The sequence below is a fragment of the Passer montanus genome, unplaced genomic scaffold, assembly GCF_014805655.1.
Source record: "Passer montanus isolate IOZ18808 unplaced genomic scaffold, ASM1480565v1 scaffold2, whole genome shotgun sequence".
Classification (NCBI taxonomy): Eukaryota; Metazoa; Chordata; class Aves; order Passeriformes; family Passeridae; genus Passer; species Passer montanus.
The window spans coordinates 22,208,798-22,339,395 of record NW_024366591.1 but is presented as its reverse complement, the minus strand read 5'-3'; the positions used below and the strand labels follow the sequence as shown (position 1 = coordinate 22,339,395).

The window sequence follows — 130,598 nt, the reverse complement described above, 5'->3', positions numbered from 1 at the left end:
CAGTTCATTTTACCAGTTATCTGGTAAAAGCTAACTCAAAGTTGTTTACTGGCAAAAGAATAAAGAAGTTTAGAGTGGCATTCTTCACTCTTTGTACTGCTGTGAATGCTTAGGCCTCTGTATTTGCACAAGACTTCAGAGCAGTTTCTTTGCATACAGAGGAAAGTATGTGAACAGCTATCTAGCCAGAAGGAAAGAAATTGAAATACCTGGAAGAAAAATCAGTTAGAAACAAAAAGGAACAAACCAGAAATTCTTCTTTCATCTGCTGTGCTAATACATAAGCATAAACCTAACAATGAACCAGTGATGCAACACAGCAAAGGTGCTGCAGAAATACTGAAATACACAATGTAAGTGCAAATACCTTCAAAATAAAATGAAGTAAAAGTTTGCAAGTTCCAATCATGTGACTGTTTCCATTTTACTACATATTTTCTTAGCCTTTATTATCTGGTGGATGCAGCAGTTCTCTCAAGACTCATGGACTTTCTGCCATGCTTAAAGCTAGCTACATGCAATAGAAATTGTTAGGACCTATGTGTCAGTCATTTTTGTATCTAAACTATATCTTGCAAATAGCCCATAGGAATATGCCATTCTGAGTATAATTTATAAATAATAAAGTAAATATTTACTTCCAATGCTTAATCATACTGGCATCTCAGCTAACCATGTACCATGACAGAGTGTTAAAATATTCTGAAATTATGTAATTGTCTTAATCTTACCTTTTCCTTTCTCTCAGGAGAAGTTCAGCACGATGCCTGCTAGTTATGTGGAGTAAATACCAGTGCACCTGAAAGCCATGCTGCAGTTTCCATGTTGTGGATGGTTTTCAGTAGGCACAGTGTCATGAATAAGTGAGGGATACACATGTCCTCCAGGATTCTTCTTTTCATCTTGCCAGGTGTCAAATGTCCCATCATTTTTTGTTCTTCTGAATCACAGTCTTGCTTCATGTGGCCACCATCAGCTGTGCAGGTCAGGCTGGCTGAGAGGCAGCTCACTTTTACTGCTACTGTCTCAGTTCCCTTTAACACTCACATCTGATCTCTATTTTTTTCAGTAATGTGAAAAAAAAATCAGCATCCAGAGCTGTTTTTACATTTGATTGTGAGAAATTCCTTATCCTGTGAGGTCTGGACAGTTTCTTTCTATCTGTCTGTAAGCTACATTATGTTGAAGTAATTACTTTTATACTTCATGGAAGCTTCCTAAGGCTCTTCCATGGAGCTGCACAGTTTTTCAGAAAGTGCAGATGTGCCACTCACTGGCTAGTTACCTTTTCTTTCCTGCTCTCTTTCTTGCTATACTATACTTCACTATTCCTAATATTACTCCCATTGCCATTACTTCTAAATGCTCCTTATTCTTTTTGCTGCTTGTTTCTAATGCTCCCTCCTTCTTTCTGTTCTACATCTGCTCTCCTTAGCGTTTTTAAAGGCAAGCTCTCGATAAGAGCTACCTTCTGATTTGTTGTGATGAATTATCCTGCTTTATAACAAAAAAAATAGTCCCTGATGACCTTGTTTTGCAGACTTAGGTTTAGGCTTCCCAGTGCAGTTAGGGAGATAATTAATGACATTTCCTAATCTAGATGGTACCATTCCATGATACTGTAAAAGAACGTCAGCTTTGTCTGAACTCTTTGACTTCATGTGAAATCTTTGTCTTGTTGTTGGGAAAGTCCTTACGTGCTGTACTCGGTGTTTGCACCAAAAAGGGCACTGTTTTGTGCTGTGGCTTAGAAGGTTAGTGTTGATAACACAGAGATGTTTTGGTTACTGCTGAGCAGGACCCACACAGCATCAAGGTCTTTTCTGCCTCTCACCCCCCCACCACCACCGAGAGGGCTGGGGGTGCACAGGGTGTGGGGAGGGGACACAGCGGGACAGCCAGGCCCAAGTGACCCCAGGGATACCCCACACCACACAGCATCATGCTCCCAGGTGGAGCTGGGGGAGAAAGGAGGAAGGGGGGATGTTTGGGGTGACGGTGTTTGTCTTCCCCAAAGTCACTGTTGCACATGATGCAGCCCAGCTTTCCTGGGGATGGGTGAACACCCATGGGCAGCAGTGAATTAATGCCTTGTTCACTTTGCTTGTGACATGGCTTATGCTTTCCCCATTAAATTGTCTTTATCTCAGCCTACAAGTTTTCTCACTTTTGCCCTTCCAGTTCGATGCTTTCCCCATTAAATTTTCTTTATCTCAGCCTACAAGTTTTCTCACTTTTGCCCTTCCAGTCCTCTCCTGAAAGAGAGAGCAAGTGGCTCATGGGGCTTGGTTGCCAGTTGGGTCTAAACCACAGCAGTAACTTAAAGCTGGACACAGCTGAGGATCCTTGGCTGGAAGAAGTGCAAGCTGGTACAAGATACATAAAGACCACTTTTTTACAATGGCAGAAACCTGCAGGTACCTCGTGCGGAGCTGAAGTGAAAAAATGAATCATCTGGAAGTCTTACTGCTTCATCATGTTTTATTTTTATTGTAAGAAAATAGGCAGCATTTATTTTTCTAGTTCAGGAGTTACTTCACCTAATTCAGTAGTATTATGTAAGGAAATATGTTGTCATCTGTTCCTTCTTGATTGTTACAAGGTATCTGATAAATTTCTGCTTTGCTGTATTTTTCCTCGTTCTTTGTAATGGGAAATTACAAAGAAAAAGAAATTATTTCCCATGTAGCTGAAGGGCACTAAAATCAAAATGCTATTTTCAGCATCACACTTAAAATTAACAAACTTCATACACAGCAGAGAAATTACCAAATTGGTTTTGTTTAAAGCATGAAGGCTCCACCTACATTTTCTTTCTTCCTAGTCCTCTCAGGGGAAAAGAACTGAGCAAGAAATTTCTTGCATAATGTGATATTTGTAGAGGACTAAAATATGTGGTATACCTTATTCAGGTGATTCTTCTATCACCCTGCCTTGCTAGAATTTTTTAATATATTCTGATGATACATTTATATATTCTGTCCATGCATATATATTTGTGTTTATAGCCACATTCATAAATAGGTTTAGGCCAGTATTAAACTTCTTCTGGGCATGCGTTTTATTTCCATTATGTTTGTCTGTAAAACATTTTAAGATATTTGAAGTAGAAGAGATAAGTTTACATATTAACTTAGAAGAAAAGTAACAATCTGGGGTTTTTTTTAAAATAATAGATACCACATTGCCCTGGATGTTTTATATTCACAAGTTATTGAAGGAGATAAGGTAGAGAAAAATAAGTATAAGTGTATACATGAAGGCCCAGGTAAGCCATGACAATATTGAATAAATGGTTCAATTAGAGATTCACATTAGATCATAAAAACCAGTTGCACATGTGGATCACAAGACAAGAAGGAGATCTCCATACTGCACAGTTTTGAATCTGTAATGTCATCTGAATCCGTGCAGCAATCCAGATTTTTCTTGCCTTTTCTCAGTCAGAGCCAGAGTAAAATGAACAGAAAGTGTACAAATATGATAGAGAATGTGCTAAGAAATATGCATCAGATAGACATGGAATGACAACTGTTTTGAAGAGTTTTCTGGCATTTTTTCATGTACTGACATGACATTTAAAGATATGATAGATGTTACAGTGGGGAAGAAAATCTTTCAGTTCACCCTTATTGAAGTGAATAAACACCGTAGTGGAAAAATTGTGGTAATAAATACTGATATTATCAGATTTGTTATTGCCTCAGCAGCTGAAATAAAGTAATACTAGGAAATGCCATGTGTGTTCTCATCCAAAATAGGATAGGAAGTTTGTCCCACACAAGAGAGAAAATAGTTTTCTCTGTATATTATTTGTCTTAACTTTTACTTTCTCAATGTTCTAATGTGTGCTCGAGCCTCAGAGCCTGCTCTCTGAAACAGGTGTTGGAGCTTTCTCATGAGCTAGCAGTTTTTGTCTTTTCTGTAAAACATAAAAAATCCTGGAGGGATTTTCTGTGTCTTTTCTTTCTCGCCGCTCCACACAAAGCAATAATGAGGAGACTGACACACTGTTTGATGATAGGCAGTGATGCTGAAAGCTTGTTGAGTCCTTTGGGCAGTGTTTTGTATCCCAGTGCTACAGGAGGGACATGATGTCACAAGCCTGGCCAAGAGAAGAACGTGATAGCTGCAGTGACTCTGAGGAGACAGGGTAGGAGGCATCAAACCTCTGCAGAATTGTACAAGCCTTATGTGAATGATGAAGCTGGAGGGAAGTATGAGTGGAGTGCGCAGCAGGAAACTCAGGGTGAATAGAAAGCTGGGAGATGCATGGTGTGTATCTCACTGTGTCTGCCCAGGGAGTTAAAATAGCTGTGCTGTAGGCTGGAAGTCTCCTGCCACGGGGATTAAACAAGGGAGAGCCCACAGGATGGCACATGCAGCGGCTGAATGGTGCTTTGGCAGGTGACATAAATCCAGACACAGAAAAGTACAGAGAAAAGTTTCTCCACACTGAATGCTGCTAAGAAACAGAGGCCAGTGTTGTACTGAAATGCTATATATGCTAACAGATAAATGAACCAAAAAAGAGGTGATAATATGTAATATAGTTATTGAGCAGAGCTATATTTACAGAGGACCTCAGCCAGGCTGAGGTTAGCAATAGAGATGTTGTTTACTGTTCAGACACTGGTCTGACAGGCTCAGCCTGTCCCCTGGCTAAGGGCAGGTCCATTCCAGGCCAAGCCCAGGGAAAGAAAAAAATCAAAATTAGCCAGAACAAAAATTATTGGTTTTATATATTTATTTTCACAAAATAATTACATTTTGCTGTAGTATATAATTGAGTACAGTCATTGAGCTTAGCATATGTGGTCATCTGAAATACTTGACTTGTAACAAAGAGAACTTTTTTCCTATAAATAATATAAAAAAGTTATATCTGAAACACATATGTCACTCTTTGAGTTAAAATATAAATCCAGATAGACCAAAGACAACATGAAACATAAAGCACCCTCCTCTAATGCATTAAGCAAGTGGAGTTTTTTTTCCTAAGACAGAAGAGTGATACCAAGGTGTTCACTCCATCTCCTGCCCATAGCTGTTAAGTTTTACATCTCTTTGAAGACTATATCCAAAAATATTGATTCTATGAATATTTTAATTTATTCTTTACCTCAAAACGCTGTTAACTTTTATCATTACAATTGCTATCTATTTGCTATAATGCCCACTTTTCTAGAACCATATTTTTTACAAAGCAAATTCTTAACAGGAGAAATGAATAATTAAAAGTTACTCCAATTCCAGATATGTTTTGTGTCCAGAGAAAAAAAAATGTGCGGTCTAAGAGAAAAAAATTAATTGTTTTGTATTGCATCTTGCTTAGTGGTGTTAGAATTATGGAATCCAAGTAAGAATTTTGTTCTCCTATTCCTGAAGACACTCCTTCAGAATAACCATGAAATACTTCTGTGAAGGTGTTGAAGACACAGAAAACTCATACAGCTTCCATGGAGGTCAGATGTTTTTGTTGAAGAGAAATCCATTGAAAATTACCAAGTGTAAAGATTTCTAGACCGAAGTGTTTCTGAGCTGATAACTGTTGAAGGCTTGGAGAGGATGAGAAAGAAGCACTATACTTGTTTGCTCTGTTCCTTCTCCTCTGTAGGCAGCTGCTTGGGATGGATGGAGACAGGAGACAGGATTTGGGGCCAGATGGATACAGCCACAGCCACTCCCTCCCCTTTCCTACCCTTCATATTTCTGAAACAACTGAAGCAAGGACTCTAGAAATCCTTAACTAAACCAGCAGCAGGTCTAATCTTGTGTATTTAATGAGGCAAGAGTCCAGTTTGGAGAAAAAAATAGGTTGCAATCATATAATTAAAAATGGAATGTTATATGCAAGGAAGAAGTATTAGAATAATGCAGGAGATCTCAGTACCTCTAATTTGAATTCAAGGTTTTGCACCTGTAATACTTTGTTTGAATGTGGATCCTGATGATTCATCTTTTAGGCTTGTGTGAGTCAACTGGAAAAGAAAATAATTCCATGTGGACATCACACAAGTGCCTGGGCAACCAAATAGAAAGCAAACTGGCTTTTCAGTTGGATGGGTAGCTAGAAACCCTGTGTAGTGGATTTTAATGAATTATTTCTGCATGGAGTTGGGAAGAGAAGCAGCAGGCACACAAATGGCGGGCAGCATTGTGTGGTGTGAGCTGCACACAAGCTCACACTGACTTTCTGCTTTCCCTTGACCTGCTACCATCTGAGAGTACCTTCTGCTGGCCAGTACCATCACTGTGACATCTGCTCATAAAAAACAGCATGTGGGTCACGCTCTCCCTGAGACTTGGCACAGCAGGAGGACTTGAGAAGGAGTCTCTCTGAGGTGCATGGGGAGCCAGACAATCTCTCTAGGGTTTTTGGAGGACCCTGCAAAGGAGCTGTCCCTCTTGCCCTCACTCCACAGAGTGGTCTGAGGCATTTTACCAGGGAATGCCATGGACTTGTGGATTGTTCTCATGCTGGGAAAGGGAGATTTGTTGTTTGCAGCAACCAGTACAACTGGGAAGCATTTCAGCTTCCCTTAGAGGATTTCCCAGGGTATGCTCCAGGCAAGAAGTAAACTGGGCAGTATCATGTTCCTCACTTCTCTGCCCTTGTTGTCACAAGGACTGTTCACAAAGTCCATAACTCACAAAGTCTGTGAGTTATAGAGGAAAGCTGCTGCATAAACTCATCACATCATTTTGAGCCTGAAACAGCAGCCTGCCCCATATCATCCTCTCCACCCAGGGAGTAGCTACAAGAGCAAAAACTCTTCTGTGTGTAAGGAAGTGACCTCTCCTTGTATTTCTAGTCACACTTTTACATCCCACAACATTAATTAGTATCAAGTTGATCAGAAGGCTGGTAAAGAGCATTTTAACAAAGCAAGATGTATACTGGACATTATTTTCCTGAATAATTCCTTGTCTTGACAGCACAGCAAAATTACATCCTTATTGCCCCAGACATTACAAGAGATAACCAAGAGATAGTTGCTGTTCTGAAGTGCCTGTAGTGCAAATGTGAAAGCACAACACTGGAGGCAAAATAATACAACTCTCATTTTATAGGTAGGAAAGAAAAAGAATGGCACAGAAAAATTAGATGCCAATACTGCATTAAAATAGAACCCACATCTCAAAACTCCATGGCTAGTACTTGACCCGCAAGACAGCCTTTCCTGTTCTACAACACTAAAGAGTGCCTAAACCATCTGATCTGCACAGTGGTATTTCAATCTCTTCCACAGCTGCAAAAAAATTTTAAAGACGCAAGCTGGTGGAGAATTACATCCTTGTTGTGCAACGTTGTCACATTTTCCCTGTCTTGGGATTTTGTTTTTTTTTAATCACGGAATCATGTGTGTATTAGTTCCCCTTGTACTGCAGACTGTCTGCACAGAGAACAGTCACCAGGTGCCATGATAAAGAAGAAGGAACATCCCTAAGTTATTTTTATCTATCCACTGGGAAATATTAATATTTCAACTGTTGGATATTCATTCTTGTTTGTCCATCTGGATGTTCATCTCATACTGAGTGTTAATTTTTGTTGCTCTGTGAACTGATCTATGGATCATTGTCCAAAATCTGAAACATTTGGAAGCATGGCCAGGTCAAGAGGGGTAAGAAGCAAAAAGTCCTAGAGCACCTCTTCAGCTCACAAGCATCCCGATTGCCCTGCTGCATATTATTGCCTCTTCAGATCTACTGCCCTGGCTGCATGCATGGTGATCCTTAACCCAAGCCTGTTGTTAATAATCTGGATATGTTTAGGCACTGTAAATCATATGCCTTACCTCACCTGAATCACTCTGACAGAACAGGGTTACATGTGTGGTTACAGCAGAAGCATGTGTTGAAGATGCTTCCTGCGATGTTGCCCCTCTCTCTAGTTCTCTGTGTGATTATTGTAAAGGGTTTTGAGTTAGGGAACAGCTTTAAAGGAAAGTCTGGGCTGTTTTGCTGGGGACTGGATCTACCCTAGTATTTAAGTTTATAGCATTCATCAGGGTTGACAAACTTCCTGACAGTCCCCCAGCCCTCAGCAGCTGTGTGCACACACATGACACATGTATGTGCACATCATACTCACTTTTCCCCCTGGCCCTCCCTCACAAGGTGTCCCTCACAAGGTGTCCACAGACCTCCTTGCCCTCTCCTGCACTCCCCATCGATGATGGGGTGCAGCTCAGCTCATGTGTCATTGCAGCAGCACAGCAGATCTCTGTCCTAAGGGAGAAGCAGACTCCACTCATCTACTGCCCAAACCAGTAGAGGTGACAAGCCTGGGACTGGAGTTTCAAAGACAAAAACTGGGACAGGGGGAGGGGCTGTCATAGATAAAGGTTTTGATGGAGTGAGGGACTCAGGAAGATGTAGGAGTAACCTCTTCCTTCTCCCAAGTTCTACAATGACACATTGAAACGATTTAATATAAGGAGGAAGAGGCACTTGTAGAAAGAACATTTATCCTTCTGAGATCTCTTTTCTACATGAATTCCCATCCAATCCTCTGTCTAAACCTACAATCTTCCTTATTCCAGGACTGGCAATCTTTCAACAAAGGAGGGGTGGGTTGTATTTTTCTTTCCCCGGTTAGCTATTAAGTGTGCCAATGGAAACTTGGCGGGAAGCTGAAGATGCTGCTTTTGCTTGTGGAGGGAGGTCTCAGTTCCTGCTGAATTTGGAATTCCATTGGGGCCAGAAGCAAATATGTGTCTCTTTAAAAGTGCCACGGTGCTCTGAATGACAAAATCTGTCATGTTTTGTGTGATAAAGCTCATCTGGCCCCAACATCTTTCCTATTGCCCTTTGCACTTTGCAGCTTGGTTATAGTTGGGCAAGTGACCCTGGGAATTAAACTCCACAAAATACCAGCCCTAGTACCCTGGCATACAACAGAGGGAGGCAGGCAGCTGGAAAAGTGTGGCTGATGTGTAGCTCCAGTCATTCATTGTCTGGGGCACCTTTCTTTTTTCTGTTTTTCCAAAACTGGTTTTTATGAAACAGAGAGGCCACACAGGGGATACGTATTCTCCAAAGAAAAGATAAATACTATGTGGCTGGGACAGCAAATGTTGGGACTGACTTTCTCATAGACTCCTTGAATATCTAAAGTGTGTAGCTCCAGTTATTCATTGTGTGAGGCACCTTTCGTTTTTCTGTTTTTCCAAAACTGGTTTTCATGAAACAGAGAGGCCACACAGGGGATATGTATTCTCCAAAGAAAAGATAAATACTAAGTATGTGACTGGGACAGCAAATGTTGGGACTGACTTTCTCATAGACTCCTTGAATATCTAAACCTACAGGAATGCTGACATTTTTGGGGATAAGCCTACCCCACCCTTCGTAATTAGGGCAAAAGCCCTCTGTGAGTTGGCAACATCCCTGTGTTGCCAGATACTCCTATGTGTCAAGTACTGAATTATCCAAGGACCCAGAGACATCTCGGTGTCAGTGGAAATTATGCAACATATACTTTGAAAACAAATTCTGAAGTTTAACAACAGATTAATTAGGCCATTTAACACATACTTAAATGTCTTGCTAGATCAAAGTTACACCGTATGTGCTTGGCTATGTATGGGGACTTACTGTCATACGTGGATTTCTTCCTCTGTTTCCCCCAGGGAGAAGCTCTTTTGCGCACTTAAACAAGCTGGAAACAGTTGAAATTAAATCCCAGTATGTAACATGAATCCTGTGTTTTGTGGGTTTGACTTTTAAAAATGTGAACGCACACAGGCCCTGATGACTTCAATAGCATTTATGGGTGCTCGGTGCTTTTATGAATGTCACACTATTTATAACACATTTCTGTGTCCTTTTTTATATTCTCTGTTGGCCTATCTGTTTTTCACTGTGATATCTTTGATTGGTATAGTCACATCAAGTTATAGCGTGTTTTTGAATAATTAAGAAAATACAAACTAAAAAAAAAAAAAACCAAATAAAAGTTGTCTTTATTCTAGTCCATGTTTTTCCATTGCTCAACCATTAAAGATAACAATGCCATTTCACCTTTGCTTTTTACATCCTATGAAAAATACTTTTAGTTTTGCAGTGCTTTATTAAACGTTCCACATCCAATTATTTGTCCCTAGAGTTTCCCCCCTAAGCTTTAGAAAATTGTTTCGGCTATATCCAAACTCATGCCAACTTCCTGGCTTCTTGGCCGCAAGCCATCAGTGAGAGCTCTGCTAAGAACCACTTTGAGGCTCTCCTTGAACCTCTTCTTCTTGCTGCTTCCCACAAAGAAGTAAACCAGGGGATTGATGCTGCTGTTAACGGTGGAGAGAACAATGGTGACGTGGTTCTGCTGGCTGAGCAGAGATGACCAGTGGTGGTAATTCAGGAGATACAACAGCCTCATAGGCATGGCAAAGATGAGGAAGACAATGACTGTGACCACAATGATGATGTAGAGCTTTGATGAATGAGGTCGCAGGGAGTTACGGCGAATCCTGATAACCAAGATCAGGCTGGACAGAATCATTAGAGGAATGAAGATCATGAAAGTCAGGATCCACGTGAAGATGAGCAGTGCTTGACAATGGTTGCCGTCGTCGAATTGTTCCTTGGTTGAATCATCCTTGCACGTTAAATATTCGGCTACTGTCATGAAAAAAGACAGAGTCCACAGAATCGCACACACAACTGCCGATTGGTGCTGTGAGCGGTGGCAGCGGTACCAGATGGGGTAAACAATAGACAGACACCTCTCAATACTGATGGCTGTCAGGAGATAGAGACCAGTATTATAGCCAAGAAGGAAGACAATAGATAGTGTGGTGGTTACATAATAGTAAAAACCGTATGCGAATCCAAAACCAGCAATGTACTCGATTGACAGAATAAACGTACAAAGCAGTAGGGAGATATCAGCAATGGACAAGTGTGTGATGTACGCAGTGAATGGGTTTCTTTTGATCTGGAAGCAGAGGCACCAGAGGACAATTCCATTTTCACAAAAACCCAGGAAGGAGATGATCATAATTACCCAAAGTGGGGTCAATATCTCCCAGACCCTTTCCTGTGTAGAAATGTTTCTGTGCATTGAGATGTTCTCTGTGCCTTCGCTGGGATGAAACGTTATGTTTGACTCATCCATGGGGAAAGCTCAAGTTTGGATAGCACAGCTCTTCCTTCTGTAAATATGTATAAAAATATACTGTGAGCATTGTGTGCTCCTCCCCTCCCCCTTCTCCTTCTGTTGTGTGGACCCTCAACTTCTGGCCATACATGAAGGCCTTGAAAAAAGGTACACCAGCTTTGATATACTGATGCTAGCTAAAACCCAGTTGGAACTGCTCTTGGCAATTTTAAAGATTACTAAGCCCATCGCGCTAGCAGAAATCCTGAGCTGCCTTCTCCAAGGGGCTCAGCCTGTGAGTGCTAAACCACAGCTAAAGAGATTCTCTTAAAGAGCTCTTGGACAAGCAATGTCCCCATCACATTGCACAGTTTCACTGTATAGTCCTGACAAATGGCATTGGTAGCTCTTGTTAGAGCCCTAGATTGTTCCCAGAGAGGTTTCTTCACTTCCTATTGAAGTGAATGGCATTAATTTTAAGTTAAACTTATGCATTTCAAGTGAACTTGGCTCATAGGTCTTTTGGTTTAAAAAAAACCAAAAAACAAGAAAACAACAATGATAGCAACATCAGTTTTCCAGAGAGGGATTTAATTAAGTAAAAATAATTTGTAGTTATTCAGCACTGTATTTCCTCCAAGTACAGAGGTGGAGGGAAGGCAAAATGGCACTGTTTGGAGAGAGCAATTTCTTACCTGCTTTAAGTGCCATTTATCACAGCATAATATAATTTAAACATATTCACACACTCTGAACACTTAACATGACTTCAGGTATCTTGCAAACATTATAAATCTAACCCATCACAAGGAGAAGCTGTTTGTCACATCGTGTTCATCATCATCATCACCACAATCTGTTCAGGTTCCCTGCCATTGCTATAATGGTTTTAACTGTTGTTTTGCTGAGTTATGGGGTAACTTCTCCTTTTGTATGTCTCCTTTTATCTCATAACAAAGAGTTGGTAGCATTGTCTTCTGCTGATTTCCATACAAATATTTCATACCCCATGCTCTGTTATCTTCCCAGCTGCCCTGTGATGATACACAGTCACGTTCAGGACACTTTTGGATTTACTGATGTTAACAGGGACTAACTGTTGACAATAAGCTTACGTAGCTGACCTGGTTCATCCATATAAGTTACCTTGTTCATTAACATAACATAATGAGAAATTACCCAGACTGTCAAGTAGTTAAGAACATCAAATGCAAGGTCAAGAAGTTTTACTGGAGCAATGATTATTTAAAGAGAGCCATTCACCCCAGTCATAGTTTTTCTCTCATGAGCCTTGCATTTCCTGGTTTTAAAACAGTTCCTTAAGGCAAGGATATCACAGTCTAAGAATGAGCATTCTGTAAACAAACTGGGAAGCCTAAGGCCTTGTTGGCATTTAAACCTGTGCAAATACATTAATGATGATCCCATCTGTATGCTGACCATGCTACCACCTGAGACAGTTGAAGGCAACAACATAGCTGGAGAAGTGGTAGGGGAGAGTGAATTCAATGAGTAAATGCAGTGACCAGAAGGAGTGGCAAGCCTCCCAAAAGCAGTGCTCTGCAAAAACTGCAGAGGGAAGGTGCTCAAACAGTGTACTGCTGGAGATACAGTAAAGGTTCACAGAAAAAAAGGAGAGGAGAAACTATCTTCTTCAAGAGTTAAAACAAATAGGAAGAGAAAAACAGAATTAAAAGACTCAAGTATGAAAAAGTATGAAAATATTCAAGCAAGTTCTCGATTTCTATTACTGTAGGAGAGGAGTTTTCTCTCTGAAGAGTAAAACAAAGAGGAAAAATTTCTTGACTTACTAAGGTCATTCCCACATGACAGCATTCAGAGATGAGGATGGAAAGAATCCTCTTCTTCCAGATACATCCATGGTTTGTCCAGATTTCCCTGAGGCTGTTGAAGAACTTCCTTGAAGAAGCTGAAGTTCACCTTCTCCAACCATTTGCCTTTGGTAAGAGGGGGAGCAAATAGTGACTCTGACCATGACTCAAAAAGAAGTGTGCAGTCCTCCCATTGCTCCAAAAGTCTGAGGCATGCCAAATAAAGGGTCCCAGGCTCATCATCTGAGGCTGAGCTTCAAATGGCATCACTCAGTAGCTGGCAACTCATCTAGCTGAAAGCCTGGGATTTAACTCTTGTGGGAACTGAAGGGCAGTATATGGAAAGTTGTCCTGAGCTGCTACAATACCAAGAGACCTAGTTTAAACAAACAAACATGAAGGGAGTAGAAAATCTATTTGGGGATGTTAAGATCCAAAGAAAAAAAAATCTCAATTTAGAACTGTACCATCACATGCCATCTAAAAAAAAGTCAATTCGCAAATTTGTTTCATATTTTTTGATATGAGAAAACAAGAAAGTGAGAAGGACAAAGAGAGAGTGAAAAAGAGGAGAGGAGAGGAGAGGAGGAGAGATTACAGAGCAAAGAAAATAGCCCATCATTATGTTGGTCTCATACCTCTAGGTAAAATCTATATCTTGAGATTATTCTTAAAAAAAAAACAAAACAACAAAAAAACAACCAAACACAAAAATCTTTTCATGAGATTTAAACAGTCTCCCCTGAAAAGTTCAAACAAAACTAGGAGCTTGAAGTCTCCTGAGGATACCCCCTGCTTTTGCCCCAAGTATTAGGTTGTTTTTACATTCAGATATTAGCAGAACAAACATTCTTAGCCAAATAAGGAGAGAGTTTGCTTGGTCTTCTCCTTTAAATGTTTCACTAAAACTACCAAATCCCCAAACGGGAAGAGCAACTAACTAATGTGAGAAATAAATGACCCCAAAGGGAGGGTCAGAATAAAGTTAGGAAGGGAACAGAGTGAAATAAAACAACTTCTAACTGGTTTTGTTGGCTTAAGTTGTAACCTACCTTACATTCAACACCTATGGGACCAAAAATTTCAAGCTACCTCTGAAAAAGGAAAAAACCTGCTCTTTTGCCCAAAAAGGAAATATGCATACAAGTAATGAGAGAGTCATTGCAGGAATATGTTAACATGTCAAGATTGGCCAGGTACTTGTGTTTGCAGCCCACTGCAGACCAAAGTTGGAAATGCTTCCCAGTCTCCAAGAGGCATGTGGTTTGTGAGATCTCCCTCAGGCACACAGCACCTCCCTCATGACTGATCCCTGCAGCGCCATCAGTCACCGTCCACACAGCCAGGGCACCAGAGTGAAACCTGGTCTTGAGGGAATGGCTCACAAACACACCTTATCCTTGGTGATTTTGGGAGTAAGAGGAAGGTCAAATAGCAGAGTCTTTATATCAGATGCTGCCCAGAGTTGGAGCAGCTATTTCTGAATCAGTTTAAGTATTCAGATATGAACAAGGGGGCTACAATAGCACAAGGTGGAAGTTGAACTGATTTTGGGACTAGAAATTAGTACTGACAGTAAAGATATGATGAGCAGTATGGAAACTCTGGTAATTTTGATCTAAACTGAATATACAGCAAGATGTCATATGAATGATAATTTATCCTAAAATCTTTCTCTCTGACACTAACTTGGTGGGACAGAGCAGCTTTGCAGTGGATGCAAACTGAATCGACTAACATTTGAAAGTATACTGTATGTAGGAAGCTAGTAGTGTTACCTTTTATCATTTTCCTTAGTCTTTGAATAATTTCATGTTCTCCCATCTCCAATTCCTGGAAGCAGAAGGCGACCTGTAAAGAACTTCCAATTCATTCATGAAACACAACCCAACAACCTAGGATTTATAGACCAGATTAGAGGGGTTTATGTGGTTGGTATAGGTACCAGTGTATAAAAAAAGCCTCTGTATACCCAGTAGTCAGATCTCCCATTTTATACTTACATGAGCCATAACCAAAACCCCTCAGGGATGAGCTTTGGTAGCACTTTCAGGAAGTGCAGTTTTTCTCGATGGTCATTCAGTCATTACCACTTTCCAGCTGAAATTCATTCCTTAATTATTCAGCTCTAACAAAGGTTAGGAGTTAGGATTATATTTCAGAGTGTAGAATACTGAAGATCTGGGTGCAAACCACTAACAGAGAGCTGAAGGGCACACTGAGAAACAGGGGTTGTAAGAGGGCCAAAAACTAAACAGGAGGCTTTAGGGGGCAAACAGAGGACTATAGGACACACTGAGAACAAGCTGGAGAGGGACTTTCTACAAGGGCATGTAGTGATAGGGCAAAGGGAAATGGCTTTGAACTGAGTGTTTAGATCAGATATTAGGACAACATTCTTTACTGTGAGGGTGGTGAGGCACTGGAATGACTTTCCCACAGAAGCTGTGGATTCCCCATGCCTGGAAATGTTCCAGACTAGCTTGGCCAGGGCTCTGAGCAACCTGATCTACAGGAAGGTGTCCCTCCCCATGGCAGGGAGATGGGAACTGGATGATCTTTAAAGTCCCTTCCAACACAAACCATTCTGTGATCTACAAAATGCCTGGATCCTGAGAGTTTTAAGACCCCTTAAGTCTCACAGAGACTGGAAGAGCCATGATGACTTACGGATACTCCTCAGTAGGTGATGTGAGAGTGTCATTAAAGTAGGTGGATACTCCTCAGTAGTATCCATACTGAGTATCCATATCACAGTAGGTGATGTGAGAGTGTCATTAAAGTAGGAGTTAGGTGTGGGGCAAACTTAAGAATTAAGGTTACCCTAACCCAAAATTCACCACAGAACTTGCTGGACATCTTTTATCCTACTCATACCAGCCATGATGCTAGCATATACCAGTTCCCTATATGGTGGTAACTGATGGATTGTGTTTGATAGGCAAGGGGCATGAAAGCTGCCTTGAGTGCTGCTTTCTGCAAAACAAGGGGAAAATACATGTCACCAGCAAGCTTTGAAGCCAACACAGGTCATCTATTAATAGCTAAAAGTAAGGTTAAAGTTGTAGAAAACATAGGACAAAGATGACTGAGTCCAGAATTGGTGTAAGGCTGAAGACTCCTTGGTGGCTGCTCAGTTGCTGTAAGGCCAGTTGCAAAATCCTATTAGTGGAAATAACAGGATTGTGTTTTCATGAGAACAGTATGGAATAGCAGGCTCAAAATCAAGGATTCCTGCTTAATCCTGTAATCCTACTCAGAAATTTTGGCAGCTAAAGTTGGTAGAGGTGAATTAATCATATTATTTTGTGGGTGGTTAAGACCCACCACATTGTGTTTATGAAAGTGGATTTAGGGCCTGAAATCCAAGTGTACCGTGGGAAACAGGGAAGAACCTTACCTGAAGAAAGAATAAAGCATATAGTGAGAGACAGGATGTTTGTAGTTGGTGTTGGGACCATACAGGCTCCTAAAATAGTTTGGCAAGGCTGTTTTCAGATTACTTGTCTGTTCTTTGTCAGAGATATTTTTGAATGATTCGTGAATTTTAGGTTCTGCTCTGAAAATGCTGATGAGAAAAGGGTAATTAATAGCAGAAAAAATGTGGGGCCAGGTGAGCCCCAAGCTGGTGTGCAGATCTCTGGAAGCAAAGTGAGGTGTCTGGCCTATTACTCTGGTGGTGTTGCCCAGTTTGGTGGAAGTTTAGAGGACTTGTTTACGTGTTAACTTTATGGACTGACTATCTCATGAGCAAGGGAGGATTTGGAGATGTTTCTGCTCCTGACTTGAGCCACACCTTCTTTTTTCTGACCTGCACAGCTCTGGGTGGCAAGCCAGGGCTCAGCACTCGGGTGATGCCAGCAGCAGCCGGAGCAGAGCTCCAGCTCAGCAGCCGCGGGGCGGGGCGTGTGCTGCTCACCAACATGACTGCTGAATTTTGGGGGGACACAGCTGGCTCCACTCCCCACAACCAGAGGAAATCAGTCCATTTTCTATTTTCCCATTGGGGCAATCGGCCAATTTGGCTACAGAAGCTGTACAGACCTATTCACACAATAGCAGATGTCCGTGTTCACCCACCTGGGTGGCAGCACGCGTGGTGTTCTTGATCTGAGCTCATGCCTCTGTGTCACGTCACAGCTGGTGAGGAAGCAGCCAGAGTAAATTGCAGGGAGTTTCCCAAATCAGAGTGAATATCATCAGGAAGTGAGGAGCTCTTAGTGTTGCTGTGAGCTGGGGAAAATGAATACAAAATAATATGGTTATTATTTTTTATAAAGGTTTCCTAATGCCCATCTTTATCCCCTTTACTCTTGTGTTTCAGAGGCTCCTCTGCAGCTGTCTGCAGACCTCCCTTCAGCCATAACACGAATAGCAGGTGGTTGTTCTTACCTTGAAGACAGTGGAGTCGGCCCAGTGGAAATCTACCCTTGCTAAAATCATTCTCAGTCTTATTTTCTTGTTCTGATCACTGATGGCACAAATGCTTGCACCAAACCCAGGGTCATCACACATCAAAACAGAAGATACACCGCACCTGTCTGCTGGCAGCCCCAACAGCAACCAAGCGTGAGAGCCACCACTGCTATGCAGTGTAAGACAATACAGGAAACGCATTTTCTCTCTACATTTTCATTCTGCATATGTAAAACAATGCAGGAAACCACTGGGGAGACAATAGGGTAAGAATGGCAGTAATAACCTGGCACATATGATTAGTATAGGCGGTTTAAACCACTTTAGCTTTAGTTGTGCAAAGCAGAAGTTACACATTAGAAAATGTGACTGAGACATGATAGAGATGAGTCAGAGCTTCCCATGATAAAATGTTGGAAGGAAAGCTCTGAATGCCAATTAGCGAGTAGTGCATATAGAGTAAGATATTTTGTATTATTGATCAAGGTAATGAAAGAAGGGTCTGATACCATGGTGCTCTCTCTTTCAACCCATATTTTTTCTGCATGTTCCCAGCAACATATGTCCAAATTCTTCTTGAAACAGTGTTGCTTGTCAGACTAAGCTATGTCTGTCAAGTGCCTGCCCTCGTAAAAAAGATTGCCCTGAAATAATCTTTAATCTTGAATGTACTAATCTGTCTTTTGTATTTTACTTTTAATCTGTATCACGTATTTATCATTTGCATGCACGTCCAACCTATCACAGAAATTAGCCATTATTCTTTAGTTCCTCTCTGTACTGCAGGAATAGGTGGTTAAGTAAGATGATTGATGCATGGTAGTGTGAAACCTGTGTCTCTTGTGGTCAGTTCACTGAACACTCAGGATTTTTCACTGGAAGTCTGATGGCTCATCTGTCTCCCTGTCCTCTGCACAAGAGAAATAGATATACTGCTGAGGATTCCTTGTACTGGAAAATTGTTTAAAAGGATGATAACTGGTGTATGGGGACATCAGGAGTTTAAGAAAAATTATGTAGATGACACAGGAATTGTTAACAGCCCTTTCTGGACACTCTTTGGAATCAGCCAGGATAGGTCTGCGACTCCTTAGGGCCACATCTTTGCAAGTCATCTAATGAAATGCTGAAAATGGAACTACTGTGTATGACTGTAGTTAGATGATAAGCAGTAAACAACAAGAGCTTTATAATGACATGCCTGAATGAGGTGTGTATTACTATGTGTTGGTGGGGTTTAAAGAAGGAATTTCCATCAGAACTGTAAAAGTGGTCTAAAGGTTCATTAATTAATCCAGTATTTAAAAAATCAAAATCTCAGTGTTGTGATGGGTGTGTGTATATCACATTGTGGTTTTGCAGGGAAACTGTAGCCCAGTTTTCTCATGTCTCATTTCTCCTTTTTGAACAGAACCTCCCACGGTGCACCATGGAATATGACTTTGTATTACAATCCTCTTTTCTCTTGGTCTCCAGCTGGGAGCATGACTAATAGAGAAGAACCAGAGCACAGTGCATCAAAATATCATTGCAGAAGGGAAATATTTCCTCCTGCTTTAGGATTTTTCCCAAATGCTGAATTTTTAAATGAAGATGCTCAAGTAACTGTTTTCCTTTGAGAAAAGTTCTTCTGATATTTCTAAATTGCCTCTAATACTCATCTCTTTCCAAAGACAAAACATAAACTCAGAGATAATTTTTATTTTTCAAGGTGATGTATCGGAACACAAGTGCAAAACAAGCTCATGCAGTGGGTTTACTGCACAAAGTCAGAAGGTCACTGAATGAAAACACTGAACTGTGTCTTCTATTGAGTGTACATATATACATGGAGTGGATCTAGAGTCCTAAAATATAAAAAAGGTCATTACATTTTCTGAAAAATGAAATTGTTAAAGTTAGCAAGGGTACAGGACAATGACTGTGAGGGTAGAAATCATGAGGCCTGGGATTACTCTGTTTCATGCTGCCTCAACATCATCAAAATTCCTCCTCTGCAAAATGGGAGTAGCATAGGAGCACTGGGAGGCCAATTTCAAATCTGTGAGACACTTTTCTAATACAGTAATATAAATACTAAAAATACAAGGAATTTCCTGACTATTTCAACCTCACAAGAACAATAAGAAATTAGTTTGATTCTATTACAGGAAAAACAAGGGGTCTTGGCTTTTTATTTACATATTTCCACCTTTTTCAACTTTCACCTTTACACCTTCGACAGAAATGGGACTGGATGCTAAGCTGTGGGAGTCATCACATGGAAATCCATGTCATTAAACCAGGTCATCATTCAGGCCCTGCACATGAAAACAGGCTGCCCTTGAGGACTTCAAGTTGAGGATTTCAGTCTCCTACAGTGATATAGTGGTGATATACATCTTGCCAAAGCTCCAGCATAAACACCTATATTGGTCGTGCCATCAGTTTTCTTTCAGAAACAGCACTGACTTGTCCTCTTCTATTCATAGTTTGATTATTGGTAATAAAGTATTTGCCCTGTGTTGGCCTGGGGGCAGAGTTGAGATAACACTGCATAAGCTGTGTAGTGGACAACAATAAACCGAATTGCAGCTGGTGATAAAGAACCTGAAATTCTGTGGTCTTAGGCATTCCACTTCTTCTTACTGGATTAAAACATAAGTTTCCTTCTTCCTCGGAGCTGGAGGGGTTGAAGACACCACTGCTTTCTCCCTCTTCTTAACAGGGACTTGACCAACTAAAATGTGTTTAGAGTCAACTGAAGTTTCAGTCTTTATATAATAGAAAATATTTACCTTGAATTTAGGTGTTCCAGGGACTACCACTGCCTCTATTTCCCACTGAACACATTTCCCAGGACTACATTTTTTTATTCCTGGTCATAGTTTGCCTTTATCTTTTGACGACAAGGACCCATGATTTCCCTTACCCTATGAGCAGCACACCAGCATCTCTGTGTGGCTCTTGTCCATGCAATAAGTGGATGGAAGTGGAGGCAGATGCAAGTAGGGCTCCAGGGCATGTCCCAGGTGGGCAGTCGTGTCTGCTTGTGGACCCACAGTGGTATGGAGTGGCTCTGATACAGCTGTGTAGAGTAGAAATGTTCAGGTTACCACCAGCCCCCAGGCCAACACAGTCCCACGGGACGTAGCCCTGGCAACAAAGCACTTTCACTGCTCACAAGGCACCTACACGCAAAAGACTGAGGCTGGTGGCTCTGTATCATCTGTCCTGATTCTCTTTCTCAGTATTTTTTTTTCCTCTCTCTGATCCTGGCTTAATCTCTTAATGCCTTGTTGTGGTTTACGGGCACCCACATTCCCACTGATGAGTACACATTTTCAGGGAGGTGGACAAGCAGAGTTTATAAGCATGACTCAGGGCACACTTAAATACACTTAATAAGTTTTCTGCAACTACCTTGTTACGTGGATTATTCTGCTGTGGTACAAAGAGATCAGACTCTAATTTGAGACATACTGTCAGCAAAGTTATTTCCCAGTCCTCCTCCAACTATGGGTCAGTGGAAGGAGATAGAGAGGTGTCAGTCACAGAGCTACAGAGCTCCTCCTCATCAGCCCAAGTGTACCAATCACCCAGATGACTGTGTAGCATATTATATGCATAATATTTATACACATATCTTGCCAAATTAAAGTTAGTACTCTCCCAGCTGAAGAAAGGCTTGGTTTCTGGCACTGGGGACAGAGATGGGGGAAGGAAGAATCAGCAAGAGACAAGAATACAGTTGGTTGTGTATAAGCCATATGAGTCAGAGGAAAAAAGTAGATTAAGAGATTTATAAAATAACTTGATAATCTGTATCTGTTTTTCTCACTGGAAAGTTTTGGAGACATTGTGATGGCTGAAGACCAAAATCAGAGCTGTCTTTTGACACTGCACGGAGATGGAGTGCCAGCATTCAGAGCTGGAAGGTAGCTCCAGTGACAGAGTCCTGAAGCAGAGCCTCACGCAGCACCACATCAGGATGGCACAGCAGTGGGGCTCGCCCCTCACGTGGCAGATGAGTCACTGGAGTCTGTGTCTCCTGCACCATGGCTGTTGGTTTGAGGACTCTGCTGGGACAGAGGAGGCAATATTAATTGATGCTGGCCAGAATCTGGAAACATGGAGTGGTTTTTGCTGTTATCACCTGTGATAGTCTCAGTGAGCATCTACTAATTCTGTTTTGGCAGAGCTAAACTACACTACAGAATATGTGAGCCCAAAACCAGGGAATGAGCCCCAGGTGCTGCCTGATCCCAGCTAACTAGTATTACAAGGGTTTCTTGCATCCTCTCAGCTACTTAAGCAAGTGGCTATCTGCACCTCAGGATGGGATCAGGGTGCAGGCTCTGAGTACGAAGGCTTTGTATGGTGCATAAACCATAAACTCTTCTAAAAGGCAAGCCCAAGTCAGGATGGCATGAGAACATGTCTTAAATGCCACCTAAATTCTAGCTTGTGTTCAGGCACTTTATTCAAACAAGGCTTAAATTCTTCAGTCTTCACATTTTCATCAGCTGGGAAGAAACAGCTGAGGGGTGGTGCTGCCTGTTCCATAATTGCAAATGTAAATCTTTCTCAGGATGATCATTAAAGTGTAGGTGCCTGATTCCTGAAGGAACATTGTGCCAGGCAAAACAATGCCAGGCTTTTCAAACATTCATCTCCTTGTGCCAGTGGTGAAAGAGACTTCCCTGGCGGGAAACGTGTGATTAAAGCTAATTATCCCTTCTGGCTTCCAAGAACAGGCTTTATGTTAATGCAAGAGGAGATACAGTCTCTGCCCTAATTCACAGCCAAGAGCATCTCCCCACTGCAGTAACTGGCACCATCTTTGACTGGCTATACTCATATCCTCACTTGTCCCTCACGCATCTCAAATACACCACTATGTCACAGGCTGGTATCGCTCTTGGACATGACTATTGTAGCACCACGAGGCAAATTATGTGTTTTGCGCTTCAAAGTCTTTATTTCTGTAGAAAGTATTGCCTAAGAGTCAGAATTCTCTGGAATAGGCACAGGTGGCCCCTCTCTTCCAGGCTGATTTCTTTCTCATATACCAAAGCCAAGCTCAGATGAGGATTTGGAAACACTTCTGGGGAAAGGAGGGGAACCATTTCTTTTTTGCACATCTGCCCTGGTCTTTTCTCCTCTTGGATAGCTGCACAATCTGATGGCTGTAGAAGCCAGAGATGTCCTCCTGTGGCTAGGCAAAGGCCTGGGCTGCTGAATCGACTGTTTGACAGCTGATTTGAAAACAAACAGACCTTAAAATAGTATTTCTGCCATTGCATTGGCTGCAAACTTTCAGTCCTGTGTTGAACTGGACCAAGCAGAAGGAACAAAATAAACAGCACTGAAATTACTCTTCTGCCTCCTTTGTCTACCATATTACTGCAATGTCCACAGCTTTGGGTGTTTCTGTTTCCCTCTTCCGTCTTTATGACTTTTTTTTTCTGCTCTGTCCTTTATTCACTTCTGCAGCTCTCCCTTGAGGTGTTCACTTTCTTCTTTTGAAAGCCTGAAGTGCCAGACAAGACTTCAGAGATTGGGAAAATGGAAAGAAGAATGATGCAAAGGAAAAAAAAAACTCTAAGGCAAAGAGGCATGGGACTTTTTCCTTCCCTTCAGTGCAGACAGAGCCATCAAAGCATGAACAAAACCAATATGGAGAGTGTGGAGAGTGCAGGCATATTAAGTATTTCCCTGCCACATCCTCTCTGCATTTCTACTCAGCAATACACTAGTCTGATGACAACTTGCTTCAGACCCTTCTCCTATCACACCACCAGCAATTAAAGTTCTTCTCTGTATATATGCTCACTTCAAACTCACCCACTGGCTCCTGGGGGCTGCCTTCACCTCCTCTTACAATGTGCTCCTTCTACCTCAGGGAGAAAATTTATTTTTGTCCAATTGTTTATGTAAAGTCTTTATTTGGTAGAGGTCTTCCAGGACACAGACATACACACAAAACATGGAATCTCAGAAGTTTCTTCTCTTTCCTAATTTAGGCAGAAAAGAAAACCTTCTCTATCACCTTAACCCTTTAGATACACTGAGCTTCGAAGAAATGTTACCTTTTTGGAGGCAGTATGCTATGCCTGCAGTTAAAACATCAGCCCAGAGCCTGTCCAAGCGCATGTGGTGACTTGCCTCAGCGTTATCTTTCACTTTCCTCCCTCATGGCTCATCTAGACTTGGAACACCACTAACACACCTGGCAAAGAAGTCATGAGCTGGACTAGCTGGAGGCCCCCTCACCCTGAGCATGGTGGCTGCCACTGAATGTCTGCAATTCTTCACATGCACAAGTACCATTATCTGCAAAAAGTAGCATGCTGGTGTTTTTCAAGACAAAAATAATTATGTCTTACACATATCTTAAACATTTTAATTACCACAGCAGTTCCCACTGAAACCTCCAGCAAAGCTCATCCCTTGGCTTGACTGGGAGCAGAACCCAGCCTGACACTTGTTTGAATGCTGACTTATACTTTTTGTTCTGAAAAACTGAGGAAAACTGCCTGTGAAGCACACTCTTTTCCTCCAGTTAGGAAATCATATGATTACTTCTGTTGGACATTATCTAGAAGTGTCAGAGTGACTTGGCCTGGTTGACAAGATTGTATCACCTCTAGCATGACAGTGAAACTGGGCTGGAAACTGGTCTGGTGCCAGAGGACTATGGCTTCTGGGCAGCCTGGAACAAGAAGAAGCAGAAAATCCTGAATACTTTCAGGAAAGACTATGATCAGCTTAAAGACAGGATTTTTTTTAAATTGTAATAACAAGAAATCCAGCTTTGCAAAGAGCTCCCTTCTAGTCCTGCATTGCTTCTTGAGCACATTAGGGATCTTACTTCAGTGTAGTGCAAAAAAAAAAAAGTCAGCATATTCTCCTTTGCATCTCTTCTGCCCTCGGGAATTCTAGATTCAAGCACTTTTTGTGAGAGGTACTAATAAAGTCTGCTTATTTGGCTTTAATCTAGTTCATCAGTACGTTTGTGACTTTCCATTCCTGTACAACCAGTGGAGCTTTCAGCACCCCATTTGCTTCACTTTTCAGGTCTTGCAAGCAGGAGTTGTGTGAGAAGGAAGGTGGCTGTCTCCTGCGAGTCCCTGGAGACCAGAGCAGCCTCAAACAACTGTAATAGCAAGAATGCACCCTTGTGCCCACAGTTCCTCCTTCACAGGAAACAAAAACACATGAGGCTGCCACAAGGCTCACACTCAGCCCCAGCAAGGACATGGGGATGGGAAGTGTGGGCACCATAAGCATAAAGCAAGAGTCTTAGCAAATGCCTCTGAGCCGCCTTGCTTATGAGAGAAGAGAAATAATTTGAATTATAATACTGGTTGACTCATTGTTTTAAATCAATGCCACCTAGTAGTCTTTTTTTTTTTTCTGTGTCTTTTTTAATAAATAGAGTACACAGAGAAGTATTTTAACAGCCTAAAGGGTTTCTGCCATTTAATTTAAAACTCAGCAATCAAATGCACCAAAATCAAGATTTCATCCCAAACTTAATTTTTATAGTCTCATTTTAAAGAGCAATGGTAGAGTTTTATTCTTACTTAAATTCTCTAAAAATGCCCTTCCACATTCACTGCTAGGTCTCTAAAAGCAGACTGATAAGGTGCTTGCCTTGTTGACAGGAGATAATTGGGACACACTGGGGAAGGTCACAGTGACAAAGCTGAGTACTCAGCCTTTCCTCAAAACAGAGGCATTGAGGCCGAGTCTCTTTGCCTTGAAACACAGCCTCAGGGAGCACAAGACCAGGACACAACCAAGCTCTCCCCTTTTCTGATGGATATAGAAAACCGATTGAAGCCAGCCCACCAGAGCTGGAGAGATCAGTGCTGCACCCCCAGCTGGGTCCTTGGAGGCAAATTACAACAAAGTTCATGACTTGTGGGAAATGTATCACCTATCCCCCTCAAACTTTGAACATTATCAGCTGGTATTACCAAAAATGGGGTAAAAGATGCTTGATACTTTGTGCTTTTCCAAGTCTATGTATATATGAGCAAACTATGCTAGATAGCAAAAGGCAAAAGATTGAATGATACCATGAGTTATCTTCATGTTCTTTTACATATTTCTCTGTTAACACAGGGCATTAATGACCATTTTTACACAGAGATACACAGATCAGTGATCAATGACTTTGTGGTCTCTAAAAAATTGACAAAGTGTTCAGTTACATAAACAAGACCTTATCCAGATGTTGATTTTTTTTCTTTGATGGTAGTTATGATTGTATCTGATTTGTTTCCATGTTAAGTACCTAGTAGCTGATGAAGAACACTGTAATTCAGGTGATTTGCCAACATGGTTATATTTCCTGGGTCTTTATCAAAAGAGGAGAAGCATCTTTCATTACTTTGGTTTCAGTGGGATGGAGGATTTCAAGAAATAAAGGTCTCTCAAACCGTTTGCTAAGGGCTCTGGGAGCAACAATGCAATCATTATCTTCAGTCATTAATTACCTCATTTTTAACTCACTCATAGTTCTCTCCAGTTTGATCTCATTCATTACTGTTTAAAAGTGGCCTCCAAATGAGGCTTGACCTGGCCATTGTGGTCAGTGCCATGACACTCCTCACCTTTGCTGTGCTGTCAGACACAGCCACTGTGAAACCAAGGCTTCCTGCATTGCTGCCACTCAGGCTCGTGTACATTTCTGCTTCATTCAGCATCACCAGAAGTGCAAAACCCCCGGCCTCCTTCTGTGTCAGGGCATGAAAGAAGATGAGAACTGGAGAAACCATTCAGAGAGCCCTGCAGAAAGCCTTAATGGATGGGACACGGAAGCAAGGTGAGAGCAGAAACAGAACCAGGATGGGTTGGAAACCCAGAGGTTTAGTTACACCCTCTTGAAGGGATGCACTCTGCAGGTGGATGAGTTTTTCAGATTTTTGAAGACTACAAAGACAGCAAATTGCTACATGATACTACCCAAGAACAGTCACAGTCTTCAGCAGAAGTGGATTTGAGGGGGAGGCGATACCAGTGGCAGGTGGTGGTGTCAGATGTGCAGTGTGATGACACCAAGCATTCTGCCATTGGCAAGGGAAAGAAGTTTTTGAGGGGAAGATAGGTAGACTTCACTTTTTTTTGTTTTCAAAAATGGTCCCAGTTTTTGTGGTGAAAACTCCATTTGTCGATGAATTTGGGATTTCTTGGAAAAATGCCTAAACCCACTAAATCTTCTAAACTTAAAAAATATATAGCATTTCACATCCCCAAAAAAATGGAGCACAAGTGGAAGTCTTGTTTCTACAGGAACAGGAAGCTGATGCTTGGGTATTGCAGGAATAAAGAGCGATCACTGCCAGAGTGATTCAAGGGAAATTTCCTCCCAGTCTCTGCCCCAACTGAGCAAGCCAGCTGAGCAGACTAAAAGGGGCAGAGGAGCCAGCTCAGCACAGAGGGCACTGGCTCCAGTCCAGGCTGGCTCCTGCACCTGTGACAAGCTGGGTGCAGAGCAGGGCAGCCTTGGATATATTCAGCTTCCTGGGACACCTGCTTGACAATGAGGCCTGTGAACACAGAGCCAGCACCATGCCTACACTAGAAAATTGATGGTCTCAGGAGAAATCCATACTCAGAGAGGAAGCTGCATTCATTTCCAAACTTCAGAGTTGCAGGAGGAGAGTAGCAGGAAAGAAACACTGACCCTTCCTGTAGGTTGGCAGGTCCACAATCAGATGCTCCAGCCCCCTTGCCCATCTCTGGTGGGATTTGTAGTGAATGTGGCAGATGAGAGGGTGAATGTGCAAAACCCTGAAAGAAGTGGTAATCTCAGGAGAAACACATGTGCAGCTGAAGTACCAAAACCTTCTGTCTAAAGATTGTTTTCCCCCTGCAGATCATTGTGAGCAAACCCTTTCACATCACCTGCAGCTCCCAGTCATCTATTCCTCCCTGTTCTTTCCAAATCCAACTTTTTCTCCCAGTCCCTCTTCCTTTCTGAGGAGCAAAGCCCATCTCTCTCCTGTGCTTGCTGCTCTAGGGATGTGGTGGGGGCCAAAAACTGCAAGAAGTGGGGGACCAGGGTTCACAGATTCACAGAATATTCTGAGTTGGAGGAAACCCACAAGGACCATCGAGTTCCACTCTCAAGCAAATATCCTGTACAGGGACTGAAGCCACAGGCTCTGTGTTATCAGTACCATGCTCTGACCAGCTCAGCCAGTCTCAGGGTCAGGGTCCTCCTGCCCTAGCAGCAATGAGGCTGCTGATCCTGGCATGTGTGCCAGGAGCTCATGGCCACTGCTCTGGCACAAACACTCATAGAAATAGCTGACAGGCCAGCACATCTTCCTGGGGAACTGCCTGCAGCAAGGGGATGTGAAGCCACAGCCCTGCCTCCTGCTCGATTGGAGCCCACCATGAGCCAGCAGCCACTGACAGGCACTGTTTGTCCCTCCAGGTGCCTCCTTCAGCAGTGACACCACTGGAAGCATGCAAGTAAAGGAGGGAAAGTTCAGTAGGGAGCAGATGTAGATCAGAGGTGCCAGCCAGACTGTACAAGCACTTGGGAGTCTAAAGATGGAGACAGGTGCCTGTGGAATTGGGAAGAGCTCTGGTTGCAGTTCTGTTCCCCATCACCGTGCAGTACTCTCGTGTTATGATACATTTATTAATGCAAGCCATGGAGCAAGAGCATCCCTCCTCACAGGGGTGCCTCTGGCTGGAGAGAGCCCCCAGACACCCCTCACTGGGCAGCCAGACCCAGTCCATCCCCTGGAGACTGCCCAGCTTCTGGAGGCCGTGGGACCCCCAGGGAGGCCCAGGAGCACAGCATGTCTCCTGTGGCACTGCTTCCGCAGATGTAGAATCAGAGGTGCCAGCCAGACTGTACAAGCACTTGGGAGTCTAAAGATGGAGACAGGTGCCTGTGGAATTGGGAAGAGCTCTGGTTGCAGTTCTGTTCCCCATCACCGTGCAGTACTCTCGTGTTATGATACATTTATTAATGCAAGCCATGGAGCAAGAGCATCCCTCCTCACAGGGGTGCCTCTGGCTGGAGAGAGCCCCCAGACATGCAGTACTCTCGTGTTATGGTACATTTAGGACATTTATCAATGCAAGCCATGGAGCAAGAGCATCCCTCCTCACAGGGGTGCCTCTGGCTGGAGAGAGCCCCCAGACACCCCTCACTGGGCAGCCAGACCCAGTCCATCCCCTGGAGACTGCCCAGCTTCTGGAGGCTGTGGGACCCCCAGGGAGGCTCAGGAGCACAGCATGTCTCCTGTGGCACTGCTTCCCATGACCCAGTGGCCCTGTGGAACAATTACATCAAGCTGCTTCTGTCCTGCATCCCAGGGGAGGGGGCAAAGTTTGAGCACTGCAGGCAGCTGTGGGAGCCTGTGGGTTTGCAAATCCTCACACTTATGTAGGAATGGCAAAGTCAGTTGTGCATGTTTCATGCACGGGACAGATGAGTTCCAGAGTGAGGGAATGACAGCCTGTTTTGGTTAGGCTGGCTGCACTTGTAAGCAAGCGTCTTGTTAAATGTTGAGAATTAAGACAGCTCTATCTCTGTTAACCAAAAGCTGGAGGCAAAGCAGGAATTTCTAGCAGCACCTTTTTGTGCAAGGTCAGAACATGTTACAGATCTGTCCAAACACTAGTGCCAAGTTTTATGGAGCCAGTAAAATAGTTTGTATTACTTCAAAATTCACATGAGGATTGCAGATTACTCTTCCACTGCTTATAAACCCAGGTAAACTCCAGGAGTGTTCATGAGTGGACCAGGTCCAAACTTAGAGGTACTTTAAGATTTCCTTAATTTGTGTGCACCTGGGTGATGTTCAGTAAGCTGTCTTTAAGTTTTAAATAGCACTCTTTTTTATTTTCTTTTATAACTGGATGTACCCTACCAGGGCACCATGTGTCTCCCCTGCACAGTGGCTATTACCTTTCACAGATTTCCATCCCACAGGTATTTTAAAAGCCAGCCTAACTTACATTAATGACATGAGGCTCTTTGCCAACACACTTGCTGTTGCCATTTTCTTTTACAGCTTGACCACGGAAGGTCAATGGATTAACACAGCCATCTGCAGAAACAGGAGAATGAGTGCCAATCTCTCCTGTGTCTGGAGGGGGGTCTTCAGCTGTCCTGCATGGGAAGAAAGTGGTGCAGGACTCCCATCTCCACCTTACTTTTGGTGAAACATCTGTCTGTTTATGTAGTCATTTGGTTGGGGAGAAAGTCCAAGAGGATCCAACTATTCACCTGCTTGTTAGGATGCTGATGGGATTTGAATCTGCTTTCTCTGAGGATGAGTCTCATTCTTCTGCCCAAGGCGCAGGGCAGGGGTCTGAGTGTCAGGGGGGAGCATTTCTGCATACTGTGTCTGTGCTTAAAAGGGAGTAACCCCAGCCCAGCCACCCCTCAGAGATGGGACTGTGCCAAGATCCTTCCCAGAAGGGAAGCCCAAAGTTCTGACCCAGCTGTGGTGCTGCAACACAGCCAAAGCCATTCTGGCTTGTGGGGGAACCTGCCAGCAAGGGGCTGAGCAATGCTGGCACTTGGCACCAGGCTGCTGCACTTGTTCATCCAGCAAGACATCTGAAACCTCACCGTTCCAAGGTCTTCTGCTATGATGTCCTTTGAATTAAAACATACTGTGAAGAAGAACTCTTGGTTCACACCATTTGGAAACACAGAACTATAAAAATTTTTCTTCTATATGGAAGAAGTATCTTTTCAGAGAGGTAAATCCTGCTCTCCTATCATCTAGTGCCAGTGGGACTCTGCCCTATCACCACTGAAGCCATGATCTGCAGCAAGAACAAAGAAATAGTTCTGCCTTTTCCATGCCTTCTCATTGCAGTAGAGATGTTATATCAAAATCCACATATTTAATCTTGAACACATAAAAAAAAGTCAACATATTAAAAATCAAATTGTTCTTGTAAATAAATATATTCTGATCTGTAGTGTTTCATTTGTAGGGCTATATTTTTAGCATACACCTTCACAACTTGAATTTTAACATTTTTTGCATTGAGGGTTGGAATTATCCTTTCAAGCCTTGCAGCTGAAGTACAATTTTCTCACAGAGCTAAAAGGCAGGTGTGCTGCAACTGCTGCTAGTTACAGACTAACAGACTCTGCTGTGGTTTTACCACTGTCTGAGAGAGATAGGTTTGATTTTCTGAACTGCCAGCCCTCAGAACATCTCAGAAGCTCTGACATACATCTCTTCAGGACCAGAGTCACAAGTCAGGTTGCACCACCATGAATTGGCCTCACAAGAATCTAAATTATCTCCTACTCCTTGAAGGAGACTGGCAAGAACAGGCATAACCTGAAAAACTTTGGATACTTCCAAATTCAATTAGTAAGAATTCTCTAGTCTGAAGGAAAAGCAATGGCTGAGGTTGGAATGGCCAGATTGATTAATTCAGGAAGATTGTGTCTTGATCAACAGCAGCTCAGAAGAACTTGCAGCTCTGTTCCCAGGGCCAAATGTCTCTGCTCTGATTTGTTTGACTAGTCCCCAGTTAACACATTTCATTGGAAGTGACTGCCAGTACATCTCAATCAATCCTTCAAGAGGCTCTAAGCAGTGAGTGACCATTTACTATGAGGGAAGGCAACTTATTTCTGTAAAATCTTTTCTTGGAAGATCAAGGCATACTCAACTCACTCTGATCTCTTCATCTTTTTACTCTGCGTGCAAACTTAACCGACTTATACTAGGAATAGTATAGGAGTAGTATAGGAGTAGTTCTACAGCAATTGTCACTTCTCCCAGCTCTAAAGCAAGAAAATCAGGTCTCTTGATTCACTACACCACGTTGCTACATGAGCTGTGTCTGTCTCTTGGAAATGGAAAACACATGGTCAGACCCATAGGCTATTTCTCCAGAAAGGGTGAGAGGATCTCTACTTGTGTCCATGGGTAAGTGCGCTTCTCTAGAGAGCGAACCAAGAGAGAGAACAGCACTGCAGGGAACTGAGTCATTATGTGTCTGTATGCCACTCTGAGAAGAAAATGGGAGGAACAAAATTTAAAGACAGAAGAATTTCTTTGTTCCTTCAAAGTGCATGCTCTCTTAGGAACTCCTGGGCTTCTCACAGGTAACAGCACCTGTATCTTCAGATCCCCAGACGGTAAAGATTAGATGCAAGTGAGGCTTTGTCTCCCCACATTTAAATAGCTAGCTGAATCCAGACCTCAGAGAACAAGGGTATTATGTTTCCCAAGAAGAGTGGTTTTATGTGAAAACCCATGCTACTGTATATAACACCCAGTGAAAATCTTCCTAAACCTGTACAACACAAAGAGCCTGTGCTTTCATTGACATAAGGGGGGTGTCTAATCATGCTAGAAGATGAACTAATGCTACAGAGTAATCAGGGAGACACACAGGTACTTGAAGGAACATTTGTGACAGTGAACCCCATCACTAAAGGGTTATGGAAAAGGTCATCAAGAAGTCAGTTACTTGTCTTGTTTATGAAACAGGAGCTGTAAACCACAGCTGTGCAGAACCCAAGAACCACATCTGAAGATGTGCTGCCCTCCTCTCCTCAAGAGCAGCAGGCCCCCAGCAGCAGAGTGCACGTGATCCTCAGGCACACCACAGTGTGTGCTGCTGCCTCAAGGTCCCCTGCAGCAACTCCCACATTACAGTCAATTAAAGGCAGATGCTGCCTGTTAGGTGAGCATGGGCCCCATCCAATTAAGTCTGACTAATGACATCTAAGAACCATTATATGGAAACCCTGGATCAACAGGTTATTTTTAAGAAGAGGTGATTAATAAAAAAAAAATCTCTGAAGGCCAAATTCCCTGGACTGACAAATACTCCAGCTGTATCAAGAGAGACTGATCCACAAAGCATGTCTCATGCTACTCTGGACAAAGGATTGCTCACATGCTGAGCACTACAAGCAAGCAGAAATGTGTGCTGACTCACCTGACCACTGTATACTCCACAAACTGGAACCTGATAAATGCCACTCATCTGTGTCAAACCTCGGCTACACTGCCACTGAAAATACCAGTGCATGATACTGCACTGACAGCACTGGAAATTATCTACTATTCCCCAGAACCTGTCATGAGCCCCAAGAATGGTTTCTCCATCAACTCTGCCCATTTTCATTTGGTAAACAGTGACATTTCCCCTGCTTTACAACTGAAGCTAAAAATAGCATCTTTCATTTCATAACTTCCTGAACTTTATCAAAAATGTGTTTAATGTGTTTTATGCAGCGAGCACCAGCACTGGGAACAAACTGAGTGTATGAACAGCTGTGAAGAACCTACACAGGACCAAAGAAAATTAGGCGTTGAAACAATCATGTCCTTTCAGGAGGAGATGATGCTTCGAGCAGATTAAAAAATACCACAAATTGCAAAGCAACACACCAGCTTTAAAAACAGATTTCCAAGGAAACAATTCAAACAGTATTCAGTTTTGGGTTTTTTTCTGTTCTTTTTTTTTTTCCTCATTTTATTGAATGAAACAAAACAAAACAGACAAACACAAGAAATAAGATCAGTGTTCCTCACATCTCATCTCTACAGGAGTCCTTCAGAGTCAACAGCTGCGAGCTCCTCCAAGCACAAAGGCCAAGAGAGACCACAGTGCCACAATACCAGAGATTCTAAGAGATAAGAATAATAAAATGCTGTTAGGCTACTTATATGTACAGCTTAATTTTTTGTTTATTAAGTGCTTAGATTCTTTTTCAAACCATGTCAAGGCAGAAATTCACCCTTCATGAGCATCACTGTCACTACCTCACAAGAGGGGTGCACTTTGAATCTGTAATTCTGTCGCACTATCAAGCCTTCAACCCAGCTGTAGAAAAAAACCTACATCCATCCCACACCTGAAATTCTGCCTCCCTCTCACCAAGCTTATTAGAGCTGGTGCTACAGCTCATTAAGATTACCACCTCTCTGCTGTGACAGCACATTTGCAGTTTTGTGCTATCCTCGGGGTAGCATTTCTGGGTCAACCATGAGCGAGATTAAAGTCCAGCAGCTCACGAGCAGCCACCCAGCACCTGCTTCTGAGTCCACTGCAAAGACGAGGTAGGCTGCTGCTGTGCCAGGGCCCAGGACCCGAAAAGAATGCTTCCCCCCCACCATTCCCGTGCTCCTGAACTCACTGCAGCAGGCAGTTCACGCTCGGCGAGTGCCTCCAGTGGCGATAGACGGAGACCTGCAGGTGAGGGTGGCGCCTGTAATCCCGCAGGACGAGCCTGACGCTGCAATGAAAGCACGGCTTGAGCTCAGCCCGCAGGCTGCTTACAGCACCCCACAGCTCAGGGCACCAATTTCTATCCAAGAGCTGTCACAGCAGAGAGAGGGTGGGACAAAGGCCTGGATGAAAGGAAGAGAGGACTGAAAGTTAAGACTTTCTGATCACTTACTGCTTGTATTTGCTGGAGAGGAGAATGAACTGGTTCTTTGAAAGGCGTCTGACATCAAAGCGACCGCAAGCTGTAAACTCTTGGTAAATCTGTCCCTCGGTCAGCCCTGGCCAGCCTCGGACATGAACAACCAAGGCAGGGGGATGACGGCAAGGAGGATCTTCCCCAGAAAAATTCTGGAAAATATACAGTATTGAGACATATCTGAATTTGGAAATACTATAGAGCCACTATTAATATAATCAGAAAATATGGAGAACATGACAAACAAATGACAGGTTGTATAATACTGCTGTTGGTGTAAAATTAATTTTGTTTTGTCCCAAGATTCATCTAAATATTGTCATAAAAGCAAACTGTCATGACTACCATGGAGAAACTACCTGAGAAACAGCAATGTAAACTGGCTAATGCAAACTTACAGAATAACAGCATAAATACATTTTGCTGGGTGGGCCCCAGCACCAGTGGATTCCTGTCCTCTGAGGAAGCTATCAAGTAGGCTACTGCCCTATGCACCCCACAAACAGGTCACAGACCTGCAATTCATACGCACAATGCTTGAAACACCACCTCGGATGAAATTCACTTTGTTCACGTCCTCAGCCAACATGGTGAGATACTGTGAGAAAGAGGGCTCAGCCTCCACCACGTCACTAAATCAGAAAACAAAAGAGAACAAAGTTTTGTTTCTCTGGCACTGCACTGCTACAGTTCAAGCTCTTCAACTAGTAACAGAGTACATATTTTAGATCTTAGTATCTTCCTACAGAAGTCATCATAAAGCTGCAAGAAAAGGGAAGAGAACTTAGCTGAAGGCACTGATTCACAGACATTTCAAAAATGGAAACTAATGGAAAATTATTTGACCCTTACCCAAGTGAACTGAACTTGAGAGAGCTTGTTCAAGAATAAAGAAGTCACAATGTCATTTCCCAACCTCTGAGCCATCACATGTGCCCTGATTTCATTTTTAAAATGTCAGCTTTGACATAAAACTACTACTTTCAGATTTATAAAATAAAAATCTAATTAGAACATGACATTTCCAATAACACTTTCTTTTGTCCAAAAGGAAGACCAGTCTGCGAAACAAAAAGTCAGTCAGAGCAAAAGGAAGACTGTTTTCCATAGGAAAAACATCCCATGTAATACAATTTTCATTCAACATTTAAACATTACTCACTCTGTGGCTCTGCACAGTAGCAAATGAGCTGACATCAGAAGAACTAGAGAAAGGAATAATGAGGTGGCATGAGAAGAAAGCTAGAGAAACACTGCTAAATACATAGAAAGCAAAAATGCATTGAAGTGCAGCTAAGTTACTAAGAGCAACAGACTGTATATAAACAAATATTTCTTAGCATCAAATAGATCTAGAGAGAAAGGAAAAGATTGCCAAATCCCAACACAAACTCTGAAGGAGTTTTTAAGAAGCATTTTACCTGAACCACAGAGAAATGCATCATAGCCTGCCTCATGAGGAAATTTCTTCTCAGCTGTAAGTGTCCAACAAAATCAGGAAGAAGTAAACACATCTAGCATGCTGTGAAAACTACTACACTGCAAAATCCTAATTCATAAGATCCACTATTCTGAAGGTTCTTTTCCCCCTCCCCTCAACTGTTTCCTTCCTCACCCTGAAAACTTTACACCCAGTAAGAAGTCTGTGCTTCTAGCATGCATTTTAAAACAACACCAAAAAAGAAGCAGCAGTTACATGAATGCCTGAAAAGCTTAGCAAGAAGCACATTAAAAAAATTTAACTTTTATGAAAGTCTAAACCAAACCGTGTTGTCTATGTTATTGATGGTATGGGAACCATTTCAAACACAGGAGGCCCTGTGCTGCAGGACACAATGCTGCCAGGAGAAGCCAGAAAACACCTGCCGCACAGCCAGTATCACACCATGTCCTGGACACAACCTCCTGCACAGGCATCACTTAACCCTGCACACCAGCCACTGAGCTCCTGCTACTTTGCCATTAATTCCTTCTACCTTCCCTTCTAAGACAGCTGTTTCCCACCTCCCCTTACCCCTTCCAAGGGCTCCTGACTTCACAGACCAAGTCAGGTTCAGTTCAGCCCAACACAGTGTAAATGGTGTCTGTACCAGCAGCATGAGGCAAACCTGCCCTGCACTTCCCCCAGCAGCTACCAGGGATGTGCAGAACACACGTCATGGAAGCCAAGGGTCTGGACAAAAATGTGTCTCAGCAGCTCTGGGCAAATTCAGCAGACCCACTGGCATTCCCTCATGCTTTGTATGTGGTCACCCTCTTTTGATCATTCTGACTCTGAAGATTTGCTTAAGAACATACCGTATTTTGAGCAGCCACTTGCAAGAGCTATAACAGGGCACGGTGGACCTTTGGGATTCAGGTTGCTGCTGAAGACAAGTGCATGTGTGATATTTTTGTCTTTCCTCAGTATGTTAGAGAAAAGTTACTGTTCTCTAGTCACCTGTAGCTTCATTTCAGAAAAAGCTACTGGAGACTTTAAAATGAACTTTGGTGGGCCTCCAGGAAAAGGCAAAAATACTTACTTGAGTAATATCTACCATTTTTCTTTCTGAAAACTAACTCCTAAATATTTCCTTAGTCTCTTCCCTCACTCAAAACTTGTAAGCAGCAAATTTGTTCTAATTGCATGCAAAAAAAAAAAAAAGAGCAGGAACTAAAACTGCAGGAAAGAGGTTTACTGCATGGTTCTATTTGAATGGGGAACCCTGGAGGTTAAAGAGATACCCCTGGAATGACTGAAATAAAACAAAGAACAATCAAGCAGAATATGCAGTCTCAAACTGCCAATAAACAAACCTTCAGAATCCCAGTACTGTTTTTTAAAAAAATATTAATTTGGCATCTTTTTCTTGGGACTAGGGGGTAATGAGAAACAGACAAAATTTTCCTTTCCTTGGCAAAACTGGCATGCAAAAAAATTAATTCACAAAAGAAGTGTGAAGTAATTATCCTACCACATCATGACTATGCTCATGAGATACAACATCTACTCATGCTCCATTTGAACATTGTCTTTAGTGACTGCTTTGGGCTCAGTGCAGCCCTCTCTTAGGACAGGCATTTGAAATTGGGATGTATTTTCACCAAGAACTGCATCTTACTCATTTCAGAACATGGCATAAACATCATAATCCTCAAGCTGAGTGTACAGCTGTATGCAAACCAAATTTGCAACCAATGAAATAATGGTGATTCAATGCCATTGAGAAGCAACTCAGAACAAATCATTTACTACACAATTTCTTTATAAGAAAGATGTGCAAATCCTTTGCTCTTAAATTTAGAAAGACAAGGATCCAATTGAAAAGCATTTGAGAGGAGGGAAAGTATGAACATGGGAAATGGCTGACTGTGGAATATCTTTCCAAAGAAGACACAGGGATTGCTGAAAGCCCTGTTGGCTACCACTTACCTGGACAAAACTGTATATGCCTCCAAAAGACTAGATATTCGAGGAAACAGACATTTCTACAAAAGAAGAATGTATTAGAAAACCAACCACAACAGACCTTATGGCGAGTTCAATTACTTACATTGCCAACTTGTTAAATGAGATCTAAGATTAGAATTTCCCAAGGCAACACTGAGAACTGTTTGCAGTTCCATTATTATCACAGGGCACTGAGGAAAGATATCCTCTCTCTTGGGTGAAACACAGATTTAAATTTCAAACAAAAAAACCTGTGCATCTCACCTTCTGCATAGATTTTGTTACAGTCTTGGTGTCTATGATGACAGGAAACAGGTTGTGAATGTTCCTTTTAAACTCCTCATAGCTTTCTGAAAGCAAAGCACATGTGGAGAAAGGCCTCAGGAAACTGGGGAAAATCCAATGCAACCGCAAAGTAATAATAAAAAGAAGTGACAGCAGGCAATGATGCCCTCTCCAGCATTTAGAACTCAGAAGAGGTAATCAGCCCTGCTGCTGGCTAAGCCCTGCAGGTGTCTGTGGAGGCAAATTGCCACTGCACCTGCTGTTCCACCCCCAGTGCAAAGGCAGCAGCCCGGGACAGCAGCTACACACAGCAGTACCTGGGAGGGGCCTGTAGAACTTGTCGTGAAGATGCATAAGGTCCATAAGCATGTTGTGTCCCACCAGGGGCTACAGGAGGAACATAAACATAACAGCCCATAGGAGCACATTTCTGAAGAGAGCTCAGAGATTAACAACACAGGCACGCTCAACAGCTATAACACTTTCCTCCAGCAGACAGCATCCACACACACACAGGAGTCATTCAGGCTGGAAGGCTCACAGGAGGACTACTGCCTTCAGGAAATCAGACTTGTGGATTCCCTGAGAGGGTATTGTCTCAGCAGCGTTCTATTTTCAGTGGACCTAAGGAGCTAATTCAGGATTCAGGGTTCAGCTGAACAAGGTTCCAGCCATCAGATTTATATGCTCATTCGCAAGGATAAGGATGGTCTTTGCTGCACGTCACCCACAGTCCTCTAAAGCTGAAATCCATTTGACAAGCCTGCATACAGAATGTAATAATTTCCACACAAAGTCAAACCAATGGTCCACATGGTACAATAAACTGGTCTGACGCATGCTGAAAAGCACAGCTTACCCAAACGGCAAGAATCTGCTCAGCTTTCTTAGATGGTGACTCAAACTGTAACACCAGGATTTTTAATATCGCATTTAACACAGCAAAATTAAAAAGATATGAAAATGAGAGTAGAGTTAAGGCATTTTACCTTCTTGACTTTAACAAGTATTTGGAAGAGGTTGGTGAAGCCCCGGGCAGACAGGAGAATGAGCTTTTTCTGACAGTGGTCATAAGAAGAGTTCTCCAGAAACTGACGATGCTCTGGACTCACTTTTTTCACCATCACCTGAAAAGAACAGTCACTTAGTATATCAGCCTCCCAAGTTAGTTGTATGTACATTGCTTACTGGGGCTCAGTAATGCTGAGGTCAAGTTCAGCTTCAAGGCAATGAAGGACAGAAAAACTGCATCCCCTGGGACCTTGGGACTGTCTCACTTCCATATGGAGATCAGTGCTCAAGTAATTAAACAGGCCTGCTCGAAGTGTGTCTTAATTGTGCTTCTCTACTTAAGAGAATGATTCCTACCAAAGGGCTTTTCTGAGCACAAATTAACGTAATTCAATTTAACTTGATACCAATATGGTACGTTCATGGTACCAAAAACCCAGAAACAAACAGCAATCATACAAGCAGAGTCGCCAAAGGCAATGCTTCAGATGAGAAGGCTCGGTAAATCTGACATTCTGGGGGCACTGGTTATCAGACCAAAGTAGGACTAGTGCAAAAAAAAAAAGATTTCTGTAAGCTAATTCTAAGCAACTGACTGATATCATACCCATAACCCATAGTTTGAGAAGTCTACAACCATATTTTTACTACAGAAAATATTGTACTGAATGTAAAATACCAGCAGCGAATGGCAAAACAGCAAATCACAGAGTAAAAGTCTTCAAAGCAACTTCATGGCAGAAGTCAGCAAAGGAAAACCACAGAAAATGCTAAAGCTGTACATTCTTGTGGAGGTATTGAAGGAGGAACTTAATAAAGTCTGAAGACATGGAGAGGGTACCTCCAGAAGTGCTCCAAGGACAAGCACTTCCATTTAAAAGGATTTTGGGAATACTGGACAAACAGAAACCAGAGTTGCTCAGTTTTCTGTATCCCTTTTCTTAGGATCCCACAATCAACTTTTCATTTGTAATTGTCTTCTCCTCCTCCTGGACCCTATCATTGAAAGTACAAGCAACATTTCAGAGTCCCTGCAAGAATGCCAGTCCTATCTGCCCAGAGAGAAATCCTTTTTTCACAAGGCTGACAATTCCATCTCACCTTCTTGTCTCCAAGAGGCTCTGTCCAAACATTTTCAAGAGCCTGCCTCAGAACCAGCTGAACTTCAATTATATGATAGCCTATGACAGACAAAAAAAGAATGCAGTAGAAGCTTCAGAGGTGCAGACAAGTCCATTAAGGAAAACACACCATTCCTCTAGACAGATGGACTGACATGTAGAGACATACAGAAAATATTCCTCAATATATGATCCTGGTACATTACCACACACAATGACTGAAAGAAAACAAACACACACACACAAAACCCCAAGCAAAAAACAACAACCGCAAACCCACAGAAGTAAACGAAACACAAAAAACTCCAAAAATCACAGTGAAAATTTCAGGCAAATGAGCTTTTGTAAGGACATGGAGGAAAGGAAAAGACCAACTGAAGAGGGAGGAAGGCTGCTACTCTGAAAAAGACGCTCTCTTGTTTGGGACACTTTCAGAGCAACAGACCCAGAAGCCAAGTACACAAAGGGTACCAATGCCCTTTCCCCCACAGCTAACAAGGAACTAACCCAGTCCTCTTCTGAATAGCATTAAAAGAGACACCTGAATCAGTCTTCTTGCTTACTTAAATAAATGTCTTTCTTATTACAGGTGCTCACCAGGGCCAGACTCTATTAAAATATCAGTATCATATCTAGCTGACAAAGCAGATAAAAAGCACAGCACAGGCTCCACCCCTCCTATTGCATACTCTGCAAAAAAACTCAACATGCAAAGCCTTGAACACTCTGTTCTTCCTAACTTTTTCTATATTATACTCCCTGACCTACAAGATTAAGGTTTGGGTTCTGTGAGTAAACCTACAAATCATTCCCTGCAAAAATTCCCAGTTCTTCAAGACAGCACAGAAGCACCTCAGCTCTGCTTAGGAAGAAGCACTAGCACTCTGCTAGTGCTCCCAAAACCTAACACAGGGGTAAGTGACCTGTTTATTCCCACTGGCATATATGTGTCTCTACAGGGCTCTCTGTTGCTCCAACGAGAGGGACTCAACTCCAAAAGGAAGGGAAGAAAATAAACAAAAAACCAAATCACCCAGGATTTAAAACATGTAAAACGTTATCCTGACTCAGAGTAACTATAAGTTCTCCAGCTGCTGCTCAGAAAAAGCACAAAATGGAAGTCAATTACCACAAAGCATGCTCCAAGCATCCAGACATCCACTTCTGCTTCAGAAAGAGCCACCACCCCAACCAACAGAGCAGAGCAGAGCAGAAGAGCACAGAGATGAACTCCTGACAGGAGCTAAAGTATAAACTGGGGTGAAGAGTTGTAAAGGCAGGATGGGCACTGGTGCTTTCCCTTTCAATAGAGCAATTTAACAAAAGAAAGGACAGTTATAGCCCCAGAGATTCACAAGAAATTATGAAGCCACTCAGAACCCACAGGTGCCTAAGAGAGGCACGGCTTCATACCATTCAGATCCTGCAGAATCATAGTATCCTCTTCTTTAGCTGAAGTTATCCAAGAGGTCACTTCATCAATAGCTTTCTTCAGGACATCCCTGTCTGCATTACTAGTGCTGGATGAGGGGAAAGAGGCAGTGTGAGATATGTTCGTTACAGGCGAAGCCTTGTGCCTTGCTGTAGGAATGCAAAAGCTTCATTTCCCAACATGCACCCAATTCTCCACACAATATCCTGTGATCTCCATCTTCCTTCAGACACCACGGCATGCTGGAACAGCTGGCAGCAAGGTGTTCAGTCCAACAGGTTTCAGTACTTCTACCAAACGTGATCTGAGTGAAGCTGAGCCATGAGCACAAGTACTGAGCAGATACCTCTTTGAGAAGTGCTCACCTGCAGATCTTCCAGGTACCTGCTGAAAGCTGCTGCCTAAGGATCGTCTCCTGTACCTCATTCATGTATGGGATTCCATCCTTGAAGAACTGAGGGGAGGGAAAATGCCAGGTTGGTTACACTCCCCTGGATTTTCTCACAGCACATTAGAGAATCAGCAGATTAGTCAGGACAAACAAACTGTAGGCAATCCAACAAGTATGGAGGAAAGAAAAGGATATTTGTCAACGGTAATCAATTTTTTTGCTCTTCTTTTACTTTTCCTTTAATAAGATGCTTCCAAGAGTCAAGAAGTGAGATGCTTCCTGCCCAGAACTAAAAAACAGTACTCTTATGGGATGCCAGAGTCTGTATTTTATGGGAAATGTGACAATACATAAGATGCTGGTAAAGTGATACTTCTGAACCTTCATGGATAGTAAAGACACCCACCAGGGTTTGTTTAGCAAATCCTTAGCTCACCAAAGATAAGGTTTTGGGGTTTTTTTGAGGCAGGAGAATCTGAGGCTGCCAAGGATGTGGTTATTGCCTTTACATTAGTTCAGAAAAAAGAGCATTCACTACCCCTGTTGATAACAAACTGCATGATGCCTTCATACTTTAGGAAGATGCTATTTACCACATAAATCTAACATTTAGGGATACCAATCTGATTTCTTCTGCAGTTGCACAGATTTCCTCTGTTCTGCATTTCTGGCAGAGATTACATACCTTGTTGTAGTCAAAGCCATAATGAGACAGGAACTGAATACTAGATGCAGAAAGGGTGAATTCAACATCCCTTATTCCCAGAGTTGAGGGAAAGAGAAAAAAGTTGTATGAATGCACCACATACCTAAAATGAAAAGAAAAATATCTCTAGAAGATAATTACAAGAAATAACTCTGCCCAAAGGAAATTATGAATAAAATCTCTACTGCACTATCCTCATTGCAACAGAAAACTGCTTTTTTACTTACTTGTTTGAATTTTCTTTTGAGAATATTGCCAGCCCTGCAAGAAAGAAACCTCTGTTGAGATGGCAGCATTTAGCTGGCTATCTACTGATAGCATGCAAATTAGATGAGAGATGTGGGGAACCCCTCAAGAAATACATGCTTTCCATTCAGGAATGTCACTGTGCCAATCCTAGCAGCAACTGCCAGGCCACTCCCTGGATTCCTGATTCCTGAGAGCGGCACAGGACAGCTTTCACTGCTGTGTGGGAAAATGAGTAAAATCTGAATTAAACAACAAATAGACTGAGCAATAGGCAAGAGGTGAGATGGTGATGAGCCTCTGACTGTGCATACACAGATGAGTCTGTGGGTCCAACTACACTACATTAGTGTTTGGAACAAGCTGGGCACCACAGAGGACTGAAACACGGGTTTTACTTCTCAGTTTGTTTTTTTTTTTATTCTGTTAATCCCTAAAAGGCACATGATGATCTTACATACCCCAAGACTTTGAACAAGATTTCAAACTGTTTTCAAGCTGTCTTCTTGACTCATTACTGGTTCTTAACTGTCAATATCTCTCCTTCACAGACCCCTTCTCATGCTGGTTTGTTATTTTAGGAATAACAGAAATAGCAGCCTTCATTTTCCTCACAGTCCCCTTACTCATAATGCCCTATATCAAATGACACAGCTTTGAACAGGAGCTGGCGTCATACGCCTCTTGCTTGCATCCTCTGATTTAAAAGCCTTGTATTTTTAACTGTGACCTTTAAATATGGTCAACTTTAGACCCATAAAAACGATATAGCCCACCTGACTTTATTTATTAAAAAGCTGACAGTGTTAAACATCAAAGGGAGGGAAAAACCCAACAAGCAAATGTCTTTGGAATGATTGAATTAAGGCTGAGCCACCTGCAGGACGCACCTGTTAGCAAAAGGCCAGTTACCTGTACGACCTCGGGAGATCGCTTTCCGTGCCACAGCCGCACTTACCGAGCTGAACAAGAGTGAAGCGCTGAACACTCTGCCTGGCCTTCGCGTACCGCTCCGCAGGGGAGTCAAACAGGCTAGGAGCAAAACCAGAATTGGGGAGAGTGGACACAAGAAGGGTTACTATGCACAGGTTGTTCTCACATGGCTAGAGCAACAAGTCTCCCTCGCATTTCAATTCACAAAACCAGAATTGGGGAGAGCGGACACAAGAAGGGTTGCTATGCACAAGTTATCACACGGCTAGAGCAACAAGTCTCCCTCGCATTTCAATTCCAACAGCTTTACCTGGGCTCGTTGTTTTGTAGGGAAGTTGAATGCAAACCAGTAAACTCCATATCAAGGGCTGTTGAAGTGGAAAGAACACAAGAGAATCTGAATTTGAGGCATGCGCTTCACAACCACCAGGATGGAGATCTCTCACGCTTTTCTCTTCACCGTAAGCTTTGTCAAACTACAGGAAGCAGGCTCAAGAGGAAAAGCTGCGGGCTCACACCTGCAGCTGCCTCATTCCTGGGGCAGGATGAGGCAGGGACACGTCTCCCAGCCCCTCAGGAGGGGCCTGCCTCACCCTGTGCTGTGTTGGTGCCCCCACCCCGAACCCCTAACACCCCTGGTCCCCAGCCGGCCGGGCCGAGGCCAGCACCGCAGCCGGGGTTCCCTTTCCCCGTTTGAATCCCGCGCCCCAGTGCTCGCTGTTCTGGGCGCAGCAGCGCCATTTCGGCTGCAATTCCCTCGGTGTCCGGGTCCCCACGTCGGGCAGGGCCCGGCCGCCCCCTGCGCGGCCGGGCGGGGGCCGAGGGCAGCACTGGGGGCCAGACGAGACGGCCCCGACGCTCACCCACGAACGCGGCGCCGAGGATGCGGCGCCTGAGGCGCGGCAGGTGCTGGGCAAAGCTCTCGGCGCCCACCTCCATCGCCGCCCGCCCGGCCCGGCCCGGCCCGGAGCGCCTGCGTGCCCGGCGCTGCCCCGCGGGGCGCTCCGCACCAAGGGATGGGGAGGGCAGCACCTCGGGAGCTTCCAGCGTGACCCGAGCGGTGGGAACGAAGGACTGGGAGGTTTAGGCTGGGAATTGGAGAGGCTGCGAAGGCGGCCGGCACAGCCCCCGCTCAAAGGGAGCGCAGGGGCAGCTCCCACTGCGCGTCTGCTGGAAATACAGATCGCACAGAGGCCGTCACTATCTGAGAGTTGTTATTATTAAGAACCAACGACTAGTTAAAAATCCAGTGGTTTTTTTTCATTCTGTCTGAGGATTTAATAAAGATGCCAGAACCGGGCCAGGCTCTCCCCGCACGCTGCTGAAGCCCAGCACTGACCCTTGGCATTCCCTTCTGCCCCAGAGCACGCACACACGAGGCAGCAGGCACAGCACCCGGACACAGGCACAGGAGATGCACTGACCAGGCTGCCCTCCCTGAACTTGCCTGTCAGAAGGCTCCAACACACTGTCTGTGGGGATTTCACAGCCTGGCTGTAGCTGGGAGCTGTGCTGAGCCAGCAGCCAGAGACGCTGACAGCACCAGCCTGTGCCAAGCAGCAGACACACAAGGGGAGAGAGAATGGGGCTTCTTATTCCCTACAGCACAAGTTTCTGCAGCTTCCCTTCTAAACCTATCCATATGGTTAAGCAGTTAGAATCTCAGGATTGCAAGAGAGGTGCAAAAATGTGTTAGGAGTTTAATGTTTTCACTAAGACTTTGTGCATCTTTATCACAGTTCTAAACATTAATGTAATGCCTACACTTTGCTAGGTTAGACTGGCAGTGTACAGAGATCAAATATCAAAGCATTTCCAGAGTTCAGGCTGGAACAAACAAAATCAAATATTAAAAATAAAAAAAATATTTTTAATGTTGAATTATTAATAAATTCTGTCAAGCTGAACTATGGTAAGTTTATTCTAGCATTAAAGGTATTGATCATTTTAGAATAAAGAATATGACACACTCCTATCCATGTGAAAATATTTTATTATAAGATGACACATTCCAACTTTTTCCAGATCTGGACCTTCCCTTTGCCAGTACACAAACCTAAAGAAGCAATCCTTGCTCCTTGGAAAGTCTTCCCAACGATCTCCATTTTATCGGTAGATTCTCCGTGGCTCATGCAGAACAACACCACCTTCCTTCATAGCTTTCTCAAATTCCTGAATCTTGTTTAAAAGATAGACACAAATAAATACAAAAGAAAACCGGCAGGACTTAAATGTCAGTGGGAACATGTTATATGGAGGGGCAGAGGTTAACAGCCTCATAGAAGCATAGTATCAGGAACTGCAGCTTGTCAAAGCCCTTCTGAGTGTTCCAAGGAGGGACTGCCAAGCCACATAAGAAAATTAAAGGTGAAGAGAAGTAAAATTAAAGCCTAAAAAGGAAAGAAGGGCCAACGGAATAAGTAAGTGAGTACTTGCCGAGTCACAACGGTGTTCCCAGGGGATAATGGCTTTAAAGTTCACAAAGTTGATTCCAGCTTCCAAACAGCGCTGTGCCATTACACGGCCAAGGTTTCTGCATGCAGCTACTCCCTTGGGACTGTACAAGTGTCTCTTTATGGCCCACTCTCGGGTAGAGGCAGACAGCACAACATCCCCATTGGAGCGCTCGACAAAGGCTTCTACGTAATGCTGTGTCCGCTCAAGCCGTAATCTGAGTGCAGGAAAGAAGTAACAGAGGATTATAGTGTCTTTTCCAGAGGACAGAGTTAAATTATTAAATTACTCCCTGTAGGAAATAAAATTGAGTGTATTAATACATTACATTACATTACGAGTTTTGCTTAGTAAGACACAAAACAGGACTCATGTTGGGAGGAAAGGGTTAAAAGTGGAAGAATATCAAGGAAGATTCTCTCAAGTGACCTTGCAGCTGGGAATACCAAGTCCTGGAGAAGAACATTGTGGGAAACCCCACAGATTATGCCTACTGCTGTTTATCCTCTGACTGTTTTGAGAAGCAGAATCTCTGTGTAGAGATAAAACAGGTGTTCAAAGAGCCTTGGAGGCTTTCTCATGGACATGCCTGAGCTCCCTGTTTTGACAGACAGACCATCAAAGCTCAGAGATCATAAAAAACACAGGGGAGACCATAGCATGATGGTAAACCTAAATGCCCCTAATAAATGGGTGCCAACTGCAGGCTCACCAGCTGCACAGACTGGCCTAACAGTGCCTACATTCCTGCCTGGGTGTTGCTTTGGGATCCTTCAGATAGCAAGGCAAGGAACTAAGTGTACTCTTTGTATTTCAGCCATAGTTCTGTGGTCCTTCCAGCAGCCTGCCTGTGTTGACTCACACAACTCCTACTGCTAGCTCAGAAGAGTGAAATTCCAAGAGCAACTTCTCATCAGTTACTCAGGGCCACAGTCCTGTGTTGCCTCAGAGCAGCACCCACTCCCAACCAAGCACTGTGCACCTGCACAGCGTGGAACAGGTATACATGAGGGGAACTGCTTCAACAGAAATGGAACTTTGGGGTCACTATGCCGTCCCTTAAAAGCTTGAGCTGCACAGCAGGTGTTGAGATCTGACACAGCAACTTGTTGAGATCTGCAAGTGGTCAGAAAGTACCTCATCAGTCTCCACACATAACAGTAGAATATTTATTAGGAGCAACTATTTCTTATTGCACTGAGAGAGTATCAGCTTTCCTGGATGGGGTTCTCCCCACAAAAGCAAAATAAACACTTTGAAATGCCAGCTTAAAATGAACTTAATTTCCAGAGAACAAGTAAATTAAAACAAAACCCACAAACATAAAACAACCCCAAGCAGACTATTATGGTGCCTCAAATAAAACCATGAAGCATTATAAGCACAGGAATGAGAGAATCCCTTAGAGTAAAAAAGAGTAAAAAAGAGCAAAAAAAGAGTTAAGAAGAGTTAAAAAGAGTTAAAAAGCTGTTGCTTAAGCAACATTACTGTTGCCTTAACAGTAGATGGAAAAATCTTGACCGCACATGCTTTCATATGCTACTAGTCCGTAAGCACAGGAGTGAGAGAATCCCTTAGAGTTAAAAAGAGCAAAAAAGAGTAAAAAATAGTTAAAAAGAGTTAAGAAGAGTTAAAAAGAGTTAAAAAGCTGTTGCTTAAGCAACATTACTGCTGCCTTAACAGTAGATGGAAAAATCTTGACCGCACATGCTTTCATATGCTACTAGTCCACTCTTCCATGAACACAGAGGATGCCTGCTGATTAAGAAATACTAATGTCCTAACTGATTCAGCAACCCAAAATGCACATGTAGGTTTCTGGTGTTTGTTTTGTTGGTTTTGTTTTGTTTTTTCTTTTAGAGTCTTCATTTTTGGCAGTAACTTCCTGACTCACCTGTGCCAGAACTCACGCTTCGGCCACGTTGTCTTCCAGCCACGCTCCTTCCTAGCCAGGGCCATCTGCTCCAAGTTCCGAGGATTTCTATTAGTGAAGTTTGGGGCAACAACCTCATTTTCACTTGTATCCACTTCAGTCTCAGTTTTGACACTGGCTGTAGTTGATGCAAAACGAACACCTTGGGAGAGCAGATAAAAAGCCATGAAAGATTAAAAAAACAGTAGTGCAGACAGTAGAACGGATACAGCACAGAATGATACTTCTGTAAGAAGTCAGCAGGGCAAAATCACCTTGCTTTTATTTTTTAAGCACTTAACAGATGAATGACAAGACCTCAACCTGTTTCCCCAATCTATGAGGCAAACTGCAAGTATACTAACGCCGTTTCTAAACTCTTATATAAAAATATAAACTCACGCGTGACTAGGAGATCCCTAGGTCCAAAGCTTTACAAAACACTGAAGTACACAAGAAACCAGAGACAGCGCTACCAAACAACAAGGTATAACCCTTCATCCTTGGCACGGCAGAACCGCAGGAAAGCGGAGCGCGGGGCCGCCGCCCGGGCAGGGCGGCAGGGCGAGCCCTGGGCTTACCCGCTGCACGGAGCCCGCCGGCCGCCAGCAGCAGGCGGCTGCTCAGCGCCATGGGGAGCCGGACCTGCCGCAGCCCCGGGCGGCCCCGCTCAGGGACAGCCGGGCGCCGCCATGCGCGAGGGGCGGCGCTTCCCGCGGAAGCGGCCGCGGGAATTCCGCCCGCCGCCCGCGGGGTCAGGCGGAAGCGCCGGGCGCGGGGCCGCCCCAGCCAGCCGGGAAAGGGCCCCTGCCTGGTACTCGCGTCTCACAAAACAGAGCAAAAAACACTGCCCGACTCGGGGGGTCATCTTTTAACTCCTGCCCGTGGAAAAAGGGCTTTGGGGAATGCCGGCCTCCAGAGAGTGGGTCGGCTTTTCCTGGAACGGGTGTAAGGAAGAGGGACCAAGACGTGGAAAGGAAAGGGAGCAACAATAGGTGTTTCGGGAACTACCATCATCCTGTTTTAGGCTTCTTTCCTTGTGCTCCTGCGGCACACAGGTACAGCAGAGCTGCTCTGCCTCCTCAAAGCATCCTCCTGCAAGCATGACCGCGGGAGCCTTACTTTGGAGCTGTATTTAACTGCTGTAGTTCTGAAAATGCTTTTAATGACCCATCTAAGAGCACATTGTATTGAAAGGGGGGTGAAGGCGTGGTGAGACGCTGGCACCACCTGGCAGGGGAACTCTGGGCACTGCCACAGCAGCCAGGTACAGCTCTGGCGGGAGGCCGCTCCTGCCCACACGAGGTACCTGCTTGTCGAAATACAAGAAGCCTGCTCACACCATGCCCTGCAAATCATTACATGCTCATCCTGAGCCTTGCAGGTTTCCCATCTTCCCACCACTCCCTGAGGTTTTCCCTCGGACTGTAGCAAGTTTTTCCCCTGTACTACAAGCACCGCCACTTAACCTGGCCATGGAAAAGTGGCAGGAGAATGAGAATAGTTACAGCTCAGAGACCTTCAAACCATACAATGGTGCCATTACCAAGTGTAATCACAGTTATAACTTAGGGTAATTCTCATTAAAAGTGTTTTGCCTAAATTATCAGCTTGAATCTCAGTTTCTCCAGGAAGCAGGTTTTCAGCTGCTTCATCTTTTGCCATCTCAGCATCCTGTCATTTCTGACCAATCCTAGATTGGTCTAGGGTCTCCTTACAGCTTTACCCCAGCACTCGGGGTATAATCCCAGGCAACAGGCAATGTGTTTCATAAGCGCAGTTGCGGCCGGGCATGCCGTGGTCCCCACTTTGGGAAGCGGGGTGTTTCCCAGGGCAGGGCAGGGGCCGCCATTCCCCCACCACCGGCGGGACTCCACGCGCCTGCGCGCCCAGGCCCGCGACACTTTCTAGAAGCTCGTGGAAGCGCCCCGGGCCCCGCCCCTTCTCGCAGCGTCTTTGTTCAGCGGCGTCCGCCAATCGCGGCTCGAGGCTGGGCGGTGCCGCGCCCCAGGATTGGACAGGCCCGTGATGGGGCCCCGCCCCCCGCGGGGCGTGCCCCGCCCCCCGCCCCCGCGCGCAGCGGGGCGCGTTCCCAGCGTGCCTCGCGCCGCCCGGCCCTCCCGCCTCTCCGCGCCCTGCGTCCCTTCCCTGTGCGAGTGGCGCCGCGCCCGGGCGGCACGATGTCGGCGATGGAGGGGCCCCTGGCCGTGTTCGGCGAGCGGACCAGCGGTGACACGGTCCGCACGCAAAACGGTAACGGCGGCGCGCCCCGGCGAGGGCCGGGGGAGCGGGGGGGAAGGGAGGGGCGGCGGGGAGCGAACATGGCGCGGCCATGGCCACCTCGGCCATGTGCTCGCCCGCCCCGCTCTGCCCGGGAGCTGCCGCTCCTCCCCATGGATTGCTGCCGTCCCGGGCCGCTGCTGCTGCAGGCGGGGAGTAGAGGCAGGAGGGAGGGAGGGGGCAGGCGGAGGAGGAGCGCACGCCGTCCCGCGGCGCTTGCAGCAGCCTGAGGGGCGGCGCGGCCCCCGCTCCCCTCCCGCCGTGCCGTGGTAGCGGCACACACCGGGCGCGGCTGCGGCTGCTGCTGCTGCTCTGGGATCGCTCTGCCCCGTCCCCACCGCCTGGGCCTGAGCGAGGCTTGCAGGGAATTCTGCTGGGGAAGCTCCCCGCCCCCAGCACAGGGAATGAGCTGCTTCGGAAAATGGGGACCAGCCCCGAAATGCGTGTCTGTAACTGCTTCTCAAACACGTTCCCATTGCTCGGGATTGACCCCCAGGTCCTGGGGGAAGGCTGCAAATTTCGTGATCGAGCTCAGATTCTCAGTACACAAAAGACAAATGAAGAAGCCAAAACTTGCTGCCCGATCAAAGTGAGATTTTTTCGTGTGGCTCTGATGGTACTTTAGGCAGCTACTTAAAACTTAGGAGCCTTGTTTTAATTCATGAGTGAGATTCCACGTGATAATGGCACCTTTGGTACAGCGTTATTTCTTCCAGAAAGCTGACGTTAATCCGCCTGAGCAAAAGAAATTGTTGTGTTGTTTGAAGGTCTCAGAGTTATAACTGTTCCCATTTAACTACCACTTTTTCAATTTCTAGATTAAGTGGCTATGCTTGTGGGATAGAGAAAAACTTGCCATGGTCTGAAGGAAAAGGTTGATTGTATCTTTTTCCTATATGAAAATGGCAGAACAACCTTTAAATGAACCAGTGTTTTTGAGGCTTTGTGTTGTTTTTAGTAGTGACTCACAGGTCACTTTTCGGTGATTTAGTTGCAGAAGTAAATGTTTTGTGTCAGTCACAGGCCTGATGAGGACCAGAAGATGTTTTGCTAATTGATGTGTGGTGATGCCGTTGTTGTCTGTCTGCCCAGAACTGAGGACTAAATGCGAGGGAAGTCTTGTGGCACAGCTTGCTGCAGTCAGAAGCAGCAGTGCTACCAGCCCCTCCTGATCTAACACCAGTGCTCCTCTGACCTCAGTCCTGCCCTCCATCTTACCGAGACAGCAGAGAAAGCATTCTTTTTTGGGTCAGTCAGTTTTGCCAGATTAGCTAGCTGAACCATCTAGGAGGGAAGAGTGAGGTTTGGCGTTGTATTTTTTTAGTAGCAGCAACCCTAACAAAGTAAGGTAAAGCTTCACGTTAGATAGGCTGAAACGTAACACGAGATGAGATCACTTCTTGTCACTTGCCTGATCTGTTGGTTCTTGGCACTGTTCCTTACAAACCTGAGAATCATCCTAAAGCTGGGAAGATAAAACTTGTTTTTTCTTACTCTTTCCTGTATTCAGTTACTGCTGCATCTGCTATTGCCAATATTGTGAAGAGTTCTCTTGGGCCAGTTGGTCTGGATAAGATGTTGGTGGATGATATTGGGGTAAGTAATGTTACTTTAACAAGTGTCAGGAGGACTTGTATTCCTGTGTGACAGTGCTTCCACTTAGTGTGCTTCATAGCCTAATGTGCATGTGCCTGTTTTATCATGAGAGGGGTAGGGGAACTGTGGTAAAATTGAGTATTGTGTAATGCGTATTACATTGTTTTAGTTTAATGTGGTGGTAATGTATGTGTTACAGTTATTTAATTTCTGTAGGTAAGTCCTTGTAACCATTTAAAATACAGGTCAGATGGCAAGAAGTGAGTTTCACCACTTAAATCAGGTTTAACAGGTGCTGACTTGTATATCCTAGTCTCCACAGAAGGAGAAAAATAACAAAAGAATTTCAAGTAATTAATAACAAATTTTTAAGCAATATTTTGTATTTTAAAATATTGCAAGTAATTGAAGAAAGTTTGCATTTTCTAGGCTGATGTAATAAAATACTGTTTTGGAGGGAGGTCATTGCATGACTGCTTATCCAGTACTTGCAAAATGTTTGATGAGTTTCTGTACCATAAAGGGTTTTCTGATCAAAAAGAAAGTACAGGTTCTGCACTGGTAACATTTCTGTTGGTAGATTGGGACTCCACATTAAAAAGAAGAAGGAAGGTTTTGTTATAAATAGTTATTTTATGGGCAGTCACAAAGAATAATTAATTTCTTTCTGTATGAACATTATGAAATGCAACAGTGGAAGTGTAATAGATACCTTATATGCACATTTGATTTGTAAAAATTAGGACGTGACCATTACTAATGATGGTGCAACCATTCTGAAACTGCTGGAAGTGGAACATCCTGCTGCAAAAGTCCTTTGTGAGCTGGCAGACCTGCAGGACAAAGAAGTTGGTGATGGGACCACCTCAGTGGTATGTAGCAAGTTTTACAGGCAGATATATCAAAAGTCAGTGTTTAGATTTGCTGTTTTCCATAGATGCTGGTTTCCATATGCAAAGTGGTGCTCCAGAAGGGAATTTGCTCACTTCTGTTTCATTACTGATTTTTCCTGTCTTGAAGGTTGGTCATAGAGGCTGAATTTAGATTTTTAGTTTTTAACTGAAAAGAACTGAAGTACGAACAAGGATACTGAGTGTTGAAAACTTAACTGAGACTTTAGATACATTGGTGGGGGTTGGAATTAGGTAGCTCTCACCTCACATCAGAAATTGGTCTTGGTTCTGTGTTACACAAGGTAGTTACTTTGCTTATGTGGAATGCACATATTTAGTGTTTGTATTTCAAACAGGTAATTATTGCTGCAGAACTTCTCAAAAATGCAGATGAGCTGGTGAAACAGAAAATTCATCCTACCTCCATTATCGGTGGATATCGACTTGCCTGCAAGTAAGAAACTGATGCAGTTGAATTTCAGCATTTTGTGACTGCATTGATACAGGCTTTTTGGCTCCAAGTGGAATATGGTGGTTTGTTGCAGGGGTGCTGGGGTTTTGCTTGGTTTGGGTTGGATTTTCTTACGAGTTTTCTTTTTTTTATTTTTTAATTGTGTTTCTGTAATCATGTAAAGAAATTACAGTCACGTTACTGTCCTTGAAAACATGTAAGCTTTTGTCTTTTTGTGGGGGTGGTTCTTTACTAATATATTTGTCTTTATTTTACAGGGAAGCTGTTCGCTACATCAATGAAAATCTTGTCATTAACACAGATGAGTTGGGCAGGGAGTGCCTAATTAATGCTGCTAAAACATCAATGTCCTCGAAAATTATAGGAGTGTATCCTTTAAATTGATCAAGTGAGTGAGGTGGGAGTGGTTGATTAGAGAGTTTTGGTAGCTAGGCTAGAGTATCCTTGGCAGCAGTTTTTATGAACATGACACAATACTGAAGCTGTTGCATTTATAACAGGCACTTTACAGGTGTTGTGACCTGGCATAGGAAAGCATGTTCAAACTCTTCTCAATTTATTTAAATCTGGGTTTACACATCATGATAGCTTTTAAAGGATATTGTTTCCTAAGAATTGCTTTGCTTGTTAGGGAGACTAGGTAAAGAGTTGTGTGAATAGAAGAATGTGCTACAGAAGTACCTGGGAGTGAATCAGAGGAAAGAAAGTTGAATTTTACTCCATGGGCACAGAAAAACCTGCATTTTTAGCTTTTGTGCAGACTGACCATCGGATACGTATTTTTCTTTAGCAACAAAAGGTACGTAAAATGCAGGTTTCATACTAGTCTGTCATAATTTCCTACCAGTGTTTCAGCTTTTGGAATTACTCTTTTCTTTAAGACAGTAGTAAGGAGAGCTAGCACTTACATGCCTTTCTGAAGTTCTTTTTGGGAAACTTAGTTTGGGCACTGTCAGTTATTTCTGTTCCTGGTTTGTTTTTTATTTTTTCCTCTTAAACATATTACTAGTTTCCTTCTTCAGTTTTAACCTTAACAGGCGCTCAGTGATGGTGATTTCTTTGCTAACATGGTGGTGGATGCTGCCCTGGCAGTTAAGTACACAGACCAGAAGGGTCAGGCTCGGTACCCCATCAACTCGGTTAATGTTCTGAAGGCCCACGGCCGCAGCCAGAAGGAGAGCATTCTCGTCAACGGTTACGCTCTGAACTGCGTGGTGGGCTCTCAGGGTAAGGACAGGCTGTGTTGCAGAAATCTTCCCTGTCACCTCAGTCCTCTTTGTCTTTCTGCATCGCTCTCCTTACTGGCTGTGTTCGTTGCAAATCATGTGGGTTTTCAGTTCCAGAACAATTAAACAAGAACACAAAATACTGCACTTCACCCGTGTTTCTTAGACTAGAGCCTGCCAGCTAGCAGTGATCCACAAAGTGTTGGTGAGTTGCTGTAGTTTCCCTAGATCAGTGTCAGCAAGGTAGCATTGTGCTCTGGTGGAACTTAAACACTTCCATTGTGGGGAGCCACTGCCAGGTTTGTGGGGAATTGTTCTGTTTAGCAGAGCTGTGCTGTGCTTTAGAGGATGTGAGACCAATAGGTCAGATTGTCATGATCATTCACATTTTTGGGACAGGGTATGTAAAAAGGTAAATTGGCATTTTTCTGCAGTAGGGCAGAACTGGTGGTGGAAAAGCAAACAGTAATCTGAAATGTGAAAGTAATGTTAATTTTAATCTCTAATGCTGATTTGATGTTTTGTTAAATCGATTTGACAAAATCCTTCTTGCTTATTTTTCCTCATCAGGTATGACCAAGAGAATAGTTAATGCAAAGATTGCATGCCTTGACTTCAGCCTGCAGAAAGCAAAAATGAAGCTTGGTGTTCAGGTTGTTATCTCAGACCCTGAGAAGCTGGACCAGATAAGGCAGAGGTGTGTGGAAGCTTGAATAACTGAGGCAGTGGGGTTTCACAGGCTTGATTTGGTCTCTTCAGTTGAGGTGGCTCAATCTAATTTTGGCTGAGTGCAAGAGGTAAAAACTGTTTTGAATGTTAACATTTCCCACCAATACCAAATAGCAATGGAAGAAGCCTTCACTTCTGGAGGCAGAACTAGTGTTAAGTCAGTTTTCAAGAAATGCCAGTATGTTTGTGCAGTGGTCCATTCTTGCAGAGCTCTGCATTAAGGTTTCAGGAAGTTGGCTGACAAGATGTAATGGTATATTTTTATAACGTTGACATTTACCTTTGCAGAGAGTCAGATATTACCAAAGAAAGAATCCAGAAGATTCTGGCCACTGGTGCCAATGTGATTCTCACCACTGGAGGTATTGATGATATGTGTCTGAAATACTTTGTTGATGCTGGAGCTATGGCAGTACGAAGAGTCGTAAAAAAGGACCTTAAGCGGATTGCTAAGGCATCAGGAGGTATGTCTGTGTAAGAATAACTGGTTTATAAATTTATTCTTTAAGTAGAAGCTGTTGTTCAGGTATTTCTTAACTCATTTTTAAAACATAGCTTCTTAACATTCAAGGTCAAGATGAGTAAAGCTGAGCCATTTCCTAGCTTTACTGTTGCTTTTAAGTGACCTTTGTCAAAGTAGTAGTATTGTAAGACTTGATTGTTGAAGGGGGAGGAGTGGGAGGAGAAGAAGCCACCTTGCACTGTGAAGACTGGCCTTTTGTGGAAATAGGAGCCATAATCTGTGTTTATTCAGAAGTCTTTATTGTGCATGCATTCATAAGCCTCTGTTTAGACAGTTAAGTGCATTGTTTAGATAGTTCAAGACGAATAAAGAACTCCTAAATCACTGAATCATACTTGTAAAAAAATCTGGTGCTGTACATATTTTTATCTGTCAGTTCTTAAATTTGGAAGAAAATGTTTTCATTGTGGTAAAGCATGGGAACTTGTACTGGCTGTGAAAAAAGAAGTGCTGTAAAAGTTGAACAAAAGGAGCAGTTTATCAGTTAGAAATACTGAAATGCTGCCTGACAATTAGAAGTGTTGTTTAAGGAAAAATCTATTCAACACAGCTTTTATTTCTGCTTTTCTTTTTGTACACCTATTCTGAGAAGTGGGCAAAGGATGACGTGCAGGAATTGAAAGTTAACTTCACTTGTTTGTTTGTTTGTTTGTTTATTAAAGCAACCATATGTTCAACCCTTGCAAACCTTGAAGGTGAGGAGAGTTTTGAGGCATTAATGCTGGGACAGGCAGAGGAAGTGATTCAAGAGAGAATCTGTGATGATGAGCTGATTTTAATCAAGAAGTAAGGATCCTTTTAAAAATCTTCAATTTTGTATATGTTCTCCACTAAGTTTGACATAAAATTCCATTTATTTACTTCATCCTTTCTGACTTGTGAACTGCAGTATATGGACCAATTACATTGCTAGGCAGTTTTTACTTCAATTTTTGTTTATAAACAAATGTTTCTAAACTGGCTTCCCTTTAGACATGGTAAAGGGAAATAGGTACCATCTGAGTAATTTCACCTGAATAAAGAGGTGTGAGCTAAATCTTTCAATTTGTAGTGAAAGACTGTGTTCACTTGTGCTGCTGTCACTGCTGTCTGGTACCTGAAGACTTAAATATCAATTCATTTAACAGGAATGTACCTTGGGTAATAACTTTTCCACTGCTTCAGACACCCACATGCCTTCTGGGTGTTCATGTTCCTGTGGTGTCATTTGAGCATGAATGACACATTCTGCCCATGGCACTTGTGTGTCAGCTACATGTGACAGCCATTTCTGTAACATTAGCAGTCATTAACTTACTTGAGGGCTGTGCAAAAGGGGTCTTTCTTACTATCTAAGTACACTTTCCCCTCTTTGATGGGAAAACACTTTGTCATCTCACTTTGGCAGGTAGCTTTCTTTAAAAGATTAAAATTCAAACTAGATGCATGCACATTAGAAATTAAAATGGTGACTAAGTTACAATGTGTGTATGGAACAAAACAATGTTAAGATGTTAAGATCTTCTTTTAAATGTTAAAATAATGAGGCTCAACTGAACTCTGCTTTAAAATTCTTCTTGGTATGTTTTTTATTCTAGTCTAGATTCCATCCAGCACAGCTAACTTATTTTTTTTCCTTTTTTTCCCTTAGTACAAAGGCTCGTACTTCAGCATCAATTATCTTACGAGGAGCCAATGACTTCATGTGTGATGAAATGGAACGATCTATACATGATGCTCTCTGTGTTGTCAAAAGGGTTTTGGAATCCAAGTCTGTTGTCCCAGGTGGTGGTGCTGTAGAGGCAGCACTTTCAATATATCTTGAAAATTATGCAACTAGCATGGTAAGTCTTGCACAAAGAAGCAATGACCCAAACACAGGTTTTGCATGTGAAAACCCCTACCAATTAGTGCTGTTCTTTTTTGTGGCTGTATTTTTTCCTCTCTTGTTGTAGCTATTGGTTTAAAAACTTTTTTCCTCTTTCTAGGGGTCACGTGAACAACTTGCAATAGCAGAATTTGCGAGATCCCTCTTAGTAATTCCAAATACATTGGCAGTAAATGCTGCTCAGGATGCCACAGATCTTGTTGCAAAGTTGAGAGCATTCCACAATGAGGCTCAAGTTAACCCCGATCGCAAAAATCTGAAATGGCAAGTATCTGTCTGGTGGAAGGCTGGTAAAAGTGATGTGGGTTGGTGACCTAGATGGAAAATTGTTCTCCCAGTTTACTGAACCATGATTTGCATAGTAAAAAAAAAAAAGTATGTTATCAGTGAACTCCTTTGCCCCTGCCCTTCAGTTGTGTGTATGTATTGCTGTAATGAAGCAGTAGCTACCCAGCATACTCCCAGCTGTCTTTCTACTGTTTCTCCCTCTCCATCTGACAGCATTCCTTCTTTGCAGGATTGGTCTTGACTTGATCAATGGAAAACCTCGTGATAACAAGCAGGCTGGTGTCTTTGAACCAACTATGGTCAAAACTAAGAGCCTCAAGTTTGCAACAGAAGCTGCAATTACTATTCTTCGAATTGATGATCTTATTAAGCTGCACCCTGAAACTAAAGAAGAGAGAGGAGGGTGCTATGAGGATGCAGTTCAGTCTGGAGCACTTGAAGAATAACTTAGGCTTTATTTATGTTTGTTTCACTTACACTTCCCACTCTTATAACTAAAATGTTAATAAAACAAGTGGTTGAATGTTGCTGCTATTTTCTTGTGAACAAACTTAATTTTTGAAAGCAAGGTTGGTCCTTGCAGTGAGAACTTAGGCTTTAGAGTGTGTTAACAACTAGTGTGCCTGCAGTAACCACTGACCTTAGTCACTGACTCGAATGAGTGTCAAAAAGTAATGGTGTAAGCTTATTTACTTTTAGGCAAAACAAACAAAATGTGCTGTTAAAATGTTATTAGAAGTTTATTAGTAAAATGTTTCAAAGCTAGTTCACACTAGCTGTTCATTCATTCCCTCACATTTATCTCTCAACACACATGGCTATTCCCATTCCTCCTCCTATACAGAGAGCAGCAACACCACGTTTCCCACCAGTTCGTTCCAGTGCATACAGGAGAGTTACAAGGATGCGACAACCAGAGGCACCCAGCGGGTGGCCAAGAGCAATAGCTCCACCTTGTACATTGATCTAAAAAAAAAACCAAAACACCACATAGTCAACATTTAACTGGCTTAGCTGATTTTCAACATAAATGACTTCACTGGGCTCTAGCCCTTAAGTATTTGTGAGCTTGAAACCCCAAACCTCACTTCATACAACAAAGTGCGTATGAATGCAACAGCTGGTTATAATCAGTACTTCTGCAAGGGTGCTGTCTTCACTCTGAAGCTAAGAGGTGAATTTAGGGAGAATAATACCCATACTTTTTGCCATCTCTGAAAGAATACTGTGGCAAATAAAATGGCAGCAGCAATTTCAAGTTCTGAATTAAGTATGATTGAGCAGTTGCCTAGATTTGTATAAAAATCCACTGCAACAACACTGGAGCTTGTTCAGCTGAGAAACTGCTAGCAAAGCCAGTGGATAGATCAGTGTGAGGAAATGCCTGCTGGGGCTCCCACCCTATTTGCTTACACCAAAGGCATTGCAAGAGAGCTGTGTTCATCCTTACAATCCACATGCACAGTATGGGACAAGTTTGAATTACAGGAGGCAAACTAATGCCAGCCTACGAATCATTACCTTTTCTGGATTGACTTTCAGTTCCTTTGCTATTGCAAGAGATAGTGATGCAAAGGCTTCATTAATTTCAAACAGGTCAACTTGTTCCAGAGTCCAGCCAGCTTTGTCAATCTGAGAAAACAGTGCAAATAAGACCTTATTATTTTTTAGCTTTTCCTTAGCACCAAAGGAAGCTTTTCATAAGATGCAAATTAGTAGAAAGAAAACAATTTTTTATAGCCAGTGTTGATGACAGAATTCTTGAAGACTACAGGCTTCGGTGTCAGACAAGTCAGTACAATGAGCTGTAATAATGCTGGCTGCTCATAAAAATCCTGACTGATTTTACACGTTGTAGCAGTGTGGTGCAATTGTGAGAATCAAACTGTACTTGGTGTCCTTACTACAACAAGCACTGGATTCAGAAGCAGGCTTTAACAGATTAAAAGCAATTTTTTTAGTACATGGTCTGACTCCATTAGGGAGTCTCTGTTAACAGAGACTTCTACACAGGAAATAGTGAGGTGTCAACCATTAGTGATCAGTGCCACATCTGATTTGTCCAGTCTCTCTAGCCTTTACATTGAAAGGTGGCACTTTAAGCTTTTCACAGGTGACTATTCTGGAAGATGGTTTGGCTCATGTTTTCACTTGAGAAACTTGTGATGCAATTGCCTACTCTGGTACAGGCTCAGGCATGTTTCACATGTGTACATTTTTACTTCCAGTCACTTTGTTTCTAAGAGCAATACTTTATCAGCAGAATCATCAGCACTGATGTTTCACAACCTAGGCTGGCCAGACTGGCACACCTCTGAGGCTATAGTCAAGGAGGAGAGCCTTTTTCTATAGATAAAATAGACAGTGTGGAGTATCCCATTCTTCTGGGAAAAGATTGGGATACACAATGTTACTGTAACACTTAATGTATAACATAGTCTTTCTCTTACTATGAAGTGCTACTCTAAAATTCTGAAGTGATAATACATGGAGGGTCTGAACATTTGGTAACACACATTACAAAGCTTAATCACAGAATCACAGAATGTGCTGAGTTGGAAAGGACCCATGAGGATCATCGACTTCAACTCTTACATAAATGGCCCATAAAGGGATTGAAGCCACAACCTTGGTGTTATTAGGACCATGCTCTATGAAGCAGTGTGCTCTTTTTCATAGTATGTATACAGTTTTAAGTAAAGCTTGTCTGTCCCACAGTTTATACTAAAACTGTATTGTATATGCAGTTACTGCGCCCATCATTTAAAAGAACAGTTTGAGATCTGGTAAGAAAAAGCTTTAGCATTTTCTTACAGTTCTGATTTTCTTGTCAAAAGCCACAGAACTTGACTGAGTTCAGGTCAGACCTCCACATCACCAGGACATTTCAGAGGTGAACAAAGTAAGGCCTTTCCACAGTATTAAAAAAAAAGGAACATTAAAGCCAATCTGTTCTTAGCTCTTTTCATGCTCACTTTCACAGCTAAGCTTTAACAAATAATCAGCTGGGGCTGCTGTGGGTTATGGATGTGTTGGCAAGCAGTGTGGTACCAGCAGGGCTGCTCACTGGGGCAATGAGAACCTTGTCCTGTGGACTGAGCACTGAGTACATCAGTGGGTGCAGTAATGCTCTGAGCATGTTAGATGTGGTTTTGGAATGCACCTTCCTGTTTAGTTACACCTGAAAGGAATCTGTAAGCTCCAAGCTCTTTACAGTCCAAACTGAAACACAAAGGGCACTGTCGCGTTTTCTAATGCAGATGGCTCTCAGTGGCCCTTCCCTCAGTGTTCTACTATTGCAAATACATTCAGGCAATGATCTGAAAATTAAGTCTGGCCAGACACTGATCAGAACTGTATCACTGAATTAGGTTAGTTACAGACATGCCCGAAATTTGATCTTTAGCCTCCTAGATTATCTGTGGGTTATGGATGTGTTGGCAAGCAGTGTGGTACCAGCAGGGCTGCTCACTGGGGCAATGAGAACCTTGTCCTGTGGACTGAGCACTGAGTACATCAGTGGGTGCAGTAATGCTCTGAGCATGTTAGATGTGGTTTTGGAATGCACCTTCCTGTTTAGTTACACCTGAAAGCAATTTGTAAGCTCCAAGCTCTTTACAGTCCAAACTGAAACACAAAGGGCACTGTCGCGTTTTCTAATGCAGATGGCTCTCAGTGGCCCTTCCCTCAGTGTTCTACTATTGCAAATACATTCAGGCAATGATCTGAAAATTAACCTGGCCAGACACTGCATCAGAACTGTATTACTGAATTAGGTTAGTTACAGACATGCCTGAAATTTGATCTTTAGCCTCCTAGATTATCTAGGTACCTTTCCACAAACCTGACTAGTTTATGCTCTGAAGTCCATTTATACACACCTGCATTTGAGTTTTCTTTTCCCAACAAGTAGGTACTAGCCTAGTAGCACTAGGATTCCTAATCTTATATACTACACTATTTTGAGTCTGTTTTTCATTTATTTATACACACCTGCATTTGGGTTTTCTTTTCCCAACAAGGGGTACTAGCCTAGTAGCACTAGGATTCCTAATCTTATATACTACACTATTTTGAGTCTGTTTTTCACATAGTTTACATTTTTCCTACTAAGTTTTCTTTAGAACAGGGCAAAACCAAGACATGGCCAGAAAACAAAAAGCAATTAAAACCAAGAGTTTTAGTATCATGGATACATGGATGAGTACTTACAGCTTTCCTTATTGCTGAAATGGGTCCTACTCCCATAATAGATGGATCTATACCTGTCTGAGCCCAAGATACAATCCGAGCCAAAGGCATAAGACCTCTCCTAGCAGCTTCTGATTTCTTCATTAGAAGAACAGCTGCAGCTCCATCATTTAAACCTGTGGAATAACAAACAAATTGCATGTATTTGTTGGACTGTATGGCTTTTATTGTACCACTTTCTCCTGCTTGCATAAAATCACAATCTAGTCAAAACAAAAATCACAAATAATTTACTGCTTTAGGTTGGTACTGCTCATACCAGCCAAGTTTGTTCTCTGCCACAAACACTTGAAACTATATTGCTGTAAATGTGACACATTTGTGATTCTATTTGGAAAGCAGCAGGTGGAAGAATCAAAATAAAATCTGACAAAGAAGTACATCAGACTTGTTAGGCAGGCTTTGAAAGGGGCAGCATAAGGACACAGAAAGATGTTTCAAAGCTGCTTGTGGTAGTTCCACAGGATTCATTTTCAAACATGAATTGTTAAGTTTTCCACTGCCCAAACCTGCAGTGTCAGAAACCCTTAGACAGTTTTAAAAGAAAATATTCCTTCCAGCCTATCAAATATTGGAGTTATTGTCCAAACTCTTACATTGTTTCAGAGATAAAACAAGGAAACAAAAGATGACTGTAAAGAAATCCCCCACCACGTCTAAAATGGAGTTCTACCTGTGTAGTCAAACACACTGCCATTTCCTGCAAAGCAGTGAACACACAGCAGCCACACCCTTGCAGACACCCTGCCTTGAGCCACAAGCAGCTACTGTTCTTTTCCATGTCATTTAAGTAAGGTGGACCAACCTGAAGCATTAGCTGCTGTTACTGTCCCAGTTCCATCTGTCAGGAAACAGGGCTTTAACTTTGCCATTGTTTCCAGGTTGCTCCCATGTCGAGGGTGTTCATCTACTTTAACTTCTACAGGACCTGCAAAAGAGAGCATTATCCTCACCAGAGTGTCTAATCACACAAACACATCTCAAATGGAAAGACAGCAAAAACAACATGCTGAGTGGGAATACACCGTATTCCTTTCAACCAACAAGGCATTCTTATGCTGGAGACAGCTGCCAACTCAAGGCAGTTTAACAAACAGCTGTAACCCTCCAGGTCCTTCTAGCAGGGCAGACAGCTCAGGTCTTCTAAGACAAACACTAGCTGTCTAGTTGTGCAAAAATCAGTCTTGTTCTAGCTGTTCCTAACCCAATACCTTCTCTTTCAGCAGAAGGCTGTATTTCAATGATACTTCTAGTAATCTTGATACAAAGAATAGTCAAGTGTCACTGAATATTATCACCTTAACTGGTATCACGAAATAGTTTGTAGCCAGCCTGATGCCAGCACTTTTTCTGCAGGGCCTGTTCAATGGAATTGTTGAAGAACTGATTCTTGATTTCTTTTTGGAAAATTCAGTTTTTGCATGTACCTCACAAGGAGCTGGGGAATTCCCCTGCTCTAGAAACAGACCTTGGCTCAAGCATTGTAATAGGTGTGTTTATATCCCTCACAAATCTGGAGAGAAACATACCCATTGTATGTAACCTGACTACATATTAACTAATAACCCCAATTATTGTCACTCTGTATTTCACGAGATGGGCAAGGTTTGCCAGATCAATATGACTGTTTTAAGTTTGGTGCAGCAGGAGTCTTAAGAAAATGAAAAACACTGATTTTGGTACCATATCAAGCCTAAGTTAAGTCAGTGCTTTGTCTAGATTGTTATTCTATCTCCAGTGAAACACACTGGTACTGTTTGCAGAAAGCTACACTGAGATATTCCACATTTCCATTGCTTCTCTCTTATGTAAAACATAACCACTGAAAGCTGAAAAAGAGAGTAACAGGCCAGATGCTTACAAAAAGGCTGTGTAAGTGGGAAACCATCCACTGATTACAGGAGACATAGCAGAAAATAGATTTTTTTTCCTTAAAATCAGCTCTCATTATCCATTCATACCTACCTTTCTTTGAAGGTACAAGAACAGGAACAATTTCTTTTGTAAAATAGCCAGCTTTCTGTGCTGCCTCTGCCCTGTTTTGTGACTCTACAGCAAGTTGGTCTTGTTCCCCTCTGCTGACTTGCCACTTCTTGGCCACATTTTCAGCTGAAATGGGAACAAAATGCAAACTGTCATCAGGAAATACCAAAATTTTAAGTTGCAAAATAGTAAGCACAAATGTAGTCATTAATGTTTGCTGTAGCAAGCACATGAGTTCACTGAACTGTTTTCATTCAGATTTCCTCATTTTGTTTACTCATTATTTTCTAATGGATTTTCACTTGAGGGTGAAAATTTCTGTGTGGGATCTCCTCCCAGATGATATTATCAAATTAAATACAAATGCAAACAAGCTTTTGTAGTTTATTGCTTCTCTAAAGTTCTCATATCTCTTCAAGCAAGGAAACAGTTCTGAAGTCACTCTGTTTCATAAGCAGGGTCTGGAAAAGCAGTTGGCTGACCATGCCAACCAGGGTGCAATATCCTGAAGCTGCAGAACCACACATCTCCACAGGACACTTTATGTAACTCCCCCACCACCACTGTAAATCTGTGCTGCTGAATGCTCCAGTTACATACAGGGATTGTTTTATTCATATTTTTAATTTCTCAGATGTAGAAGAGGTGCAGAGAGATTAGCTCACACAGAAGAAAAACCCAAAGCAGCAGCTTTACAAACAAAACAGAAAATGCCTTCAATGCCTTTCAGTATTATGTATTTATTTTTTTCTTTTTCATGTTTACAACATAAGGACAGCTTGAAACACATTATTTGTAACTTCAGATTTCTGAAATTTCCCATCAGTGAATTCCTGCAGTTGACCATTTCATTTTATGGACTGTCATCACTTACCTGTTATGCCCATGTGATACTGATAAAAAGCATCTGTAAGGCCATCAAGGATTATGGTGTCCTGCAAGGAAGCCTCTCCCATTCTGACCCCAGCTCGCATGTGTATGACGTGAGGAGCCTGCAAAAGCGTATTTTGAAAGGAGTGAGATGTTTACATCTCCAGTACACAATTCAGACCACTGTAGAGACAGACCCCTGCCTGTTGGCTGGAGGTACCCATCCCAAACCCTGGCAGTCTCTCCAGCTGCCCGCTCTGCCTGTCCCTCCAGAGCCTGCCAGCTGGCATCCCATATGGCCTGTGCATTTCCCTGGAGACCATCACACTGCAAGTGTTGTTTCCTCTCCACAGACCAAATCTATCATTCCTGAGCAACATGGCTGTAGCTCTCCCATCCTACTAGCCTGTTCCAGGTAGTTCCCAATTGCACTCTGTTGTCAGGGAATGTTAACATCACTTTCAGCACAGGCAGCTGAGCCCTGGCAGAAGAGGCCATCCATTTCTTGGGAATCAGATCACCATCTCAGACCCATTCCTGAATACAGCCTTGGAGTGAACACCTCAAAATAAAACTGCTTTGCTTTCTTTCCAAGCTCTAATTTCTTGGCAAACAATAACATTTTCAGTTATTCCTTCTCTGGGCTTCTTGCAATACAAAAATCCTGTCTATTGTGATATGTCACAGGAAAATAATTTGCCACAACAGGGGTAGATGGAAATTAAAAGGGAATTTTAAATGCAGTGTTTGCAGGGCACGTTTTCAGTAGCTGCAGTATGAAGTCTGTTTTTAAGAGAAGTGTGCTACTGAAGTCAACTGTTGCATGTGTAAATTTGTTTGCAAGCACAGTGACCCTTTTGATCTGCCTCCAGGTAATCCAGGGTTTCAACATCGGGCTCTCTGCTCCCAGGACAGCAGCACAATGTGAGTCTAACCCTCTGCTTTACCTTGCTCATACTTTCCATGCCCCCTGCGACCACGACGCTGGACTCTCCCATCAGTATGGACTGAGCAGCCAGACACACAGCCTTCAAGCCCGACCCACAGATCATCTGGCAGCTCCAGGCGGGCACGGAGTACGGGATTCCCGCAGCCACACTGGCCTGCCGCACGGGGTTCTGCCCAGCACCTGTGGGAACAGGCAGCATTTTGCTTTTGGCTGTTCTTAAAAACACAAATGTCCGCCTTGTCATTGTTCACATCACCTTAATTCCACAAAAATTTAGAGCTCACTCCTACTTTTAGCTGGCGGATAGAGAAGTGCCCAGCAGTAGTCTCTAAACAGAAACCTCTCTCATTTATATTGATCAATAAATACCTGCTACTGATAGTTTTATATCTACAACTCTGCTTTTGATGCCAAGTCAGAGGAAACACTACTTCAGATCAGCCCTAGCCTGTTGCATGTGTAGGATGAGAAATCATTTAAATTGCTGCTTTCTGAAGAGTTTCTTTTTGACATCTTCTGTACATCACCAGCAGTTAACTTTCCCTGAAAGTTCATATGGAAACCAAAAGCACGACTGTGCACAGATGGACCTGAAAGCTTCCAGTCTTTGTTGTCATCTTGATGGAGATAATGGGAGCACTATATTCAAAGAAAACAGTCTTCATCTGCATCTCCCCAGGCCAAAGCTCTTTGTACACAAAGAAAAGGACAAGGAGAGCACATTATTCAGCAAGCTGAAAATACAGAGGAATCTGAATCATCTTTAAGACAAAAAGATATATTTCCTTCCTCCATGTTTAAAATACAAAGCTGCCTATGATTCTACTGATTAAACATTACCCTGGAAAAAGCAGGAGCAAGTTCAAAACAAACAATTCCCTGCCAGTTACATTTTCATTAAATCAAAATATTTGTCTCCAAACAAGTTGCATCACAAGATCTTGCAGGTCAGTCCTGCAGATAAGCACAAACGCAGGCCTAGGTCTTACAATCTCAGTTATCATTAGTTAGGATGTTAAATTCAGCAGCTGAGATGATCAAGGTGAGAAGGATGCTGTAACAAAGAAACTGACATTCACACATACGCTGTTGGCTATTTCAGGGATTTTTAAAAAAAACCGTACTATCCCCGACAACATCCTTTCCAAAAACCCATCCTTTCGGTCGCCTAGAGCGTATGGAGAAGCAGCCACGATGTCTCTCAAGTCCTTTGTTAAGGAACCGTGTTCCCACCGGCAAGGCAAAACGCCCTGGAAGGTGAAACCTGAGCGTTTCCACGGGACAGCCCCGAAGGGATGCTGCCCATGCGGGCGGGCCGTACCTGCGGTGAGGACCTGGCCCAGGATCACCTCCGACACCTCCTCGGGGGCCAGCCCGGCGCGGCGCAGCACCTCCCGGATGGCGGCGGCGCCCAGCTCGTGCGCGGGGAGCGACGACAGCCCGCCGTTGAAGGACCCTGGCAGAGGGGACACAGAGGGACAGCGCTCAGCACCGGGACACCCGCCCGGCCCCGGCGGCAGCACCCGCCTCCCGCCGCTGCCTCACCCACGGCGGTCCTGGCGGCGGACACGAAGACGACGGGATCCGCGCTCATGGCGGCGGGGGCGGCGGAGGGCGCGGAGCGGAGCGGAGAGAGCCCGAGCGGAGCGGCGGGGGCGGCCGGAGCGGGGATTCGCCGCCGGGCTCCTGGGGGCAGCGCGGGGGCCGGGCGGGCGGTGGCGTGGTGCGGCCGGCCCCTGAGGCGATCGATGGGGCGGTCTTGGCTGATTCCTTCCCGGCCCCTTGCCTTCCTTCCCCCTCCCCTCCCAGGAGAGGGGCGGCTCCGCCGGGGCTGCCGCGGTCGGGCACTTCCCCGTGCCCCCGCTCGCACAGCCGGTGCCTGCCAGCTCCGTCTGCATTATTTATTCACGAAACAAAGCGTGCGGGTCAAGTGCTCTCTTGTCATATCGTGGCTTTAAGGACAGTTTGTTTATTTCATGACGGCATTTCTTAGGATCTGCGTGAGCAGGGAGAAAGAATAGTGATTTGAATAAATTACGCAAAACTCCATATCGCTGGTTTGATCTGCTCAGCAACTGATGCGCAGAGACTACCAACACCCTTTTAATATTTTTAATATTTTAATGTTAAAATTTATAATTTAATATTTAAATATTAAAATATTATATATTTTAAGATTTTTATTCTTTTTCCTAATTTCAGGCGAAGCCTGACATCTATATTTTATACATACATATACATATACATATACATATACATATACATATACATATACATATACATACACACACACACACACACATATATATATATATATATATATTAGTACAGGCAGTGCTCCGCCGCTGGCCCAGAAGCAGGGGGCTGTTCCCAGGCTGTTCCGTGGAAAGCGATGCTGCAAGGGGAAAGGCGAGGTAGCCTGGAAGGACGCGGCGCTGGCCACAGGAGCTCCTGGCAGCCAGGGAGCTGCAAGGAGAGGAGGCGGCTGCAGCACTGGCCGCGGCCCACAGCCGGACGGACAGACAGGAATGTTTTTCTGCGGGGAATGTAGGTGGGAAGCCTAGAGATGCGAGGTGGGAAGCAATAATATTAAGGTATCTGGAGGAAGAAGGGACAGAATAAAGGGAGGAATCAAGAAAGTAAGTCAAAGCAACTAAAAACAGTTTTTAAAAAAATTACACGGGCTGAAATAACTGGTCTATTGCACAGCCTTGATAGCCTTGATCTTCAGTCCTTACTCTTTCCTTGCTTATTCACAGATACCTGGCCTAAGGGACACGCCAGTGAAAGAAGCAGCTGCATTGAATTTGCATCTGAAGGCCAAGAAGATGGTTAGAAAATGTGCTGTTGCTCCTACCTTAGCTACAAAGTCGGGAGACTGTTTTTTTTTCAATCCAGGTGGTAAAATTCTGTAGATTTTCACAGAGAGAACAGAAGTACAAATTAAGTCCTAAAAGCACACAGCATGTGATGACAAACATTGACAAACATAAATGTGGTTATATATGCAGTGAATGCACCAGTACAACTGTGGTCACATCCTGCACGTTGGCTAATCTGAACTTGGCAGTATTAAATCTGCATCCACAAAATGCATCTGAACCTTCTGTGAGGGCACAATGAGCAACAGGAGCACTACGATCCCTGAGTTGGATTCTTCTGACTCCTATCAGCCTCTACTCTTGCTTTAAAATGTAAAAAACTACAGCATTACTAGATAGGGATAAAAATCCTACCTCAGTTATGGAAAGCAAGATTCGCCTAGATTTCACCAATAACTCTGTTAAATCATGCTGTATGACTCCAACACTCAAAATGCATTCCACCTTTTAGGTATTTTGGTCTTTGTGAAGGATAAGGCCAATGCAGAAAACCATGTGTTCTTCAGTTACTTTGGGGTTTCCAGCTTTCAGTAAGAGATGAATCCTCTCAGATACCTTCAGGAAAGGAAATTGCTGGAAAATCCCACAGGAAGCTAAATGCTTAGGCAGACTGATATACCAGTCTCCTAAGATGATGCATTAAAGGATGCATTAATTGGCAACATTCATGCAGCACTGCTTTTCTTTAATGATGCTGTGCACTCGGAGCAGCTGATAAAACTGGAAAAAATGTAAGATTAAATCTGGAGGGGAAAAACATGTTTTGTATCTTTTCAAAAGGCTTTCTCTAAGCAAATAGTAGAACTAACATAAAAGCAAAACTCAGGAATGTAGGATTTTAAGCAATACAGTGATTGTTTTAGAAAAATATTGCACAGTTCCTGAGCAACCCTGCATGACTGAATGTAGTCCCTGCACATTTTCAAAATTCAGTAGAGAGTAACAACTAAGCAAATAGTAGAACTAACATAAAATAAAACATAAAACATAAAACAAAACTCAGGAATGTAGGATTTTAAGCAATACAGTGATTGTTTTAGAAAAATATTGCACAGTTCCTGAGCAACCCTGCATGACTGAATGTAGTCCCTGCACATTTTCAAAATTCAGTAGAGAGTAACACAGACATATGAGGGCAGCACCAAGTAACCTCATTTATCAACTGTACCATATACCAAAATGCCATTCTTAATGCAACATTTGACTGCCTACAATTTAGGACCATAGATAGAAATGCAAAGTCAATAAGGTGAGATGAGATCAGATTAAATGTCAGCAGGTGCTCAAAGTACACAACTGACACTACACCTAAAGTAACCCTTATGAACAGGATTCTCTTGAATTTAAAACTATACAAATATTGAATTGAAGATAAAGAGAGGCTTCAGCCCCTTCCCTCCCCACAGTTCACTAGCAGACAGAAAAAGTTCAGATCTGAATCAGCCTTAGGGCCTTCAGTAGTTAATGTAGTTAATGAGCAGCCTAATACTCAATAACAAACTACTGCCCTATGCTGGTACATTTTGCCATTTCTCAGAAATCTAAACTCTGGGAAATTAAGTAATCAATTCAGAACAGAACTCTTACCTGCTATCAGTTGCACAAAGTTTATTTACTACTTTGCTAAGAACACAATCAAATGGACAAGAGCCTTCGATGAAATACTCAAGGTGCAAAGATTTTTGCATTTTCATTTGCTAATGGTGGCTCAGTTTTATTAGAAATCGATGAAAAGTTAGAGAATTTCAGTGTTCACTGATTTACTCTCCTGCTAAAGAACTTTTTTCTAAAACTGACTTTTTAAAAGATCAGTATTGTTACCAAAATGCAAAGCCCTTGCTTTTTTTTCCTTAAATCTGACATTTGGTCAATGAATATTGGCAAAACCAGGTTTGTTGGGAATGTGATTTTAATAAAAAATAAGCTGCACCTCTTAAAGGGAAAAACAAAAAACAAACAAAATCCAATTACTTTAAATCAATAAATCTCAATATGAGATAATTCTATTTTTTAAAATTGATTTCACAACTTTCCTCTCTAGTCTATAAAGTCTTATACACAAATATTGCTTATACACTAATATCTGCTATGGGAACTCAGGCTTCCTGGACACCTTTAGTACTTTAAGACCTTTCTTCATGTGTAGAAAGACTATTAATTCTTTCTCCAGGTTTTCTTAGCAGTGGACTGACATTCAGTTGTCTATGAGTAGGTTCAGCACATAAGGCATGTTTTAAAAACAGACAGACACACTGTTTTCCCAGTGAGGTAAAGAGCTACATTTTCTAAAATTTCTCAATCTCCCACCTGACTGACAGGATCCTTGGAAATCAAGGCAATGAAACATCCTTGGCTGTGTTTTCCTTCAATCCATTTTTGTAAGGCAATGTTCGTAATCTAATTGGTGCTTAATTAAAAAATGTAGTCTTCCCCTCAGACAGGAAAACATTTGCACTACTAAAACTATCTTGGTCTTTCTAAGGTTAAAAAAAAAAGGTATAGTAAACAGCAGAGCTTATATCCTTAGCAACTGTATGCACACCTGTACTCCAAATGCAAGCTTGCAGTATTTATCAAGCATCTCCAAAAATGAATTTGAGTCTCTATTTGGTTGTAATTGTATCTAGATGGATTATCAGTCAGGGGGTGTCTTCAGGACAGGCTCTGGAGTTCACTCACTATATACATATACATATATTGCTGTTAAATTGAAAGTATTTATTGCAAGAGCTTTCTGAAGAAGTTTCTTTATCTTGCTATAAAGATGTAAGAAAAACAGGTGATAATTCCACTAGGACACATATAAGCATTTTAGCAGACAACGTTAGGCCTGCAGCCTTGCATTCAGGAAGCTTCTCTAAAAGAGAGTTCTCCGATGTCAAATTTGGGCTTTCCACAGCTAGATCTTTACCTAGTAGTTACCTGAAGGACTTCTCTGTAACACTTTCCTCTCAGTGCAATCCATAGATTTTATCTTTCTCCCATACCTGTGGGCTGCAGCAGCCTTTTCCAGTGCTCCTGAGAGCTCATTCTCTGCTGCAGATGTACCACAGGTTTGCCTTGCTCCATCTCCTGTCCTTGCAAGTCAAGGACAGCCTCTGCAAGAGCCGACTGGCCTTTCTTCAGTTCCTGGTATTTCAAGGTCCTTTAAAATACCAAGAGTATGTACAGTACTCCAAACTTTTTTTTTTTTATTTAACTTTTGAAAAAGTCTTTTTTTTAATGTAATTTCCCCCCCCCCAATTCCTCAGTTCCCTGACTTGCAGACTAATTTTTTTTACAAGTGTTTTAGACTAGGAAGCATTTTCCCTCAGAGCCTGCCAACCCCGGGGACAAGTAGCATCTCTCAGAGCTGGGAAACATTGTAGTATTTGTGTTGGTCCACATGGCTTCCATGTGAAACCAAGGGCTGGAATAGAAACCCAGAACTGAGCCAGTAAAACCAAAGAGGAGCCATCCAGTTAATGGACAATTAAGTTAATGAGTAACACACGATCATTTAAGGAGCTTAAAACTTGGTGAGCTGTGCTGCCCACTCATTCATAATCTGATTCATATTCCATTTTATCATTTTAGGTGAATCAATATATGTATTTGGCTTTTGTGGTGATGCTTGGACAGATCAGGACATGCCCTCTCATCCAAAAACAAATGCTGCTGCTGGGGGTTATGATACCACCTATTACCTGGAAAGCTCATTTACTCCAGTTACCACACTGTAAACACAACCCAAGGCGCGTGTCGACACGTCTGACCCAGCAGCACCAAACAGTCCCAGGTTAGTTCTCACATTAGTGTAATGTGAGGTGCAAACAGAACAAAAGAGTACTTCAGTTAAAGGTCCTCTTCCCAAAAGTATCAGAGGACTGGTTACCAAATTGTTGCCCTTATTTCCCAAAACAAAACTTTTAGGTGTAGCTTGATAATGCATTTACCAACTTGGAAGTAGAGAAGGAAAGCAGCCCAGAATAAGCTCTGCAGGCTGATTTCACTTATCTCTACATGTCCCTGGCTGCCTGCCTCTTGCTCAGCTAGCATATTTCCCACAAATGTAATCTACACTTGTAAAGATAAATTTAAAATAACTAGGTGCTGACAAGGGGTAAAAAATGCAGGAATATGTGCTGCATTTTTTTTCTATGTGCTCATGAACACAAACAATTGTGGAGGGTTTACCATCCCACACCTTAGAGGGTATCTGAGCTAGACCTTTATCTGTACTGCTGAGAAGACACAAAGGAGGTTTGGTTTGTGAACACAACAGAAAGTAGCCAAATCTAGACAAAGTACTGTGAGATCTTGAGTTTAAATCACCTCTGATACACAGAAAATGTTAGGTATGTTATACACAGAATAGAGGCCCTGCATCTATTTTATGTAGAAAAAGTTTTAATTTCTTCTCCTGCTTGGTTTATATGCATTTTTAGTATTGTAATGTTTACATTTGTACACAAGGAAATCAAGTAAATTTTCTACATTAATATTCTTATTAAGGCCTACTCTAATGTGTATCTCTCATGCTGCCATATCCTGGGTAGAAGAACATTCATCTGTTAATTTGTGTTATAGATGGTATCATGAATGCTTAAAACAAATATCTGCAAGAAAAGCAGGAACAGGTAATCGCACAATAATCACAGTATATCTTTTTTCACTTTTAAATGAGGTAAGATTTCAAAAGCATTTATTCAGGTCCTTTCTCCTTGTGGTCACCTTACCACCGTACCTCGGGCAGCTATGTCAAATCACTTCAGCGTGGTTTATAAACGTTTTAAGTTCTCACTGAAAAATCTGTGTATTCACATAGACACATGGATGTGGATGTGGGACCACGGGCACTGGGTTCTATTCTGTCGTGGTTACATTGTTTCTGCTCTCCTAAGAGTCAGGAGAGCTTTCTGGAGCACCTTCATTGGCACAGTGAGTGACAATCAATTTCATCTGTGCAACCCAGGTGACAGACTAACTTAGCCTGCAGCAGCTTTACAAGAGTCAGGAGAGATTTCTGGAGCACCTTCACTGACACAGTGAGTGACAATTTCATCTGTGCAACCCAGGTGACAGACTAACTTAGCCTGCAGCAGCTTTACGATATGCCGACAAAAGGCAAAAGTATTTACCCAACAGCACAGCTTGCAAAATCACGGATAGCAAGAAGATAAACTTTATTTTAAAGCACTAGCTCACTGCTAGACTGCAACGGAAAGCAAACTTTACTTTATCGGTTTTTATTCCCCAACGCGGAAACTGGTTCGTTGGAAACAGCTGGAATTTAACTCCTTATCTTTCATTAGTGGCTGAGGACACTGACTCGCAGCGACGCCGCCGAGCGGCGGGCGGGCAGGCAGCCCCGGCAGTCACGCCGAAAGCCCGGCACCCATCTTGCACTTCATTTACTGCTGCGCGGAGTTTTCCTTCCCAGAGATCCCATCTTCCCCGCCAGCCTTCCGGGAAGGCGCCAAGCGCCCTTCCCAGGAGGCGCCGGGTCCCGCTCCCCTCAGCGGCTTTGGCGGGACACGGGCGCCGCTCGCCCCATCCCGCCGCACCGCAGCGCCCCCCGCCGGCAGGAGGCCGCGCGGCACCCCGCGGACAGGAGCGCTGCGCCGCCCGTTCGGCCTACGGGCTTTAAATCGGCGCTGTAAAAACCCGCGGGAGCCGCCTCTTTCCGGCGGGGCGAGCGGCGATCCCCACAGCTGCCGCCCCGCAGGCGGGCCGAAGTACCCGGCACCGCTGCAGCGCCTCTCGCCGCCGCCCCCCCACGCCCGGTGCGCGCGCAGCCGCCGGCCGCGGGGCGGGGCGGGCGCTCATTTCCTCCCTGGGCGCCATTTTGTAGCGCAGAGAACCCGCAAATAAAGAGCGGGCGGGAGCGGCGTGCGGGGGAGCTCGGGCAGGGGGAGGCGCGGCCGTCCTGGCTGCGGAGCTGGTGGCGGCGGCGGCGCCCGCGGAGCTTGTGGAAGCAGGCGTGGAAGTGACGGCGTTTCGCCCCTGCTCGATGTGAGGCGGAGCGCGGCCCAGGCAAGCGGCGTGCGAGGGGCGCGGGGCCTCCGCGCCGCGGGCGGGAGGTGAGTGGCCGCGCGAGCGCTCCGCCTCAGCGGGACGGACGGACCGGGCAGCCCGGGGTGCCGAACCCCAGCGGCGCCTCCATCCCTCACCTCGGGCGCGGGGGGGAGGAGCGGAAGCACTTAGAGCCATTTTGTACGAGGCCCCGAAGCCCGGCCTGGCTGCGCGGCCGGGATCCTCCTCCCCCGGCCTTGGGCTGCCGCCGCGCCCCCGGCCGCGGGAGCCGCGTTTGTTGCTTCCCTTGTGGAAGAGGCGCGAGGGCGGCGGGGCGGGCGCTGCAGCAGCTGGGTCTGTCAAACACCTGCGGCCCGCGGGGCGGGGGGGGCGGCATCCCCGCGGCTGCTGAGGCGAGTGTGAGGGCTGAGCAGTTACGGGGCTGCTGTGAAGCTTTTCTTTTTAAACGTCAGAAGGTTCATTAGTATGAGGAAGGCAAGGAGCTACTGGAGGGGAGGGCCACAAATATGATTTGGGGTCTGGAATGCTTCTGTTGTGAGGAGAGACTGCGTGAGCTGGGTATGTGTACTCTAGGAAAGGGAAGACTGAGAGGGGCTCTCATCAATACATACAAATATCCTAAAGGCGGGTGCTATCTTAAAGTGAAGGGTGCCAGACTCTCTTCAGTGGTTCCCAGCGGCAGGACGAGGGTCAGTGGCCATAAACTAAAACACGAGAAGTTTCACCTCAACATGAGGAAGAACTTCTTTACGTTGGGAGCGGCAGAACACTGGAACAGGTTGCTGTGGTGGTGCCTTCCCCCTTAACTCCCTTCCAGGCTGCAGTGTGATCTGAAGAATTTTTGAGCGATCTCAAGCACACTCATTCGGGACAGCTGCCCAGGCAGGTCATGGAATCTCCCTCTCTGGAGACATCCAGAACCCACCTGGACACGTTCCTGTGTCACCTGCTCTAGGTGACCCTGCCTTGGTAGGGACAGGGACGGAGGGGGGATATGTTAGACTGTGTAATCTCCAGAGATGCCTTCCAGCCTTAACGATTCTGTGATTCTGTAAATTATATCTTTGTATATATATATGTACACACATATGTGCTTTGGGAGCTGGGAGCCCATGCTGGGGTTTTCCCCATGGAGCTGTTTCTTGGTATCATTAAAATAACTCTCAGTTTGCATATAACAGGTAAAGCCTCATAACTGATTGAATTGCTTTTGTTCATTGAGATTTTTTAAAAAGTTTTTAAGTCCTGTGTTTTATAAATGTTGTAGTGAAAGGTGTGGAGACTTCTATCAGAGTTACTAAAATTAAAATGTACTTTCCTTGTTTCATATTTATTTTAAGAGTTTTTTGAGAAAACTCTTTTAGTGCCTGTGGCAATGTTATTCTAAGTATGGAGTATGGTTTTACATTCCTTGTTGCCAGGAGCAGACGTGCAGGAGTGGTGTGTGGCAGCCACTGTTTCTGCAAAATCATGAAAGTGCTTAGTTAGGATAGTACAGTTAAGCTGTTCCTAATATAAATCATAGAATTCACTTGTGTTCATTCCAGTTAGTTATGCAGGAATGTTGTTTACATTAATTATTTTTATTGTAGAAAGTGACACTTCATCACGTTCTTGCAAGATATTTCTGGTATGGGTAGGAGAGAGATGATGTCTTTTAGAAGCGAGCCGAGTGATAAGAAGGGTCTCTTGGTGCACAGTGCTTGAGGAGCTACTGCATTCGATGCAGAGAAGGAACATTTCAGTTGCAGTTGTTGTCTGCAGCACACAGATTCACCTGGTCGTTAACAGAAAGCTAAGGCACATCTCCGTGGCAGTTGCTACAGCCAGCTTGGTGCTGCCTTTTCTGAGAAACACGGAGCACAAGGACAGCAGCATGCAGCAGTAATAAATGCTCAAGCTTCTGCTGAGTTACTCCAGGTTCCCAAAAAGCTCTTGCAGGGCAGTAGCAAGATAAATTCATATGTGTGGAAAGAGCACTAAGTGTTTATCTGTAGATATTACCAACCTAACTTTTCCTGAATAACCTATAGAATATTTTTAGCTAGTGTTTTTATTTTTTAGCATGTGGCTCTATCATATCAAGTAATAATAGGTGGCACTAAGGCAGTAACTTCTGTAGTGCAGTGGCCCATAACTTCAGTCGTTTGTGCTTGTGTCTGAAAAACAAGAGGTAGTTTTGTAAACAATGATGTGCTGGGTGTAGAAGTTAGAATAGCCTGATCTGGTGCTGGAATTCTGTGTGATTTGACTACCTTTGCACTGCAGCATCAACCTTTGATTTCTTGTAGCCATGACTGTGACAGCAATTGTATGTTTATAATTGCCATATGCTGCAGCAGGGGTTACAAGCCAGGTCTTTGGGGGAAATTCGTGTTTTCTGGTATTTGTGTGCGTCTCGTACTTTTTTGGGGAACACACATGTAATGACATGTGTGCACCATTTAATTGGTGTTAGCTGTAGTTGTGTGAGACATCTGAAAAGCATGTTCTCTCTGTCAGGAACTTAGCACTAGCTGAGGTCTTCAAGACTACTTCCAAGCTCCAAAAGAGTTAAAAGTTCGAAAAATCTTTGAAAAAATTACAGTGAAGGGGAAGGTAGGCAGTCTAAATACAGGGGTCACAAGCATTCCTTCTGTAATCTCAAGTTACTCTGAATGATTGAATTGGGCAGTGGCAGTTTGTATCAGCAGCCTCTTATGCTTGTATTTTATATTTGGGGTATGTTTTTGGTAAAAGAGTTTTATATAAGGAGAGGCATACAGAAGTTCAAGCAAATTGCTTGAGTAACTTCTTGTGAGCAGGAGGGAAGGGGTGGGAGTGAAGGGAACTTCTTACTTTAGGGAAGCACTTAGGTGCCTGTGTGTTACTAAGCCTAGCAACAGGAAGCTGCCATTCATTAGTGAGATGCTTGTACTGAATGTTTTCTTTCTGTGGGTTCTAATGTCAGTATTTATTATAGGAAGGGAGCGTGAGTGTTTGTTGTTAACCAGGACCTTGTTTGGTAGGGTGCTGTGTAGTGGTGTCAGTGCGGTTTGAAAACACTCTGCTTCATTGGAATGTATTTGCTTGTCTTACTGACCACCAGTTTTAGGATTTGGAAAAGTTAAATTGGTTCATTGAGTGTCATTGTGCAAATACTAAGGTAATCCATAAAAATCATTGAGAAAATACAAGATCTGCTCCTTAAGAGCATTGTTTCTTTAAAGCCAAGTGTTCACAACTAAGGAGTTGACACATTCTTTCCCTGCTTCATATGCAGTAATAGCACTACAAGCTTCTCAACTCTTACTATGATATGCAACTTTTCCACTGGAAAGCATATTGCAAAGATGCATGCCTCCAGCAAACCTTGCATTTATTGTTACTTGAATGCCTGTAAGATTAAAGAACTCAGTATTTCTTACATAATCATGGTTGTAGAAAATACCGTGTATTACTTTTTAAAGATAAGGAAGCATGTCCTGTAACTCAGGGCAGTGTGAATATTTAACCTAGCAAAATGCAGTCCTCTTGTGCTTTGTATGCACCAGAGGAATTCAGTTTGATGGCCTATCTAAGCCATTTATTTTGCATCCTACTTTTCCTGAGAATATTCACATGGGTTTTAAAATATCAGTACTTCCTGTTTATTTGAATCTTAAGAGAATAAGTACTTGCAGGAACATGTTGTAATGTTCACAAATTATTTTCTTTTATTCCAAAGAGGAGGAGCAGTAGTATAAATTGCTTTCCTCAGACCCTGATTATCCTTTACCTTGTAAAGTGCAATGTTATGTAGACATATACTAAATGTCAGTTTGATACAAAGTTGGGTGGTTTTGATTAGTTAAATAGGAAGGATTGATTACTGATTGGCTTTTTAGATGAAAGTTTGAGGTAACTTCTAGAAAAAATGCATCTGACTATATCTAGATTACAGGAGCAGACATGTAATTATTTTGTACTCTGGTGCTGCATTGTGTGAAACCAGTATTTCAGTGGTGTAATATTGCAAACCAAAACATTTAAGGCTATAAGTTTCTGACTTGTTCAGTGTTCTGTTTACACTAAATAAAACTCTCTTTTTTCCTCTCCCTTCAGAGTTCACAATGACGAATGAAGAACCTCTCCCAAAGAAGGTATGTGTAAAATTACCTGTGACTTCACCCTTCCAGATAATCAGGACAGCTTGATAAGTTATGCTTTTCTTTTTGCTTCATAGGTTCGCCTTAGTGAAGCAGATTTTAAGGTTTTACCTAGAGATGAGCTTATCCTAAGGTAACGTAAAAAGTCCTTTTTCCATCTCAACATTTTAGTGAACTTCTTGTGGAAGATGTGTGAATTTACTCTTTCATTGTCTTTTAGCATCCTTGTTCTGAAAAACAGTTTTTTTTCATAATGTATCTCTTCTGTAAAGTTCTCCTCTTGTCTCAAATATTTGTAACTCGGGAAGGAACACTTTTTCCCAAGAGGCAAAATCCTTAATAGTATTTTGTAGAACATGAGTACAAGTATTTTTTTATTCACTCATAAGTACTGAAGATATGATTGCTTACATTCCTTGATAGATAGCAAGCTATTTTAGACATCAGAAAAATGTCAACTCTTCACTTCTCTAGTACTTTTTTACACTTTCTCAGTTCATGCAGTTGTCTTCTCCATGTGTTCAGATTAACAGAAAAATGTTAAAACGAAGTTTTTGTTGCCTGGAACTTTGATAAGAAAGAGCCTGGCTGTCTTTTTAACTTTTTAGAAAGCTTAAGTGTCACCACAGGAGCAATTATAGGGAATTCTGTTGCACATACCACCTGCTTAAAAAAAAACACCCCGGGCCACTTATCTCTGTATGCCTGAATTTCCTGATTCGTAAGCCAGGAGCTGGCCAGACTAACCTTGTGTGGGGCATCTGTTTATCTGCTGCAATAGTCTTTGCATTTTGGTAAACATTAGTTCTTGACTTCTTGTACACTGAGTTATTAGTGTTATTAGGGTCTCAAGGTACATTTTGCTGTTTCATAAAACAAAGACTAAATTGTGTAGAAACGTTGGGTTGCATATGCAGCACTTAGTGTGCATGGTGATCAGCTACCCTCCCGTCTGGGTAAACTATCCTGCCAGTTACTTTTCGGGTGACAGTTTTTTTCCAGGGAGTAAACAGTCTGGCTCCATCCATTTAAAACTGGTTTCTGTCTGCCTCTGAGTATCCAGTCTTTTGGGTTGTAAAGAAAATTGTATTTAAACAGGGAGAGAAAGTGCTTCTTGTTTCATGTAAAACTAGTGACTATTGCACTAACTGCTGGCTCCACTCTTAGGCTGGGGTAAAATATTACCAGATATATTAATGCCATTTCTATTACTTTGAGATGTAGAAAAGCATGTGTTGACCTCTAGATTGTTTTAGGATTTGGAATGTGGTTTTTTGGTCCATGCTTTGCTGAGGCAAATGCTTTTTGAGACAGACATGTGTAATCACCTTGTAGTCTTCTAGGTAATAAGTACACTTGCAGTGATGAAATACATATGTAGAAAAAATGGGGGGGTTTGTCAGTTTCTGAACCATGAGTCCCAATTTTACTGTTCTTTTCCATGAAGTACATAATTTAGGTTTGTTCATAACTTTTTTTGACTAAACATGAGCAGGACCATAGAGCCTTCAGACTTGACCTTGAATTTTTGCTTGTCTCATGACTTGTTGCTCTGGGGTCATCTTAAACTTTCCCGTTTTAAATGCAGTAGTTAGCTTGACTGTAGGAGCTTCTGAGAGAAGGAAGAGCCAGGAACATGGTAAAGAAATATTCTGTGGATCATAGCTGAAAATCTGATCAGTATTGCCCTGATTGTTTAGCTGAGTGGTTACCTGGTAAAACACTGAACCACTCCGATATACACAAGTATTTCTGAGGAAATACAGTGCTTTTACTAAACTTCAGTCAACAGAGACTTAGAGCCCGTCATTTTTGGAATGGCCTGGGTTCAGTGTGTGTCTTAACCCCAACTGCTTATCATTTACTGTGAACCCCAAAGTTCAGCATAAAAAATAGGTGCTTCAAGAAAAAGTATTTCGGACTTCATAGCTTCAAATTACCTCTATGAAGACTGCTAAATATTTTTAGAGGATTAAGAGAATTAAGTAACTGACATAATGCTGCTTAGTTACCTTCCAATTCTTGTGAGACTGTAAGCAGTCTCTTGAACACAGAACAGATTCAGGAGTGTCCTCCCAGTTGTCCTGTGTCTGTTCTTGAATGCCTTTCCAAGTAGCACTTCAGTGAAGCTCTTCAGGTTATTAATTTTGAACCATCAGATTATGGACATAAACTACCATATCGAGTGGAAAGCAAACTGATGGGAGGAAAAAAATCTGCCTTTTAGCCTTTGTCATTCTTCCCCCACTCAGGTTTAGTGATGAGCTGCCTTAGTCTGCTGCAGATGTGCTGGAAGGTGTAATCTGGGGCAAGGCCAGGAGGTCAAGGGTCTGGCTGTGTTCCCTCCCAAGATCTTGCATATTCCTGGCATACTGGTGAGGGGGGGAGTGTTGGAAAAAATGCCTTGATGATGTGTGAGCACTTCTAGCAGTGGCTGAAACACTGGTATGTGGTTTACCAGCACCATTCTAGCTATGAGTGCAAAAGCACAGTGCTGTGAGGGCTGCTGTGGGGAAAATTACCTCATCACCACTCAAGTACCTCTGTCTCAGCCAGGCCCAATACAAGTTGCTTGAACTGCAAGAGTCTTGACCAGGTTTTTGACAAAATGCCACATCTGAATAGGTATGTTTTCTAGAAGTGTTGGTAGGCATATGACTTGAAATCCATGTCATGGTCTAGTGCCATCTAGGTTTTCCTTTCCAGGAACTTGTTCTTGCCTAAATACTAGCAGTTGTTGAGGGGTGACTTAGACCTATTATCTACAACATTCTTGGTGACCGTAGGCTACACGGTTTGTTTGTGGGTGGTTCTTTTGGGGATTCTTTTCCTTTTTTTTTTTCAGCTAGTGGTCTGGCACATCTACTTAACTGTTGAGGTGAACATGCCATGTGTGGAGACATGAGGCTTGACTCCATTTTCTCAGAAGGCTGATTTATTATCTTATGTATATATTATATTAAAATACTACATAAAAACTGTACTAAAAGACCAGAGAGAAAAGAATGATCAGAAGGCTACAAGGAAAAGGAATAGAATGCATAACAAGATTTTGTTATGCATTCTATTCCTTTTCTTTGTAGCCTTCTGCTCACAGCCTCGGTGCAGTTGGCTGTGATTGGTCATCAAGTGAAAACAATCCACATGGACCAATGGAAGATGCACCTGTTGCGTTCCACAGCAGCAGAGAGTTACTGTTTACATTTCTTTCCTGAGACTCTCATCTCCTCAGGAGGGGAAAAATCCCAGCAGAGGATTTTTCATAAAATATCATAGTGACACTTAACTTGTGTTATGTCCTCATTTCACTTGCTCTGTATATTGCTCCTGTCAGGGGAGTGTGTGGGTCTCACGAGTTGAGAAGTACTGGTTTTGGGCTGTGAGGTGTAACTTAAAAGTGAGCTAGTTCTGTATATTTGAAGACCAACTGTTTATTGCATGTCAGTTTTTTAATGTAAAATTAGGCTCTTTCTTTCTAGATTTGCTGTTTAGTAGGCCATTTCAGTTTTACTTTTGAGAGATTGAAATCTTCTGAACTAACATAGAATTTTGAATGGTCGAGTGGTGAAACTTCTTAGAGCAGAGAGGTTAGTTTAAGAGTTAAGTATGAATACTGCTGCTCTCTTTTACAGAGCTTTGAGAGTTTGTTCGTACTGTTGCCATGTTCAGCTGAAGAGATGTAAAATTTTGTTGTTGCTTGAAGGAAGAGATCTCATGATTTCATTTCCTTTTCCCAGTGATGTGGTCTTGCTTGCTGTTAGAGCTCTGATGCTTTTTAGACCCTTAAATGTACAGTTTGAATTTACTAAACGGTCCAAATTACCTAGAGGTAGATTTTATAGTTTCAATTAAAGTAGCGGTGTAGGTTAGAGAGTTAAAATGGGGCAGTTGTGATGGGTCTGGCATAAAGTATGCATCAGGGAGAGATGGTAATAGGGAGGAGGGAACAGACACCTTCTTCTGTAGTGGTAAGCTCTTAGATGAATTTTCTTTATAGTGTGCAGTTGTACCATCATGAGGAACACACATAGTACTACTGTGTAGTGCAGAGTGCTACTTAAAAATGCCAAAGCATCATGTTGTGAACTTTTTCATAAAGCATTTAATGCTCAGCTTTTCAGCAGACTTTATTTGCTACTGATTTGATGATTTGTATAAAATGCAGTGCTGGTTTTAGGTGGTGCTTTTTGACTGCAGATGAATTTTGTAAATAACATGTTTTTAAAGAGTTATTAAACTTTTGTCTTATGGATGATGAATGTAATCAGAGAATGGTCTTAACCTGAATGAGCTGATACAACTGCTTAACCTAGACTGCCATTTGTAGTGTTATGATACACTTCTGCTTGTCCTGTTCACTTGGTAACATACTTAATGTTGTACTTGTATGGCACTTTCTGTTACAGAATTTTGTTTGAATTGCTCTGCTATGAGAATAAGCTAACAAAATAAGTAGTGTTTGATCCTAATGTTTGTCTAAAATACTGATTTTTAAGATGTCAGTTTTAAGTGTTTTAATGCACAACTATAATTTTGTTCCTCTGAGATGCAAATTTAACTATCTCCACAATTAAAAGCTCCTTTTTAAAACTGGAATTGTTCTTTCGGGCAATTGTGTAATTCCTTCTTGATATTTTCTGATTATGGTATCAATGTGTGCTCTGAAAATTTAGGAATGAGATGCCTTGATTTAATTAACAGAGCTTCAGAAAATTATTATTTTTTTCTTTTTATATCTGTGACAGGTGGAAACAATATGAAGCATACGTACAAGCTCTGGAGGGCAAGTACACAGACCTTAATTGTAAGTTAGCTGTGTTTCAAAATGGTGCACATTATCAGAATGTATAAAGCAGAGTGATCAAGTAATATGTGTGCTTTCTAGAAGTGCTAGAAGTACAATAATCTGTTATGTCAGCTGCCTGTTAGGAAAAGAGCCCCTGTTTTTTGTACTGTAAGTTTTCAGCCTCTCCCAGCTTCCTTACCAACTTCTTTTCCAGATGCAAATTTCTCCCACCATCTAAAATGTTTTTATTTTTGCGTCTGTAGGACACAGATTGCTGGGTGGGGGAAAGCTTCAAAGCATAACCCCATGAATACATATACTTTCAGAACTTTACCATCAGAAAAGGAAACTGTCTACTGAAATATTCCAGCAATGTCTGTGGCTTTAGTAGTCTTAGAGGATTGTAAGGCTGGGAGGGGAAACAGTGTTTAGAGGTAAATGTCTGAAATGAATCCCCAAGGATTGTTTGATCTGATTAGGCAGATTTGATTGTCATTCTTACGTGGTCATTAAAACTTGGTCTTTTGGAAGATAATATGGGGAAAACATCCCACTCTGAAATGATAAAATACAAATACATTCTGGGAGTTACTGAACAGCCAATCCTAAGTCACTTTTAAAAATTACCTTGCCAGCTAGGGATGGTGTATTTCCAGTTTTCTATTCACCTTTTCAGTCTAAATACTTAAAGATGTAATACCACTGAGTTTGAAGGGTATTTTTCTGTCAGTCCAAATGGATGTCCTCTCTTTTGCTGTTGTTACCTCCTCCTTCTACTGCTGTCTCATAATATTTTGGATTTTGGAGAGAATAAAATACAGCAAATGGAAACAGGTGATTCCATTAACATCTCAAACTCTCTGAACATAGATAAATAAGTTGTTTCAACATTCATAGTTTCTTGACTTTGGAAACAGTACAGACCATAGTAATCAGTGTTAATGAATTATCTGCAAGGATTTATGTAGAAATCATTGTTCTGAAGCAGTTTTTGATGTTCAGGTTATATTTACAGCTGATTATTCTCTAGAAATTAGGATAAATGAAAAACTAAATTTTTCAAATTTTTAATTGTGTTATGTATGACAAGTAGCAGAGTCAATGTATGAAGTTGGTATTGAGTTGCTTGCATGTGTTTTTGTTTGAGCAATTTGGAAATGTACTGCCTTCTCTTGTATTTCATATATATAATATAATTTTCATATATATAATTTCATATATATAATTTTTCATAAATGTTTGTGGATCAGAATTCTAGTTGTGACAATGTTCTTGAATGTCTTATTGTTTTCTTATGGAGTGCTGAGGTCAGTTTGAGGATTGCCCATAAACAGCAGTGTTTCCTGTACAAACATGGAAACATCTTGAAATTTTTAGTAAGTCTTAAGGAAAGACCAGGAATATGGCTCTAAAGCCACCTGTTGTTAATCTTTTTCAGTACTTAATGAAATTTTGTGTTTTGTTTATGCTAGTTATCAACATGCCTGCAAAAAGTGTAACTGTTTGACTTCTGTTTATGAATGTGGTTTTTAGATTCTTTTAGCTATCTTTTTAAACTTCCTATGAGAGAGTTCTATAAAACATGCTTTCTCTGTGTTGTTGCTTGTGTTAGCTAATGATGTGACGGGGCTGAGAGAATCTGAAGAGAAGTTGAAACAGCAACAGCAAGAGTCTGCCCGAAGAGAAAATATTCTGGTGATGAGGCTGGCAACTAAGGAACAGGAGATGCAAGAGTGTACTGTAAGTATTTAGAAAGGATAAGTGTGTTGAAACTGTTGCAGCAACATGGGCTGTTGAGCCAGTACCTATGTACTGTGCAGTGTTTTTTGTGTACCTGCACCATCACACTTTCTACATTTAAAGACACAGCAGGGTAGTTTAATTGAATTAGTAAATATCACTTCTGAAAAGTTTGGGATTTTTTAATATTGTTATTGCTGTTGATTTTCAGCAGCAGTTGTGATTGAAGTTTGGTTTACTTCAAACCAAGCAAATTCTTGAATGGGCAATGCTTGCTTTCTTCTAACATTTATCTGCAGTGCATATCTACAAAATGTTACTTCTGAGTATCATTAGAGTCAGGAACAAATGAAAACATAAGGATATGATTGCATTTGTTTGGTTTCATTTGGGAGTTTTTAGGCTGACACATTGCCATTGGGTAACAATATAAGCCTATTTGAAAGCCTCTGTCTGTTTGGCTGGATAGGTGAAGTTGCTACTGGCTTGTTAAAAGTTCTTTTGAAATTTGGCAGAGCTGCTTAATTTCTACTGTTCTGAATATGTATTTTGTTGATCTTTGTTTCTTGCTCCTTCATTTCTGGCCATTTTCTGTGACTTTTACATCTGTGTTTAGTTTGGGTTTCTTGGAAACTATCTCATGTTGGGTTACCTTCTTAACATAATTTTAATTCTGCTTTAATCTAGCAGCTTCTGAGAGGATTGTAAAAAGCTTATTGCTAGTTTTGGTAATATACGCTTCAGAGCTTCTCTTATGGAAAATACAAGCTGTGTGCCAAACTGATAACTACTGTTGTAGCTTTCCTTTGCTTTTTAAGTCTTCCTTTCTTTTTTACCTGAAGTGTTTCAGAGCAGTCAGGTGTAGTAGTGTGACTGAACTCTGTACACAGTATTTTCACTGCTTTTAAGACCATAAGATCACTTTAGTTCAGTGTTATAAACAGGAAAAAAATAAAGGGGATTAAGCTTGCTTTGCAGTGGCAAAAATGAAGCCCAGAATCATTGAGGTTGGAAGAGGTTTGCAGTTTCTAGTCCAGCCTGCCTGTTCACAGCAGGGTCAGTTGGACCAGGTTACTTGGGACTGCACACTATTGCCTTTTAAGCATATGCTGAAATGGAGACTGCAGAAGTCTCTGGTGACCTGTGCCAGTGTTGAGCCACTGACACAACAGAATGTGTGTTCTTACGTTTAAATGGAACTTCCTGTGTTTCAGTTGGTGCCCATCATCTTCTGTGCTTTCAGTGGGCACCGTTGGCTTTGTTTTCTTTATTCCCCATCAGGTATTTATGCACATTGTAGCATCTCCTGAGCCTTCTCTTCTCCAGATGGAGCAGCCCTAACACTCTCAGCCTCTGCTTGTGTGTCACATGCTCCAACCCCTTAATCAGCCTCACAGCCCTTCATTGGCCTCACCCTGATATGTCTGTGTCTCTTGTACGGGGGGTGTCCAGCTCTGGACCCAGTACCCCAAATATCTCACCAGTGTCAAGTGAGAGGAAGGATCACCTCCCTCAGCCTGTTGGCAACCCTCTGCTAATGCAGCCCAGGATGCTGGTGAAGATCTGTTCTGGTACTGGACTGCAACAGTTCCCTAGTTGTAAGGCTACTGTATTGGCCCTCCTTCACTTGTGAAGTTGTACTGATAAATTCTGCTATGTGGAACAGCAGTAATAAGTTTTTTTTCTTTTGAACTTTGTAGCATATAGCTGAAAAAGTAAATAGTAAAAAATTAATAAAAAGAAATATAAGTTTTTCACTGAAACCAAATTTGTGTGTGCTATATTTGCCTTTCTTCCTCCCTTGAAGTTAGAAACTTCAAGTATTTAATGCTTTGGATTTGACTATCATGAACGATTTGAATATCATGAAGGCTATAGAGGTTTTGGCTGCACTTTGTTAGATGTTTATAGCTGCATAATCTTTCCAGAACATCCGTTTAGAAGACCTTCTGAGGAGCTTTTATTTTCAGTGTATTTTTAAAAAGAAAAAAGGGTGGATAACAACCTACCAAAAAGAAACAAAAAACAGACACATGCCCACACACTCAAGTGGCTTATATTTCTTCTGCTCTCAACTCAAGAATAGCACTGAGGATGTAATCTCCACAGTAGGGTCAGTTGGAGGTAGGAAGATGCATCCTTGAAGAAGTGGTGTAAAATGTATACACTGGAGGTGTATAATGGAGACATGGTCACCTTTAGGTATTTTCAAGTTTAAAAATGCACATAGTTTCAAGAAGGTCTGAAGGACTGCTTGGCTTCATATTACTAGAGAGTATTTTTACCACTACAGTAACAGTAGAAAAATATGTTGTGTTGGATAGGATGCGAAGCTAAGCTACGGGTTGTTAATCATTTAATAAGCTATTAATCATGTGATGTTACTTGACATACCTTATTTTAATCTATAAAATAATTTTTCCATATTTTATTATAGTTAACAATTCTTTTATAATCCACACTTAGATGTAAATGTATCAGTAACATTTATATGTGAGCCTTCAGTGTTTCATGTCATAATTAGACTGAGCATTTATGGTGTCTAGTTTCTTAAAAATCTACAGATGTGTTTTTGGGACATTTAATTTTTACAAATTTACTGCTTTCAAATTTAAATGGTTGAAAACTTAATACCAAATTCAACTGCTAGTAGTTGGCAAAAACTGAGTTTTCTGATCACTTGTATAGAACACCTTGCTTATTAAAGTACACTAGCTGTGTTTTAAAATAGGATATGATTAACTATTTTAATTTTCATCCTTTTTAAAAAATAGTAGCTTTTTAGTGGGTTTTCAGCTTATGAAAGTCACCAGTTGTCATCTTAAAGTGTAGGTGTGCATGTCAGAGTAGCAGTAGCAGAATCATTGCCCTTATTCTGTGTGAGTGCTGTTTTTGAAGAAACAAGATAGGAGGGGAAGGCATAGCTCCATTCTCTCTAGTGCTCTGCACTGAGTATTCTAGCAGGAGAATATATGGATTTCTTTAGAGCAGCAGCTTAGTAAAAGTCTGTGGCAGGTGCTGCAAAGTTACTCTGTGGTTTTAGGGTCGCTAAGGGCTACCTTTAAGTCCAGGTGCTTAACATCCTGTGTGCCTTGTTGTCAGCAGCAGCCTTGAGCTACCTTCCCCCAGGAGGAAAAACCCTCTAGAAGAGGTTGCTGCTCTTAGGGGAGTGTGGATAAGGTGTTGGCTATGTTCCTCCATAACTCTTTGTTTCTGGCAGAGGTGTTGGTCAAGGTAATGCCACTTCAGGGAAAGGCCTCAGCCTCCTTCCAGGCTACTGCACAGTTACTGAGTAAGTGAGTAGATATTTGGAAATACTTGCTGCTCAAATATGTTTTTCATGGAACAGATTACAATGAATGGAACTTTCTGTGGGTGCAGTTGGACTGTAGCACTAGGTAGTCATTACTCTTGTGGTTTAGGTTACAGCTCAGTTGCGTTTTTTCTCAGTTGTGCACTTTATTCCTTCCTTGTAAGAAGGATGTACAGTTGATCTGACTTAGGTTGCCTATGCTTTCTCTCAGGCACCTGTGATCTGTTTTGTAAATTTGTCATGTTTAGAGAGTCTGTTCTTTGTAGCTATCTTTGGATGATTTCATCTGAAAGCATGCAGCTGTTTCCAAGAGTGTGAGAACTAGGGGGATTGAAAATGTTATTGTCTGGCTTTAAAAAAGTAATAAAAATCAACATGAACAAAACCTCACACTGCCCAATGTCCTCTAAATAGACTGCTTTTAGTGCTCTCCTGCCTTGGGTTGGAACAGTGAGAAAGCTGACAGCAAGATTCTTATTCTGTTTGTGAAAATTACTTCTACTTTTGTCCATCTGATAAAAATACCAGCTGATGTGTGCTTTCCTGTTTGGGAATATGAACAGTCTGTAGGCATTTCAGGTGTTAAAGTGTGCATTCCCTGGGCTCTGGCATTGGACATTCCTGTATGTTCAGCTGTAGCCTGAAGTTGGTCCTGACTGTAGGCAAACTCTCCTACTCCCTAGCCCTTACCACCTGGAATATCGGTGGGAGGTGACTCAGACCAGAAAGTGATCAGAGGGAGCAAGAATGTGAGATTTGGACTGGCTGAGCAGGAAGACAGACGCAATTAGGAAATCAGCAGAAAAGGGAAGACATTTGGGCTTGCTTTGGGAGCAGGCTATACTGGGAGGAGGTTGTTAGGTCTTCATGGATGAAAAGGCTGAGAGATGAGAACTCTGGAGTTAACAACTGGAGAAAGCACTTGAGAAGGAATTGAGAAAATTTAAGTTGGAAAAAGTGGAGGGAATGGTCTTTCAAGTTTGGGGAGAGAATGAGCAAGGATTGTTAAGCTTAAGGTTTTTCTATGTGCCTGCTTTAGAAATGATGGCTGAGCTGAAGTCCTGTGCAGGTGCCATCTGCTGGGCTCAGGAGTGTGAGCTGGAGAGACCCCAGTGAGATTGTCGCATAACTGGCATTGCCCAGCGTTGGCTGGGGTCCTCCGGAGTGTTGAAGTGCATTTCTGGTGAGACTGAGGAGCAGCGGCAGCCCTTCAGTGTGCTAGTGATCCAGGGAATCTGTTACAGGTTTTAGATTTGCAGTGGAAGAGGGAGGAATCTGGGCCTTGGTAAGAGAGGGAACATGGCCTTCCCCCCTCTTTCCGTTAGTGATGGCTCTTTAAAAATGGATTGGGAACAATGTTGCTGTGTCATGATTATATTTCTGAAATATGTTGCCAGTGAAGTTGTCCATTTTACTGACTACTAGCTCTAGCCATCACAAAGGATTTACAGGGTGTTGAAATACTTCAGTAGCAGAAGAATAAAAAAATTGTGTGGATAGAAAATACACGTCAGTAACAATGAATAAAATTGATCTTTATTCAATGAGCAATATATTTTGCATTCAGTGAGGTAAAGGATCTGAGAGGTAAAATGCCATCCAAGAAATGTTAGCATAACCTTAATCTGGATTTCCTGTTTCTCGGTACATTACCCACATTGTATGTGGGTTCTTGAATTCTTTATTTCTTGAAAATATTTATATGCAGTACTTTATTCCCTTTATATTTATTTCTGCGTACATAGAACTTTGTCTATTTAAAATTTCAAGTGTGATGACTTTTAAGTAGCTAAGTATTTTTAGAATGCCAAATTAATTTGTCAGAGGAATTAATTTGTCTATTATTCCAGTACCTTTGAAGCCACTTGAAATTAAATCCAGGAATTTTTACTACTTAACAATATATAAATTAGAACATGTTACACTCAATTTGGAAGTGACTGAGGTTGCTACCGCACATTGAATGTACGTAGGACTTCTGTACTTCCTCTTCACCACTGCTGGGTAAAGACCCCATAAGAGAGTAACTGCATGTACAGGAACATGGTTATGCTGTTAGTGCTGCTGCCTGTGCTGTGTCCCCCCAGGAAAGGAGAGAGTGCAGGGAGGCTCTTCTCCTTAATGGTTTGTCAGTTAAACTCTCTTGCTCTCAAGTCTGGTTGCAGGACTGCCTGCAATGGAAGCAAACTATCTGACTTTCAATTAATGTCTTTTAATGTTCTGTGACTATGCTGACCTCTTGCTGATGAAGAAATGTGTGTGATAGAGGGAGCATAATAAATCGAATTTAAGAATCAACACATTCTGTGCAGACTGATGCAGTATTGGTGATTAGCAGGGTTCTAAACATGTACCTTTTGGACACTTTTAGATATGTCTGTTGTTATGGGATTAAAATTGAAGAAACTTTTAAAGTAAAGTCTATTTATTTACATTTGTTTTGGACAATAAATACTATATGTAAAAGGAAACCTCTCCGTTACTACTTCTGAAATTTTGACTATTGCAAGTGTTTCAGACCTATAAAATTGTAACTTCTTTGGCTTAAAATTCAACCAAAATTTGTTCTAATTGCTGTTAATATTTCTAAATTTTCTTTTAGAAATACACGACCTTGCATCATGAGTGACTAATGCAGTTGCAAAAAACCTTAGAAGGTTCTAAAAACCTTTTTATTTGCTTGTGAATATTTCTTGTCAGTTTTTGCTGTAATGTTCCTTAATAACTTCCACTGAACTTAAGTAGGAATAAACTGTTTTAAGCAGATAATTCTTTTCATATGCCCTTTGTTCCCCAGAAGGAGTACAGGCAGATAGAAAAGAAAGGGAGCATTCTAATTCTCCAGATACTGCTCTGACAAATGTAAATTGACACGTAGGAAATAATCTTGGAATCTGGAGGGGAATCTGCCGTGAAAGGTTAAGCATGGCACGTGCTTAGGATGGGGCTTGGGTGAGCAGGCACATGGACAAGGTGCAAGATGTGCACAAGTGGTTTTTATCCTACATTTTTCAGGTCACGCTGTGAAAGAAGGCAGGCTACCTTGATGTTAACTTTGGAGTAACTATTGGTATTGAAATGATAATTTTTCTTTAATGTTGTATGAATAACAGTCTTTTTTTCTTGTTTTATGCAGAATCAGATTCAGTACCTCAAGCAAGTCCAGCAGCCTAGTGTTGCCCAACTGCGATCAACAATGGTAGACCCAGCCATCAACTTGTTTTTCCTAAAAATGAAAGGTGAACTGGAACAGACTAAAGACAAACTGGAACAAGCCCAAAATGAACTGAGTGCCTGGAAATTTACGCCTGATAGGTAAACAAAACAAATACTCCCCAGTCAAGACTTCCCTGACAGTCCCACTACGAGAATGCTATGGTGGGACAGCCAAGTACTCGTTTCCACACCAAGACTCAGACGTTTTGAGGCAAAAGCCACATTCTTATACTGTCCAGCTTGTAATGCTTAATGTAAAACTTACCAGATGAACCTTGTGTTTCAGCTTTTTTCTCCCCTTTGCTTCAGAGGCCTGACAGCGTCGGACTATTCTGAAGAAATGGCCATCTTCGAAAAAATCTTTTCTAGAACATGTAGACATTGCAAAATTGTTCTATTTGAAGAAAATAGAGGGAGAAACAGAAGTCTTAAGTCTGTGGCACACTGTGTCTACAGACAGTTTGGAGGAGAGAGAACCTAGAGATTATAAATCATGAATTGAACATGTAAAATTCCCATAAAATGTAGAAGTGGAATATGCTTCGCTCTTAACCTTGAGCCTAGTGACTTAGAGACACTGTAAGTCAGTTTTGCCAATAAGACTGGACTTCCTGCTTGTTCACTGAACTGCTGGGTCAAAACTCGATGAGGTGAATTTTGCATTAAAGAATTTACTTGCTAACCAGTTTTGAATAGCCACAAGAGTGCTATTTGATATCACAACAGTGGTAGTGTACACATTTGACTGTTTAGCCTTTGGGCACCCTAGCACTTGATGCAGCCTTAAATCACTGTTGCTAAATAATGAACTGTTTTCTGGATGGTTGGTAATACTGTGGACGCCTCAAAATTAGGACTGTACAAAACTGTACGTTCCATCTAAATGCAGGTTTAAAATTGTTTGAAGCAATATATATTTGATCACAACTAGCATGTATAAGAAACTGGTTGTGATAAGAATTTCACTGCATGTTTTCATGCAGAAATGAGAATTTTTCAATCTTCATTCTAAGAACGGATCTCAAATGCTTAATACAGAAGGCACATGATGGCAACTGTCTTCAGTGTTGGTGGGGTGTTTTTATTTCGTTGTACACCTGGGTTTTTTTGTATTGTGCTTCTCTATAAAATGTGCCTTGAAATAGTTGTAATACATAGTTCAAGGAACACTTCTGGTTATACTGTTGTATCATGAAACTCTTGGGATGAACGAGAATTGAACAGGTTGTTATTTCTGGATTGTCTCGTTCGCTGAAAACAAAGTCAGTATTTTAACAAACCAAAAAAAACCTTAAATGCATGCATTTTCTTTGGTGGATTCAGTGAAGGAGTTTTTGCTACTCTATTGATGCCACTGTTCTGTCCTCCCAAGCTACTTTTAAGAGTAGCAATCTGGGACACTTGGGAGCGCATGTCTAAGGTCTGTAAAGCAAAATGTAGATCTGGTGTAGCATTTGTGTGTTTGTTTTTTCCCATAGCCAATAGAGTTCTATTTAGTAATCTGAGGTGTTGATTTTTCAAAACTGTTGGGCAACGTTTATGACTCAGTTTAAAAAATTTGGTTTTAAATTAAAGAGACATTCAGCTGTCACAGAAGGTGATGTATTCTAACAGTTTTGCTGACTTTTATTAAGATGCCATTACATAATTTTGACTTGGAAGTATCTTCTAACTGTTTGTGCTTCAGCTGATTAATACGGGATCAAAGAGTAGTATACTTATGCAGGTTTATTTTTGCATGAGTAATGACTTAACACCAAAGGAAAAATCCACAGAAAAACTTTACCTTTTAAAAAGTGATATATCTGGAATGATTTTGCTATAGCAGTATCTAAGATTTTATTGATCTAGCATCAAAACAGAGGTAAGATTTACATTAATAAAATGTTAATGTGTTACCAAGCCATTTGTAAAGCTCCCTACAATATGTTGAAAGAGGCATGCCATGCAGATTACTTGTTTCTAACTCGGAATTCAGAAAGTTATTTAGTACATTTAGATGCAGGTTGATTGTTTTCTAAAGTCTTCAGGCTTGAATGTGTGTGTACAACTGAGGAGAGACAAGTAACTTGCCACGTCCTTTCAAACCCAAGTGTCAAAAGAAAATATTATTTCTTTAGCTACACCATACCCTAATTTGCATAATATAATTTTAAGTCTGTGGTGTGAATGTGCATAATTCATACATGCAGTGGCTGGAATATAGAAAGTTAGTTATTTCCTGGTAAATAATTGAGGCTTTGTTAATTGGGTTAGGATTTTACTAGTTTTATTTCTTGAAAAGTGAAGAAATTGGCTCATGTAAAATATTTCTCAGATTTTTTTCATTCTCTTTTGCATCTTGGGCCTCCTCCCCCAGTTGTTTTAATTGTCCATCCTTGTACCCAGCTACTCATTTCATGGCATCTGGCCTAGTTTTTAAAAGAGGCAATGGCCCTATTCAGATCTTAAACTGGTGTTCTTGGGGTAGTTAACACATTAACTTGTAATGCTTAATGCAGCCCTAAGCAGAGCTGGCTCTGGATCTTAATGTAGATAAGGCTTTGCAGCATAAACAGTGCTGATGTCTGGAGGGGGAAATAAAAGGACATGTAATCAAAGGAATGGCTATGCTAAGCCATTTTAACCATCATTAAGTAGAGTATAAACTTGGAATCAAAATTAGTTGAAATGTTGTTTTGCGGTAAGCCTAGTACAACAAAATTTAGTCTTCTGAAATTTAACCATTTATATTCTTACAGGTTTTGTTGCATGTATGTTCAAGAGGATTTGTGAAAACAATGCTGAACTTAGTTTTACAGTTCCTAGGAATTATTTTAATAGTTACTGTAGTTAATTTTCTTGAATGTGCTGTCTTTTTTTGTAAATTGCAAGGGTTGGTCTCTACTAGTTCAGAACATCTGGAAAAATTTTGGTGGGAAGAAATAGCATTATAGGTAATTATGCAAATTTCTATACAGGTAATAAATATTTTACATTTTGGCAGGAGTTAACCTGAAGATATTAATGGGATTCTAAAATTGTCCCAATTCCAAGGTAACTGGTACTTGCTGATTCTGCAGTTGATGTTGGTTTGTGAAGAGAAAAGCATTAAATGACTTAAGCATTGTAAACTTTTTCTATTTGTAGTGATGGTGAATACATTAACAGGAATTTGCAAATGGCTAAAAATCATGTCTGCCTAATAACTTTTGGGATCTGTCACATTGGTTATCTCCAAAGTGGTCCTGCTTTGCACAGAATGAACATCTCTAAGGAAACTTGCATCTTAAATGTGCGACTTGGACTGTATTAGGTCGGCACAATTTAAACTTCAAGGACCTGGCATTGGACATCACATCAAGAAAGAAAACAGGCTGCTGCCTTTAGCAGATTTTCAGGCCTCCAGGACTTTACACAGCCAGATTCCTTCTGGAGCAGCCCATCTGAAAGATTTGGGAAAGTCAGTTGAAAAATGTTAAATGGGGCAGAGTTGGCAGAGAAATTAAAAGTTGTTTAAGGCTTGAGTGCTCAGAAGGTAGTTGATAAGGAATTGCTGTTTTAAATTACTGTATTTTGGTTGCAGAAGAGAACTGTGGCTGTGATTGTAGCAGAAATTTGCTCTTCTACTTTTTTAATCCTCAGGTTTTTTCAGTATTTGTCACTTGTTTAAAAGCATACAAAAAATTAAATGACCTACTTGGTCTTGAAGAGTAATGCAAGTCTTGCTATTGAATTCACAATAAAACTGTTCGAGTTTGGGGGTTTTGGCAGAGCTTACACTTCTATAGAAAAGAAGACAGCTTCATTATGGTGCTGAGCCTATTAAAAGGAGAATTGTTTGGGGGTGCTTTCCTGACTTGGCAGACTAAGAGTCCTAAAGGACTTTAATTTCTCTCTTTCATGGAGTCAGCTGTATTGCCTATATATTAATTTGCATACTACTTCCTATAATGCTTTACAATGAGATTTTTATCATGAAGATTAAAGATGTGTAACATTACTGATTGAGTAAAGAAAATCTTGTCAGTTTCTACCTGTTTCACATTTCTTTCAGAAACTGAGTGCCCTAATGATCATTACTTACTATCTGAAATTTGTCATTTTAAAGGAAGTAGATAGATAATATACCCCTTCCTTGATGTCCTTCCAATGTTCAGCTACATTTTCATGCTTCTTCACCATACAAGATGTACTTAAGAAATGCTGACCATAGAAATCATGAAGCAGATTGTGCATATGACTGTCAAACATATAAGTTGAGTTGAAAAATTGACATCTCATTTTTTAAACAAGAGTACCTGGATAGCATTTAAATGAATGTTTAAACCTCTTAAAGAAAGTTGTCAGTATGAAAAATGAACACGAGATTTATGATTTCCCCCAAGCAACTTTTCTTCACCCAAATTCAGTTACTAAATTTCATTACTACAACAAATGGGAAATTATTTTGCTTATAATTTGCTTGTGTAGTTTCTATGCAGTCCTTGATCTTTTGAATTGCAAAACACATCTTTAATCAAATATTTAACTCCATTAAGAATTGGCACATGCAGGATTGTGCATACTGATAATCCAGATGTTGATATTAAAAAAGTACAATATGCTTATTCATATTTTCAGTAATAAAACTTGCCTTCCACTTTGTGGGACAGCGACAGAAGATCAACTGGCGTTGGAACAGCATGTGGTAACTATAGGGAGACTTTCTGCTATGACAATTATGTTGAGGCATAATGTTCCTTGAATTGTGACATGCAGAAACCGCATCTCCTTTTTGTCTTTATTTGTGATTGAGGAAGATAACTGAAGGTTTTATATTCATTTTGTGATAGATGGCTCTTTCCTTTGCAGCCAAACAGGGAAAAAGTTAATGGCGAAGTGTCGAATGCTTATCCAGGAGAATCAAGAGCTTGGAAGGCAGCTGTCCCAAGGACGTATTGCACAGCTTGAGGCAGAATTGGCTTTACAGAAGAAATATAGTGAGGAACTTAAAAGCAGTCAGGATGGTAAGGGATTTTTTAACAAAAATAGAAATTGCCTTGCACTTCTGCAAGTTTAATTTTGTGATTATATACATAACATAAAATCACGTTTGCCAGAATGAAAGGGCAGTATTGAGTAAAATATGACAATAGTAAGTATTAATTGGTAGTCTTAGTTAAACAAAATCCTTAAATTTGGGGACAGTGGTGGGATTTGCAGCTCCAGGAATGCAGTGTTTGAAATTGAGGTTTTTATACTGTAAGTCTTCCATTTAATAGGGAATGTTTAGACTGCACACATTACTGGTGAATTGGCAAGATGAAAGCTGTTAACATATAGCCTAGGCATGCACTGAGAACAGAAGGCTTCTTGTTAATTCTGACTCATTTGGAATTTATTTTAAAAATTCTTTTCAACAATGCCTAAGAATATGAAAAACCGATTTCCTCCCCCTTTGGTAACTCAGATGAATGAAAATGTCTTACCGTGTTTTTAGTGGAAATTTTGCGACACTAAACCTAAATTGAAGTGATCTAAAAACTCTGACCTCTTGCACAATTTCAGTGGAGGGGAAAATGCAGGTTAAAAGTCTTCAGTCTCAAATTCTGTGTAGTGTCAGTGACTCTTCATAGAATGTTAGATTAGGTTATCTGAATATAACCTATATAGGTTATCCTTGGGGATGGAACCTATATAGACGTCACATACACCTGAATGTCTTTTTGTTTTACATCTGAAGATTGTAAGATACCAGAAACTTAATATCCATCTAAGTCTGAGATGTTCTGCATTTTTAAGAATATATTATATTCTCCAGTCATATTTTCATCTCTTTGAGAAAACAGCAGTGTAAAATAACTAGAACTCTTAAGGTAAATGATTGTATAGTGTCATTTTGTGGGAATAGTAACTACTGTTTTGATAGTGCACTTCAACAAAATTTACCAAGAACATAATTGAAGCAAGTAGACATTCTTTCAAGACTGCTGCTTTTGAATGTAGTAAACTCCAGCATTGGGTTGCTTCTTGCCCATATGTGAATCAAGATGATAGTACTTCTGCAATAAGAGTTTTCCTAATGATTGTTTGCTGTAGCAGCAAGAACACTTTCTTTTAAATTTTTACAATATTAAGCAGATCACATTTTATTTCCTCTGGAACACTGGTAGTGCACTTGAACTGAAGACTGAATTAGTGTTTCTTATGCTGTTTTGGGGTCAAAATTGTTTTGTTCCAGAATGCGATACTAATTGTAAAAATATTTTTCTGACACATAAATATCGAAACACCCTGTGAAATCAGTTGATACTCTTCTTGGTGAGAAGGTCTTTTTGTGTCCTCTTTTGAAGGATTTAAAGGATGAAACACAGTCAGAATTGAAACTTCCTTGAAAAATGATGAAAAAATGCTACTTTGGCTACTGAATAGGGTTTTGCAGTAACTCAGATTTCTTATGTATGGATGTGATTCATGGTCACTTTTGCAGTATTTCTGCCAGGGGTTTATACTTGAGTAAAAGTAGATACATTAGGATCTACTTGCGAAATATTAATTATTGCAATTGAGCTTTTTTCTGAATATTTTCCTTTCTTGCCCAGAAGTTAAATCTTTCTCACATACTTTGAATAGCAATATAGAGAATAAGTCAATAGCACAGTTGTTAAGCATTTTCTCCTTCAGAGGCAGAGTATCAAAATCAGTGCATACCTGATGGCTGAGAAATAGTTAATTGAAAAATTCCAGCATAAAATGTTGAGTTATGGGATTTTAATTTCTTGTCTGAGATTTAAACTGTATATGGGCTATTAAGTATCTGCAACAAATGTGTTTTCTTTACATAGAATTGAATGACTTCATCATCCAGCTTGATGAGGAGGTAGAGGGTATGCAGAGTACCATTCTAGTTCTTCAGCAGCAGTTGAAGGAGACTCGGCAGCAGTTGGCACAGTACCAGCAGCAGCAGTCCCAGGCCTCCAACCCAGGTACCAGCAGGACTCCATCCTCTGAGCCCGCGGAGCAGGGAGAGGCTGCGGGCAAAGACTGCAGCCGCCTGGCAAACGGACCAAGCAATGGCAGCTCCTCCCATCAGCGGACCTCTGGGCCTGGATTTTATAGGGAGGGTAGCGGCACGGAAGATGACTTCCCAGCTTCTCCAGGGAATGGTAATAAGCTATCCAACCACTCTGAAGATAGAACTGGTAGAGGAAGTGGTAGCTACATAAACCAGCTCAGTACTGGGTATGAAAGTGTAGACTCTCCCACTGGCAGTGAAAACTCTCTCACTCACCACTCAAATGACACAGACTCCAATCATGATCCTCAAGAGGAGAAAACAGTGAGCATGAAAGGTAACAGAACTGTGGGTTCTCGTCATGTCCAGAATGGTTTGGACTCCAGTGTAAATGTGCAGGGTTCAGTTTTGTAACATTTTTCTGCAAAATTTTTATACAGTGTCATTGAAACTGGGAGAGGATACTGTCCAGAAGCCGTTTAAATTAGTGCATACTTGTCACAATTTTGCCTTTTTGTGGGTTTCTTTTTGCTTCAATACCTCTGCCACTTTGGAAATTTTAACAGTTAATTACGTTGAATGTTGCTAAAAGGATGTTTGTGTAGCTCAAGTTATTTTTATATGAGTTAATGTGAAGTTGAAATGGAAATTATTTCCATAAAGTATAACATAAATGATGTCTGTACAAATCTGTGTATATCTAGAACCTGTGCTGTGTAAGGGCATTCTTACTCATACTGTTATACTTAACACCACCTTCCAGATTTGTCATAATAGCTGTGGGTTTGACTGCCAAGTTTGCCCAGTACAGTAGTTTTATCACTAAAAAGATGGACTTACTGAAGGAGTCCTGTAGTAGTTTCAGTGTTAATTACAGTTTTTCCCACCATACATCTGTGCATTTTCTCCTTAGGTGACCGAATGTTTATGAATTGTGTGCATAGTTACTCAGTTTTTAAGAACTGTTGTATCCTGTTGATGCATATTGCTCTGTGACTCCAATATTATCTTACCTGTACTGACCAAACCTAAATAAAAACTTTTAATAATGTAATGTCCTCATTGTTCTGCATTGGCTTGCGTGATTTATTTGTATGCAGTGTATTTTTAGTCCTTGCTTTTGAGTTGAGTTTGTGTCTGTGTCAATCCTCCCTGATACAGCATATGCCCAGTATGTGAAGTTGGGTATGTACTAGTACTAATTTTAAGACAGCCTGATAGTGCTTATTCCAAAGGTTTTGTCCTTATTAGCAGAAAAAGGGTGGGGATGGGGGGGGGGAGGTGGAAAGGAGCAGTTAATAAAAGTAAACCTTAGAGTTTGAACTTGGTTTTATTAACGATTACAGAAAAAAGCAAAAAACAAGCCAAACCCAAAAGCTTGAAGTACCTAACGGGTAAATACACAAATTAAACTAAAAAACAAGGAATTAGGAATTCAGCCTTTTGAACTGGATAACTTTGTTTTTAAATGCCTGCCTGAGAAAACTTGAGTTCTTAACAGGTGCAGAGGATGAAAGAATTCCCTTTAATTAAATATGCTCTTCTTGCTCAGTGGCAATGAGGTATGAATTTCAGAACCTGGATTTCTGGTGTTTATTTTCTATCTACTAGTTTAGTGTTGGTAGCACACGAGCAGGAAGAAGAAAAAGCACTGTTCAAGGTAAGACAAAGGTCACTTGGTGTATTTTAGGAGGGACTGAAGAGTTTCCAGTTACAACATTTTTCTACCTGTGAGTCTTGTAATTACCAGATGACTAAAAATTAATGCACATGTAGCTACTAAAATAATAAGTAGCTTAACTGCTTTGCAATTCACCGTGGAAACAGACTTGATTTAAATGAGTATTTCTCAAAACTTCTAGAGCACACTTGACTTGGTTTAAATGTACAGTAAATTCTTATAGAAGGGCTTCTGTGGTAGCATTTTTAAGTGGCACAAATTAGTATCTGCAGTAGTATTGTCCAAGACAAATGGATGTAATTAAAATGCTACCAACTATGCTTGTCTGTACTGAAAACATGCTTGTCCATAGCTAGCACCACTGCTGTTTTCATTTCATAGGGTTCACATCAATTTTCTAAAATCACCTGGTAGTGGTCACTGGAAGTATAAATTCCGTTGGTGATACCTTGTTGCTTTTTCAGTGTTGCTTCAGGCCTTACTGCCTGAAAAATTGTTGAATGCATGAAAAGGAAGTGACAAATACCTATACTAAAATGGTACTAGTGTCTGGCACCCAAAGGAATTTTTGGATCACAGAAGTTCCTGATGAATTTTATTTCATCTTAACCTCATATTGCTTGCTTATGTAGCATGTGTATATATGTACACCCTGGATCCTGTGCATGGTAAAATACAGTATTTTTAAAGATTATTCAAATGCTGATAATACAACAGTAATCAGGCTTTATGTGATCAGATGGTAAAAAGCCTTGTGAGGAAATCTGTGGTTGTTAAAAAAAGGCATAGCTCTTAGGTGGTGATGACTTTTTACTTAGTCTGGTATTACAGGACATTCGTGACTTTAAAATTATCTTTAAATGAGATTTTTATTTTCTCTAGGGTGTTATGTTATTTTTAAATAGTAAAAAAGTAATCAGAAATACAAATTATACCATCAGACTTCCAGATAACTTTTTGGGAAAAAAAACCTGTATAAAACAAGCTATTCCCCTTGTCATCTTCTGCTTAGATGGTGGCTTCTAAGCAGGCTCGGGTCGGGTGCTTTGTGTGATTTTTTTTTTTTCCAAAATGAAAGTAATCCAGCAACTGTGCCGGTTAATAATATAATTACATAATTGACTTGCTTTCATGGAACACTTGCTACAAGCATTAGTGAACTGTAGTGTAATACTGCTTATGCAAATACTAATTACTAAAAGCCTGTAATGTTAATGGTTTTGCTGGCTGTTGGTGCCTGTATTATGACAATAATCCTGAATATAATTTGTTCTTTTTAACAAAAAATGACATTTTATTGATCCAGTAAATACAATATATTCCTCTTTAAAATTAGATATAACCTGTATATCTTGCTGAATGTATTTTCAGTAGCCAGGGATGAAGAAACAACTTGCTGATTTTGGACCATTTGCCTCCTATCTTAGCTGCTGCTAAAGCAGCTATTTTCACTGCTCAGATTCCCATGAGCACGGCTGGCTCATCAGAACTGAATTACTGTCCTTTTCTAGGATGTTTCTGGAAATGAGGGATTGGAAGCACTGGGTGCTGGGATTCCCTTTGTGGGCCTTTCCAGGTGAATTTCTTCACAAATGGCAAGATGAGGTTATTTATTCCCAACAAAATTGTTCAGGCTTAGCCCCCACTGAATTTTTGTAATTTGAATTTTTATAGTCTGGTAAATGTGGGTGCTAGAAATCTTAAGGCTATATGTATTTAGAAAGACAAAATATGATGATCAAAGGTTTTGCGGTAGCAGTGATTAATTTCATGCCGTTTAAATTTTACCTAATGTTTGTCTTGCCTGCAGAGTGCCTATCTCTGAGGGATGATCTTCTCCTCCCTGACCTCGCTGGAGAGCCAGTTTTTAATGGGTCTTTGGACTCACTTGCATTAAATTGGGTGAAGGATTTTCACGAGCACCAGAGGCCGCTGAATTGCTACAGGCAGGAAAGCACGTGATGGGGAAAACAAGGTGCCCAAAAAAATGGGTAAAAGAACAGAAACGAACCAATAAAAAGCGAGTCGTAGACAAAAAAGCTGAAACGGTGGCGTGCCGTCACTATGCTGCCAGCACCCTGTCCTTGCACGGCAGGTTTCCAAACCCGCGCTCTGCCGTGCTGCTGTATCCTGCCGGGGCACAGCGCCGGGCGGCATTTTATCTGTCTCGTCGGGGCGCTGAGGCAGCCTCGCCTCGCCTGGAACTGCTACTGGGTTTTAAGATAAACGATTCTAGGAGCGTTACGTTCCTAAGGACGAGCTAACCCCTTGCTAAGAAGCGGTATTTCCCCGAATTCCGTGGACAGGGTGTGTCACCTGCGGCTCGGCCGAGCTCAGCCCCCGCGGCGGGGGCGGAGGGCGGGCGGGCCGCGGCTGCGCCCTGAGAGTCGCGCCGGGCTGCAGACGCCGCCATGTTGTGCCGCTTTGCCGCCGCGAGCAGGTGAGAGCCGCGCCGCGCCGGGGAAAGCGCGGGGCTGGGCACGGCTTCGCACCGGGAGGCGGCGGCCGCGCCGTCCTTGCCCTCCGCCGCCGAGCCGGGGACGGGACGGCGGCAGCGGGGTGGGAGGCGGCGGGAGGGTCGTCCTCTGGCCCCTCGGTGTCTGCCCCCCGCCATTTCGCGCGCAGGGAGGTCGCGCTGCTGCCGGCTGCCCCGCCGGGCCGGAGGCAGCCCGGGCGGGGGCTGCTGCCGGTCGTCCTTGAGCGCTCTCAGGTTCTGCCCGCGCCGTCCTTCGAGGAGCTCTGGTGGCCTGGCACGGTGCTGCCAGAGCCTCTTGTTTTTGCTGGCCGGGGTCGCGGCACTCGGCCGCTCTTCGGGGTCCCGAGGGCTTCGCTCGCATTGTGTCCCTGGCGTATGTCAAGGTCACCAGCGATCCGGCGGCGGGCCTCAGAGCTGGCCACCCTGCCGGCCCGGCGATTCTCCTCTCGTCGAGGCCCTTGTGTCGCATGACAAGTGCGAGGTGTTAAAACGGGGAAGGGTAACACAGCCTGCCCGGTGTCTGTGCCGGGCATCGCGGCTGTGGCACCCCGTGGGGACAGGGAAACGCACATCTGTAAATGCTGCAGAGATTCAGTCCTGCGAACCCGGTGACTCTGCGGGTTTTTTAGCGTCTTTACTTCCCAGTGCACGGACCTTGTGGATAGCGAGGGAAGGACGCTGAGGCGACATCTTTGCTTCTATTTTTAATCAATAAAGATTAGGTGAAGCTTTGAATGTCATCAGGTTACTGCTGGCTTTCCATTGCTATCCCTGCTTTTCCCTCACGTGCATCCTTGGGAGGATACATGAGTCTGCAGCGGCCTGGAGGCGCGGGTTGAGAAGCAGCAGCTTCGCAGTGCAAAGCCCTGTATATGTGACCTCTGTGTGAATTCATCTTTGCAGTTAAGCTGCCAAGTATGCTTGCTTTAAACTCTTAAGAAATGGAAATTTGATTTCCTTGGCTGAAATATCACCCCAGGTATTTAAAGCAGTTCATTAGAACAACAGTGTATGCAGTCTGTTTCATTGGTAAAGCCCAAGTTTTACTGAATATGACTGCTTCCGTTTTTTTTTTTTCTTTTTCTAGAAGCAGTGCCAAGTTGGTAGCACCTTTGGGGTGCTTGGTTTCTAGGCAGAAGCACACTCTTCCTGACTTGCCATATGACTATGCTGCTCTGGAACCTCACATTAATGCAGAGATCATGCAGCTGCACCACAGCAAGCATCATGCCACCTACGTGAACAACCTGAACGTTGCCGAGGAGAAGTACAAAGAGGCACTGGCAAAAGGTTTGTATCTCCAGAGTCAACAGGTGAGATGGATGCTTGTTGGTGTAGATGATACAGAAGAACAAAATAAAAAAAGAAGTGAGATATATTCTTTTAAAAGCTTTGGATTATGTCATTGCAGTATCATTAGGGGAAAATCTTTTATTGTAGATTCAGTGGTGCTGATAATTGGAAATCAAATGTAAGTAAAAAGCATGAATTCTGTTCTCTGTAGTTCTGTAAAACTCCACTCAATCAAAAATTGTTGTGGGTTTAGTCCATGCTCCATACTTAGTAACTTGAACTGAGCAAAGACTGTGTAAGTAGGAAATTGCAGACATTTTGCTGAACAAGTACTTTGCAATAAAAGGTTGGTAGCAAAGTTAGATAAAGTGAAATTTGCGTGCCTTGATAGTTTTCACATCAGATGCTCTGCTCAGTCTTGATAAATAATCTCAGTTACCTACAAGTGGAGGTAAGACAAACATGCAGTTAATGTGTACAACACACAGTGCAGAGACCTGAATTTGGGGTCAGTTATATCACTGCATCATATTAAGGGGTTGTGTAGGTGACACGAAAATATGCACGAAACCATCATGGAATTCTTTGTTACAATCCCAAAATTTGAGGTATACTGCCTTTAGCAAAAACTTTGCAGGGGTGGCAGAGCTATGCTGAAACATGAGATGTGTTTTTTCCAAACTTAGAGTCTTTCAGTTGGGCTGAAAGTGTGTGAAATAACATGTATGTCTTTTTAAGAAGGTGGAATTTTTTTTTTTTTTCCTGTTGTGATTTTCTTAAAAGGTATCAGTTTATCTCAAAGAAATTATTACTGTATGGACTCAATTCTGTCTGCTTGCTGGGTGGCTTCACAGTGGAATTCAACTGCTTGGACTTGGGTGAAAGTGAGAATTGCTGATATCTGACTAAACCTGAACCATGTGTCCCTTGATAATTAATTAATCAGTGTATTTGAATAGAGAATGGGGCTTTTCAAGTAAAAAAAACTTTTTAGGCTCACTTCTTACCTAAGTGAGCCTAAAAATAACTTGTGCAGTCTGAATTAATGAACTAATGAGATTTGACTAAGAATCAGGTGATCAAGACTGACTGCTGCCTTGCCCTGCCAGTAGCATATCCAGGAAAGGTGTATTCTGGAGATGTAATTAGTGCAAACACAACTGGGGAGGAAACCTGAAGTGTAAGAAGAGAGTGTGTGTGCTGCTGCTGTTACTGGTGCTGTTAAATTACAAAAGCTTCAGCCACTAGTGGAGGCAGGATTTCTGGTTATCAGAAGCACCTGCAGTGTTGTAGATCCTTAAAGTTATTTTTTAGGAATTGCAGCTTTTGATAGCATCTCATGACTTGCTGTTGAAGTGTTTTTTACTTAGAGATTAATTTTTCCTTAAGAATTCTGCAGAGATTATTTTCCACATGGATGGCTTACTGGTTGTGGTCATGCACACCAAAGCAGACAAATAATTAGGATATTCGTGATTTTGCAGTTTGTTAATTTGTTTTTTTCCTGATTGGTATCTCAGTATACCATGTGCAGTATTTTGACCCTCATTAGAAAAAATTCTAAGACCAAGGCAAAGTCTGAACTGCCACCTCATTCTGTCAATATTGTCATTATTTCTTCATATTAAAACAGCACAGTCAAAAATCTTGCTGGGCTGTGTATCAGTGTTGCGTTACATAGCACATCTGATCACGATCTAATAACTTTTCTGGACAGCAGAACCTTGTCAGTGTCTCTTGTTCAGTAAAAGAAAGTAAAGTATTCTCTTCAGATTGTCTTTAACATGTTCTTCATTTTTCTATATTTGCATAGAAAACTCAAAGCCATCCTGTTGGCTTACATTGTCGATTAATTTGAAAATGAATTTACAGTTCTATGACAGCACAGGCCTTTGTTTCAGCATAAACTGGTCCTGACTACTGGCCCATCAAAATGTGTCAGATTTGCCAGTTGAAGGATATTAACTTGAATCTCATTTTCATTGAAAACTTGTTCCTGCCATAGTTTTCCCTGCTCTTCTTTGACCATCATGCAACCTGTGATTTCACTCTTATGAGGAAACAGATTACTTAAGCTGAGAAGCTGAGCTGACTAGTCTCTTGAGCACCTTTGAGCTTCTTGACTTGCTTTACTGAATTGTCCATGGATTCTATACAAATGACTTCTAGTATACTTTTGCTGTAACTTAAGGGCAAGTTACCTCTTTTCAATTGCTTTTTTTTCCCAATGCAAAGTTCAGCAGCACAAATACTGTTTAAGGACAGTGGTGAAATGCCAGTTTCTGTTTCCTAGTGGTCCTGAGAGTGGGTTCTTCTAAGGAATGGTGAAATAAAGAATGATGAACACATTAAAGGCGTTCTAAGTTACTTTTTGTTTTCTCTCTGGCTTCCTATATGTTGTATGTTCTGGATGAATGTGAAAGTGTCGTTAAGGCATGCAAAATTCAGGGCAAATGTCCCAAAGATGCCATCTGAGTGGCAATGAGAGGCTTCTTATCCTTATCCCTAAATCCAGCAAATAGTGTTTTTACAAACAAAGCATTGGATGTTTTGTTTCAGTGCTGTACCCCTCTGTGAAGGTTGTGAGGAAGTGCTGAGAACATGGAATCCTAATTAAAATCTTTGAGGATTGTCTTCATGTCTGTGTTGTTGAGGTGACTCAGAAAATTTCTACCACTCAGTCCTGAGAGTGGAGAAAACCGGAATGATGAACACATTAAAGGCATTCTAAGTTACTTTTTGATTTCTGTCTGGCTTCCTATATGTTGTATGTTCTGGATGAATGTGAAAGTGTCATTAAGGCATGCAAAATTCAGGGCAAATGTCCCAAAGATGCCATCTGAGTGGCCATGAGAGGCTTCTTATCCTTAACCTGATACCTAAATCCAGCAAATAGTGTTTTTACAAACAAAGCATTGGATGTTTTGTTTCAGTGCTGTACCCCTCTGTGAAGGTTGTGAGGAAGTGCTGAGAACATGGAATCCTAATTAAAATCTTTGAGGATTGTCTTCATGTCTGTGTTGTTGAGGTGACTCAGAAAATTTCTACCACTCAGTCCTGAGAGTGGAGAAAACTGGTCCCCCACTGATTCCTTACTGAAGAATGTATTCGAGTGGTAGAAAAAGCTTTAAAAACCTTTGAAATGCTTCAGTGTTTTTAAAAGCCAAAATAGTAAGGAAAAGACTTGTATTGAAGCTGTGCAACACTATTCAGGGACACAAGGCACCAGTGAATTCTTCAAGGAATACAGCATTTTGTGGACAGAGAGGAAGTACAGAGCTGTTTGATCTTGGTTTCAGATGCAGGATTCTGTCGTGTGTAGTAAAATTACTTGGATCACTTTTGTGTGAGTACGTCCCTCCAAAAAAGCCCCAAATGAAACAAAATATAGAAAGGAGAAGAACACTTTGGGTATATGCTCACTGTACTTAATGACTTTTCTCAAGCAGAAGCTGTTTGCCCTGTAAATTGTTTTAAGAAGTTTAAAAATGCTTAGTTTGGAAATTTGCAAGTGCTGGGTTGCAAAGAGTTCTGGCTGTGCTTGTTGCTTTATTCTGCTGTAGAATGGCAGCAGGTCTTACATGTGTAGTATGGGCTGCCTGATAGTTGCAATCTTGCAGATCACTTACTACAGCATAAAAAAGGTCAAAGATAATAAATCTTTAATAGAGTTTGTCTGTGACTGTCTAAAACATGGATAACAAGACAAACCTTATGTTTTCTATTGATAAGTTATGTGCTTGTAGAAAGAATTTGGATATCAGTGGAGGCCTAATAGAAACTTACTGCCTGTTGTGGTGATGATAATGTTTTTATTTATGTATTTTTATTTGCTGTATCTTTAGGTGATGTTACAACTCAGGTGTCACTTCAACCTGCACTGAAGTTCAATGGTGGTGGTCATATCAATCACAGCATCTTCTGGACAAACCTTTCTCCTAATGGAGGAGGGGAACCTAAAGGTTAGTGCATGTTACAGCGGTTTATTGCATTAGTTTTAATTAATAGGTAGAATTGTTGATATTTTCTCTCTTTGAAGGAGTCTAAAGGATCTTTATTTTTCAGAGTTAATTCACCTTTCTATGTGACAATTACCAAAATTCTGAGGTTTTTTTTTTGGGGGGGCAGGGGGGTGATTGGACATAAGCTAGAAGGATAAAAAATGAGTGATGTACAAACTATTTTTCGTTTCTAGAGCTGATTATGTATACACTGCTTAATACCTGCCTACTGCTGTATATACCCATGCCACCTTCATAAGAGAAAATAGTTGTACAAAGCCGTGCTAATTAAATTGCTGTATGTACTTGGATCACAGAAAGGGAATAAATATGCTGCAGACCCACTCAGCCTAGAGGCTGAGTTATGCTCCAGTTTGGATAGGGATAGTTAAACAGTTAAAGCCAAAAAAAAGGAATCCCCTTGGAAAGAACAGAGTACTGATTACCTAAAGTAGCCTGCAAGTAAAGGTAAAGGCCCTTTGGTGCAGAGCTCACAAAAGCTGTTGCAGTAAACTTGGGAGGTTTTGATTGAGGTTTATATGCCTGTGATCTGTCTGTGCTTTTTTTCTGTTAAAGGAGAATTGATGGAAGCCATCAAGCGTGACTTTGGTTCCTTTGCAAACTTCAAGGAGAAGCTGACAGCTGTATCAGTTGGTGTCCAAGGGTCAGGCTGGGGGTGGCTTGGCTATAACAAGGAGCAGGGGCGCCTACAGATAGCAGCTTGTGCAAATCAAGACCCTTTGCAAGGAACAACAGGTCAGGTTTCTTTCCTTCCCCTCTGCTTCTGTAGATTTGATAGGCAAGTGCATGACATCTGAAAAGTGGTTTGTGGACAATGTTGAGAAGAAATTGATTGATAAATAGATGTGAAAAACCAAATGTCTCTTCTAGCAGAAGTGAAAACTCAAACTCAGTTTTTATAGCAGCATTTGTAAAGTAGGACTTAAAAACTGTGAGGAGCAGAAGCAATAATGTCCTCCTATTCCAAGGGAAGATAGATGTGTCGTATTGTGAAAGTGCTTTTTGCTTGCTGAATGTTTTAGCTTCAGCTTCCTTGTATTTTTGAGTAACTGCAGTAACTTGCACATATCAAGTAACATTAAGCCTCTTGCCTTCAGATTTTTTTTTTTCCTCTGGCAGAGGAGCTATTCACAGCACTGTCAGTGGGGGCCAGACTACAGGAGAGGGGAAAATGAATAAAATAACTCCTGTTCCTATCTAGACTGGCTTTGAAATGGAGCCTTATAATTTGCTTCCTTTATAAGAGTAATGAGTGTCAACCAAATTAGTCTATGATGTGGTTAAGTGTTGCAGCACAGTACTGGCTATGATCTCTTTCCAAGATTCTTACTTAGAGAGACATGGAAGTGGTAATGGCAGGCTGGATACCCTTCACAGAGGGAAGAGGTCATGACCAGTGAGAATACACCTGTAGTGTCAGTTTGTCCAAATTATTTTGCAGGTACCTTTAAAACATGTTCTGCAGAATTCATAGAAAATGGCAAGGAATTTAATGTATTGCCAGCAGTCTGTGTATTGCCTATCAGTAGGGTGAAAAGAAATGATAGATTTAGTATAGGGACATAGATTATAATAGGAGTGAATTTCACCTTCCCTCCTGTGAAAATTTACCATTAAAATTTCAGTGACAAGAGTATTTTAGCACAAAAGTAAGCAGGTAATTAGGCACTTAACAAATAGCCTGTAATTAAAGTATTGGAAGCAAGGTGGCATAGCAAGAAACATTTGTAATGTATTTTTTCATGAAAGTGCTTGCATAAGTGTGCAAAAGATAGAAACCTTTCAAAAATTACTTCATCTGGTTTTGGTTATGTCTTCAAGGCACTTCCAGAATATTTACAGATGTGTTTACCCAAACAGCTCTTTGAGTTTATGCAGTGTGTGTGTGTGTGTGTGTGCAAGCACAGTTTTGTAAAATACTGCACTAAGGACCAGTGTGCTGCAGAGCTCTTTGGCTTCCTGCAGGTTAAGAGTTAAGACTCAGAAACTGGGTACAATGTGGGGATGCAGTATAAAGCTTTTAGATGTAAAGTGTGTCTTCATACATTTACAAAATTTATCCTCTTTTTTTCCCCAGGTCTCATTCCTTTGCTAGGCATTGATGTATGGGAACATGCTTATTATCTTCAATATAAAAATGTTCGACCTGATTATTTGAAAGCCATCTGGAATGTGATCAACTGGGAGAATGTATCTTCAAGATATGCAACTTCCAAAAAGTAGAGTGGAATTCTTGCACAGACTACTAAAATGTCACCAGTTCTACTCTGATACCACTCTTGTAGTAGTGCCTGTGGCTTACAAATGAATTGTTCTACTGCAGAAAGCACTTCACTCATCCAACAAAAGCATTTCATAATCAAGCAAAGTGTCTGCTTGTTTAATTCTGTGAAAGGTATTTACTTAGAGTTCTGAAGCTTTAAACTGTTGTGCAACAAAGGGAGGCACTTTAATCTGTTCCATTGCATATAGAAACATATGTCACCATGCTGAAGCCTAATGGATTTCCTTGTTGCACTAAAATACCTAAGTGGAAATATGTGCTACTGTTACTATAAACAAATAAAACTCAAAAGAAGAATCTTCTATAACTGTCTACAAGAGACTCATTTTTAGTAATACCTGGTCTAGTTACTTGATTTTAATACAGTTGGAAAAGAAAAATGCCTTTTGTAATTTGTTGTATTACAGGCTGCAGAGCTTTCGTAAAGGTTGAAAAGATAAATGAAAGGGGAAATAGGTGTTGCTGTGCCTGCCTGAATTGACTGTCCTCAGTCATCCCTACCCCTTCCTGCATTTCTTATGCGAGGTATTTGTATCACACTGATGCATGAGCATTGGAAGCGTTACCTTGGGTAGGAGATTACAGTACTGTAAACTGGCTCAGGCAAATTGTTCACATAGGGTCTGAATGACAGCATGTGGCACTCGTTTCGTGCTAACTGCTCAGGTATGTCTTAGACCATCCTGTAACTAATGGGGCTGATTGCATGCATATATCAAGTACAGGTTGTCTCTGCACAGCCGTGCTGCTGAAGCAGTAGTAACAAATTAAACTTCATGCTTGAAGCAGGCATGAAGTAACCTTTGTGGTATAACAGAGCATGCCCATGGTCTTGAAATAGTTGGTGTGTTGTGCTTACCATGGTGTCTGCGTGAAGGTGAAGGAAACTGGAGTTTTTTCTGTTCCTCATTACATACAGTGAAGTACCACATAGCAGAGATGTGGAGTGTGGAGTGCTCCTCAGTATGAATGACTGCTGAGGCAGGGCTTTGTTGGCAAGTGCTGTAATGTTTATGCCACACATCCTGGTACTGCACACTCCAGAGGAGCAGCAGGTAGATATGCCTGTGGAATGGTGCTCTGGAAAGGAGTGCCTAAGCTATGGAGGAAGCTGTGTTAGCTCCAGGTGGTGAGGCTTTAAGCCACGGAGGGCTCCTCAAGCACATACTGAGGCTCTAAAGGCTGTAGTGTGAGACCCAGCACGTGCTCATAAGGCTCACTTTCTGCTGTGTGCCAAGTTAAGAAGCTCCACTCTTCTCCTGCTTCCAGTCAGCTGCTGAGTCAGTCCTCCTACCTTGTGTCCTGTTTGGGTCTGAATGTGCCAAGTCTTCAGCTCTATACAAAAAGGAATTACACTCTATACAAAAAGGAATGTCTGTGGAATAGGAAGATGAGAATTTGGTAACTGTTGAAGGCAAATAGTAGGGACAGTGAAGCAGTGAAAAGTATTTAATGTGTGTTCTGGTGGACAACTGGTCCACTAGAAAGGACAAAGATGTCTTACGTGGTTCATTAGAAGTAACAGCTTGCTTAAACTGTCTTAATTCCATACTGCTGTGAAATCTGGAAAAAGTGGTTCTTGTGGCACTATGAGGTGAAATATGTGCCTGTAGTTTAGCAAGTGTGCTGGCAAAGCTGTTGACTGTGCAGTGAAAGTGCATGAACCTCTTACTAATCTGTGTTAGGCAGTAAGCTCAGAATTGCTGCTGAGCACTAGCACTTGGTGTTACAGTGGTTGCTGTGCAGGTGGGCAGGTCTGGCTCTCCCTACGTGGATTGAGAAACAGGAAGGGAAAGCCTTACAGCTGATCTCAAATGCCCTGTGTGTACATGTCTGAGACCTGTTCATCAAACATGAAATTAACAGTTCTATCTAAACCTTCCTAACCCCAGTGGTAAAAATAGCTGTGTGTGTTAAGTCATCTCCAGCCCGAACTGTGCACAGGTGCACAGTATCATCAATGAGCATGGAATTATTTGCAGACTTGATCTGTGTGACCTGAGCAATGAGTTTGCAGATTTCAGTACTGGATTAGTCTTTGACCTGGACCAAACAGAAGAGTTGCAAAATTGCATCCTGACAGACCCCAGGGCTTAGTCATGTCACTGATGAAGATGCTGTGTTTGTAGACACAGTTAATTTGTGTGTCGGCCACATTATGTTAAAATAAAACTTGGAATAATTTCCAAGAGGTCAACAAAGTGCAGTACCTAACCCAAAACCTGGGAAATGATAGTGTGTCATGGGCTGAAAGAACAGGGTGCACCAGTGTGATCCCGTAATAAATGCTTGCAGGTGCACACGGAGACTTTGGTTTGCACATGGCAGATTTTGGTGGCTGAATGTTTTTCAGAAACATGCAGTTGGGTCCAAAAGGGCACGGAAATGCCAGTGAACGTTTGTGACTTTTGCTCACCCATAAAAAGACATTTGAAGGCTAACAGGAATCACAAAGTGTGTGTATCTCATTCGGTACCAGAACAGATTAAAGTAATTCACGGCCAGCCAAACAGAGCTCTTGCAGCCTTTCTGCCACCCCCCGTGGCAGGCCATGGGGGTGATGCCATGGCCAGCCCCAGTGAGCTCTCAGGATGGCACCTTCATCCTGCTGGGAAACAGGAGGGGTCTATGGCTGTCTTTACTGAGCATGCAGAAATGGAAATAGATTAAAGAGGCTTTTCCCCTCCAGCTTCTATTTGCCACCTTAATATTTTTTTTTAATTTTACCTTTATCTACAGCATGTATTAAAAACCCCACAAAGTAGTAAAGCCCTAGACTGTCTCCAGAAAATACTGACAGTGACACAGCTTGTGAGCTGGTATGCTCTCCTAGATACTAAAGCCTCTTTGTTTACTGAAGACTTACTTGTCTGTATTTTGCATTCAAGAATTCAGTTCTCTCTAGATAGCAAAGTTGGTTTAAAATGCCACTGTGCCATTCTGCTAATATTTTACATGCCTGTTGCATTGACCTTGCAGAAGTTAATCATTACACTACCATAAAGTGAAAGAGTTGTGTTTGCAGTCATGTCTAATACTGAACAGATAAACGTACTGGTAACTTGGTAGGCTTAACCTGCCTTTTCCTACTGCTTAATAATTAAAAGTAATGCTCTCAGATTTCGTCATAGCTGTTACTCTTGTTGACTCAAAAAGCAAAGGATTCTGTGGCAGGAGTGTGTGAGTGCAGAGCTGAAGCAGCTCCAGTCCCAGAGACCCAGAGCTGTGCCTTCCCCACTAGGTGGGAGTGTCTGTCTGTCTTATTCTGTTGACTTGGGCGTCTGAGTTGAATTTCCAAGAGTCAGGTTAGGAACCTGGCTGGGTGTTCTCACTGCTCAGGAGGGGATCTGTTTGGATTTTCACTTTCTAAATAATCAAGGTGATCCTCTTCAGTGAACAGTATGTGGGGAGGAGACAATGCTGCTCTACAGTAGGCAGTTCATGGTAATACATACAGTAAAATATAAAATTTACTGTAACTACAGCCAGGCAGAGAGAGGTACTCCTAATTAAAGTGAAGATGCTTCTAAGTGTGTTTGTGTAGGGACACACTGACATCCTGAATGGTCTTTCAAGTCCAGAGCACAGATTTAACTGCAGGGGATGAAGCCTGTCACATGGCTGTAATTAAGCCAAGTCTGCAGGGAGCACACAACCTGAGGCATGGAGCTTTGCAGTTACAACTGTGCTGCTTTGTAGGGCTGCTGCTGCAGCAGCTTTTCACTGGATCTTCTCACCTAAAGGGATTGATAGATTAATTAGCACAAGTTGCACAAATTAGCACAAAAATAAACCTGCTGCCTGGACCTGCTGTGGACCCACACAGCCTTGTGACACCACAGAAGCAGCTTTGACGTGTCCTACAGCAGTGTTTTAAAGCCTGTCTGGATTGATAGGAAATTCCTGGAGCTCAGAAAACTCCCTGTAGCATAGAACTTGGGAAGTCTTGACATTAGGGCTCTTTGAAATGACTGGCAGTCCCCATTGTTATGGGCTCTTGTTGCATAGAAATTTGAAGAGGAACTACAGTTTTCTGAATTATTAATTTCTGTGAAACTCTGCAGAAACACAAAAGTTGCTGGTTATTGCATATGGTATTTGCAGACAGGTTGGAGGCTTTCAGGATCTGACTTCCTGTGAGTGAGTTTTGTCCTAGTTGGAAAGGTAAAAACTTTGAAAAGTCCAGGTCTGTCTTCAGTTAGACTACGATTCCTTAGTCCTTTCTTGTTTTCATCACCTTTTTTTCTGAGGAGGAACCAAGTCTCTTGTCCCTACCTCTCCTGAGGTCCTTTATTGAGCTCCACTTCCTTTGGAGTGTGTTCTGCAGTTGTGTTCCTTGCAGCTGTGTTCCTTCTCACCAGCTGCTCCATAGTGCTGCATCTTAAAGGCTTGTCCTTTATGCTACTGGCACTAGGACTGTGACTCTAAAAGGTCAGATCTAGAAGCAAATAGCATGATGATGCAGCTTCTTTTATCCATAACCTTTGCAACACTCAGAAGATTACTGCACAGGAATTTCAGTTTTTCTTTGTTTTTGTAAGAGAAAGTTAAAAGTTTCTATGCAGTCACTACAAAAAATACCACTGACACAATAGAGGTCTGCACATCAGAAGGCAAGTGAAAAGAACATCTGTTCGTGTAAGTGTCATGATTTGAAGGTAATCTCACAATTCTGAGAAAGACTAATTTGTACTATTAGAATATTTGAACTTGACAGGAAATGGTGATGTTGCAACCCTTGTTTTGCCTCTAGAAATTCAGACCTGAGGTAGCTAAAAGCAAGAGCTCCCAGTTTTCAGGAATTTTGAAATTTGGCTGTGATCAAAACTGGATAGAATTGACAACTTGTCAGTGTTTCCAGGAATCCAGAAGCTCCCCAGGCCCTACAGCTGTCAGGAAAGTCTGGTGTCTTGTCTGTCAGGGCAGCTGTTGTGGGCTTCAAGCCTCAGGCTTCTCCAAAGGTCATTCACATAGGGCTGTTTCAAAGAAAACATTTTAGGCTCATAAAGGTATTATTTAAGAAATATCTCTGTCTGTCTATGTATCTGTCTTCTGGCTAAATGCTTCACTGGGATATTTCGAGCCACTCTTTTCCCTTTAGCAGAAATGTGTTAAGAGGCTGTAGGGAGGAGAGGAAATGCAGTCTTTCAAAGCAAGCATCATCAAGCTGTCTTTGATTTCTTCCTCCTGTAAAAGACGCACACAAGCCTGGCCAGCCTGCCAGGAGAAGAGCTGGACCCTTGGGTCCCTTGAGTGTTTGAGTTTGTTTCCCAAGTCACTGAGATGTCAGAAGGACTCTAACTTTTTCTTCCATCTGGTCTCCCCCTCTTCCTGAGTTTAATTGCAATAGGTTTTACTGGTATTTACAAGGAAATGTATTAATTAGTTTCTGCTTATTTATTTTTCTTATGGAAGAATAAGGGTCACAAAACTAAAGCTTCACCTGGGGTTTTTGGGAATGAAGGGATATGATTTATACAAGCATAAGTGTAAGACTTGGTGCTTGTTTGCATAACTAAATAAAATGGGAACAATCAACTGGAATTAGCCTGTCTGAGGGTCAAATGCTCCAATGGGAGTTTTCACTTGCCTTCATGAGATCCAGGTCAGTTCAAAGCAGCTCAGAGCCAGAATTGCTGCTTTTCTTATTATCTAGCTGGGAATTAGAGTTGTTCCTGGATTTTGTTTCATCAGAATGTAATTCATAGCAGTTAAGTGCTGGTTGCTACCCATCTACTGATATTCCTTGCTGTCCCAAATGCATTCTCTCCAGCTTGTGTGAGACTGTGCAGTGCACATGGAGTATGTGAGTGGCAAACCCATGTCTTGTATAGGGAAAAGCACAGGCTATTAAGTGGAATGAAATGTTTTTGTTACAGATGTGGCTTCTGGCATAGACACTGTGGAATGGATAGAGGTGTGGGCTAGTGATGAGGGTTCAGCCTTGAAACTGATCCTTGAAATTAACATCTGCCTCTACTCATTCTGAGCTGACCTGCCCAAATTTCTCTCCAGCGGGCTCTGATGTCAGCTTCATTAGAAAGTAGCATGTTTCTGTTGCCTCAGAGAAGTATCCAACAGCTAGATCATGTTGGGATGTCCCAACATAGACTGTCCCATCAAAGCGTTCTTTCCTTTGCCTGAGCATTTTGCATCAGCAGCCAGTATGTCACGACAATGCAGTGATCTTCCTGCTGTATTTTTTCATTCCAAATCCCAAGCAGTTCATTGTAAGGCAGTTGTGCAGGGGTAGAAAAAAGCAAAGCTGCCCATGTCCAGCTGGTGAGCTGTCCCCCGGTACTGCATCCAGGAGCATGTTTTTTAAGTGGTTGCAAAGGGATTCTGTTGATTGCATCCTTGGGCTGATCCTGACATCAGAACAGCAATATGGAGAGGTCCTAGTCTGGCTGTTACTCACTTGGAGCTTCTTGCAGAGTCTGAGCTGGACCTGACATCTGAAAATCCTAGTCCTGCCTGTAATCCTTAGGGATTATACTTTTGAGGGGGCTAATATGTGTATGTGTCTAAATATCTAAATACGATAAAAAACTTATCTCTATGTGTGTCATTCTGTTAACCTTTTCTGAATGTTTGGAGGAAAAAATGGCACAAAAACCATCTGGTTGCACTCACTCTTGCAAGCCAACATCTGGCTGCCAGACTTGAGAGGCTGTGTAATCTCTGCTCATGTGGTTTCCATGCTTTGGTTCCCCGCTACGACTGAGTGCTGCAGAGGAACTCGCCCCTCCTGGCAGAGGGTGATCTGACAATGTGTTGGAAGGACAGAAGGTGTCCACCATTAGACTTTGTTTACATGGAAGTGTTTCCAGGGTAATCCAAGTGGCAGCATTTGTGTATGGTTCTCCTAAAGCTGCATCGCTAAAGCCTTGGCCTTAAAAAGCTCTTGCTTGGGCTGGCACTGTGCTTGCAGTTACCCAGATCTATTGTAGAGGTGAAATGTCAGTCCTGCACTATGGATGCAATAAAAGTGAATGCTTCTGGTTAGCTTCTGAACAGAAATTCAGGAAAAATGTGCTTTGCTTTCCTTACACACCTCACACACATGAAAGGAAATGAGACCTTGTGTATTTCCTCTTTGATTTATTTGTGGATGAATGGAAAGGGTGGGATAATAGTGCAGTTCATACAAAGAAGGAGGACATGGGTGCTGGAGCCTCTACTGTCTGGGTAGCCACTTTGGACACTCCAAAATTCAGGAGAGCAGCATGGAATTCTTCCTCTGCTGACATGGGCCTGAACATGTATCTCCCACTGGTGTGCCCTGTCTGCCCTGGCAGGAGCATTTCAAAGGTGAGGGGTTTTGAGTTCCTGCAGCCAAAATGACTGAACTGCTTGTTAGCTGAGGTAGTCAGGCAAAGGTGACACCCTCCAGACCAGTGCCCAAGGTACTCCCCTACAAAGGAGGATCTGGAAATCCAAAAAATACTGTGGGCAGAATCCTGACTACTCAAGGGGAGCCATCTGCCCTCAGCATGATCTCGTTCCACTCTTTCCAGCTCCAAGCATTTGGTGACTTCGGATGAATTGGCAAGACATTTTGAATCAGTCAACACCCCATATTCAGTAAATAAGTTATTTGCTTCTCCCAGTCTTGCCCAAAGCATTTTTCAGTTGCATGAAACTATTTTCTATTGGCTTGAAAGGGGAAGAGGAATGAAATAAATTTGTTGACTGACTCAGAGAACATGTAACAGCAGCTAAACAAGAAGTTTGATTTTTCTGATTTTTGTCACGATCAAATTTAGACTCCATCTTCCACAGATATTTATTCAGGCTGTGGAATGCTGCTTTTCCAAAGGAATTCACAATGAATTTGTTCATCTCAAGTCAGAATGACTGTCTTGGTGGCAGTTAGCACTGACATTTGGGTTATGTTAACGAGAGCAAAATTAAATATAGTGCAAAACTAAATTTAGCACAAAGTAGGAACCAGTAACATGAAAAAGAAATGAAAAAGAAGAAAGAACTACCTATCAGACTGCAGATCAAAGGGAGAAAATTTTTGGAAATTCCCAGCTCTAGTTTATAGTTCGGGATTTTTTCAAGGGAAAAAAAATACAATAGCCTGAAAACTGTGGTAGTACTTTTCTTTTTTGAAGCCACATAACTCACCTCCTATTGGAGGAGCAATCAGGCTTTATCCTTCACCGTGACCAGAAAAATAAATCAGTGGAAGAGACAGAGAGAAGAAAAAGGCTCTGGTTTTGTCTTTCGTAATAATTTGCAAAGTTCTTGAAAACAGTGAAAAATTTGTAAAACTTTTCTGAGAAAAAAGCTCCAACAGAGGAATCAGAAAAATAATATAACTGGAAAACAACAAAACAAAAAAAACCAAAAAGGCTGCTAGGAGAAAGCCAGTATGTTGGTTATCTGTTGCAGGATATTTTTGGTGGAGATTTAAAGCTGCCATAGAAGTCAGTAGCATTACCACCATCCACTCAAAACAACCACCACCTCCATTGCCATCACCTGTCAAATTCTCAGGTTGCAGTCAAGGATTATCAAGCATGCCCCAGCCTTGTTAGCAGTAATCTTTAAGAAAAATATGTCAGATAACAGAGAGGCCTGACTTAGACCAGACTACATCCTACTGCCACATTATTTTCACTCTCAAATTGAACTAACATGAAACTAGGCAGCATTAATGTATGTAGGGACCCTCTGCTCTCTGTAGAGGTAGCTGTTCCTTATCACCAAAGGAAAAGCTCCCAGAAGAGCCTGTAGCTCCTTGTGGGGTTTATTGTCTAATGTGTCAACATTCCAGCTTCCAACATCAACCTTTCCTGAGTGACAGCAGCTGCACAGCCCAGATCCTCATGACTCAAGCAGAGCAGGCAGCTGGATGAATCCATCAGACAGCTGTGTGTTCAGCCACGGTCTACACAGGCAGAGAGGAGCACTTCCAGCAGGAGATGCTATTTATTTCCATAGCAACAAAATAATCCGTTTTTTGTCACTTTCTTTGCCATGTGGCAAACAGACAATGGTAACCCCATCTACTTCTTGTGCTCTCTCGTATGTCAGTATGCAGAGGTCTAAATTCTGAACAAATATATTTCTCTCTGATTTGTATTAAATTGTTCACATGTGGTGTTCATAGCCAAGAGTGTAATGGAGTAAAAAGCCTGCTGCATTTCAGAGACCTCTCTACCAGGCAAATCTCAACACATCTCTAGAGCTGCTGAAGTCCTTGACATTATGCCTGCTGGTCTTGCCCTGCATCCTCAGCACTTGTTTCATTCTTAAGTCCTACAGGAAACCTCAATTGCAATTTCCTTAAGACACAGGACATCAATACATTTCAGAAGGAACATAAGCAGCAGAGACCAGAAAAAATGTTCCTGCTTTCTAAAAACACATCAGATTTGTATGTATTTGGACAAGGCTTGAGTATCTTGAGAAGTGTTTTGTGTTTTTTTGTTGGGAACTGCTGGAGTCCTTAGGAGCCCCAGCACCATGATGATGGTCTGTGAATGTCTGCTTCCTAAGGCTGGATTAGAACAGCTATGAACTTGTGGCTTCTCACTCTTCTTTCAGTTCCACTTAGCAGATTAAGGTTATGAAATTTAATGTGGCATCACAGTCCAAGCAATTATTGCTGGGGCTGTGGTGGTGTCTAGAAGGTCATTGCCTGAACCCTTGGCCTGAGATAAAATTAGTATTAAAAGAGCCCTCTGTGTAAGCAGGGTCTGGGAGCTGCTGGCTGTGTGTGGGATGGATGAAGCTGCCTGCTTGCTCCCCTGAGGCACAGCCATAAATACTGCTGTGATAATGAGAGCTTGCAGAAAAATCTGAGACAGCTCTTCCTCAGAGGGATGCCGACTTGGAAGTAGTTTGAATAGCAATATATGTTCTCTAACAAAGAGCTTTGGGAAATCCCATATTCTTCTGAGATTCCCTAGTGAATGTATTAACTGCATCTGAGGTATTTTTGCACAAGTTCACATCCAACAACTGGACCAGGATATAGGAATACATTCCCAAAATGTGAATGGGTGATGCTGGTAAAATATTGCTATAAAGTAATAAAAGTAAGGTTTTTTTTTTTCTTAAAACACCCATAATTAAAGCTGTAGAGAAACTAATAATCTATTTATTTGGAGGTAATCAATCATGTTGGGCCTGGCTTATGCAGGAATTTATGCAAAATAGATGATCACAGTGTCTCTTTGTGTTTTAAAGCCTGTAAATTTAATATTTTTCCTCCCATTATTATTTTAGCATAAAAGTAAGGGTTTTTTTCCTCAAAACACCCATAATTAAAGCTGTAGACAAACTAATAATCTATTTATTTGGAGGTAATCAATCATGTTGGGCCTGGCTTATGCAGGAATTTATGCAAAATAGATGATCACAGTGTGTCTTTGTGTTTTAAAGCCTGTAAATTTAATATTTTTCCTCCCATTATTGTTTATTTCCTACTAATTTGTTTACTCTTTCTCCTTGATGAGAAGTTGAGTTCTCTCTCCGTGCAGAAGCTGAAAGCTTTGATCAAATTCTTGCCTTCCTCTTTCTAATGTGTATAATCCAGTAGAGAAGGATGTCTGTGGCTAGTCTGAGCCTCTGCACTGAAGTGTATGGAATAACCAGGTTTTCCAAGGCCAACAAATTCTGTGTAATACAAGAGAGCCTCAGCAAGAAATTAAGATATCTTGTTTTAGAGGCAACTATAACTAATCTCCCTAATGTAATCAATCACACTAATGTAATATAATTTTTTTTGGTCCTAGAAGAAGGAAAGTTTGGATAGGAAACTTTCAGGAAGAACTAAGGAGCTGTACTTCTAATGTAGGCAGGAGACCTGGGTTGCCAAGAAGATAGGTTAGACATGGTGAGCAATAGGTTTTTATTTGGACTACAAATGTTCACAGCCCAGTTTTGTGTTCCCATGCTTTGCTTTGTTTAATGGAGCTCTCTTTCATGCTCTGTCACCAATTGTATGAACATGGACTCAATCACACTAATGTAATATAATTTATTTTTGTCCTAGAAGAAGGAAAGTTTGGATAGGAAACTTTCAGGAAGAACTAAGGAGCTGTACTTCTAATGTAGGCAGGAGACCTGGGTTGCCAAGAAGATAGGTTAGACATGGTGAGCAATAGGTTTTTATTTGGACTACAAATGTTCACAACCCAGTTTTGTGTTCCCATGCTTTGCTTTGTTTAATGGAGCTCTCTTTCATGCTCTGTCACCAATTGTATGAACACGAACTTCAACCAAAGATGAGATTTTTCTTGTAGCAGATCTGTGAACCTGCTTTGTTTTCAGCATCTCTTTGAAGGAATGGCTGTCAGCCTGGTACTTACATCTCTCCTTGTCCTGCCCTCACCAGAGCAGTGTGCAGAGGGTAAAAGCACCTCTGAGTGATGCTTAATATCCTGTTAATTGATCACAGCCTCCCATTAACTCAGTGGAGAATCTCAGGCTGTTGATTTTATAGAGAAAAGAAGTCAAGTTAAGTTGAGGCAAGATATATTGTTACCTGTGAAGCATGTACACCAGATGAGACTATAAATGTAGTTTTCTTGTGATCTTGGTATAACTTCAGTAAGGATTGATGTGAAAACCCATGAGGTGGACCCTTTAAAGTAACAAACATTGCCTAGGAAAAAGCTCCAGGATATATCATTACCTGTGAAGCATGTACACCAGATTAGACTACAAATGTAGTTTTTTGTGATCTTGGCATAACTTCAGTAAGGATTGATGTGAAAAACCATGAGGTGGACCCTTTAAAGTAACAAACATTGCCTAGGAAAAAGCTCCACTGCTGTAGAGGGATGGCTGAAATGACAGATGGGTTTTCCTCTCTAGTACAGTGAATTTCTCTCCTAGTATTCTGGGAAGGGAATTGTATCACACCAAAACACTGCCCTTCTTCCTCCCCAGGGCGTGGGGCCTGGGTGTTTTTTTGCATCAGCCTGCCATACAAGAAGCCAGGATGCAGCCTTCTCCTGTGTTTGATAGGTTTTTAAACTAGGCAGTGTCTTTGGGCTGTTAGGGAAGCTGCAGATGCTGCTGATTCAGCTGATGGCTCTGTAGGACCCCATAGCAGGGAAGAGGGCTGGCCTGAGTGCATCCTTCTGCACATCTGAGAGTGTCATTGCAGCAGGTGGCCTCCTCTTGTTCCTGGGAACAAACCTCCTTAAGTGAGGCCATGCAACTTATTTTGCAGCCTTTCAGGCTACCTTCTCCCTGAGCTTGTGTTCAGATCCCTTACAACAGCTTGCTTTGGAGTCACATCTGTCCCTCTCCACTGGGTATGAGAAGAGCCCAAGGCTGGCAGCACTGCAGGATTTGTTGCCTTGGTTGTGTGTCCTGCCTGGATGCAGGGCAGCCACTGGGGTACCAGTGAGGCCTTCCCTAGGTGCCCACTCATCCACAGACCCAGGCTGCTGTTCCTGACTCTTCCTGGAAGGCAGAGGAGTACAGGGACGTTCTTCCTAGAGAAGGGGCAGCAGCTGCATTTAAATCCCTTATGCACGGGGCCATCTTTTCCAGCACTGCAGTGATTTTGCTACTGCTAGGAGGACAAATTTCCAGCTCTGTTTGTCGTTTGTGACTCTCAGGGACACAGGATATGGGTGTGTATCTTAGACTCTCACTTAGGCACTCAGGAATGGCAGTCCCTGAATCCAGCAGCACTGTGGTGTCAGCATAGTGCTGGAGAGGAGTGTGCTTGGAAGAAAACCATTTATCAAACTGTGTTTTGTTGACTCAAAGCCCTAGAACAGCAAAACACTTCAGCAGGTATTTGATTATAAACAGAGGAACACTCATTAAATTAAAGAGCAACCAAGCATGGTTTACCTAGATGGGCAGTGCTATTAAAAGGGCAGCAGCTGGCCAGCTGTGCCCTTCGAGAACAACACAGGACTCTTGGGGTAAAATTACCTTTTTGGCCAACATTTTGTCATGTATGACACCGCTTCTCTCTGATAGACAGAGCTGACTGGAAGAAAAACTCAGAAAAACCTAGAGAGATGAAATGGGGGAATCTAACAAGCATAGACCTTAATCTCTAATATTCCTACTTCTGCAATGGTGCAACTGACAGTCATAAACTTTGCATGAAAGATGAAATTTCATTTTGGATTCATTAGAAGATTCTCATGCTGCTGAAGAAAAAAAAAAAGAGAAAATTACACTCCCTTATGAATTGCCAAGGGATCGCACAATAGCTGCATTTATTTTATTAGCCTTCTGACCTTTCCCTTCTCTGGTGAGGTTTCTTTTTCCTATTAGCTCTATTAGAGTGTCTACTGAGATGGCAACCAAACAGACACTGTTATTGTTGGCTAACTTGCTCTTTTAGCAGGCAACAGGGATGCACAGGCCATGAGCAGATGCACATCCAGCCTGTGGTAGGCGTGGGAGCCACACCATGCCTGGGACACCAGGCTCTGGTAGGAAGCCCTCACTGTGGACACCACCGTGCTGAGAATGCTGCATCTATTTTCATGAAGTGCTTCAAGTCATGCTTGACTTGTAGCCTGGGAGTGATTTTTTTGCCTCCAGTGGAGGATGGTTATTTTGTTTTGTACCATTCATGTATTTTTTGCACAGATATTGGAGGTTTTCCCCCACTCTTTTTTATAACTGCCCCCCAAGACCTCTTCCTCTGGCAGTGATCAGTGTTAGACCGTGTGGTGATGGCTGGATGCTTTCTGCCCCCATGGTTTCTAGGGCAGGTTGGTTTGCAACAAAGAACTGCAGCTTCTGGAGAGATGGATGCGATTATTGTGGCAGCACTTTCCCGAAGCACTATGTGGATTTTGTGTCCTTAATTTAACTGGCTGCTCTGCATCAGTGGCAGAACTGAGTGTTTCAAGAATTTATACCAAGCAGTAAGGGTCGACTGTCATGCTGGCATGGAGCAGGACTATGGAATTTTTGGACTTATATGGAAGTTTGAGAAAACTTCAGAAATAATTCTGGAATATGCCCAGCAGACTGCATGGTAACAGAGGATCTGGCTGAGGAATTTATAGCTGTGGGGAGAGAATAATCATCCTTTTTCTAAAGAAATTTTGATCCCAGGAGGGGAAAAAACAACTCAGAAGACTAGTGGAGAATTTGTCAATTATCTTTTCCTTCGTGGGTAACTTATCTGGGATCTATATATAAAAATCATAGTAATAACACAAACACTACTGAATTTAGCAGAAGCATTTAAGGAGAATTTGGGGATAGGATCTCACCAGATTTCCTGAATGCCAAGATTGTAGTCCTGTGTTATTCTAATATTAGTCACTTCCAGCAGATAAGATTGCTTAAAAACCTCAGCCAATCTCCAGTTTCAGGAGGGCTGAACCAAGCCAGTTAAGAACAGTTAAATTGCTAGTTCTTGAACATAAGTGGCAGCATGATAAATGTGACCTGTTAACTCCAGGAAAGTGCAGCCAATTTTTCTTTAGTTTAGCCTTAGGGAAAAAGCATATTAAAACTTTTGTGTGTTGGCATTTGAATACTTCTATCTTTAGACAAATGGCACCACAACTCTAGAGTTTAGGGAGGAAGGCTGAATCAATTGCTCTTACACAATTACTCCATATAATTGCTTTGTTCTCCTAACCAATTTCCTTGTAATATTTTACCACTTAGGAGACTTAGGTACTTGCTGTAATCCATGGCACTAGACTCTTACTCTTTACACTACCAAAAAACTCCCACCTTTCCCTCTTTCTGTAGCTGTCTAGGTACTGGGGAAATGTTTACAGTAGCTGCATTTGCCACTTAGGAGACTTAGGTACTTGCTATAATCCATGGTACTAGACTCTTTACACTACCAAAAATCTCCCACCTTTCTCTCTTTCTGTGACTGCCTAGGTACTGGGGAAATGTTTACAGTAGCTGCATTTCTTGCACACCAGAGGTGTTTGAAATATTGCATCAGCCTGGCAAAGAGACAGCTGGAAGCAACCCTGATACCCCAGCATGGGTTGTGCTTGTCTTAAGCAAAAAAAGAGGTAATTGCTGATTCTCTCAGGGAAGCTGTACATCTAAAAGTGAGCAAATGACTAACTGTGCTATTAGAGGAGATGTGATAAGAAGGAGATACCTCAGACAGTGGGGACAATAGAGAGGAATAGCGCCAGGGCCCATGCAGTTATGGAACAGGCCCTCAAGGTATACTTTGAGATCATGCACCACCTCAAGGTGAAGTTATGCCAGCCCTTTGTGATAGCCATCAGGAGGTGATCTGGTACCCTAGATTCCTAACACAAACAATCAGGAATTTGGACTGTGCTATTGCAATTAAAATAGTTAACAGCTGCACTGCCTCTCGTAGCATGAACAAGTGATGTTCACCTCTCTGTGATTCCACACTGATCCCACCTCACCAGCCATTTGAGCATCCTGTGATTTTCCACAAAGCTAGTCATGCCAGGCAGAGCAGGGGAGACTGTGAGGCTCTTCTGGGCCCCATGGCACAAGGAGTTAAGTCAGGACCAGGGTGAACACAGTACAGAAACGCAGGTATGAACTAGAAACTACCTTCTACCCTCTTACTGTATTTTTCTCTCTTTTTTTGGGCACAGATGCAGAAATCCCAGTTGCAAAATCCCAGTTAATCCCAGATAATCCCAGTCGCAAAATCCCAGTTAAAAACCAGAAGGAATTAACAGTACCTGGTCCTCTCTTAGGCCCAGGCAGTACCTCTAGTTATCCAGTTTGAGCCACAGAGTATGTCAAGAATGTATGTACCATTGTGGACTGGGAAGATGTCTGCTCCATAAACTCTGAAGCCTTAATTGCTTCAGCTAGAAATATCTCTAAATGAATATTGCCAAACAGTGTATGGTTTTCAACTGGCAGCTAGTATTTTAATATGTTTTTGATCAGGACTAGTCAGGAGAATAATGGAGTGAAAGAAATTCCAACCCAATGCATTCATGGCATCATGTTTAATTGCAGTGAACTAAATAGTGCAAATTACCCTAATGATCACTTTCAATTTAATTGCTGGGCTACCTTTGTATTTTTCAAATAACTGAGGTTGTAAAGTTTTCTACTTCTTAACAAAGTTGCTTTTTGGTGTCAGTTAATGTTATGCTTTATTAAGTCAATATGGTGGTTTCCTGCCAGTTTTATTTCATGTTTAACAGACAAGTCATCTCTATAGGGTACTGTTAGAAATTATGTTATAACATTTCATGTCTATTTGCTAACCACAAGCAGTCTCTCTGGTGAGACAAAATGCATTCAACTATCTTTATTTTTGCTAATTTCACTTTTCTATGAAAAATCCCTTCTGATGTGGACAGCACAGCTGCACAGGAGGAAGCCAAGAGGAGCCCAGAGAGAAAACAGCAGTGCTGGCAGGAGCCCCTGGATGGGGACCGCACTGCTCCCGGAAACCCAGGCTGTGGGAAAGGGGCTCCCACAGCTCTGGGGGAGCTCTGCTCCCCTCTCCCTGCGTCCAGGGCAGGGACATGAGTCAGCCTCCACCGGCCTCTGCCCCCACTGCTCTAGAGCTGTGGCTGGGGGAGGCCACGGCAGCTGTGCCACCTGCAGGTGCCCAGGGCATGGATGGGTCTGTGCTGCCATCCGGCAGAGTCACCATCCCTCAGCACCTCAGGATGCCGGCAGCCTGCCCGCAGAGGCTGTGCTCGTGCTCTGGAGCAGCAGGCACTGGGCAGGGAGTTACACAAAGCAGTGCCAACAAAAACTCTGCTCTTGCCCTGGATGGTGTGGATTGGCACAGTCCTGCTCTTTGTGATGAGCCCAGGAGGCTTTCAATGCTTGCTTTTCTTGAGCACAAGGGCGGCTTGAATGTGTTGACCTGGTAAAGCTGTTGCTTTGACCTCGGGGTATATATTGCTTGTAATGTTAGGAGGCTGGTTAACATCAAACCGGGATTATGAAGGGAATTGTCTTCTGTTTGGAGATTTGTCTGGGACACGTGTCTTTACCAACTTCTTCTGCACTGCCCTTCAGTAGAAGTCAGCTGCTTTAAATACTGTCTTTTTGAAGCTTTAAGATTCCCACTATGGTTCTTTGCAATATATTTTCCATATGATTTTGTTTCACATATCAAGTACGGCCTTATGGCCAGAAGAGTTTCTCATCTCTGCAGACACGTGCACGTAAAATAACAAGGTTCAAGCTCTGAATGGTGTGCAAGGTTGAATCATTTTACTGGAAGCAGGGACAGACAAATGGAAAGAACAATTTTAAGCACATTCTGTCACTTCAAGGAGTGAAGTATGTGTTGGGTATAATTCCTATTTGTACTTGTATTCTAAAACAGTCCAAAAATCCAAGTTAAGTTTGATCTCCTTACTGCAGTGGAACAAAGTGCTCATCCCATATGGGGACTGGATGCCTCGAAGGCATTCTGCTACTCCAAGCAGCCTGTCCAGGGAAAAGATGTCTCTCCACCTCCTCAAATCTGAGGCATGAGTGCAGAGTGTTGATGCTGCAGTATTTCAAGCCCAACAACCAGAGAGGGGTTTGCTGGAACGCTGTGACATGCAGAGCGACATGCTACACCCTGACATTGCACCACCTCTATATATTCTCTCAAAAATTTCTGTCCGCAGCTGCATCTGGGGTTTCATGGTGCTGAACAAAGCACCCTCAAGGAACTGCAAGAAAGGCTTGTTCTCCATGCAAAATATCAGGGGTTAATTAACATTGTATAGTTTGAGTGGTGGCTATATAGGACAGCAGAGGTGCAGGCTACTGGGGGTAAAGAGTGGTTTATTCTAATTTATTTTCATTTGATGAAAAAAAAAAGAGTTCCAAGGTAAAATAGAGTATTACAGCACTTTGTGCCTGTGTATAAACTTTGATTGGCTCAATCAGACTCATTAAAACACTTAATAGCTACTACACTGATGAAAAGTACTGTGTAGGTAACATCTGATATGCTCTTTCATGGAAGGAAGATTTTGGAGATGTGGAAATGATCTACCAATAATTTACCAGACTTGTCATAAAATGCATCTTACAGGAACATTGGACCATCCAAGTGGTCAGAACAGAGGTTCACCCAGCCCAGCAAGATGAGCCCTGCCACTACTCATACTCAAAGCCAGGGAATGGTGTAAGACTGGGGCAAATGCACAGGGATACTTCCCTATCCTCCAGAAATTTGTGTATGAGCTAGAAGTATGTAATAGCTCTTGATGTATTTCTGGCTCATGAATATGTAAAATTGTCGCTTGAACTCAAGTGTACTTTCATACCTGCAACATCCCGTGCCAAGTTTGTTTGGGGTGGAAAGATACTGATGATGGAGTCCTCATGTCATGAGCAGAATTAAAGGTTTTATCTGACTTTCTACAGTTGTCAGCAGTGAGATCCAGACAACTGCTCAGTATTCTTGCAAACATTTTCTATAACCAGATGTTCCAAGTGACCTGTGATGAAATATTTAGTGACAGTAATAGTATATGCCAAGCTTCTGACACAGGGTGTCTGCAGCTATGTCTGCCTCCCGTGGTCCAGGTATACCAGAAGAGCCATATTTCTTGCTGTAGTGATCCACACTGCATTTCTGTGCTGTGATTTTCCCATCTGGCATCCTTTATTCATAGCAGCAGCTCTTCTTCTCTTCCAAGATTCTGTTTGCTTTTGCTTTGTTCTTTTTCCTTTGAGGTTTCTCACCAGTTCAGGGAAGATAAATAGATACGGAGACAGTGTTGCACAGGGTGAGAGGGAGCAAGCATCTGTTGTCATCAGCTTTTCTGATTTTGTTGGAGCTCTTGTGCTTTTCTTTAGCTGCCTTCATGCAACAAAAGCCTGGAAAACAGCAGAGCCTAAGGCTCATCATCTGTACACAGGTGCTACCACAGAGCTGGTGCTGGGCTGTGCAGTCTCAAAATTTTATTCAGGATGCAAAATTTTCAGGCACTGGAGGGAAAAATCTATGTGTTATTTCCTAAAGAAGCTTTAATGTGCTGCAGCCACCATCTGCCTACAGCTCATAAATTAAAACAAATTAACCATACAAGACACGTCGAGTCACTGCTTCCCACTGGCATGCCTCCTCCCACTTGCCTGGTACAGTCAAGCCATGAGGAGGCAGCTCCTCTGGTAGGAAAAAACCCAAACCAGCAACAAAACCCAATCTCCAACTCCCCAAAAGTGAAAGAGAAAAAACTGCATTAGGGAAACAAATAGAAACACAGGAAGACAAGTCTTGTGACCCATTAGCTCTCTCATTTGCAGCATAAATAATTCTGTTATAATCACAAATTTTGGGACATTATTGGACTACATGTCTAAATCCATTGCCAGTGATTGCAGGCAAAATGCCCTGAGCAGTGAGGCCTGCAATCCAGCCCTGTGCAGTTCGGGGGGAGGCTCTGGGGAGGGAGAAGGGAGCCTTTGCCATCACCAGAGTATTTTCCATGAGCAGTTCTGTAGCTGGAAACAGATGCTCCATGCTGCTGTCCAGCCAGAAAAGTAATGTAAAAAACATTACAAATCTACCCTTCAAAGCAATCTTCACTTTGCTTGTTGTCCAGCAGTGGCTTCACCTCCTCCTTGCTCCTCACTGAAAGCCCATGTGGGTATCCCGAGGGTGCCTCTGCCCCATCCCTCTGAGAAGGGCAGCATGGGCACCAGTTATCCTTCAGAGGGAGGATGTCCCACCAAGACCCTGCTACAGCTGGGGTGGGGGAGCTGTGCGTTTACAAACTCTGTTGAAAGCCAGTGAAAAGCACACAGATGATTAAGGGTGAATTTTTCACTGCTCTTGACGCCTCTCCCTGGTGTGTGTTCCCGCACGTTCTGCCCGTAAGTGTGTTGATTCCCCAGGGCATTCCCCATGTGCTGGACACATGGCAACTTGAAAGCAAACTGACATGGACAGGGATTGTTTATTGCTGGCTGCAATGAAGGTACTCTGTAATGTAACTTCTAAGTGTGCATGTGACCTTAGGAGCATGTTTCTGCCTCTGCTCTTCCACAACAAATTAGCCAAGATGAGGTAATGCTGCTGTGGAGATGCCAAATGAGAGGTAAGACCGCACAATGATAGGCTGTTGCTCCACTGGGGTAGGGTTGTGTTTGCTTTTTTTGTACCAGCTTTTGACTTGGAAAAAAATTTTCCTCTTATTCCTAGCCTTGCATGCTTTCTGCAGCAGGTCTTTCGTGGTGTTTCAGGCGCTGCACCCCAAAACCT

At 42.2% G+C, this 130,598-nt stretch overlaps 7 protein-coding genes and 1 non-coding gene across 11 annotated transcripts; 4 read left to right on the top strand and 4 right to left on the bottom strand.

Annotated features, from left to right (window-relative positions):
• Nucleotides 1–10,129: 10,129 nt before the first annotated feature.
• On the bottom strand, nt 10,130–13,041 carry MAS1 (MAS1 proto-oncogene, G protein-coupled receptor). Its single transcript, XM_039707648.1, has 2 exons — nt 12,913–13,041; nt 10,130–11,156 (listed from the first exon to the last, which is right to left on the bottom strand). The coding sequence occupies exon 2, from the start codon at nt 11,117–11,119 to the stop codon at nt 10,130–10,132; it is 990 nt and encodes a 329-aa protein (XP_039563582.1). The 5' UTR covers nt 11,120–11,156; nt 12,913–13,041.
• Nucleotides 13,042–32,786: 19,745 nt separating this feature from the next.
• Nucleotides 32,787–44,305, bottom strand: PNLDC1 (PARN like, ribonuclease domain containing 1). Of its 3 annotated transcripts, XM_039707296.1 has the most exons (19): nt 44,200–44,305; nt 43,647–43,704; nt 43,362–43,435; nt 42,385–42,418; nt 42,137–42,260; nt 41,426–41,514; nt 41,042–41,148; nt 39,609–39,688; nt 38,486–38,623; nt 37,814–37,883; nt 37,476–37,561; nt 37,194–37,249; nt 36,080–36,144; nt 35,203–35,256; nt 34,944–34,986; nt 34,314–34,413; nt 33,758–33,933; nt 33,494–33,592; nt 32,787–32,983 (listed from the first exon to the last, which is right to left on the bottom strand). In XM_039707296.1, exons 1-19 carry the CDS (start codon nt 44,273–44,275, stop codon nt 32,917–32,919), a joined length of 1,596 nt encoding a protein of 531 aa, XP_039563230.1. In that variant the 5' UTR covers nt 44,276–44,305; the 3' UTR covers nt 32,787–32,916. The 3 variants fall into 3 exon arrangements, with proteins under 3 accessions (XP_039563230.1, XP_039563231.1, XP_039563232.1); XM_039707297.1 differs by lacking the exon at nt 35,203–35,256 and having other exon boundaries at nt 36,080–36,147; XM_039707298.1 differs by lacking the exon at nt 35,203–35,256.
• Nucleotides 44,306–45,311: 1,006 nt separating this feature from the next.
• Nucleotides 45,312–48,422, bottom strand: MRPL18 (mitochondrial ribosomal protein L18). The gene is made up of 4 exons (XM_039707534.1): nt 48,284–48,422; nt 47,685–47,865; nt 45,773–46,007; nt 45,312–45,514 (listed from the first exon to the last, which is right to left on the bottom strand). The coding sequence occupies exons 1-4, from the start codon at nt 48,333–48,335 to the stop codon at nt 45,443–45,445; spliced, it is 540 nt and encodes a 179-aa protein (XP_039563468.1). The 5' UTR covers nt 48,336–48,422; the 3' UTR covers nt 45,312–45,442.
• A 1,363-nt stretch (nt 48,423–49,785) lies between these two features.
• Nucleotides 49,786–58,110, top strand: TCP1 (t-complex 1). Its single transcript, XM_039707530.1, has 12 exons — nt 49,786–49,955; nt 51,493–51,578; nt 52,322–52,450; nt 52,828–52,925; nt 53,201–53,311; nt 53,989–54,170; nt 54,740–54,866; nt 55,187–55,362; nt 56,084–56,207; nt 57,052–57,244; nt 57,389–57,552; nt 57,806–58,110. Exons 1-12 carry the CDS (start codon nt 49,883–49,885, stop codon nt 58,020–58,022), a joined length of 1,680 nt encoding a protein of 559 aa, XP_039563464.1. The 5' UTR covers nt 49,786–49,882; the 3' UTR covers nt 58,023–58,110.
• On the top strand, nt 50,767–50,902 carry LOC120501503. The gene has a single exon (XR_005627314.1). It is a non-coding gene; the product is annotated as a small nucleolar RNA SNORA29 (small nucleolar RNA).
• A 182-nt stretch (nt 58,111–58,292) lies between the features above and the next one.
• ACAT2 (acetyl-CoA acetyltransferase 2) lies at nt 58,293–67,484 on the bottom strand. The gene is made up of 9 exons (XM_039707533.1): nt 67,175–67,484; nt 66,951–67,085; nt 65,628–65,809; nt 64,685–64,802; nt 63,793–63,936; nt 62,633–62,755; nt 61,789–61,943; nt 59,098–59,208; nt 58,293–58,542 (listed from the first exon to the last, which is right to left on the bottom strand). Exons 1-9 carry the CDS (start codon nt 67,221–67,223, stop codon nt 58,375–58,377), a joined length of 1,185 nt encoding a protein of 394 aa, XP_039563467.1. The 5' UTR covers nt 67,224–67,484; the 3' UTR covers nt 58,293–58,374.
• A 6,914-nt stretch (nt 67,485–74,398) lies between these two features.
• On the top strand, nt 74,399–99,738 carry LOC120501361 (WT1 associated protein). 2 transcript variants are annotated; one of them, XM_039707532.1, is made up of 8 exons: nt 74,399–74,526; nt 78,610–78,647; nt 78,731–78,786; nt 83,399–83,457; nt 85,052–85,179; nt 91,629–91,807; nt 96,542–96,696; nt 98,515–99,738. In XM_039707532.1, exons 2-8 carry the CDS (start codon nt 78,618–78,620, stop codon nt 99,096–99,098), a joined length of 1,191 nt encoding a protein of 396 aa, XP_039563466.1. In that variant the 5' UTR covers nt 74,399–74,526; nt 78,610–78,617; the 3' UTR covers nt 99,099–99,738. The 2 variants fall into 2 exon arrangements, with proteins under 2 accessions (XP_039563466.1, XP_039563465.1); XM_039707531.1 differs by having other exon boundaries at nt 74,435–74,573.
• A 2,913-nt stretch (nt 99,739–102,651) lies between these two features.
• Nucleotides 102,652–110,747, top strand: SOD2 (superoxide dismutase 2). The gene is made up of 5 exons (XM_039707160.1): nt 102,652–102,805; nt 103,929–104,131; nt 107,980–108,096; nt 108,712–108,891; nt 110,234–110,747. The coding sequence occupies exons 1-5, from the start codon at nt 102,777–102,779 to the stop codon at nt 110,377–110,379; spliced, it is 675 nt and encodes a 224-aa protein (XP_039563094.1). The 5' UTR covers nt 102,652–102,776; the 3' UTR covers nt 110,380–110,747.
• The last annotated feature ends 19,851 nt before the right edge of the window (nt 110,748–130,598 follow it).

What these genes read in the sequence shown, in the direction of transcription:
- SOD2 (XM_039707160.1), top strand. Translation starts at nt 102,777, where the DNA reads ATGTTGTGCCGCTTTGCCGCCGCGAGCAG. An exon ending in CGCTTTGCCGCCGCGAGCAG is followed by an intron (nt 102,806 to 103,928) that starts GTGAGAGCCGCG and finishes TTCTTTTTCTAG; the next exon opens with AAGCAGTGCCAAGTTGGTAG. An exon ending in CCCTTTGCAAGGAACAACAG is followed by an intron (nt 108,892 to 110,233) that starts GTCAGGTTTCTT and finishes TTTTTTCCCCAG; the next exon opens with GTCTCATTCCTTTGCTAGGC.
- MRPL18 (XM_039707534.1), bottom strand. Translation starts at nt 48,335, where the DNA reads ATGGCGCTGAGCAGCCGCCTGCTGCTGGCGGCCGGCGGGCTCCGTGCA. An exon ending in CGGCGGGCTCCGTGCAGCGG is followed by an intron (nt 47,866 to 48,283) that starts GTAAGCCCAGGG and finishes TGCTCTCCCAAG; the next exon opens with GTGTTCGTTTTGCATCAACT. An exon ending in GGGAACACCGTTGTGACTCG is followed by an intron (nt 45,515 to 45,772) that starts GCAAGTACTCAC and finishes CTTTTAAACAAG; the next exon opens with ATTCAGGAATTTGAGAAAGC.
- ACAT2 (XM_039707533.1), bottom strand. Translation starts at nt 67,223, where the DNA reads ATGAGCGCGGATCCCGTCGTCTTCGTGTCCGCCGCCAGGACCGCCGTG. An exon ending in CGCCGCCAGGACCGCCGTGG is followed by an intron (nt 67,086 to 67,174) that starts GTGAGGCAGCGG and finishes CCCCTCTGCCAG; the next exon opens with GGTCCTTCAACGGCGGGCTG. An exon ending in TGAAAGTCAATCCAGAAAAG is followed by an intron (nt 58,543 to 59,097) that starts GTAATGATTCGT and finishes TTTTTTTTTTAG; the next exon opens with ATCAATGTACAAGGTGGAGC.
- LOC120501361 (XM_039707532.1), top strand. Translation starts at nt 78,618, where the DNA reads ATGACGAATGAAGAACCTCTCCCAAAGAAG. An exon ending in AGGAGATGCAAGAGTGTACT is followed by an intron (nt 85,180 to 91,628) that starts GTAAGTATTTAG and finishes TGTTTTATGCAG; the next exon opens with AATCAGATTCAGTACCTCAA. An exon ending in TGGAAATTTACGCCTGATAG is followed by an intron (nt 91,808 to 96,541) that starts GTAAACAAAACA and finishes TTTCCTTTGCAG; the next exon opens with CCAAACAGGGAAAAAGTTAA.
- MAS1 (XM_039707648.1), bottom strand. Translation starts at nt 11,119, where the DNA reads ATGGATGAGTCAAACATAACGTTTCATCCCAGCGAAGGCACAGAGAAC.
- TCP1 (XM_039707530.1), top strand. Translation starts at nt 49,883, where the DNA reads ATGTCGGCGATGGAGGGGCCCCTGGCCGTGTTCGGCGAGCGGACCAGC. An exon ending in TGTTGGTGGATGATATTGGG is followed by an intron (nt 51,579 to 52,321) that starts GTAAGTAATGTT and finishes TGTAAAAATTAG; the next exon opens with GACGTGACCATTACTAATGA. An exon ending in AAAATTATGCAACTAGCATG is followed by an intron (nt 57,245 to 57,388) that starts GTAAGTCTTGCA and finishes TCCTCTTTCTAG; the next exon opens with GGGTCACGTGAACAACTTGC.
- PNLDC1 (XM_039707296.1), bottom strand. Translation starts at nt 44,275, where the DNA reads ATGGAGGTGGGCGCCGAGAGCTTTGCCCAGCACCTGCCGCGCCTCAGG. An exon ending in TAACAAAATCTATGCAGAAG is followed by an intron (nt 37,250 to 37,475) that starts GTGAGATGCACA and finishes CTTCTTTTGTAG; the next exon opens with AAATGTCTGTTTCCTCGAAT. An exon ending in CTCTCCAGCAAATACAAGCA is followed by an intron (nt 33,593 to 33,757) that starts GTAAGTGATCAG and finishes CTTTCATTGCAG; the next exon opens with CGTCAGGCTCGTCCTGCGGG.